Source organism: Notolepis coatsorum, assembly GCF_963971535.1.
Source record: "Notolepis coatsorum genome assembly, chromosome: 14".
Lineage (NCBI taxonomy): Eukaryota > Metazoa > Chordata > Actinopteri > Aulopiformes > Paralepididae > Notolepis > Notolepis coatsorum.
Window position 1 is genome coordinate 24,096,102 of NC_140178.1, and position 115,860 is coordinate 24,211,961.

A 115,860-nucleotide genomic window follows, 5' to 3' on the forward strand; every position below is an offset into this window, starting at 1 on the left:
ACAGGGGATATCAAACGATATACAAATACTATTTAAATATATATATATAAATAAATATATATATTCGGTTTAATCTGATCCTTCACAACAGTATTCACTGACCTTTGGGAAGTATGTTGACATGTACATGGGTACCTTGGTTGTGTATCCAACAGTCTCTATGGAAAACAACTAGATTTTTCTTTAGATGCGAACAGTGGATGTGGAGCACATCTATTATAATGACAGGCAAGCAATGTCACTCACTCATGTACATGTCAAACCACGACCACAACACCAGAGGAAGCTCAACAAATCATGTTAAACCCAGATTCGGCTCAAACAAGGGACTAAACAAGTTTCGCAATTATGCCACATCAATGTGGAACGCCCTACCCAAAGCTGTAAAGGAATGTGAATCCCTACCCACATTCAAAACCGCTCTTAAAGAGCACCTACGGGAGGCTGCAATTCGAAACTGGCCACCGTAAATGTCCAACCCCCCCACCCCCACCCCCTCCTAATAGACAGTCTCCTCCCCACCGCATGTATATATTCTCTCCCCGCCGTATATGTATATTTCTCTCCCACCCACCCACCCCCTCCTAATGTACAGTCCCCTCAAGTCAAGTCAAGAGTTTTAATTGTCACGGCATACAAGTATACAATGAAATGCGGGATCTATCTATCTTTGTCAGGATCTATGAGTATTTGAATACCGTATATGTCACAAATGTATCAGTACTAAATACCTATATGTCCCTATGCCATCTCTCTCTCTCTCTCTCTCTGAGACACGTGTTAGGCCCGATCACGGGTATTTTTGACACAGAGGTTTTATAATTATTAAAAAAAAAAACGATGTAATATACATGTAGTACAATGCCAAAGCAATAGGTGGCAATGTAGTTCAAACATGAAGGCCATTTCAACCAATCAGAAGGGTTGAACGCGTCACTACACATCCTGCTCAAAACAGAAACCCGCCATCTTTAAATTACCTCACGTAAACCATTAGCAACATAACATTTATTTGCAGCAAAAAACAAAGTGCAATAAACAAAAAAGGATACATTCACTGTGTATTCTGCCTCATTTGTTGATGAAACAAAACCAACATCAACACAATTTACCACCAAGAGCGGAGAGTTTAGTCTCACAAAAAGATTGCTGATGGGGGAGCTCCAGTAGCTCACCGCGTACCTCGGACGCTATTTCGGCGTCGGGGACAACCGTGCGCGTCACGGATCTGGGGTACACAAGTTCGACTCCCGGACTTGCCGTATTTTCTCAGAGTGTCTTTCCCCCGATCTATACCCCATTCAACCTGTTTCTGTCGGTCATGCTTGACCAGAAAAAGCGATAAACGCTAAAAAGAACCAGCTGAGGCGGTTAGGTGGCCGAGCGGAGATTGCGTTCGTCACCAACCCCGGAGCTGTGAGCTGGATTCGAACAGCACCAACCCCGGAGCTGTGAGCTGGATTCGCCTGTTCTAATCCAGCTCACAGCTCCGGGGTTGTCACCAGCTTGGCTGGCCGTCTGCACTAATACAATTGGCTGTATTAGAGGGTGGGAGAAGCTGGCGGGGTGGGTCCGGGTCGTTGTAAACAGCGACTCCTACAGTTCGGTCGGGGACTTGAGGGGGATAGTGTGGTCCTCCCACACGCTACGCCCCTCTCGATGAGAATCCGCGCTGCCAGGTGAAAAGAAGCGGTGATTGGCTGGACGTGTGTCGGAGGAAGCACGTGGTAGCCTCCACTCTCCCAGATGATCTGACTGTGGGGGGTAAGTGCGCAGCGACCAGGAAGGGACTGGGAATTGGCATACGACTAACATTGGGATGGGAGAAAATCGGAGGAAAATGGAGGGGGGAAAAGATAAAAAAAAAAAAAAAAAAAAGAACCAGCTGACTGGTCAAAGTTTAAAAAAAAAAATAAAAGATTGCTGATGTTGTTAGCTTACATGCTAATGTGATCGGGATTCCCATTATAATAGTTAGCATTGTGGCTAGCGTACATTAGCGTAGTAACGTTAACGCTAGTAGAATGAATGGATGAAAACGTTATTTAACAGATTGCAGAATGGGTACAATCAGGGGCGTAGCTGGGGGGGGGGGGGGGGGGGGGTAGTTTAGGATGATTCCAAGGGCCCAGCACTGGGGGGGCCCCCAAAATATATATATATATATATATATTTTTTTTTTTTTTTTTTTTTACTAGACATCACTCAGGTGTATTATTGATGCTCTCATTGATACTATGTTTGTTTCTGAAGTGTGTGTGTGTGTGTGTGTGTGAGATATATAGAGAGAGAGGGGGGGCTTTGGTAGACTATTGCATTGGTCCATTCATTGAAGATGAACGCAATGCGACATCCTTTACTAGGCTCACCCACCAACAGTGCAGGTGCTGAACTGCTGATCCGAATGTATAGGTAAAAACCATATTATGCGTTTTCATCAATAAAAAAATGCCCAAAAAATATTCCGCTAGCGCGCTTGCGCGCGCTCGCATTCACTGGGGGCCTACAAACACATTATTTCATGGGGCCCAGAATCTGGAGCTACACCCCTGGGTACAATACAATACGGCTCAATACAAACAATTGTTAAGGGGATGCAGACTGTTATAGTTGGGACTTGGTTCCTTATAACAATAACTTGACAACACACATGAGCTTAGTTGGTAGCCGCAGCTTCAGGTTTACTCTGAGCGTCAGGTCAGGAATGCGACAACAGACATCATCAGTCGATCACAACACTCTTCAACACAGACGATACGTTTCGAACAAAAGTTTGTTACAATCTGTCAGTTTATCGCGTTAATTAGATTAATTAATTACACAGCAAATTATTGCATTATGAAAATTAACTCAAAATTAATTACAAAAAAATATATATATATATATATATATATATTTTTTATGCTATTTCTTTTGTATCTCATTCATTCCATAAGAATGTAGAATACACATTTACAGATTTTTTTTTATATGGTCCATTTGCATGTCCTTGGTATCTGATTCTAGGGACATCTATGAATCTCAGGGAATGTATTCCCAGTGTCAGAAATACTGTGGGCTAGATCCACAAAGAATGGATTGCACAGTGCAAGTGGCACCCTTACTTACAATTCATTATGAATTGAAAATGGGGGACCCTGATGTAAACATGACGAAAGTCTTTCTCTGGTCTGCATCCCCTTAACAATTGTGTGTATTGAGCCGTACTGTATTGTACCCATTCTGCAATCTGTTAATAACATTTTCATTCAATCAATCAATCTGCGCGGTGAATAATGCCGGTGATTAATTTTATTTTGAGTAAATTGTAATGAACCAAATGAGAATATCAATAAAAAAAAATGTAATCTTTGACTGTGAATAAAACCATGCTCAAATTGACCAGAAAATTAATAGATGGAAGATGATTAAACAGAAGGTTTTGTAGATACAGTACTCAATATCAGGCATAAAATGGTTATGCGATTAAAATGCGATTAATTAGATTAATTAATTACAAATCCTGTAATTTATTAGATTAATTATTTTAATCACCTGACAGCACTAATTTTCATATAACGCTACTTGGGACAGCTCTGCCGTAAACACTGGAAATAATCTTGGTTACTATGTCCACATGCAACCATGAGCCCAAAACTCTACCCTGGACTCCGGTTTTGAAAGAGCACGGTTGCACTGTTCCAAAAACGTATTGCGCCATACAAACCGGAAATGGATCTAGTAGATCGACGTCAAATAAGTGGGATCTTTTTCCTCCAGTCTCATCGGCGAACGGTAAGAGGACAGTAACGTTACTTTCAGCTTGATTGTTTATTCTTTTCACTGCAAACCGATCTGATCAATATATCACCCATACTACATAAAGCATTTACTGACGATCACGGAATTATAAATGACCCCCCCCCCCCTTCCGTTCATCCGCGCATGATGAGGCATAACGTCTAGGATCATATACAGTTGAATTTTTTAATATAGCGTGTATCGTGAATAAACGGCAGTTGATAATCTATATATGCGTTTATGCCTATAACTCACGTTCTATGAATTACTGCAAAAAACGATAAAAACATACTTATATTCTAGAAGGTATTTTTGGAAGAATCAATGAATGAAAAAGTATAACGTTCCTACATCCTGAACGATAGATAATCGATGTTGAATGGGCCATAGTAATGTCAATTTAGCAATACAATTTAAAAAGTTATAGCCCTGCAAAGAAGGTGAACATCTCCATAGGCTTAGAGTGGTGGCAGTGAGCCTACATTGATGGATATAACCGTGGCAGGGAATGTGTTAAGGGGATGCAGACCAGAGAAAGACTTTCATCTTGTTTACATCAGGGTCCCCCATTTTCAATTCACCATAACATATATGACATACATGACATACACAGTAGATACAAGATACAAGATACAAGAGTTTTATTTGTCACGGCATACAGGTATACAGTGAAATGCGGGGGGTCTCGCCCGCAACAATGTGCATAATACAAGTAATAATAATAAGAGTCCAACCAATAGAGCGACATAGTGAAATAAACAAGTAAACAAAGTAGGCATATCGGTATCTGTACATGAGCTATTTACAGAGCATGGTAGGACATGCTAGGTCCTGTGGCAGTGCAGTACACTGTTAGCTACGGATGTACTGCTACGTCTATACATTTATGACATACCAGATTTACAAATACAGTACTGTTTGTGATACAAGAAGAGTCTAAAAAAGAGAGTATATACATTTGACGAAGAAACTGTACATTGGAGGAGGTTGCTAACGTTAGCTCACAACTAAAGCAAATTACAGACGTAAAATAGGCCCTAATGTCCAAAATAGCGAAGGTGCCCCGGCCTAAGGTACTTACATTTTCACTGAAAGACATATTTGGTTATTTTTCAACGAAGAAGAATGAATGTTAAACCAGAGCTAGAAGTAGAAACTCATATTTGCTCATATATGCTCCACACGCTAGCGCACTATGAAGCCCCGCCCAACATCGCCTGTGCAGTAGTGCACCGCACAGTACAGGCCCCCAACGCACAGTACAGGCCCCTCATATGTATGGGGCTGCGGCACTGCAGATTTATCCTACTCATTTGGTCGGCCATTCGAGTGCAACTTCCTGGTGGTTAACCTCGGAAATGTCCCACTTTACGCGTTGATGAGGACCGACCGAACGCACAAAATATTATAGCCCTAAACTACCGAGCATGCTCCAGCTTGATGCTTTACAAAGGACTACACTGAGGTGAAAGGGCCAGGGGGCAAGTGTCAGACAATGCCAGTCAAAGGTTCCTACTCCTACCAAACACACACCAGGAGGGCAGGGCTGAGCTCTTATCATGTGTTCAGTCAGTATATCAGTATATCCCTTACCTACTCTTACTAGTTATACCACTGGCCAGTATGGTAGTACCATAGTGTATTTATACCTGTATCACTGTACATAATAATACTGTAACACTGTACATACATCAGATTAGCATTATTACTCATTTATATATGTAACGGTTGTGACATTGTCACCTTGAACTTCGATGCCCCGAGGGAGTTTCGAACCCGGGTCTCCCACGCCACGGGCAACAGCACAGACCGCTATACCAAGAGGTGAATTCACTACTTTGCAATGTGTCTATCTGTCTTTTGAGGATGAGAGTGGGTTTAACCCATAGCACCGCTACTCAACCCAGCCCTTCGCGGTACCATCCGTAACACCGCAAACACACCAGTCGCGCACTCATTCACTCGCGGGTTCCGTGCGAGATCGCGCGCGTGGCCGGGCACACCGAGTCCGACTTCAGAGCGGGCGAAAGTGCACGGAGGAAGGCACATTTACATTGGAACTGCTGTAAATGCCTAGTCTATTGCGAAGTCAGTCCCCGTTTGAAGATTTTTTAAAGATTTCCAGTTCCAGTGTTCTATTGTCCATTTCGCATATATAACCAGTTATTATATAATTAATTAGAATGTTAGAATTCATTTTAGAATGATGATCAGTGTGACTGTACTCCTGAAAAAGTATAGTAATAATGTTTATTTGTATATTGGGAAAGATACAGACACATTAGCGGTTGAACAACATCTATATGTGTGGTAATAATGCAGATATTGAGTGTATTTCTGTGAAAATGCGCATGGCGCAGGCGCACGCCTCTGAATACAACCAAAGAAAAAACGATCGCTTCCACCCCGCTGGTCGCACGCCCGCGTGCGGCCGGTGGGCACAGCTACTGTACGTCCGTTAACATGGGAGCGAAAATGAAACGCTGGTCGCCCGCCAGCTGGTGTGTTTGCGCTGTTACACTCACCCTCCTAAAACTCACTCCACTCCACCCAAAGCATCCGGGTCACGGCACCAATGTAACGGTTGTGACATCGTCACCTTAAACTTTGATGCCCCGAGGGAGTTTCGAACCTGCGTCTCCCACGCCGCGGGCAACAGCACAGATCACTATACCAAGAGGTGAATTCACTACTTTGCAACGTGTATATCTGTCTTTTGAGGATGAGAGTGAGTTTAACCCATAGCACCGCTACTCACCCCAGCCCTTCGTGACTGCGCTTCACGGTACCATCCGTTACATTCCAGTTTAATCATTTGTACATTGTATATTGTTATTGCACTTGACTGTTACCTTTGTTTGCACTCTGGTTAAATGACAACTTCCGTTGTACTGTACTTGTGCTGTATGAAGACAATACATTTGAATCTAATCTAATCTAATCTAATAGACTGGCTAATAATAGCTCCATAGATGGCATATTTTAAAGTTATAGTCTGTTGAATATAAAGACTGATTAACAACACAAGCGCAGCGCAAAATATTGTATATAGATGACTGTAAACCAAGATTAACAATATACTAAGAAATATAATGACGTGGGCGGCTACGTGGTGTAGTGGGCAAGGCACTCGCCACGAAATGCTGGAGACTTGAACTGACGAGCCCAGCGCTCCACATTTGCTTTCAGTTTAGCTGGTCGTCCGTACTAATACACATTGGCCGTATTAGGGGGTGGGAAACTGATGGGTGGGGATTGGGCGTTGTGGACAGCGACTCCTACAGGTCGGTTGGTGCGCCTGTGCAGTAGAATCAGGAAGTGTCGGGGGCAGCGTGAGCCTCCCACGCGTTACTCCTCGCCACTGAGAGATCGAGCTGCGCAGGTGAAAAGATGCGACTGCTGTTACCTCAAGTACCGGAGGGGACTTGTGCTATGTATGACTTAGTCCACATTGCAGCCGGCTTGTGGGAGGCAAGAAACAGCGTCCGTGACAGGGGAGGGTTGAATTGGATGATACGAAATTGGGCTGGGAGAAAATATAGAAAATGGGAGAAAAAGTGGATAAAAAAAAATATATAATGACACGATAATCAATCAAAACAGACAAAACAAAACACAAAATCAAGTCACTTCAAACTAAAATGTTTTATGACCATCTAACGCGGAAGACTCAAGTTTTAAACTATGTGAGTCAATATTTATATTGCTATTCTCTGCATTGCTTTTATTCTGTCTAGTTTAGTAGACATTTTATGTATATTTGCTATGGTAATAGTATATTATAATATATACAGGTATGTATACAGGTATGTGAACAGGCCGGATATATGCAGATATATTCAGCAGTTGTAGATAAATATATATGGTATACAGTATAATATTATTGTACATCATACAGGTATGTAAACAGTAATAGTAGAGTAACTATATGATGAGATATGAGGACCAGACATGGATTGTGGGGAAATAACTGCAACTCCAATTCTAAGAATATATGTTCCTGATATGTTGCACATTGAATGTAATGTAATATATTCACCTTTATTTGTAGCTACAGAGAATGCACAGTGGATTTGACTTGGCCATTTGATGCTGGCACATCACATAACTCATTATTTTACTATTACAGACAGAATATATTTTCAGAAAGTATACTTTCAGTATATTCATAATTCGTTATATATTCAGAAAGTATACTAAAGTTGCATTCAGGAGTTGTATCAGACTAGAGAGAGCCAATATAGACTTAGGGGAACTTGTGTATTCAATATCGCAAAGGCAAGGACAAATATGAAAAGTCGATGTATATCTGTTAAAGGGGCAAAATTATGGAATAGCTTTGACAAAGAAGTAAAAATGTATAGTTTGCTACATACTTTTAAGAAATTACTCAAATATAAGGTGATACATAAATATAAAACAAAAACCTCATTATTATCCTAGTTATATTGTATCTATAACTAGCTGTGTTCAATAGTGACAAAGGGAAAAAGAAAAAGAAAAACATATATATAAAAAAGGAAAAAGTATTAAAAAATAAATAAAAACATAAATGTGTATACGTTTTGTACATAAAACTATGAAACGTTTGTAACTTTGCTAAATGATATACTGAATTATGTTTAATTTTTGTGTTTTTCTTTTTCTTTTTGTAAATAGTGTAATGTAAAAAGGGTAGGCAATTATAAGCCTCGGCTTCAGCCTACACCTTTTCGGTCATTTAATTTTTTTCGTTTTTTTGGAAGTTCTACTATTATGCTTTGAGAGAGAAAAAAATGACAGAAATAAAAATAAAAAATAAAATCAATCAATGTCAAAATACTTTCCAACTTTTTTTTTATCTTATTTACAAATACAATCAGTTATTAAATCATTGTTGTCTAAAGGCATAGTGTTGTGAAGGATCAGATTAAACCGAATATATATATGTATTTATATATATATATTTAAATAGTATTTGTATATCGTTTGATATCCCCTGTATATTCCTTGTACAATATGCACTGAATATCCCTTTAGTCTACTAAACAGCCCATAATAGTTTCATTCTACCATTGGACGAGAACCTGGCGCCAGCAGCCATACCCCTAGGTTCAAGTTCAATCGTGCCGCCCAACATGCCGAGGCAAGCCCGGTTCCGCGTAGGAATACGTCTGGCGAAATACGAATGGTACTATTTGTTCACAGCGCATATATATATGGCGCAAGTAAAGTAGAACTTTCTTTTAGTCCAGTTCTTTACCCTCCAACCGAGTAACAGACGCGAAGCCTCACCCACGACGCACGTGTGGTGCAGTAAGGCCTACTTGGCCTCAGAATAGGCATTGAGATATCGTGTGGATTAATAGTTGAATTGTCATAGTTTGGCACTATACCGTCGAGTTGGACGTATTCTATTAAGCTAATAATAGTCTATTTATGTATGGTGCATCGTCGGTTAGAGTTATAAAGTTATCAGTACCCCCATCGTTCCTGACGTTATCTGGAGTCTTAACCAGGCTGGGCAGACCACTAGTGGTGCTTGCATCCGAGGAGCTCCGGGCCAGGGCGACTGGACCTGTATATTGGATTACTCTACCCGGACGACGGCGAGCCTTCCACGGCTTGGATTATGCTTTGGGTGCTTTGATTATTCCATGGATAACGGCCAACACTGCGGAGTGTTGGAACTACCCCCCGGAGAGGACTCCAGGTGAGACGGCGCTCTACACCAGTGAGGTCGCCTCACGTCTCTCCGTTGTGGACCGGCAGCTACCGTCCACCAGAGGGTCCAGCTGTATTCGTCTGTGGACCGAGGTTCTGTGGGCACCGTGTTCAAGACTTTGAATTCTCCCAAGAAATCGTCGGCCAGATGGGATACCGCCAGCGGCTTCTCTAACCCCCCCCTCCTACTGTCTTACAACCAGCGGGACCCCCCCCCTCCCTTAGTGTATCCAGCTATAATCATTTAAGTACCATCGCTATAGTTTCCTAAAGAGCCGGGTTGTATACTTACTCCCTGCGTAACCAGAGATTGGACATTCAATGTTGATTTACCTACGAATACTCATTTGCCATACAAGTGCATTTCAAATCATAAGTGTAAACAAGTGAACGTTGTATATACCTTTTGCTATATTAAATATTCGATTTGTACATTTGTGTGGACTTCGTTTCATCAGGTGGGAAAGTGTTCATCATATTTATATCATGTACTGGAAGGCCAGAAGTTAAAGTACAAGAGGTAGTGGTTTAATAATACCATACTTAACAATACAGTCAGGGAATTGTACCCCTCAGTTACAATTGGTCCTTCGAGCCGGAGGGTAACTAGTGTAATATTAATATAGTGTTATTAATATTGAAATGGCCTATGATGAACACTCCACGAAACGGTCCTCCTAACCTAGAACGCCCGCGGCGCAGACGACAGACACCTCAGTACTTAGAGGATTACGCTGTCAGTCAACTACCTAGCCTTCGACAAACGGTAAACGCGGTAAAAGTAGAAAGTAAAATTATGTCTGACCTTAACGACCAGGTTTCCCCGACCACAGAGGCCCTAGTAGGTTCTAATGTAACTGACCAAGCTCACGGTGGGGACCAGGAGGGAGCTGACATGCCTTTACCCCCCGCCACTACCGAAGAAGTAGTCCCCGACCAGCCCCGGGAGGAAGACAACCCTACAGAGAGAGAACTCTGCACGGAAGAAGAGGAGGAGAGCGCCGAGGAAATAGAGCTCCAGGACTCCCCAACGAGTACACCCAGGAGCGGCTCACCCAGGAGCGGCTCACCTCCACAACCGCCTTCCCCCAGCGAAGCGGAGAGGATGCTACAACAGGCGTTCCTCGTCAGCCTGACAGCCTCTACCGAACGCGATCGACTCCAAGCACAGACGCTTAGCGAGCGCGAACATTTTACCATTGAAAGAGAACGCCTCCAAGCACAGCAACGGAGCGAAGAAGAGCGCACACGCCTGGAGATGAGACGCCTTCAGACGGAAGAGAATATGGCAAGAGACCGGGCCGACGCCCAGCGCGCCGCTGCCGGTGCCCAAAGAGAAGCAGATCTCACCAAGCGCGAAGTCGAGCGCGACAAGTTACAAGCGCAGCTAATGGAGCAGCTGATCCGCAAGGCAACACCCTCTCCCTCCGCCAGGGGTTCAAGGAACTCGTCGAGACAACAGTCAAGGGCAGCGTCTCCTAACCGAGCAAGCGACCCTGAACTTGACCAACAGACCAAGCCTATACCCCCCGCAGACCCCCTTCCCAGACCGGTCCAAGCGAGACCCAGCTACAAGGAAGGAGCGGCATACACTGCGGAGAAGCTAAATCAACGACTACAGGATCTGGAAGACCTGATAGAGGAAGAAGAGGGAGAGGAGGAGAACCAAGCCCGACGACAGCACAGTACTCCACCGGACCAGGAGGTCCAGTACAGCCCAGGCTATACCCCCGCGGCGCTGCGCTACAGACCCCCGACTCTATTCACGGGTGAGCACGACGCACGACCAGCCCCGAGGAATAGCACCTGGACCAGCGGGCCATGGTACCCCGTCGGTACCAGCCCACAGAGAGGCGCAAGAGGGGACTCGCCTAGGAGGTCTCTCCCCCAACGCTCGCCGATGTATCAGCCATCCACGGCGTCATACATTGCCACGCCGTCGTTTCCAGACTTCGCCTATGAGAGTCGAGCACAGTACACGGAGCTCCGGATGTGCTTAGAGACAATGATGGTGGATGTCGCTGATGAACGCCACAAGTATGCAATATTACTGAAGCACCTGAAAGTACCGCGAGCGCACAATATAGCGCTAGCCTATGCTACCTCTACGACCCCATACACAGCGGCCCTGGCGGCGCTGGACCAGAGATATGGACGTATATGGGATTACGTAATCCAAGAGATAAGGCATATTGATCGCCTACCCCCAGCAACAGACAATCGCTCATTAGACGACCTGTCAATCAAAGTGCAGTCCCTGGTAGGGATGCTGGGAGCGCAACGGGAAAAGGGCATGCATGAGCTATACGCCAACTCTAACGTCGAGAGGATTTTGGAGAAGCTGCCACCCGCAAGACAAGAGCGTTTTAGGCGGCAGAGAGACTACCGGGATCCTAACGGCCCCGAACCATCCCTCCTTGATCTAGCCGACTTCCTGGCGAGAGAAGTCAGCAGCTTACGACTGGATACGTTCGGGCGGAGCACGCCAAGCTCCAGAGAGGGACCCAGGAGAATAAATGATGGAAGAAGATCGGTGACTGTCATGCACCAATCAGAGTCAGTACCGAGCAGTAAGAGCCACAGTACCCCCTCGAGAAAAGAGAAGTGGAAGATAGTGTGTCCCTACTGTGAGAAAGAACACTGGCTGTCACAATGTGACCTATTCACAAAGATGAATGCAGAAGAAGTGAGTCAATGGATAAAGTCCAACAGGCGCTGTTACCGATGTGCGCGACCACACATGGCAACCGAATGCCGCCTAAAGAAAAGGTGCAGTCGGTGCGACGGAGCCCATCTAGATATACTACACCACAGTAACAGAAGACGGCCTCCACCTGCACCATCGAGCGGCACCAAGGCAAGTGTCATGTACATTGACCCCGCCAGCAGCAGCGGCGCCCAAGTGCTCTTAAAGGTAGTCCGTGTGACATTGAGCTACCAAGATAAAGTCATGGACACTTACGCCGTCCTTGATGACGGGTCAGAGAAGACCCTTCTGCTCGCGTCCGCTGCGGCCCAGCTGGGACTGCGGGGGAGCGAGAACGAAATGACGATTCGGACAATAAGAAGAGATTTAAAGACGATAAAGGGCGAGAATGTCTCCTTCACTATCGCAGCAAACGGGCAGCCAGAGCGACGGTATAGGATTACAAATGCTTTCACCAGCCAAGAAATAGGACTATCGCAGTACACCTACCCTATCGCCAAGTTGATGGATAAATATGTGCACCTGCGACAACTACCTATCCCGCTCATAGACGGCGCTACCCCGACCCTGCTGATAGGCTCCGACCATGCAGAACTCATAGTCCCGATTGACCGGGTCCATACAGGACCCCGAGGCTGTCCTGCAGCAGTCGAGACCCGCCTAGGGTGGACCCTACAAGGCCCCCTCGCTAAATCTCTCAACCGAACAGCAGCCACTAGCTGCCTCCACTCCAGAACGACAGAAGAAGACACCACTCTCCTGCAGCATGTCGAGAGGCTATGGACACTAGAAACAATGCCCTTTAAGAACGAAAAGAAAGATATTCGTTCTAAAGAAGACATTTACGCCATCAACCTACTCGAGCAGGGGACAAAGAGAGTCACAGTCGGCGGAGTGATGAGATACGCAACTCCACTCCTGAGGCGAGAGGGAATGCCCACCTTTCACGCAAAGAAAGACGCCACGGAGCGCTATCTATTGAACACGGAGCGGCGCCTAGCCAAAGACCCCGCTCAAGAGCGTGTGTACCGCGCTGAGATTGAGAAGCTAATCACAGCGGGACACGTAACAAAGATTGACATTAAAGAGGCCGATCAGACGACCGAATCATGGTACGTGCCGCATCACAAGGTCCATCACAACGGCAAGGATCGCATTGTGTTTAACTGCAGCTACCAGATCGGATCCCAAAATCTGAATAAAGAGCTCTTGCCCGGCCCCACACTCGGCCCCTCCCTACTAGGCGTGCTACTGCGCTTCCGCCAGGACAAGGTGGCTATCAGCGGGGATATCAAAGGGATGTTCCTGCAGGTGAGACTAGTGGAGGAGGACAAGCCCCTGCTGCGGTTCCTATGGAGAGAGAGGACCGGAGATGAGAACCCAGCCATCTACCAGTGGGAAGTACTCCCCTTCGGAACCACATGCAGCCCGTGCTGTGCTACATTTGCACTACAGAAACACGTCGCAGAGGACCCAACAGCAGATGAAGAGGTCCGACACAGTGTGAAGAACAGTTTCTACATGGACAACTGTTTACAAAGCGTTTCGACTCAAGAAGAAGCCGAGGCTCTCCTAATCAAGCTACGCGCCTCCCTGATCAAAGGCGGCTTTGATCTCAGGCAGTGGGCCAGCAGTGACCCGCACGTATTGCGCAGCCTCTCCCCCGCGGACAAGGCTGCCAGCAGCGAGACCTGGATGGCGACCATCCCAGGAGAAGCCCAAGAAATGACACTAGGACTAGTCTGGCGCTTCAAAACAGACTCGCTCCACTATAGACACAAACCCTTGACTCCAGAGCAGGGGAGGTTGACGGCGACACCGACCACCAGACGGAGTGTGTACAGAACACTCGCCAGACAATATGACCCGTTGGGATGTATTCTACCTTACACCACCAGGGCAAAGATGATTGTACGAGCACTATGGGACAAGGACCAGGGCTGGGACGACCCAATACCCGCACACCTTGCCTCAACATGGAGAGAGTGGGAGACGGAACTCCGCTCACTCCCAGGCGTCAATATACGCCGCAGCTACTTCCCATCCACAGTGAGGCCAGAGACATGCAAGATTGATCTACACGTCTTCAGCGACACCTCCGAAGTAGCCTATGGATCGGTGGCCTACTTGCGTGCCCAAGAGAAGGAAGGAAAGATACACACTGCTTTCATCCTGGCCCGCTCAAGAATAGCCCCACGAAAGCAACAATCTATCCCGCGTCTAGAGCTCTGCGCAGCCCTAGCAGGAGCGCATCTAGCCACGTTAATCCAACGTGAACTCACCATTCCGGTGCACAGAACAATCTTGTGGTCAGATTCCACGACAGTACTCACATGGATCAAGTCTGATTCATGCAGATACAAAGTCTTCGTGGGAGTCAGAGTCACCGAGATTCAAGAGTTAACAGAAGCAGCGAGCTGGCGGTATGTGGACACCAAACACAACCCAGCTGACGTCATCACCCGGGGAATGTCTCTGGATGACCTCACCCGTCGCAACATCTACAGTGACGGACCAGAATTCCTCAAGCTCCCGGAAGAAGAGTGGCCTACGCCCACCCCACGGGAAGCAAGTAACGAGGAGGCTGAGAACAAGAAACCTATGTTCTGTGGACTGAGCACAGTCGCCTCCACAGACCCCAACATAGATGACTGCATTACCCTAGAGAGTGCGCAGCAAAGAACATTCCTGTGGCACCACCCAGAGATTCAGTCCACCACTGACATGTCAGCAGCTGACTACGAAGAAGCAGAACTTCTTCTACTACAACGAGCCCAGAGAGACTCGTTCCCCGACGAGCTAGACTGTCTACAGGGAGGAAAGCCCGTCCCCTCAGACAGCAGACTGCTCCACCTGGCACCCGAGAGTGACGCCCATAATCTCATCAGAGTGGGTGGTCGCCTGCGGAGAGCCCCCGATCTACCGGATGACATTAAGTACCCGATAGTCTTGAACAGCCGACACAAGGTCACAGAGCTGATCATAAAGAAATACGACGAGGATGTACACCACGCAGGAGCAGAGAGAGTCTTCGCGGAGATCAGACGTCGCTATTGGATACTTCAAGGAAGAGAAGCGGTGCGACGCTTCCAGCGAACCTGTCTAGACTGCCCAAAGTGGCGCGCGCAGCCCAGCATACCACGGATGGCTGACATACCTCCCTGTCGCCTCCGACTCGGCGACAAGCCATTCCACTCCACAGGCATGGACTGCTTTGGCCCGTTGTATATAAAGAGAGGAAGAGGAACCGAGAAGCGGTGGGGTATTGTATTCAAATGCATGACCACCAGAGCGATACATATCGAGCTCCTTCCGACCATGAGCACAGACTCATTCCTTATGGCCTTCCGAAGATTCACATCACGGAAAGGAAAACCGTCTACATTGTTGTCTGATCACGGGACAAACTTCAAAGGCGGAGAAAGAGAGCTGAGAGAGAGCTTCCAAGCTATGGGCCCAGAACTTAAGACCCACCTAGCTCCATCCCAGATTGACTTCCAGTTTAATCCCCCGAACGCACCCCACTTCGGTGGAACCTGGGAACGAGAAGTACGTTCTATAAAGACAGCCCTGTACGCCGTGCTTGGGGCCCAGACCGTGGCGGAGGAAGTCCTAATGACAGTCCTCACGGAGATCGAGGGAGTATTGAACTCAAAGCCCCTCGGTTACGTCTCCAGTGATGTAGCAGATGTCGACCCAGTCACCCCCAACACACTCTTAATGGGGCGGCTGGACCCTGCGCTACCCCAGACAATGTACAGGCCTGAAGAAGCGAACGGCCGAAGAATGTGGAGGTACAGTCAAGTACTAGCTGACAAGTTTTGGAGCAGCTTCCTACTCCACTACCTACCGTCTCTACAGACCCGCCAGAAGTGGGAAAAGGAGAGAGACAATTTGACAGAAGGAACAGTCGTCATGATTATCGACCTGTCACTACCCAGAGCTATGTGGCCGGCTGGCCGCGTAAGCAAAGTGATCACCGGTGCCGATGGCAAGGTCCGAGCAGCTGAAGTACTCGTCCAAGGGCGCACTTACACACGACCCGTGGCGAGGCTAATAGAACTGCCCCGACTCCCAGATACTATCGATGATGACCATGGCCCCATGACTTTGTGAGTTGACTGACCCTTACAGCGGACCTTGAGTGGTAGACAGTGCGGTTAATCTGTCTCTGCTTAGCTAATTAGGTGGGACTAATTAGGGGGCGGCTGTTGTGAAGGATCAGATTAAACCGAATATATATATGTATTTATATATATATATTTAAATAGTATTTGTATATCGTTTGATATCCCCTGTATATTCCTTGTACAATATGCACTGAATATCCCTTTAGTCTACTAAACAGCCCATAATAGTTTCATTCTACCATTGGACGAGAACCTGGCGCCAGCAGCCATACCCCTAGGTTCAAGTTCAATCGTGCCGCCCAACATGCCGAGGCAAGCCCGGTTCCGCGTAGGAATACGTCTGGCGAAATACGAATGGTACTATTTGTTCACAGCGCATATATATATGGCGCAAGTAAAGTAGAACTTTCTTTTAGTCCAGTTCTTTACCCTCCAACCGAGTAACAGACGCGAAGCCTCACCCACGACGCACGTGTGGTGCAGTAAGGCCTACTTGGCCTCAGAATAGGCATTGAGATATCGTGTGGATTAATAGTTGAATTGTCATAGTTTGGCACTATACCGTCGAGTTGGACGTATTCTATTAAGCTAATAATAGTCTATTTATGTATGGTGCATCGTCGGTTAGAGTTATAAAGTTATCAGTACCCCCATCGTTCCTGACGTTATCTGGAGTCTTAACCAGGCTGGGCAGACCACTAGTGGTGCTTGCATCCGAGGAGCTCCGGGCCAGGGCGACTGGACCTGTATATTGGATTACTCTACCCGGACGACGGCGAGCCTTCCACGGCTTGGATTATGCTTTGGGTGCTTTGATTATTCCATGGATAACGGCCAACACTGCGGAGTGTTGGAACTACCCCCCGGAGAGGACTCCAGGTGAGACGGCGCTCTACACCAGTGAGGTCGCCTCACGTCTCTCCGTTGTGGACCGGCAGCTACCGTCCACCAGAGGGTCCAGCTGTATTCGTCTGTGGACCGAGGTTCTGTGGGCACCGTGTTCAAGACTTTGAATTCTCCCAAGAAATCGTCGGCCAGATGGGATACCGCCAGCGGCTTCTCTAACCCCCCCCCTCCTACTGTCTTACAACCAGCGGGACCCCCCCCCCCCCCCTTAGTGTATCCAGCTATAATCATTTAAGTACCATCGCTATAGTTTCCTAAAGAGCCGGGTTGTATACTTACTCCCTGCGTAACCAGAGATTGGACATTCAATGTTGATTTACCTACGAATACTCATTTGCCATACAAGTGCATTTCAAATCATAAGTGTAAACAAGTGAACGTTGTATATACCTTTTGCTATATTAAATATTCGATTTGTACATTTGTGTGGACTTCGTTTCATCAGGTGGGAAAGTGTTCATCATATTTATATCATGTACTGGATGGCCAGAAGTTAAAGTACAAGAGGTAGTGGTTTAATAATACCATACTTAACAATACAGTCAGGGAATTGTACCCCTCAGTTACACATAGCTATAGGAACAAACGGAGTCATGGAAAAGACATTAAGGGGAATTACAGGCAGGAAGGGCATTGTTTCTGCAATGTATAAACTATCATGTTCAACCACCCCTGATACCAATACCCAAACTAAAGTCCAATGGGAGCGAGACATGGGTATATCCATATCTGAAACACAATGGGAAGCAGCACTTAGGAATAGTACAAAAATATCAAAATGTGTTAGATATAAAATTATACAATTAAAGATACTACACAGGGCCTATATAACACCCTGTACATTGAATAAAATGAATCACACCCTACCCAAATTGTGCTGGCATGGGTGTGGAGTAGAGGGTACGCTCATGCACTTGCTGTGGCACTGCCCGCTTGTTAGGAAATTTTGGTTGGACATTGCTGAGGACCTGTCAGTTACTCTCCAAATTGACATTAATCCTTGCCCTATAATGTGTATATTGGGTGTAAAAATGGACACTGCTCAAGCAAAGATTGTAAATAATACTGTAGCACTGGCTTTTCTAGCATGCAAACGGATTATTTTAATGAACTGGAAAGAACGCAAACCGAACTGCTTCAGTATGGAGAACTGGCGCAAGGACTTCATGGACTTGCTATCGATGGAACAGGCTGCTCTGTCTCTTCAAGAGAGTGATAGGCCCGATGGCCTTCAAGGTCCCCTGAACTTTATTAGATCACTATCTGGAATAAGTTTGTCTACTGAACCTTTGTAACGCTCTGCAACCCCCCCCCCCCCCCCCCCCCCTCGCCCCTTGTTGTTATTGTTATTATTATCATTTCTTGTCTTGTTTTGTCGTGTATGTATTGTCTTGTTTGAGAAAAATAAAAAACTTTAAATATCAAAAAAAAAAATACTTTCCAAAGGTCAGTGAATTCCACGACCACAACACCAGAGCGAGTTCCACAAATTATGTTCAACCCAGATTCGGCACAAACAACAATTGCAACCCTTTAACACTTTCAGAGCCCAAGCTTAATCTTGATTTACCGGTTGAATGCCCACCATCCACTTCAATGTTAGCGTTAATAACGCCTAATCTATGTTTTAAATTATGGCTATGTGTCTAATCTGCCCGTCGCTTATCAATGACTCGTTTTCCAGTCAACATTGTCGAAGCGGATTGTTTTTTTATCGGTTCATTTTCGTTTTATAGCATTTTGAAAAGCCTTCGTTTTCAAGGAAAATATAAATATTCCATGATAATCGCCCTTTACTGGAATATTCTAGAATACACAAAAACATTGAAATTTTTCGGCCTATTTATGAATCGTTTTCAAATAAACGCTAGATTATCGATAGTATATGTGTACGTATGAACGCTATATAGGCGATCTGAAAAATCGATTATCTGATTTCCTCAAAGCGACCGCCCACACACACACACACACACACACACATAGGGCGAACGCTGAGATCTCAGCGAATACAACTCTGATCATCCCAAGACTTGTAAAATAGATTCCTTACCTCAGATCAGATGTTCTCCAAAAAGATCATTCCAATTCCTGATCGCCATTCCAAAAATCGATCGCTTTTAGTTTTATTGATCCAACGCTACATACTGTACATATGTATTCCACGCTGTTCTGAGGGTCCACAATTAATCCGATCGGCTCGGATTACATGCCTGAGAAGTAAAATGTGGATTCCGGATTTTTCTTTTCTCATCTATTTCTCATCCACAGGACAAACAGGTCCACTGACGACGCGGTCTCCCAGGTACTGCACAGCACCCTCTCTCACCTTGACCGCCAGAAGGGGGGCTATGTGAGACTGTTGTTCATTGACTACAGCTCAGCGTTCAACACCATAGTCCCCACCAGACTGGTGGACAAGCTGATCGAGCTGGGTCTGAGCTCCGCCCTGAGCGCCTGGGTACTGGACTTTCTGAGTGAAAGACCCCAGGCGGTCAGGGTGGGGGGTCAGACCTCCAACACCATCACCCTAAGCATCGGGTCCCCCCAGGGCTGTGTTCTGAGCCCCCTGCTGTACTCACTGATTGTGTGGCCAAGTTCAGCTCCAACTCCATAGTGAAGTTTGCAGACAACACGTGGTGGTGGGGCTGATCTCGGACAACGACGAGAAGGCCTACCGGGAGGAGGTTGAGGTACTGGAACGCTGGTGCCAGGACAACAGCCTGCTCCTGAACATTGGTAAAACCAAGGAGCTGATCGTGGATTATAGGAGAGGACATCAGGAGACACACACACCACTGAGGATAAACGGGGCTACCGTGGACAGGGTGAGCAGCTTTAAGTACCTGGGGGTCCACATCTTAGAGGATCTGACATGGACAACACACATAGACTCAGTCGTAAAAAAGGCGAAGCAGCGCCTCTACCACCTGAGACAGTTAAGGAAGTTCAGAGTATCTGGGAAGATACTCCAGTCCTTCTACTCCGGAGCTGTAGAGAGCATCTTGACTGGAAACATCACTGCCTGGTATGGAAACAGCACGGCACAGGACAAGAAGGCCCTACAGAGAGTGGTGCGCTCAGCCGAGCATACCACGGATATTGCACTACCTCCCCTGCAGGTTCTATACAACAAGAGGTGCAAATCCAGAGCCTGCAGAATAATGAAAGACCCTCACCACCCCAACAACAGCCTGTTCCAGCTGCTGAGGTCAGGCAGACGCCTGCGAACCCCAGCTACTAGGACAGAGAGACTTTGGCTCAGCTTCTTCCCCCAGGCCATCAGAGCCTTGAACACTGAACTCTCTACACACAAACACACATGAGCACACACACGACACGCACGCTGTACACGCTCGCACACTAGCAGCCACTTTAACATGAGCAAGCACACACTTATGCTGCACACGCCCACACTTATGGCCACTAAGGAAAGGTCACTTTAAAAATAGTATAGTAACAGTAACAGTGTATATGCACTACCAAAGGACCTAGCATGTCCTCCATGCTCTGTAAATAACTTATGTACAAATACCGATATGCCCTACTATGTTACCTGTTTACTGCACAATGTTGTTTTATTGGATTCTATTATATGTTTATTGCACAATGTTGTTTTATTGGATTCTATTATATGTTGTTACTACTGTATTGCACATCGTTGCGGGCAAGACCACCCGCATTTCATTGTATACTTGTATGCCGTGACAAATAAAACTCTTGACTTGACTTGACTTGACTTGACATTTTCATTGAGTCCATTCCAAAAGGGTGCATTACCATCTGGGAGACGATAGGGGGCGGTTCTTTCACATCTGAGCTCCTACAGGGGCTGCATACCAACGGGAGACTCGGTTGATGAAATATGAATTCAGATCGCTAATAAAAAAATAAAACGCTAATAAATGTCGTGGGCATTCAGGCATTGGGCTGATTAAACGTGATATGATGTTTTGGGCATTGAAAGTATAAGGCCCACTTGCAGGTTAAACCCTACTCTTCAATTATGGGTAGTTTACATAATTGGTATCTAATTTCATTATTTATTTTTTCCCATTTGACGCCGGAAATTCCACCCAGAAAGGGTTAAAAATGTCCATGCACGAATAACATGTATGGAGCCAATCAAAAAGCTTATCAGACGCTATCAGGGCTGTGACGTCACTGCAGGTAACTCCCCTACCTCTCATCCACTACAATGGCGTTTGACGAGTGCAGAAAGCTATTTCCTTGATCCAAATGGACGCCTTACAAGATGCAAATGGGTTTAATCGTCGGAGAGACTTTGATGGACCAGGTACTACTGCATTTTTGGTTATAAGGTTTTTAATGTCGTAAAAAAAAGAACTACATGTACCACTAGGCAGCCTGTTGTTCAGTACGCGGCGCTATTGGCTATCGCCTTATCCCCGGGTCATAGTACCTGTTATGGTTTGAAACCGACCCCAATAGCACAACACAAGACAGGTATTAGAGTAAGCCAAAACAGGGCAATATTTATTATATAACAAAAAGCGGCACAGTCCCTTTAAGGGAGAACACAAAAAACACTAGAGTCCATGAAATATGAAAACTGCGGCACTGTGCCTTTAACAGGCGAACAGGCTAAGGGACTAGGGGCAATGGAAAGGGGGACAGGGACAGAGGCCCGGAGAGGCGGGCTAGAGACAGGGACAGAGGCCCGGAGAGAGGGGCTGGGGACGGGGACAGGAATCCAACGGCGGAGGCCTGGCACAGGGGCCCGACGGTGGAGGCCGGGCACGGGGATCCTCTTCCGTCCCTACACAGAGTAGGGCTCTGCTGCTCAGAAAGGAATCCTCCTCCTCCTCCTCGGATGCTGCAGACGGCCAGCGCAGAACAAAGGGGGTCCCAGAAGACCGGGGCGAGAACACGCCATCCCCCCGTGGAATAGGGAGCGATGGCGAGCCGGGGTCCGAGGGAGAACACGCCATCCCCCCGTGGAATAGGGAGCGATGGCGAGCCGGGGTCCGAGGGAGAACACGCCATCCCCCCGTGGAATAGGGAGCGATGGCGAGCCGGGGTCCGAGGGAGAACACGCCATCCCCCTGTGGAATAGGGAGCGATGGCGAGCCGGGTTGACGTCTGGAGTGGGAACACTGGAGTCCTCCCGTAGAGAATTAGAGAGCGAAGGCGGTGTCCCACTCCAGGCACACGGCGACAGGTGGTGATGGCTGGCACGTCGTCTCACGCCGGAGACGCGGCAGGTGATGGTAGCAACAAGATGGCACGACGTCTGGAGTGAGAACAAAGGGATCCTCCCGTGGAAGTATAGAGAGCGAAGACGATGTCCCACTCCAGGAAACGGCAGTAGATGGTAACGTACAGAACCAGCGTACAGAACACAGAACGACCCGCCAAGGACTGGAGGTGAGTCTGCAAGCTAAGTACTCTCCCGAGCTGATCGCAAACTCCCAACAGGTGCGTGAAGGTAGGGGAACAAGAATGTCCAAAGGTGGGGGCTGGTGAAGAGTAGGAGACAGGGAAAAGTCCTCGCAAGGGTGGGGGCTGGTGAAGAGTAGGAGACAGGGAAAAGTCCTCGCAAGGGTGGGGGCTGTTGAGGAGAGTAGACAGGGAAAAAGGTCCAGGGACAGGCGAATCCTCACAGTACCAAGCTGGCTATATGGCTCTGGCTAACGTTAACGTTACCCCGCTAACGTTAGCATTATGTCTACTGTCGTGAACCATTTTAAATCGGGGCATGTAGAAGAGTTTCGGAAACGAGTAAAATGTGCAGGTCCTCTTCTCAGACCTGTGGGGCAAAGCACTGCACGCATCATGTCGGCTAGCAAGCTAGCTAGCTACACGTCACGGCATGTTGATAGCACGATAGTAGCCCCTTTCATGACTGATGCACTCGGTCACGAAACGGGCTACCACGATAGCTAAGTTCGATAGCATAAGTTCCCTGGCAGAATACTTTGTTTGTGAGGACAAAGGTATACAAAGAGGAGAGAACCATTTTAAATCGGGGCATGTTAGGAGTTTCGAGAATGCTGGCTAGCAAGCTAGCTAACTTAGCTACTAACGTTATATACACAATATGTACAACGACACAATGATTTACATTAGTATTTACAAATATGGTAACGTGGTTGTGGCTTTTACAAATAGTGGTTGAATGAATGAATGAATGAAAACTTTATTTAACAGATTGCAGAATGGGTACAATACAGTACGGCTCAATACATACAATTGTTAAGGGGATGCAGACCTGAGAAAGACGTTTGTCTTGTTTCCATCAGGGTCCCCCATTTTCAATTCATATAGACATATATGACATACATGACATACAGATAGTCAGTACTGCTACATCTATACATTTATGACATACCAGATTTGCAAATACAGTACTGTTTGTGATACAGAAGGAGTCAAGAAAAGGGAGTATATACATTTGACGTAGAAACTGTACATTGGAGGTTGGGTGGGGGGGGTCGGGTACATTGGGATATTGACAACCATACTGGGTAATTTACATTGGAGGTGGTTGGGGGGGGGGGGGGGCGGGGGGCACACTGTATAAACAAGTAACACTGTACATTGAGGGGGGGGGGGGAGGAGACACTGTACAAACAAACACAATTGTACATTGAACTATTGACAAAACCATACTAGGTAAATGACTGTACATTGGAGGGGGTTGGAATGATTGGGTTAGGATATTTACAGGGGCCAGTGTTGAATTGCAGTCTCCCGTAGGTGTCCCTTGAGAGAGGTTTTGAAAGTGGGTAGTGATCCACATTCCTTTACAGCTTTGGGTAGGGCGTTCCACATTGATGTGGCATAATTGCGAAACGTGTTTAGTCCCTTATTTGAGCCGAATCTGGGTTTGACATGATTTGTGGAGCTCCCTCTGGTGTTGTGATCGTGGTATTCACTGACCTTTGGGAAGTATTTTGACATGTACATGGGTACCTTGGTCGTGTAGTGTATCTTGTAGACCAGGCCCATTGCAAGTTGTTGTACTCTGTCGTCTACTCTAAGCCATCCTAGGTTGTCGAAGTGGGCAGGGGTGAGGTGGGTTCTAGGAGTAAGGTCAAGCAGTAGTCTGACCAGTTTGTTTTGAGATGTTTGTAATTTTGTTTTTAGCGCCTTTGAGGTGCTTTGGTACCATGAGGTGCAAGCATAGTCGTAGTACCCCTGAATGAGTGCTCCTGCCAGAGTCTTCAGGGTGTTCTTGTTTACCAGAGAGGAGATCCGGTACAAGAATCGAGTTCGTTGGTTGACTTTTTTTATTACATTGGATGCCATTTTGTCACAGGAGAGATTAGCCTCTAGGATGGACCCCAGGTAGGTAATTTCATCTTTCCTTGTGACAATATTGTCACCCACTGTAACTGAGAAGCCGTCGGTCTTGCTGAGTTTGTTATTTGAACCGAAGAGAATGGACTCTGTTTTGCCCATGTGTAATGATAGTTTGTTATCAGCGAGCCATATGCAGATTCTGCCTAGTTCCGAGCTGAGGGTTTTTTCAACCTGTAACTTGTTCTTGTCAGAGACCAGCAGGGCTGAGTCGTCCGCAAACAGGAACAAGTTGCAGTCACAAGCTGACGACATGTCATTTGCATAAATTAGGAACAGTAGCGGTCCTAGTATGCTTCCTTGTGGAACACCACAGCTCACTGTGAGGGGGGGGGATAGGGTACCGTTTACCTCCACCATCTGTTCCCTCCCCTCAAGGTAGGATTGCATCCAGCTCACTGATAGACTATCAAAACCAATTGCTTTTAGCTTGTCAATCAGAATGGAGTGATTGACCGTGTCAAAGGCCTTTTGTAGGTCCAGCATGACCATGCCGCAGTATTTGCCTGCGTCCACCTCTTGTTTGATGTGGTCATTCAAATAGAGAAGGCATGTGTCAGTGGAGTGGGATGTTCTGAAGCCAGATTGGGTTAGCTTTAGAGATAATCTTGCTACAAGATGCGCTTCATCCCAGCACTACCGGCGCACTGCCAGCGTTTTTCAGCTTTCAACCATGGATTAAAATATGAACGTGCGTGGTGATTGTGGTTGGGCGGACAAAATGTTTGATAAAAAACGCTAAAACTGGGTCAATTTCAAAAAAAATATTCCCCCTCTTCATGAAAGTCACAGTTGGCCTAGTCACATTGTTTATTGAACAAAAATACAACATGCAAGTGGGCCTTTAACAATTGTGTGTATTGAGTCGTACTGTATTGTACCCATTCTGCAATCTGTTAAATAAAATGTTCAATCAATCAATGAATGCCATGTTTCTCTCACTGCAAGATACAAGTGCGGGACAAAGCGGACGCTCTTGACGCTCTTGAACGCGCCTCGTCACGGGTCCTCATCTCCCGTTGCATGCCGGAGAGTGTAGTTTGTTATCATTATATAGAAGATGGTAGACGTACAGCCGCCACCCCTTCGATCCTTGGACGATTTTGTTCTGGGTTCGGCCCGGTTCGCCCCACCCGATGTTCGTAACTTAGAAAGATGGAACAACAGAATAATCAACAACCTGTTGTACTATCAGACCAATTATTTCGTATCCGCCGTAGGATTGTTTGTCATCGTCGGGTAAGTTCCATCATTCTGACGTGGTCATATCTGCTAGAAATAGGTCGTCTCCCCCCCCCCCCCCCTCTCTCTCTCTCTCTCTCTCAGAACATGCTGGAAATACATATTTAAAGGCGGTGTTCAGATCCGTTTCATTTGTGTTCTAGCTGTTGTGGCTGTTATTTGAACGCTGTGAAACGTTTGGGTTTGACTCAAACCGTTTGATCATGTAGCTTTGACTAACATGAATGAATGAATGAATGAATGATGAATGAATGAATGATAACTTTATTTAACAGATTGCAGAATGGGTACAATACAGTACGGCTCAATATAATTGTTAAGGGGATGCAGACCAGAGAAAGACGTTTGTCTTGTTTACATCAGGGTCCCCCATTTTCAATTCATAGTGACATTTATGACATACACAACATACATGACATCTATGACATAGGGTGTTACTTATTTTGTTCCCTGCATAGGGATACAAACATGACAAACAGGTATATTGTGACATGCAAATATGCATGTATATGCAAATATACAGTACTGTTACCCAGAGATCCTAACAGAAACTATCACACAGACAGACTGTCATGCACACACACACACAAACACACACACGCAAACTCACCACCAAACAACAATCTATCTTGCTCGTATAGCCTACTCAGTACCTACTGCCTACTCTGTCCTGTGTCAATTCATTCATCCATCTATCCCTCCATCCATCCCTCTCCAACCCCTCCCAGAGTATGGAGTATCTCCACCCTGCCTGCTTGACATTATGATCAGGGTAAATTACAGGTCAGCCGTCTCCACCTTTGTTCTGGTGCAGAATAAGAATCTACTAGGGCTGCTCGATTTATGGCAAAAATCATAACCATGATGATTATTCCGATTGATATTGAAATCACGATTAGCAGCCACGACTGTAACAAATCTTGCACAGTAGCCTAGCTTAGCACAAATGAATGGAAGCGGATACGGACCAGTTAGCCTATAGCTTAAAACTCCAGGAGAGGTGTTTTTGGCCAACAGCCAAGCTAGTAGGGATGGGCATTAAAAATCCAGATCGATTGATCGCATGCTATACTCGAGTGATCGTGTATTACTCGAAAAGGGGAAAAAAATATTTTAGAATAATCTTTTATTAAAAATTTTTTTTTACTTAATTTGGTTCATTCACGTATATGTTTAAGGAAACCTACAAACAGTTATAATCTTACACATGTGAAACAAATATGTAAACAAAAAATTGAATATTCATTTTTTTTCATAAAAAATATTAATAATTTAAGATCGATTTTTCTCATACCTCCGAGTAATTGATTACTCACGCCCATCCCTACAAGCTAGCTGGTCCGTGTCCATATCCGCTTCTAAAAGTGCTTGTTTTTGCCACTGAAACAGAATCTCGCTCTCGAGTTGTTGCAGGAAGACAACACTGGAAGCTGTGGAGTATGAGAGCATAGGGTGGTACAGCCCTAGACTTAGTGATGACAACCAGGCTGAACATTGATAAAGTAGAAGTAATCGAATGACCTATATCTGACCATCACTGTGTATTCTTCAATGCTAACCTAAACCTAAACCTAGACAAAAATGGTAACGTTGTAAAGCGAAGAGTACTAGATGACATTTCAGAAGAGAAGTTCTCAAACATCATGAGACAAACTGAACCATCCAGCCTGGACTGTTCTTTAAACTGCATGGTTGAAAATCTCAACAACACCCACTGGATGCTGTTGCTCCATTAAAGGTAAAAAGAAAAGTCAAGTGACAAAATCTCCCCATGGTTAAATAATAGCAGTGTTGGTCAGACAAAGAGAATCTGTAGAGCTGCTGAACGAAAATGGAGGAAAACCAAGCTCACGGTCCACTGCGATGTATATAACGAAGCCATGACTGCCTATAACAAAGAAATATGAGTGGCAAGAAAGGACTATTTTTCTAAGATTATCACAGAGAATGTTGGAAACTCTAGAATATTATTCTCAGCCATCGACCAGCTACTCAACACTGCCCCCACCCCTCCACAGTCATCTGCATCAAAATGTGAAGAACTAGCATTATTTAAGCGAATATTCGAGTATTGCAAGCCTAAATATTATAAATACATCGCTTCTGACTATACCAACTATAGGCCGATATCCAACCTCTCATTCATCAGCAAGATACATGAACAAATTTTCTCAATACAAATAAACTCCTTTCTCAAAGAAAACAACATCATGGAGGAATTTCAATCAGGCTTCAGAATGCACCATAGCACTGAAACTGCTCTTACAAAAATAATTAGTGACCTCAGAATAAACTCTGATGCAAACAAAGTCTCAATTCCCGCCCTATTAGATCTAAGCGCAGCGTTTGACACCAACTGGTTCAGAACATATATCAAAGGGAGAAAATATTACGTCAGGCTTGGAGATCATTCTTCTGAGAAACATGACACCTACTTCGGAGTTCCACAGGGGAGCTGCCTTGGTCCATTATTATTCTCACTATTCTGCAGCCCGACTGCTAACTAGAACCAAAAGGAGAGAGCACATTAGTCCAGTCTTAGCTGCTTTACACTGGCTTCCTGTAACATTTAGAATTGACTTTAAGGTCCTTCTCCTTACATACAAAGCTCTAAATGGACAGGAACCTAGCTACATCGCCAACACTCTAATAAATTACACACCAGCAAGAACACTGCGATCATCAGCTGCTGGACTACTAGAGGCTCCCAGAAACAGTCAAAAGAGGATCGGTAATGCAGCCTTTATCAACTATGCCCCAAAACTGTGGAACAAACTACCCCAAAACATCAGAGAAGCCAACTCGCTAGACATCTTTAAAAGACAGCTTAAAACATATCTCTTTGCTCAGGCATTTCACTGTGGGGTAATGCAGGCAAATATTTGATGCTCTGTTGTGAGGAGAAGATGACTTTTGACCTAAATCTTATCAAAGTTGTTTAACATTCCAGTTACGTACATCGTGAACATCACCGCCTAACCAAGGTTGATTCTCCTAACTGGGCCATTTTCATCTGATTGAACAATCTTATCACACTTTTTACTGTAACCTTGCTATTTACATTTTTAATTTTTATGCTCGCTTATGCCTGTATTTTTTACTGTTGTTGTATGTCCGTTCTATTTTATAATTTTTAGAAACTTAAATATTTTAAACTATTTTATTATTTGTATTACTGAATGAAACTGTAAACAGCCTATTGGGATGCTAGATCCTAATGTGAAACACTGATTTACCACACCTTGCTATGCTCGCTCATGCCTGTATTTTTTACTGTTGTGAAGCACTTTGAACTGCAACCTCTGTATGAAAAGTGCTATACAAATAAAGTTATTATTATTATTATTATTATACATGCTGCCACTCGGAGACATCATTAGAAAACACAATGTATGTTTCCATAGTTACGCAGATGACACACAATTGTACATCTCCGCTGAACCAAATGATCACACAGATATTAACTCCATTTCTGCCTGTCTCTTAGCAATAAACAAATGGATGACGAACAACTTCCTCAAATTAAATGAGGGCAAAACTGAAATCCTACTAGTTGGTCGTATAACAAAAAGAGAAATGTTACAGAGCAATATGGGGCAACTTACTCCTTGGATCAAACCCGAAGTTACAAGTATTGGTGTTATAATAGACTCAGACCTAAGCTTTAAATCACACATCAACAAGGTGACAAAAACATAATTTTTCCACCTTAGAAACATAGCTAAGGTACGGCCATTTATAAATAAAAAAGACGCTGAAAAACGGATCCATGCCTTTATCTCAAGCCGACTTGACTACTGTAATGCACTCCTCACTGGCCTCCCAAAAAAAACAGAACAACTCCAACTCATTCAAAACTCGGCAGCTAGGCTACTAACTAGAACCAAGGGGAGAGACCACATCAGTCCAGTATCAGCTAACCTACACTGGCTTCCAGTAACATTTAGAATTGATTTCAAGGTCCTCCTCCTTATATACAAAGCACTAAATGGAACAGGACCAAGCTACATTGCAAATTCTCTCGTCAACTATGTGCCTCCTAGAACATTGCGATCATCTACTACTGGTCTATTGAAGGTTCCAAGCCACAGTCTAAGGAAAATCGGGGATGCAGCCTTTGCAAACTATGCACCAAAGTTATGGAACACACTACCTATGGGCTATGGACATTAGGCAAGCTAGATCTCTTAATTAGTTAATATTTTCAAAAATAAGCTAAAAACTTACCTCTTCACCATAGCCTTCTAATACACTCCGCTGTTGATTGTACTGTAGCACAATTTTACTCTGTCCATTCTATTGTCCATTCTATTGTATTGCACTGCACTGTTGCATAATTTTACTATCTATTCTATTCTACTATTTTATTGCACTGTATTATTTTACTCTGTCTATTGCTTTTTATTACAGGTTCAAAACTGTCAGGTATTAAACTGTGTGGGTATCAAACAAGAGACTGTCAGGCTTTAAAACTGTGTAGGACCCAGGCCTAGAACTGCACCCTGAGAGGGAGGTTTGCCCTGGGTGGGAGGTTCGAAGGGTCAAAGTGGGTATCAAACAGGAGGGGAAACTGTCGAGTTTTAAAATGTGAATACCAAACAGAGAAGGTAAAAAGACGACTTTGAACTGTTGAACAGTAATCTTTTTTTGCTCTGTCTATTTTATCTTACTCTTTTGTCTATTTTATCTTACTCTTTTTATTATTGTCTATTTAAAACTGAATCAAACCATAAACAATGTGGCCTGTTGGGATGTTAGATCCTAATGTGAAAAACTGTGATTTTATATGTCTGCACTTTATGTGCTAATTTTATGCCTGTCTTTTTTCTGTTGTGAAGCACTTTGAGCTGCAGTTTCTGTATGAAAGGTGCTATACAAATAAAGTTGATTATTATTATTATAAGGAGGGTTCTATGGATAGTACGCTTAGCGTTACCGTGAAAAGTTTGTTAAGGTTAGCATTATCTAAAATCTAAAATGGATTGCTGCTGCCATGCTCTTTAATATGTAGTGTATACATCATAATAGTTTCCCTAAATAAGTACTTGAGCACTACTTGAGTAATTCATGAGAGTACTCGATCTGGGAAAACATTACTCGTGCCCATGAGTCAGGACAAAAGACTTCGTCAACTTTACCCACCTTCCCCCAATCTGACCCACCCGTCTGGGGTCGCGTTCGGACCGGACGCTCCTTGGCTACACCGGTGATCAATCATTTTTGCCATCAGCAGTGATTGGTCAGTTCAGGACCGTTCAGAGCCGGAGGTGGTCATTTGATGGAGGGGCCTGTCAAATGACACTCGCCGGATATATTGTCTTGTAACTCGAGAACCAAAGCACGCAATTTTGGTTGAGTGTGGTGGCGATCGAAAGGCGGCAAATTCAACTTTCAAACAGTGTATTGGATGATTGGCGAAATATGCAGCCCGAGCCGACAGACGAGAGCAAAGTGCCGCCACGCACGGGCATGACGGCCCGTATGAGGGCCGTTGGACATTAGTATTAGTTGAATTCATGACGTTGTGTTTGGTTTCTCTCAGGTATTTCCAGTAGGATTCATGACGTTGTTTGGTTTCTCTCAGGTATTTCCAGTAGGATTCATGACGTTGTGTTTGGTTTCTCTCAGGTATTTCCAGTAGGATTCATGACGTTGTGTTTGGTTTCTCTCAGGTATTTCCAGTAGGATTCATGACGTTGCGTTTGGTTTCTCTCAGGTATTTCCAGTAGGATTCATGACGTTCTGTTTGGTTTCTCTCCGGTATTTCCAGTAGGATTCATGACGTTGTGTTTGGTTTCTCTCAGGTATTTCCAGCCCTTCCAGCTGCTTCTGGGGGCCACGGTCGTCACCTTGCTCTTCCTGGGGTTTGTCTGGGCTGCCGAGAACCAGGCTCCCATTCGCCGTTTCCGTAGAAACCACCCGTCAGTCTGCCTGCTGGCTATCCTATTGGCCAGTTACCTTCTCCTGTCAGTGCTGGGTGGCGTGGCCGTGTTCCTGTTTGGAATCGCTTTCCCTATTCTGGGTAAGACGTACACACACACGCACACAAACATTTAGAATCTTTATTTATGTCCACATAAAGACAATGCAATCGGTTGTGTGATAGTAAAGGGTTAACCTTCTGTCGCGTGGCAGTGAAAGGGTTAACCGGCTGTTGTGTGGCAGTGAAAGGGTTAACCTTCAGTTCTGTGTATTGTCGCAGTGAAAGGGTTAACCGTTTTGTTAGCGCGGCAGTGAAAGGGTTAAAGGACACATATCATCAGTGCAATTGGACATTGTGGGTTATCCTGTTACATTCGTGCCCAAATTGGCAATGGCAACCAAAGTTACACACACACACACACACATAGGATGATGAACCTGACAATCAACACACAGCTCATGGGTACAGATAGCAGCGTCTTCTCCAAATTGCGTGGTGTTACGGTTCAGGTAGGTGTGCTGGACCCAAATGCAGAATAGAAGATGCGGAAACGATGGTTGCTCTTTCTCAACAAAAATACTGTTTCTTTATTTTGAAACGTTTAGAGCAAATATGAGGATGTTTTGAGACGCACAGTCTCCACAATAATGAGAACGGCTGAGACGCACAGTCTCCACAACTCGATATAATAATAAACAAAACAAAACAAAACAAGATTAAACATAATCGAATAAGGGCAGACGCAGCATCCTCCAGGCCGGGAGCGATGCGAGACTCCATAGTAGACAGCGTACTCACGGTAACGTTAGGTGAAGAACTGACAAAGAGCGAACACAACAACAGGTGAGAATTATGAAGGAGAGTCAACTACACACAGCAGGTGTTAATTAGCAATCAGGACAAATTAGGAGAGAGGAAAAGGGTGAAATACTCCAGGGTGGCGCTAGGGCTTTTACTCCTAAGTGAGAGCAAACGGCCCAAACGTTACAGCGCGGCTGCCAATAATAGCTGACATTGAGCAATATCTTGCTAACTGTTTGGCTCTTCCCTTCGGAAGACCGGCCATCTGAAGGCCTCTAACAACACCCAACTTATGAACATGACCCAGGCTTCCAAATATGAAGACTAAAAGTTTACAGTTGTAGCCCAGTTGTGATATGGTATGCTCTAACAGTTGATACTTCAACATTTTGGTTGTAAAGGCTTCTTCTAGACTGTAGTCAAACGTACAGCCAACTTCTAGAATGAGAACCTGTCTGTTATTCTCATTAACAATAACAACATCGGGGGTGTTTGCTGAAATATCAGAGAACAGTGAATTGTCACTACACAGATTGAACATACATGGCTTCACACTGGTGTGCTTATACAGCTTATATGTTGCAGGTGACCCGAGTGTGGAACTGACACTGTCTGCAATCAGATCCACGATCCTATCATGCTTACAAATGTAGAGCCCTTTGTATGCCTGACAACCATTGAGGATGTGAGACATGGTTTCTGGTGTATGCAGTGTGGGCTATGACTGCCAGGGAGCCAGATGGAAAGGTTGAGCTTCGATGGTAAAACCTGTAGCCTAGCTTTTAAAGTGAAGAAGATGATGATGCTCTCATCAATAGCAAAACAAATTTTAAACTGCGTGCGAGACAGAGTGGTCAGCGGCAGGGAGACAAGCAAGCTTCCAGTTTAAGCTCAGTCCAGTGTTGACGTTGTTGTTGTGCCGACATGAGATAGCCACAGGCATTGGTAACACACACACACATACACACACACACACATGCACACACACACACAGACAGCAGATGATGAATACTGTTAAGCTATATGCTGCTTAAGTCTAATATCTCTCTCCCTGTCTCTCTCTCTGTCTATCTCTCTCTCTTTCTGTGTCTCTCTCTGTTTTATGTCTCCCCTCCCCCTCTCTCTCTGCCCACCCCTTCCTCTCTTTTCCCCTCTCTCTGACTCCATCTCTCTCTCTGCTGTATGTCTCTGTCTCTCTACCCCCTCTCTATCTTTTCCTTGCTCTCTGATTCTATCTCTCTCTTTCCTCTCTCTCTCTCTCTCTGACTCCATCACTCTGCGCCCTCTCTCTCTGTCTATTCTCCTCTATCTTTCTGTCTCTCTTTCTCTCTTTGTGTGTGTTTGTGTACGTGTGTGTCTCTCTCTGTCTCCCGTTCTCTCTTTCTCTCTGTGTGTCTCTGTCTCTCTCTCTCTCTCTCTCTGTCTCTCTGTCTCTAGTGGTTCTGGTCCATGCATCGGTGAGGCTGAGGAGTCTGAAGAACAAGCTGGAGAATAAGTTGGAGAGCATCGGTCTGAAGAGGACACCCATGGGACTCCTCCTGGAGGCGCTGGGCCAGGAGCAGGAGGCCGGCTCATAGGAGAGGAGAGGAGGAGGAGGAGAGGAGGGAGAATCTTTACAGAGAGGTTGAGACAGGAATGAACGGTGACAAAATAGAGGTAAAAGAAGAAAGCTTAAGTTGAAGGAGAGAGAGAACAGAACCGAATGTATATCGGACAACTGAAGGAGAATTAAGAGAGGATTAAGAGATGGAATAACAAATAGAATGCATCATACCAGAAGGTTTCAGGGTTTCCAGGTGATGGTTGGATGCTCTCTGGGTATTTCTCCAGCATGACCGCATTGTTATTTTGCACATATTGATCATCCTATGGATATTGGAGCCAAAAGAACATAAGTGCAGGAGGTTTTGACTAATTTAAACATTTCACTAACTTCACAGTCAAAGACATCTCTTTGGCAAGTTAGTCTCTTACTTAATACGTATGTTCTTTGACAGAGTTACACGCCGCAGAAGTACAGATAACTGTACCTGCTGGAAAGTGAATGAGAACGCAAACTAAATATGTTTCGACTTTAGTTATGTATCAAGAACAGGTTTTTCTTGTTTTTCTTTTTCATCAGTACGTCATTTACAATGCCACTATCCACGTCTTAAGATAAGTCTGCCATTTTTATTCTCCATACTGTAAACATGGGTGGACGACCCGGGTCTCATGGGTGTAGAGCATTCCCCCTGGAAATAAAAGCCGGCTACTTGAAGGCTCGCCAAACAGGATGATGGAAATTAGCAGAGATATTGATGTAGCTTTTTAATTCCAGCATAAATGCAGTGTGTAACTTAAATACAGATGTAAACACTTAAGCTGTGCTGTGTTGCTGTAAAGAAATGCAAACCTTCTCCTCTCTCTGCAGCTTCCTCAGGTTTTTAAGTTGAGAAGGACTGACAAAAGAAACAACATATTATATGAAGATAAACCTAAAAAAAAAACACTGAGTCAGAATGAGGATGTTTGGTGTTCAGAACAAGTTAACACTGAAGTCGTAGAAGACTAGAAGCCGTCTCTTACAGCGAGGCCTAGAAAGCAGCCATCCCTTACAGCGAGGCCTAGAAAGCAGCCATCCCTTACAGCGAGGCCTAGAAAGCAGCCATCCCTTACAGCGAGGCCTAGAAAGCAGCCATCCCTTACTGCGAGGCCTAGAAAGCAGCCATCCCTTACAGCGAGGCTTAGAAAGCAGCCATCCCTTACAGCAAGACCTAGAAAGCAGCCATCCCTTACTGCGAGGCCTAGAAAGCAGCCATCCCTTACTGCGAGGCCTAGAAAGCAGCCATCCCTTACAGCGAGGCTTAGAAAGCAGCCATCCCTTACAGCAAGACCTAGAAAGCAGCCATCCCTTACAGCGAGGCCTAGAAAGCAGCCATCCCTTACTGCGAGGCCTAGAAAGCAGCCATCCCTTACAGCGAGGCCTAGAAAGCATCCATACCTTACAGCAGTGTTTCTCAAAGTGGGGGGCGCGCCTTGAGATTTAGAAAAAAAAAAAATTGGATTACAGAAAATTATCACTAAAGTGCTATCTGTTGCAGCTGCAATGTTCTCCATGAAAATACCATTTCTCAAAATCTGAAAATCATTATTTAATAAAACAGAAAAGGATCACCAAGTTACTCTGGATAAAAAAAAAACTTTACAGACAACATTGAGACAAAGCTTCCTGACACATCTCCATCCAAACTCTTGGAAGAACTCTTTGAAATCTCATCTGATACCACCTAGAGAGCTAGTTTCAGAGTGTGGTGCTGAGTACCAAGTATCTCATCTCATGGCCCACCAAGTATCTCATGATGCAGCAGTTAAGGTGTTGATACCATTTAGCACCACATACAGTATCTGTGTGAAGCTGGCTTTTCATCCATGACAGCTCTGAAAACAAAATATAGGGCCAATTTGAAAGGTCACGATATTGGTGTTTACATTTACATTTAGTCATTTAGCTGACGCTTTTATCCAAAGCTTGTTCTGTACGACAAGCCATCAGGAAGGGCACAACTCTATCAGCTGAGCAACAATGTTCATCAAAGTGTTGAGTGCTACAGTGTAGGTTAGTTTATTAGGACAAGTGCATGACAGTACGGTTAGTTAGGGTTAGATTTTAATATTTTTTTTTATTCAGATAATGGTTGAAGAAGTGCGTCTTTAGTCGACGGCGAAAGATTGGACGTGTTTCGGCTGTCCTAACTGGGGTGGGTAGTTCATTCCACCATTGTGGGGCAAGGACTGAGAATAGGCGACTTCTCTTTGATGACCCTCCCGGAGCTTGGATAGGAGTAGGTCTGAGGCGGCCAGAAGATGCAGAGCGTAGGGGTCTTGAGGGTGTGTAGTTAGAGACCATTGACCTGAGGTAGGCGGGAGTGTTATTTCAATAAATTTAAACATGGCCCATTTCATGACTATTTTGTTGGGGCGAGGGGGGGGGGGGGGGGGGCAAAATATTTTGGTCCGCCAAAGGGGGGCCTGACAGAAAAAGTTTGAGAAGCACTGCCTTACAGCGAGGCCTAGAAAGCAGCCATACCTTACAGCGAGACCTAGAAAGCAGCCATCCCTTACAGCGAGACCTAGAAAGCAGCCATCCCTTACAGCGAGACCTAGAAAGCAGCCATCCCTTACAATGAGGCCTAGCAAGATGGGTTTGGATTTATTACTTAACTTATACGTCAGTATTACGTCAGTTGGTTCAGGATCAATGCTGTGACTTAACAAGTTGGTAAATAATTTAAATGCAAAACGACAGTTGGATGTCCAGTCCCCTGAGAGTGAGTGACATATCTGAAAGGATTAATCAATATGATTACTTCATTACAGTAGACTAGGGGCTGTTCAAACTGACCGTTTACAAAATGTCCACAAGTCCGTCCATTAGCTGCTGTGTGGCTACAGTATATATGACAAACGTTCAAACTGCTAATATCCAATTCCGCTAATTACTACAAAAACCTTTTATGAAGCTCAGGATACTGTGTCAGCATTACAAGTACCCCAATGACACCTGTAGAGGACCAGACCAGTATGGTGATAAACTGTCCTTGAAAGAATATATATATATAATACATCCACAGATATTTTAGAATGGTGTGGAATAAAAGTATTGCTTTTCCCCCAAAAAAGGTTATTGATTCATTAATTTATAATAATAATAATAAAACGAATATGTGTGCTGATTAATAAAGGGGCTAAAACTCATATTACACCAATATGATCCTTCAACTGATCCTCTTCCAGTAGGTAGGTAGATGTATTTCTGTCTGATGGGAGATGTCTTTCTGTCTGGTAGGAGATGTCTTTCTGTCTGGTAGGAGATATATTTCTGTCTGGTAGGAGATTCTGTCTGGTAGATATATTTCTGTCTGGTAGGAGATTCTGTCTGGTAGATATATTTCTGTCTGGTAGGAGATATATTTCTGTCTGGTAGGAGATATAGTTCTGTGTGGTAGGAGATATATTTATGTCTGGTAGGAGATATATTTCTGTGTGGTAGGAGATATATTTATGTCTGGTAGGAGATGTATATCTGTCTGGTAGAAGATGTAGCATCTTTCTGCTCCAAAGCATGTGATCGACTTCTTTAATAAGAGGCTACCTCTTTGTTTTGTGTGACTGTGAAATACTGTAGATTGAAGGGCAGTTTATCATCATAATGGTCTGGTCCTCTACAGGTATTTTTCTGTCTGGCAGGAGATCTTTTTCTGTCTGGAATTAAATATTGTTTGGTGGAAGATGTCTGGTGGAAGGTGTTTTTCTGTCTGGTGGTAGATGTTCTTTCTATCTGGTAAAAGATGTGTTGGACCGATGTGTCATTACTTTCTAAACGGTCCATCAGAAAAGGACCAATTACGTTCCTCATCAGAGACCCTGAGCCTTTAGCTTTCCAGACTCAAAAACCCTCTGGTTAGGACGAAGCTATGCATCTACTACCACAAACGAATGAAGGCTTTTTCAGTTCACATTGTCAGTGTTAAGATTCCGAAGGATTTCTTGAATAAAAAAAAAACGGAATGTCTTTGTTGGTAAACAACTGAATATCATTGATAAATTCCAAGATATTTTATGTATAAACTATAAAACCCTTGTATTGTTGTTTGGGGAACTTGCTTTTGTCTGTTTTCATTATCACTTTCACTATAGGTCATTCTGTCGGCCCACAAAAATGTTGCCCCCCTCTAGCAGCTACATGTTTCTACCTAGGAGACTGAAATTGGGCATGGAGGTCAAGTGTGTGTGTGTGTGTCCATGCCAATTAGCAAAAAAGGGGGCGTGGCAATGGGAGTGCCCTATCACAAATAGGTTGCAGCTATTTGCAAATTTGCGCTTGTTATTATTAAAGCCTAATATCATTCCAAAGTCCTACTTTATGTTGGACATATTTCGGTACACAAACTACAGGGTAATTACGGTTACTTAATTAAATAAGTTAATTATTACCGTGTAATAACATATAAATTACTTAATTACTTGGTAATGACAAGTAATTATTTTTGGGTTTTCTCGTGAGTGTTTTCTCAGGAAGATTTACAAACAATTGAAATTACCATTTTATTTATATGTTATTACTCAGTAATTACCCTGTAATTTTTGTACCGTAATATGAGATACTACTGATATGTTTAAGTCTCCTCGACCAGGGTTTCATAAAGATTCAGTTCAATGAAAACCGTGTTTTTCAATCTCATTGCATTTTTTTTTACTGAGGAACTGTTGTTGTGAAAATAATGACTAAAAGCCTGTTGATCACTATCCCCCTTGAAGATATTGCATAATGCACTTGGATTACTTGGATTTCGATGCACTTGGATTACTGGGGGAGACAGTGGCTCAGGAGGTAGAGCAGTCGTCTGGTCATCCGATTCCCACTCCACTCGGGCAGCATGTCGAAGTGTCCTTGAGCAAGACACTTAACCCCTAACTGCTCCCGATGAGCAGGTTGGCATGGTTGCCTCTGTCGTCGGTGTGTGAATGTGAGGAACAAATGGTCAAATGCTTTGGATAAAAGTGCTATATAAATGCAAATATATATATATATATATATATATATATATATATATATATATTCTGATTGACCCATCAGTCACGTGAGTAGTGTAAGGACAGAACTGTGTGTGTGTGTTTAGTGGGGTAGGAAAAGAGCATGCATGGTTGACAATTTCAGTAGTTAAAGCGATAATGTGTAATTGTGGCACCTGCTGGCACTGCACTGTCTCTGTGTTTTTAAATACACTCACCTAGAGAGTCTTTGTCGCATCTGTGTGCGTTCTTTTTTCACATGCAGACTTTCTGCAGAGCGAATTCTTGGTTTCTTGGTGGTTGAGGTGCGGCTGTGTATTTGTTTTTCATTGTAAAACATTTGTTTAAAGGGGTTATGCACTGCTATTCCTAGCACTATTTGGGCAACTTTACACACTTCCTGTGAGTCTATGTAACACATCTGTAATTTTTATTCCAAAAATAATCATTGTTTTATATTTCTAATCTTGTACTCAAAACCAGCATTTTTCAGCCTCATGAAAGCAGGCTATTATTGGCTTGGCTCCACCCATACTAGCAGAATGCTTTGAGTGACAGCCACCCACCAAATAGCTCCGCCCATCTCCCCGTCAGAGATTAGGTTTCAGGTTACATACAAATATGGTATGTCATAAATATAGAGATGTAGCAGTACTGTCTATCTATATATATATAATATGTTACCATGAATTGAAATTGGGGGACCCTGATGTAAACAAGACGAAAGTCTTTCTCTGGTCTCCATCATAGCAGTACTGAGCAGTACTGTAGCAATACAAATATGGTATGTCATAAATATAGAGATGTAGCAGTACTGTCTATCTATATATATGTTACCACTATTTGTAAAAGCCACAACCACGTTACCATATTTGTAATAATGTAAATCATTGTGTCGTTGTACATACTGTGTATACACCGTTAGAAGCTAACATAGCTTAGCTTGGTAGCTATTGTGCTAACAACATATCCCGACGTCCGGCTCGCTGGCCGGCATGCACGCCCGACACAAAATGGTTCTCTCCTCTCTGTACACCCCCGTCCCCACGGGTACCCTGCCGGGGAGCCCATGGACGCGACAACGGCGGCAGCCGTAGGGTGCTCGAGCCCGCCGTAACGCTAGTGGTACACAATAGCTATGAGCTAACTAACGCTACGGCCGCCGCTGTTGTCGCGTCCACAAGCTCCCCGGCAGGACACCCGCGAGAACGGGGGCACACAAGGAGGAGAGAACCACCCCAAATCGAGCACTCATGCCGGCCGACAAGCCGGACACCGCGGTTGTTGTTAGCACAATAGTAGCCCACTGTGATGCACCGAGTGGGCCACCATTGATCAACATGCAGCGATGTGTAGCTTGCATGATGCGTGTGCAGTGCTTTGCCACACAGGTCTGAGAAGAGGACCTGCACATGATAGCAACCGGGAGCGTCGCGGAGCATTCAGCCTGCTGGCTACCTAGATCCACTTCAACCAGCCGAGCGTCGGGAGCTCCAGCAGCTTGTCGATGTGCTAATAGCCTGGAGCCAGCTACCGTTAGCTTGCAGAGGCTCCAGCACACCGACAAGCTGTGTAGCCAGCTACCGTTAGCTTGCCGAGGCTCCAGCACACCGACAAGCTGTGTAGCCAGCTAACGTTAGCTTGCAGAGGCTCCAGCACACCGACAAGCTGTGTAGCCAGCTACCGTTAGCTTGCAAAGGCTCCAGCACACGACAAGCTGTTTAGCCAGCTACCGTTAGCTTGCAGAGGCTATTAGCACACCGACAAGCTGTGTAGCCAGCAGGCTGAATGCTCCGCGACGCTGGTTGAAGTGGATCTAGGTAGCCAGCAGGCTGAATGCTCAACGACGCTCCCGGTTGCTAACGCCGGCCCCGGCTGGTGCTAAGTAGCTAGCGATCGCTCCCGAGTCCCGAGAGCTAACGCCGGTCTGTCTGTCGAAGACCGAGGGAACCGCATCAGGCTTCAGCTGATTAGTGATCTTCTGGACAAACCTTCCACCCTGCAGGTAGCAAGAATGGAGGCGGGCATTACTAAAACCACAGAGCCAATCACATCACCGTGCGCTATAAACAGCGCCCTGTGACGTGCACCAGGTCGTCAAATCAACATGACCTGATTTACTAGAGGCAAAGAGGGGATGGGCTGTAGCTGAGGAATTCGCCAATATAGTATTTAGGCCCAAAAACACATTGATACGAACTCCTATTACTATAATACAATGCTAGAGACTGAAAAATGACATTTATAATGCATAGCACCTTTAAATAATAATAAAACAAAATACCCTGTGTTCTTTGGGTGAAGAAATGATCACTTCTCCTTCGTTCTAGGCATACGTAAGGTACCGCGAGAAGGCTGACCAAGCTGGTCACACTAGACCATTGAGGTTAGAGCAGCTAAAGTGAGTGGTGTGTTGTAGCGCAGGTGGTCAATTTGTTCTGTACACACTCCAGAACTTAATTAATTACTAGAAGAATTACACATTGTCGCTTTAAATTAAGCAAAAACGAGTAAATAATGTAAAATCTTAAGGTTTCTGCACAACACCAATGTTGGGATCGTTGAGTGATTATGGATCATTGAGTCACTGTCCTCAACGTTTCCTTTCTATTAATGGTGTTTGAAGTTCTGTTTTTGCCTTTACGTACTTATTTGAATTCATTGCCATTGTGTCTTTGATTGGTGTTTGTAAAATATGCTGCCAGTAAAATGTTCTAAAACATCTTTTTAATAATAAAAGAAAATATGAATTCCATATTGCCCTGTCATCTTCATTCCATGTCAATATTGAGGAGGTGTTAAAGGGGAATGCCACCCATTTTAAAGGAACACGGCAACTTTATGGCAAATTCGCTTATTTGCCGTCTTCCCCGGAGTCAGACAAGAAGATGGATGCGTGCAGTACAGAGAGAGAAAGAGAGACCTGCAGCGTGCTAGCTAGCTTAAACAATGACTGGAAGTGGATACGTACCATTAGCCTACCGTCAAAAGTAACGAAATACACTTTCCAACAACTCCAAAACTGTATTTACCATGTGTAGAAATAACCGCCTCAGCCCCCTCCCTCAATAGCTATCACTGAGGTGCCTTTGAGCAAGGCACTGACTGCACATCCAACCCCTCCGGTGGAGCTGGTCCCGCTTTGACTCCCCCTGGTGCTTGCTGCAAGTAAAAACAGGTCCCTTGTCAAATTGCCAGAGTATATAACCATCAAATGTCTACAATGTATATTGTCATTGTAAATGTACATGCCTAATCTATTCTCTAGGGGTGGAACGGTCTCATTTGTGGCTAAAAGGTAGGCCTGCATTAGGTCATAGAGCATAGCCTACAGAGGGTGGTAGGCAGCCTATAGTTCATAGTTTGGAATCCATCCTAGCCATGATGCTCTGATTGATTGATTGATTGATTTATTGATTGATTTATTGATTGATTGATTGAAAACTGCATTAACAGATTGCAGAATGGGTACAATACAGTACGGCTCAATACACACAATTGTTAAGGGGATGCACACCCCTACTAATGCTTTCAGTCTCCAATGTGATCTCTCCACCTATAGATATATACAGTATGTGAGAGACTTTGATATAGTACGCAGTTATGGAATTCTCATCTAACAACATATCTTCTCAGACTGAGGTCCCTGAGACTAAATCGAATCAACTGGGGGTCTGTGGCCTAATGTGCATCAATGTGGGGGTCCTTGACATGAGAGGCTGAGAACCACTGCCCTACAAAGGCAAAAAGCCTTTCTGCAACCTCAGCATCATCACTGGATGCCTTCATACTTTATTTAAATATTTTCTCCATTTTCTGGTCTATATCCAAAAAAAATTAAATGCAACATTATGAATGGGAACATTGAGACATACGGATTGATGAACTAGGCTCTATACAACACCAGTTAACACCTTCTCTGCCAAGGATGCCTAAACTCGTCATTCCCCGCCATGCTCATTCTGCCAATGACGCCGTAACACGTCATTGAGATCAATATTTCAAAAATCTGTGATCGCAATCATATTTCTCCCCCGGAGACTTGAGATCTACTGTTGATCCCCTCTCAACTCTCCAACGGTTCAAGAGCGCCATCTGGTGGCCGATCGGCGGATCGCCCAAACCGGAAACGGAAGCTGGTGCTCATTCCAATTCAGTCCGATCACTCGCTAATAGTCCCGGGACTCGAGCTAGACACAATGGATAGCAATCCGTTACCAATAACTCGATAAACAACATGATTTGGACGTATATACTATTATACAACCTGGAGATGGATCGCATATTTCAACATCCCATAATAGGAATATTTTTGCTCCACGCTCATCGCCCAACGCTACGAGGAAGCTACGGTGAGTTTCAGCGTTTTAATTTAACGTGTTCGATACAAACTGCTCTAATGATCATATCACCCACACTAGATGAATCATCTAACGTTGGCCACGGAATTATAAACGACCCCCCCCCATCCGGTCAACATCAGATGATAAGTAGTAACTTCTAGAAGCACGTCCATTTGAAATTTTTTATCTCGCGCCGATCGCTATCAAACTGTATACAATCATCAATATAATGCATTTAGGGCTATAAATTACGTTCTGGAGAAAGCTGCAGAAAACGATAAAAACATACTTATACTTTAGTTTAGACCGTATTTTAGTATGAATATGTGAATGAAAAAGTATAACGTTGCTACACCCTGAACAATAGATACTTGATGTTGAATGGGCCATAGTAATGTCAATTTAGCAATACAATTTAAAAAGTTATAGCCCTGCAAAGAAGGGGAACTTCTCCATAGACAAATAGAGCTGGCAGAGGATGGTATAATGATGTACATAAGCCTGGCGAAGAAAGTGTTAAGCTGAGTAATGGCCCAGTGAGCGTTCTGGGAATACAAATTCCAGAAAATATGAAAGACCTGGTTAAGATAAATTATGAGTGAACAATTTATGAACTTGATACATTTGTACAGCCTTGGAAAGAAAACTATCATTGCAAGGAAAAGTTACACTGGTAGGTAAATACACTCGTAATTCCACAATTTATCTTCCCGTGGCACTCTCCTCTCCAGAGATAATTCTTTAAAAGAAAAGTACAAGTACAAATTTTCAATGGCTTTTTAGGAGAGATACTATGTCACTTTTTTCCATTTTTCAAATATGCATTGAAGGCATGGTTGAATTTCCAGTACTATCCCGCTGAGATGATATAAAGACATTCAAACTCAAGCACAATCGATGAACTCAAATGTGCTAATAAATGGAAAACATTTCTATAGAAAACGTTGCAAAATTGTATTATTTTTATAAATAAAAATAAATGCTAGACAGCACTAACTTGTTATCTTACACACATTTTTGTCAACCATTCCAACAAAGTGGAAAGACGAATTCAACGTTTTAGGATGTAAATAACAGGTCTGTATAAAATCTCTATAGGTTCAATATTGAACAATCGCCTCTATGCAGATTTTGTAGTGAGGAAGAGGAAGATCAGATGCATTTGTTTTATTTTTGCCCTCATGTAAATCTGTGGACAAACATTCAAAAGTGGTTAACTTCAGGATCTGTTAAGTTAAAGTTAACACTTCAAAATAATATAATGGGTGATTTGAGTGATCGATGCCCTCTGATAATAAATACAATTATTATTTTAGGCAAGATATTTATATTTAAAGTTCAATCCAGAATCAATCTGAGCCTAAGTTATATAAGAACACATTGAAGAGACTATTTCTTTTGGAACAAATAATTGCCATAATCCATAACAGTTTTCAATATTATAGCAAATGGGAGATTATTAGCTCTAGTGAAGGGTGGAATAGTCTAACATTGTAAATGTGTAATATTGGTGATACAAGTCGGTGCTGCCCTTTAGGTGTTGGGCATGTGTTTGGGGTTGATGCTTTCGCCCTGTAGGGCAGTGTGTGGGTGTGAGTGTGTGTAGGTTGGTGGAGGTTGGTTGTGTGTGTGGGAGGGGGGGGGGGGTGTATACGTGTGTATATTTGTATGAATATATGCATAGGGTCTGTTCGTTGATATATACCTAGTTACTAAACTAAGGGGAGAGATGTATGAATATACTGTATTTATGGGTATGTATATTAATTTATGTATGGGTGGTCTGTTGGATATATACCCAGTTACTTGTGGAGAGATGTATGAGTGTGTGTGGTATCTATATATATACAGTATATATTATATAGTACTCATACACAGAGGCATACAGATATGGTGGTACACGGGGTACTCTGCTGTACATGTTTGCCCAATCGCGTGACGAGCTGTGTCTTTGCCCATTTCCACGTCGAACAGCCTGCAAACTACATGGCGTTCTATCGCCATGCTCTAAGACAAACTCTAACCTTAACCAACTTCGCAAGAGTGCCTAAGCTTAACCGTCGAAAGAACTTGCCGTCACGCTCTAAGACAAACTCTAACCTTAACCAACTTCGAAAGAGTGCCTAAGCTTAACCAGTGTAGAAACAGGCGTCGGCCAATCAGAGAGCGTCTTGCCAGAAATACGGCTACGGAAAAAAATAACGCCCGCGGGAGTCTTATAAATACCAAGTCGCGTGTATTGTGACGATCTTCCTGGAGTTGGTGCCATCTGTTGTTACCTCTCCCCGACATGAGAGCTAAGGTATGTGTTATTTGCCTATATCTTTACGCATCAGCGGTGTTTGTTTGGGAGTTAGACGTGCGGTCACGGTGTACTATTCTTACTAGCTAACATATGCTAGCGTTAGTACAAATGTCTATAACGTACATTATTTCTTGTTTCTCTACGTTTGCGTCTGTGAAATGCTGACGCTACCATCAGTGTAGACTTTTTAGCTAACGCTGGCTAACGTTGTCTTCTCTTCAATTACAGTGGAAAAAGAAGCGCATGCGCAGGTAAGATCACACCCCTATCGACAGTTTTATGTATAATGAACTAAGGCAATTAAACAAATTGTATATTATTCAGTACATCACAACACATTCAGTTTTTAACAGATTGCAGAATGGGTACAATACAGTACGGCTCAATACACACAATTGTTAGGGGGATGCAGACCAGAGGGACTTCGTCTTGTTTACATCAGGGTCCCCCATTTGGGGTGGCAGGGGGAAACTGTACATTGGAGTGGGTTGGGTTTGGACATTTACAGTGGCCAGTTTCGAATTGCAGCCTCCCGTAGGTGCTCTTTTAAGAGCTTTTTTGAAGGTGGGTAGTGAGTGATTCACATTCCTTTACAGCTGTGGGTAGGGTGTTCCACATTGATGGCATAACAGAGTCTGCAAAACGTGTTTAGTCCCTTGTTTGAGCCGAATCTGGGTTTAACATGATTTGTGTAGTGTCGTGCTTCACTGACCTTTGGGAAGTATTTTGACATGTACATGGCTGGGTACCTTAGTGGTGTAGTGTATCTTGTAGACTAGTAGTACTTGTCCATGGTATTTTGTTTGAACAGAGCCTTGTGTTTCTTATTTGCAGGCTGAAGCGCAAAAGGAGAAAGATGAGGCAGAGGTCAAAGTAAACTGCCCCTCTACCTCCACCATGGCTGACTACACGTTCTGACCACAGTTAAGAGTCTTGAGGAGTTCCTGGTACCAAGTCTAGAGTCCAGTGCTGCCTGTACGATCGAGAGGCAATAAAGTGGAAGCAGAGTCGTGAATGGCGGCAGAGAGCTGATTATACCACCTGGATGAAAGACTTTGTTCTGGGACTTTTTGGACTCTGTTCTTAACTCTCACTTATTCATTTCTTATTGTTTATACTTTGATTAAAGTTTTTGGATTAAGAAAATATATTTGTCTTCAATTTTGGTCTTAATACTAAACCTGGCTGCTTCATTGTTGACCGGATGTGTTATTATTTAATGACTATCATAACAGTGATGGGATACCTGCATTAAATGATAAAAGATTTTAAGGCCCTTTTAGTATTTAATTCATTGCTGCTAAAAAAAAGGAGCTATTTGGTGTACTGAACCTGCAGGATTATGTCCTCTGTAGCAAAATGACAACTCTTCTTCAGATTAATGCCTACTGGGCCCCGTTCCAACTAAGCCGATCAAATGTCCTATTAGCCAGCTTAAATTAACCCGATGATTGATATCGGGCTATCTCTGTTTCTCGAAGCCTGTTCGGTCTCAAACAATCTCGTTAATTCGAACCAGACTTGAGTACTCAGGATAATTGCGTGTGCCAGTCTTATCTGAAAAGGGGGAGGTGTCGATCCCCGAAAACCATGATGACTGGAAGATATCGCAGACAAGTTAAATGCATAGGCTAAAGTCTCATTACCCATCGGATTATATTTCTTTAAATGTGCCTGCTGGCATTGGGCTTAATGGAATGAATGAAATCTTGCTAGTGAAAATAATTACTTTAAACTCTTCAGACCCCCCCCCCCCCCCCCCGAAATAACTCAAGAGACCCGCGACCCCCCCCACTATTATAGGAGGTGGTCGAAACATCCACACGCACACATATGCATTGGAGGCTTTTAACACTCAATAACTACACAAAATAACACAATCAAACAACCATAAAATGAATACATATAGCGTGTTTCATTTAGAAGGCTAATGTTCAACTCGCCTAATGAGATGGATGGGCACTATGCTTGAAGCACAAGTCCAGTCTGGGTTTAATTTTGGAGACAGCGACTCGGAGATCATCCTCGTGCTCTGCCCTCACAAAATGCGTGGCTTCTATAGATTCCTAGGGTTAAAAAGAAATCCGCCGGCCACAGAGCCTGTCTACCGCGCTCCCTGTGGAACAAATTACCTGCCGTCGTCAGGGGCGCTTGCTCTGTCGAAGCTTTTAAAGACTCATCTTTTCTCTCTCTCTCTCTCCAACTATAGGGCTGGGCGATATGGCCTAAAAATTTTATCTCTTTTTAAAAAGAAATCCGATTTTAATCGATTTTTTTCTCTCTTGAAAACTAGAAACGCCAAGGAAATCATTCAAATAACCTTTGTTTTTATTTGACACAAAAAAATGATCAAACCAAGATGAATTTCCCTATTGGGATTGAAGTGCAAACCTAACTTTCACCAATCTTCACTTAAAACTAATAAAAGGTGCCTCTTGATCATCAAACAAGAATGAATTTCCCTATTGGGATTAATAAAGTGCAAATCACTTTCACAAAACATCACTTTTTGTAAAATAAAAGGTGACATACATTTTTTTAATCGAATTAAATTTTTCAAAATCGTCATAAATCATTTATTCGATTAAATCGATTAATAGCCCAGCCCTACCTTCAACCTACCCTGATCTCACCTGGTCGGGGACTGACCCTTAGATTAATCTGTCTAGTTTAGTTAGGGTGTCTATTTGCTCCCATGTCTGCTTTTTTGCAGACATGGGAGAACCTTTTTAACCTCAACCGGTCCCATGGAACAGCTTCATAACGCCTTCTGTCTGGCCTGCAGTGCTGGACCTTCTGAGTGGCTTCTCCTACCCCCCGGGGCATACTTTATGGTATTTTTGTTTTGTTCTTGACTTATTGTGATGTTTCTTCTTGACTTGTTTAACACATTGAGGACCGGCCGGCGCTGTCTAATAGGCTGGAGGACAAAGCTTTGTAAACAAACCGATGTGACTTTGTACAGCTATATCTATACTTTATAGTATTGCGATCTGTCCATTCTGATTGTCACTTGAGTGCATAAACCGTGCCTTCATAATGGCTTAAAGAAAAAAAATCCATCGGTTGGTCATTTTATAGCGTCGTGAATATAAGGTTTATCGCACTTTTCGTCTCATATATTTTCTGGGAAGCTAGATATGAGGCTAAAGGCTACTCACGTTATATCGAACGGCATTTCTGTTGTATATATTCGAATGAAATAAAACAAAATGCTTATCATCCGGACTATTCCAGAGCATCTATGGATGAAATGGGGGCGGCGGGGGACGCCGATTAGTATTATTGATTAGCAATAGAGTGTCCGTGCAAGTAGCCACATTCACTGATCTATTGCTTGCGTTTTACAACAAGCTCCAATCCGGCTATAATTTAGGTCAATAATGTCTTACCGTCAGCCCATGTGATAGCCGGCAGCATTTCGCCCTTATCGATCTGCATCTGGTAGATCGATATGTCCATTGGCCGATCATAAATCCCATTATTCCAGGCTGAAATCTGCTAATCGAAACGTGAACAACGGTGCGGGCCCTTCGTTTGGGATCAGGCTCATATGAAACGCCCATAGACAGTAAAAGAAATCTTTTTCCCATTCGCCCTCAATGATACTGCAGTGGAGCATTGGCGCCCCTAAGAGGTATTGCATGTTGCCGAAATCACAGATGCTGGTAGATCTGCAGAGTCGATGGGGGACGTTGATACAGTGATTAATATGGAATAAAACAATAACAACTTGCTACGAGTTAACTCGTGGCTCTGGTCCTCAACGCATGGCACCGAAACCCGAGTTAACTCGTGCTTGGGCGGCAAAGTGTTAAAGAAGACGTGTCCGGCCCATGGGGACATTAACGTGTGTTGTCTGGCCTTACAAATAAATTTGATTTGATTTGATCCTCCACATTCAGACGTGATCTGTACTTATTTTTTATTATTATTATTATCTTTTTCCCCCCCTCCTTTTTCCGATTTTTCTCCCATCCCACTGTTAGTCGTTATGCCAATTCCCAACCCCCTTCCTGGTTGTTGCGCACTCCCCCCTACTGTTGGTCCGGGAGGCCGGAGACTGTCACATGCTTTCCTCCGACGCATGTGCAGCCAGCCGGCAGCCAGCCTGGCAGCGCAGATTCTCACCGGGAGAGTGTAATGTGTGGAAGGTCACACTACCTCCCTCCAGATCCTACCCTCGCTGTGCAGGCGCCCCGACCGAACTGTAGGGGTCACTGTCCACAACGCCCAGGACCATCAGCTTTCCCACCCCTACCAGAGAAAGACTTTCGTCTTATTTACATCAGGGTCCCCCATTTTCAAGTCATAATTAATGAGCCATGATGATTACCACCTCAAAACAGGTGGCAGCAATGCACACAGGCTAATACAGCACACGGGCTACAGTACAGAGTAGACACACCGTTCCTGTTTGGAATGTCCTCTGAGTAATAGACATACACACTCTCTCCTCGCTCTCTCTCTCTTTCTCTTTTCCGTTCTCTCTCTCTCTCTCTCGCTCTCTCTTGGACGGCTCAGTTGGGAGTTTTTTTTCTTCCAAGAAGGCGTTTCCTCTGGACGAGTGCAGACAACACGCGTCGTCACCACGCGGCAGCGCGCACCCGAAGAAATGGATATCGGGTTTAAAAGTCCCCACCCTCCACTGCGCTGTCTGTCAGAACAGTCGAGAAGCTGAAAGTCTACTACAGGTTTGTCGAGAGGAGAGGAGGACTCATCATAAATGTACATTGAGACGTCGCCTGTGTAAGGTAAGATATATTTCAAGCGGTCTATATATCTGCTGTCTATCAAAGCATGAACTTAACTCGTTATGCTTAATTTAAAGCAGTGAGTTTTTTTTAGACAATATAGTTATGATCACTGCAGCTACTTAAAATATAGTTTGTAGCAATGCATATAAATGAGATTCTAATTTCGTCCCCGAAACTAAACTGGATAGTTCCACATTATTAGTGGTGACGGTCTGTGAGCGTCCTGTTCGGTTTCCTAGCACTAACACTTGTCTATTGCCCCTAGAAAGTGACACCATATGAAGACAATAGACCGGGACGATAATAAACCAATATAATTTTAAAGGTTACTGGCTAGCTATAGATCAGGGATCTGGACCCACGTGGCAAATGAAACATGTTTTAATGAGCCTGTCGTCTTACTTCTAACTCGTACACAACAACAACACCAACCTGTCATACCTCTTATACAACAACAACAACAACAACAACAACAACAACAACAACTGTAGTCAAAAATCATATCCTACAATGTAACCTATAGCCTACATGCTCATAACGCATTGTTGTAAACAAAAACCAAAGAACAGCCCAGATTTTGTTGACTGTAACCATAGCCTATAATAGGCTACAATATAAACATAGACGGAGACCCAGACTGGATTTATAGCCTACAATGTGCGGAAGAGGAACTATATTTCCAGGGAGCGGTGGTTATTACATCATGTAGTAGCAGGAGGCAGTGACTGTTGGTGATGACCAAACAAGTAATCCAATTTTTCGGAAAGTGGTGTTGTTATGTCCAGCTGCAGGGACAACATCTCTGGATTTGGCAGTAAGTAGTAACAATGCGCCCCGCGGCGATGAATGATAGGTGTTATTACGCTGATATAGATAGGGACGTCTCGTCCTCCCGACTATATATTCGGCGTGACGTCTATGGCCAAATTCCAAAATCCTCCCTCCCCGTTAATTGGCTGACTTGGCAGTAACAAACAATGCCCCTGCAGTGATAGGTGTTACGCTGCATCGCTGATATAGATAGGGACGTCTAGTCCCGACAATAATTGAAAATGGGGGTCCCTGATGTAAACAAAACGAAAGTATTTCTCTGGTCTGCATCCCCTTAACCCTTAATAACAATTGTGTGCATTGAGCCGTGTATTGTACCCATTCTGCAATCTGTTAATAAAGTTTTCAATCAATCAATCAAACGTCTATGGCCAAATTACAAATCATCCCTCCCCGTTAATTGGCTGATATCAACCACTGTGTCTCCTGAGCCATTGTGTAGTGTGTGATGTGTGCGTGGTGTCAGACTGTCAGTGTATGGCAGGCAGCCATTGAGCCTGCCTAGTGGTGGTGGTGGTGGGGTTGAAGGGGTCTATTTCCACCCTACATTGTAAAGCTGTCTAGAAAAGCGCTATATAAATGCAACGCTCATTCATTCACTCAGGAGGTGAAACACATACAGTAGCCAAACTATTGTTATTACTAGGCTATTGCTACATACATCCAGGGGAATGTTCTTAGTATGGGTACATTTTCTGGTTCAGAATTGAGACCACTACTTGAATGAAGCTCATGGGCTCATTCATTGTCATTGTAGCACCCACCTCCAGCCTTGTATACCTGTCACTAGTTTGAGTGTTACTTCTATGTTTTCTGGCTTTGGGAGAGAGTAGCTCATCCACAAATATTGATTGCAATTTCCAAGGACATAGAAGTGACATTGTAATTCCTAATTTGACTCATTTGAGGATATCTTCACCTTATTTGATCTGCACTGAAATTCCTGCTTGCTTATTTTACCTCCAGTAATGGTCTGGTGTTCTGGTCTGTGTTCATTCACAGGACGACTGATATTTTTTGGACGGACCTGCAAAGACAGAGGAATGTTTTGTATTAATCATCAGTCCAACAATCAATAGATTGTTCCCGGAAAAAGACTTGCATATAGACCCATTATCTTACCAGCAACAGTTTGTAATCACCTTTTAAAAGTAGGGGCTGTTGAAAGACACAGTGACGGGAAAACACCATCTTGTCTCCTGTCGTTTCTTCCTCCCCTGCATCCGTCAGTCATTTTCACTTCCTCCTTCATTTGGAAATGAGAAGAAAACACAACATGTATCTACACTCATGTTAATGACACTGTTATAGTAAAATAAAAATAAAAAGGGCCCTTTTTCATAGAGTTAATTTCACACCTGGGAGCTGCCCAGTCCAACCACAGTCTCCCGCTGTTGGTCTCTGAGCAGCTCCATCCGAGCAGGTGGGGAGGGGGGGGGGGGTTAGTGCCTTGCTCAAAGGCATCTCCATAACCCACATAGCAATTGATTGTCCAGTGCCTTGCTCAAGAGCACCCCGTCAGCCCGTTAGGAGAGAGTATCACCCGTCCACTCCCCCTTGCCAAGATTTCTCCCATTCGGTCCGGGAGAATCGAACCAGCAACCTCGAAGGCCATGCTCTACCTCAAGAAGTACCTGACGGAGGGTCTGATCCAGGTGGCTCTCCTGCTGAGTCTGTGTGGGCTGAAGGTGGATGTGGGGCTGGAACCCTACCTGCTGCCCTCATGGCAGGATACGATCCTGGGTCCCACCTCTACGCTGAGCCCCACCCAGTTCCACAACCTGAGGAACCTGCACCCCAAGGACCCGGACCTGGACCACTTCTTTACGTCTCGCAGACTGCTGGGCTGGGTCCGATCGCTGGACAGGTTGCAGGTATAGTCACTTGGTTTTCATCTTCTTCTTCTTCTTTGAGTGTTTTGAATTAGAACTGAGCAATTCATTAATCTCAACTTTATCTCATCGTATCGGATGAGCTGAACATAGTAAAGGCCCATGCACAGTTTCAGTGTCTCCCAGAGAAGAGAAAAGAACTCCCGCACACTGTCCTTGTACTTGCTTACTTGCGTCGCGCATAATGAGAGTCTCTCTCCCGCTCTCGCACTAACTGGATATTTGGATAGAGTGTGTGTGTGTGTGTGTGTGTGTGTGTGTGTGTGTGTGTGTGTGTGTGTGTGTGTGTGTGTGTGTGTGTGTGTGTGTGTGTGTGTGTGTGTGTGTGTGTGTGTGTGTGTGTGTGTGTGTGTGTGTGTGTGTGTGTGTGTGTGTGTGTGTGTGTGTGTGTGTGTGTGTGTGTGTGTGTGTGTGTGTGTGTGTGTGTGTGTGTGTGTGTGTGTGTGTGTGTGTGTGTGTGTGTGTGTGTGTGTGATTTTTGGCTGGTGAAAATGCTGAGTGGCTACTAGTGACTTTGGAAAACCACTAGCCACAGTGGCTGGTGAACCAAAAACTTAATGTCAAGCCCTGCTTGCAATAGACTTTATTTAAAGTACAACATTTCATTCCTTAGACATTCATCGGGTAAAAGAAGAAAGAACAGAGACAATTTCCTAGGCACTCAGGTGAGGCCAATTATGGAACAGGAGCTGTCAGTCAGTCCCACAGTCTGTGCATTTAGCAGATTTTAAATTTTTCCCCCTCTAATTCCTTTCCTCAAAAATGGAATATGACCTAATGTGATATTCAAACCGTAGGAGCCACAATATTTGTTAAAGGTGAACATGTGTGTCAAAATACCATTCTAAATGTTTGTTATGGCCACCAGTGATGTCATCGGGGAGATTGAATCCTTGTGTTGACTGCTACATTATGATTTCATTGAGCTGTAATTAACACAACACAAGGATTCAATCTCCCCGATGACCTCACTGGTGGCCATATTCAAACTCATTAACTCTCAATAACTGTCAAACTAAATGCATGTGTGCAAAACTGTTAAGAGTTTTTGGATGTGCAAAATAAACCAGCATTGACTTTTGGTGAAGTGCCCCTTTAATGCCTATATAAACACCACTTCTTGTCTTTTCTCCCTCCTCCCAGGTCCCCAGTGCAGAGCTGGAGACTTGGCTGGTCCAGAGAGAAAGAGACACCCTCCCAGGGGGGACTCCAGACCAGCCCTCCCTGCTGGAGAGAGCCTCTGCTGGGCAGGACAGAGAGAGAGAAAGGCCTACCCCGGAGACTGGAGATAGCCTCGGTACCCTGGAGCAAACAGAGGAAGATAGTGATGATGTCATCAAAGAGGTATGGGTGTGGCTTAGAGAGAGGGCGTGGCTACATGGAAACTAATAATATCACTGTACTCAGAGGGACAGTAGTCTACATATCACAATAACTGCTCAGTTATTGAAAAATAATACATTCGGCAATCAAATCATTGTTCATCATATTGGATTGCATTGGATAAGACATAGTAGTGATTTAGGCAACAACACTGTGCATCACGATTCACAATATAAAAAAAGATGGTTTGAACAACAGCGTTGCCATGTTTAGGGTCTTAGAAACACATCAATGCTTTAAACTCAGAATGTCATTCAGCAGATTTTAAAAGGGATTTTTGTTATATCTTGTGTGCATAATGATGACGTACTTTACCTACCGATGCTGTACAATCAAAGAGGGTAAGCTAGACTTAGACTTTGTTTTTGGCCAATAGCTAGGCTAGCTGGTCCGTATCCGCTTCCATTCATTTGTGCTAAGTTAGGCTAGCATGCAGACAGATAGCTTTCTGCTGAATGCACAGAGAGGAAATCTGTATTTATCGTCTGGATAAAGATGGTAAGCACATTTCCCATAATATTGGTGTGTTCCTTTAACTCTCTTTGTATAGTGAAAGGGATTATTGTCACACCGACCTCAGGTGTGACATCACAACAGGCAGGTCGAGGCTGTTCTAGAAAGATGACATCACTAGGCTATGGAACTGTGGTTAACCTAGTAGCAACACCCTTTAAACACACACCCACACACACACACACACACACACACACACACACACACACATACACACACACTGGGGATTCCCAGCCTTAGCAATGTGTGTGTGTTACAAGGTTAATTTTAAACCAGTATTACTCAGAGATTTCAACACATACATACACACACCCACACACACACACACACACACACACACACACACACACACACAAACACTCCAGTATCAGGGTGGGGAGCATGTCTATGTTCCCCGGGTCCTATGTTCCCCGGGTCCTATGTTCCCCGGGTCCTATGTTCCCCGGGTCCTATGTTCCCCGGGTCCTATGTTCCCCGGTAGCGATAGATAGTCAGACCACCAGCTCTGATTCCAAACTCTAACCTTAACCAACTTCGAAAGAGGGCCTAAGCTTAACCAGTTCGAAACAAGGCGGACATTAATAATTAATAAAATAATAAAAATGTATAAAATGTTCAATCAATCAATCGGGGAACATAGGACCCGGGGAACATAGAACCCGGGGAACATAGGGATGACCCCTCAGGGTGAAGCAGAGACAGGGGTCAACTAACTTCATCAGCTATGTTGAATAGCTAACTTCATCAGCTATGTTGACTAGCTAGCTTCATCAGCTATGTTGACTAGCTAGCTTCATCAGCTATGTTGACTAGCTAGCTTCATCAGCTATGTTGACTAGCTAGCTTCATCAGCTATGTTGACTAGCTAGCTTCATCAGCTATGTTGACTAGCTAGCTTCATCAGCTATGTTGACTAGCTAGCTTCATCAGCTATGTTGAATAGCTAACTTCATCAGCTATGTTGACTAGCTAGCTTCATCAGCTATGTTGACTAGCTAGCTTCATCAGCTATGTTGAATAGCTAACTTCATCAGCTATGTTGACTAGCTAGCTTCATCAGCTATGTAGAATAGCTAGCTTCATCAGTTATGTTGACATAGGGATAGGGACAGACAATCATTGTAATTTCAGATGCAAAGCAACATCTCTATGACCGGTGTAGGTACAGGATACAGGATACACTTCCTTATGTGATTTGAATGCACATGCATGCCTAATGGATGCGGAACATAAACATAAACTGTGTGTGAATTCAAGGGTTGTAGCATTTGAAGACTGCATGTGTTGAATTGCATCACAGTGGCGTGACGAAGGCTGTCCCATTTTGGGGTCAGCCCTATGTTCCCACAGCCCTATGGTCCCACATTTCTAAGATTTTTCTGAATTATGTAATTGGTCATGTAATTATGTAATTGGCTACCAAATTAAGAGAAAGGGGGATAAAATCAGATACAAATTTATGAAAAAGGGAAATGTGGGAACATAGGGCTGTGGGACCATTGGGCTGTGGGAACATAGGGCCTAATTTTCAGAAAAATCTTAGAAATGTGGGAACATAGGGCTGTGGGACCATTGGGCTATGGGAAGATAGGGCCTAATTTTGAGTGAAAAAAAAGTCTTAGAAAAGTGGGAACATAGGGCTGTGGGACCATTGGGCTGTGGGAACATATGCATGCTCCCGACCCATTTTGAAGGCTCCTTCAAGTGCAGTTGAGAAATGCAGCCTTCTTTTCCTGAATTTGGAGAATCCCTCCAGGACAGCCAAGTAACCCAGAATGCATTTCAAGTCAAGTCAAGTCAAGTCAAGAGTTTTATTTGTCACGGCATACAAGTATACAATGAAATGCGGGTGGTCTTGCCCGCAACGATGTGCAATACAGTGGTACAACATATAATAGAATCCAATAAAAACAACATTGTGCAATAACAGGTAACAGGTAACATGGTGTGACATCTCGGTATCACACCAACGGGCAGATGCAGACTATTTACCAAGGCCGAACACTGTTTTAACGTACGACCAAGGGTCATTATTATACAGTTTTAATATTTTTTCAGGCAAGAATGTAACCATTTACATTCCCAATATTATGTGGTCAGTTTGTCCAAATAACGCCTGTTTGGAAATGTGCTGGTTTTAGAGATTGAACAGCTGCCCAGTTTAACTGGGAATCCCCATCCCCCCCAATAAATATGTTTCTTATACAACTTTCTTAATGTAGAAACTATATGTTTCTTATAAAGCTTTTTGAAGGCAGAACTATATGTTTCTTATACAACTTACTGAAGGCAGAAACGACATGTCTTTCTGATGGTTGAAATATAGGTTTCTTATCAAATCTTCTGAAGGCAGAGATTCTCTGTGTCCTACACACAGTCCTTTATAAACACAACCTGTCCTACACACAGTCCTTTATAAACACAACCTGTCCTACACACAGTCCTTTATAAACACAAGCTGTCCTACACACAGTCCTTTATAAACACAAGCTGTCCTACACACAGCCCTTTATAAACACAACCTGTCCTACACACAGTCCTTTATAAACACAAGCTGTCCTACACACAGCCCTTTATAAACACAAGCTGTCCTACACACAGCCCTTTATAAACACAACCTGTCCTACACACAGCCCTTTATAAACACAGGCTGTCCTACACACAGCCCTTTATAAACACAAGTTGTCCTACACACAGCCCTTTATAAACACAACCTGTCCTACACACAGCCCTTTAAACACAAGCTGTCCTACACACAGCCCTTTATAAACACAAGTTGTCCTACACACAGCCCTTTATAAACACAACCTGTCCTACACACAGCCCTTTAAACACAAGCTGTCCTACACACAGCCCTTTATAAACACAAGCTGTCCTACACACAGCCCTTTATAAACACAGGCTGTCCTACACACAGTCCTTTATAAACACAGGCTGTCCTACACACAGTCCTTTATAAACACAAGCTGTCCTACACACAGCCCTTTATAAACACAACCTGTCCTACACACAGCCCTTTATAAACACAAGCTGTCCTACACACAGCCCTTTATAAACACAAGCTGTCCTACACACAGCCCTTTATAAACACAGGCTGTCCTACATGTAACCGGTGTGATCTCGCTCTGCGTTTTGTGTAGATTCGACCCCTGTTAAGGGATCGCCCTGAGTGGGGGTTGAACCCCGGTCTCCCGCGCCGCGGGCGACATCGCAGACCACTATACCAAGAGGTGAATTCACCTCTTGGTAATGTGTCTGGATGCCTCTGGGGAGTGAGTTTACTTGCAGTACCGCTAACGTCCACAGTCACTTCACAACACTTTGAAGTGATTGATTGAATTGAAAACTGATTGATTGAAAACTTTATTTAACAGATTGCAGAATGGGTACAATACAGTACGGCTCAATACACACAATTGTTAAGGGGATGCAGACCAGAGAAAGACTTTCGTCTTGTTTACATCAGGGTCCCCCATTTTCAATTCATCATAACATATAATGACATACAGATAGACAGTATTCAGTATACCTTCACATTCTATTATCTTATGCAACTCATATTCACTCCACAAACTGAAATATACATACATTGTTGAATGAACAGCCTGTTTCTTGAAGTTAGACTCTCCTCTAAATTTAACCGTTTGTCGTAGAGACTTGCGGGTTGTACCATTGTACTCAGTAGGGATATCCTCTTTCATTGGATATATAGACATATTGACCACGTCCTTAGGCCGTGCCCCCTATTTGTATATTTTGAACAGTTTGTCATAGAGACAATACAGACCCTCTCCCGTTGGCCGGCGGTGCACAGGCATCACCCACACTTTCACAATTTCCCCGTGCGGAATTGTCTATTTTTTGTCTATTTGTCTAATTGTCTATTTTTTTTATTTACATTTTTTTATTAACACTTTGAGTGCCACGCCGGGTTTTCCTTTTTACCCCCTTGATGCCACGGTCCACTTCAATGTTAACGTTAATATCGCCTAATCTATGTTTTAAATTATCGCTATGTGTCTAATCTGCCCGTCGCTTATCAAAGAATACTTTTCCAGTCTGTGCTGTCAAGGCAGATTGGTTTTTTATCACTTCATTTCCGTTTCAGAGCATTTTGAAAAGCACCCGTTTTGAGGTAAAAAACCTTCCATTCTGGGGCATTCTATGATAATCGTCTTTTACTGGAATATTCCAGAACGTTGATATTTGTCGGCCTATTTATGAATCGTTTTCAAATAAACGCTAGATGATCAATATTATACATACACGCATGCCCATTCGAGGCGCGCACGGATAATCTGCGTGTTCATTTCCTCATGGATTTTTTCAGTAAAACCGAAAGAGCCCATTTCACAAAACAGCCTTTATCTTCATCAAAATTAGTCTGATTATCCTAACACTGATAACATAGATTCCTTACCTGACATCAGATGGTATCCAACTGGTATATTCCAATTCCTGATCACCATTCTAAAAAATCGATAAGTGTATGGATCCAACGTGATACAGTAGTACACATGATTCCGCAGGGCTGAGAGACTCCAGAATGAACTGTGGTAACCCCGGCTGGATCAGTGGACTGGAAAATGTGGAGTACCGGATTTTTTTCCCCATCCATTTTCATTGAGTCCATTCCAAAATCCCTTATGTCATCTGGGAGACGATAGGGGGCGCTTTTTTCCACATATACTCGGGTAGGCTCGCGTGATGCAATATGATTTCAGATCGCTAAAAAAAATAAAAATAAAAAAATCAGAGAAATCTCGTGAGTGGCTTTCAACATAACTATCGGAAACCCGAGATATCTCGTGTGTGGCAGTGAAAGTGTTAAAAACGAAGGTTCGAACATCCGTTCGAAGAACCCTGACGAAGTTTGAATCCCAAAAACAGGCTTCGGGACAGCCTTACCAAACATAGTATTTATATTATTCAAATGTAACTCAAACATGTTCCGTTGTGATGTATGATGTCATAATCAAACATTCTAGAACATTTGTGATGTCACAATATGATGTCATAATAGAACATTCTAGAACATTTGTGATGTCACACTATGATGTCTAGAACATTTGTGATGTCACAGTATGATGTCAAGCAAACATTGTAGAACATTTGTGATGTCACAGTATGATGTCATAATAGAACATTCTAGCACATTTGTGATGTCACAGTATGATGTCATAATCAAACATTCTAGAACATTTGTGTTCTATATATTATTCAACAATGTTCTCATAAGATCTCATTGTCCATAAGGCAGCACAGGACACAAGTCCTATGAAGAAGGATCCCAGAGCTAGGATGTTGGTTCCCTGGTGCAGTAAAGAGTGTGTAGCTGTAAGGAATAGGAAGAACGCGTATAGGAAGGTGAGACATTATTCAGGGGTGTGTCATGCAGTAGAATATAAGAGGTTATGGGCAATAGCAAGAAGAGTTATTAAAGATGCTAAAAAGAGTAGTTGGAGGAAGGTCTGTGAAACACTAGGCCCTGAGACTTCTGTGAGGCAATTGTGGGCAGTTGTACACAGAATGTCAGGAATATATAAGAAAAGCTCGATTCCAGTGATTCAGAAGGGTGAGGTAGAAGCAGTTACCAATAAAGAGAAGGCAGACTTGCTGGTGGAGGCCTTTCAAGCAGTGCATAGTTCTGGGAGTTTGGGGGAAGAGAGAGGGAGAAAGAGGATTGAACTGTTGTCGAAAAATTAGTGGAAGTTGAGTTGGAGCTCAGAAAATGAAAATCCGATTAATTTGTACTTTACAATGAAAGAGTTAGGGGATGCTATCCAAGCTGGTGCAAACACGACGCCTGGAAGAGATGGATTATCTTATGAATTATTTAAGAATTTGGATGATTTTGTAAAGGTAGAAATACTGTGTCTGTTTAATAAAGTGTGGTTAGAAGGCTGCTTGCCAGAGGAGTGGAAGCATTCGTTCTAGTCCATTCCGAGATCTGATGCGAACTCCCCCCCCCCTCTCCCCCCTCTAGTTTGTGTACACACTGCAGTCTTGGTTCGCTCCGGGTTCTGTTTACGGTTTGCCTTTTGATCGTTTACGCTTGCCGTAGGCGATGATGTCACGTTCGAAAATGTAAACAGGAAGTGTCTTAACACGACGGCGGAGACTGGATGCTGATATAAAATGAACAAATAACCAATAAATATGAAGTTATATTTGAACCTCTGTTGTCAAGCCTTGTCAATATAACCCACCCCATTTTATCACAAATGGATGGTGTTGTAGAGTCCGCTTTTGAGCGTTTTGCAGGGTTAACGATAACGCTAAACTAACGGCTAACGCTAGTTAGCTTAGCCTTTTACTAGTAACATTGCTGCATCGATTATATTGAATGTCATTGATCTACTGGTCGACCACGGCCGACTGGTTGGGCACCACTGGTATAATAGAAATAAATGCATTCGAACAAGAAAGTATAGTATACAGCAATCGCTAACGCTAAGATAACGGCTAACGCTAGTTAGCTTAGCCTGTCCAGCAGCTAACATTATCCCATCGCTCATGGCAATTATATTACATGTCATTGATCTACTGGTCGACCACAGCCGACTGGTTGGGCACCACTGGTCTAATAGAAATAAATGCATTCAAACAAGAAACCAATGTATAGAAATAGCATGGCAAACAAAAATTGCCAGGCCTAATACGAGCCAGAAGTGCTGTGCTTTGTAACGTGGCTTCATGTTTTCATCCACTGAGCTGTGAGGTTCCACATGCTTGTTTTTGGTTGAGGTCTGAACTCTCAAATTGCCCATAAATATAGTTTTTGTGGGTATTCTCCAGTTGTTGCTGTGTGGTTTTATCTGCCCAAAATTCAAGCAAGCATGACAGTAACGACCAGTGTTGTGCTAGTTACTGAAAAATAGTAACTCAGTTACTTTACTAGTTACTTCATTTCAAAGTAACTTCGTTACTGTACTAGTTACTTACACCCAAAAGTAATGAGTTACTGTGAAAAGTAACTATTTAGTTATTTAAAAAAAAATAAAAATTGCTCAAGTCCCATGCCCCATATACTCAAAATCGGTTGATCAACTTGACAGTTTCCATTCACATCACCGAACTCTGCTAAGCAATGTGGTCTAGAGCGTTTCATTATATATTCCCTCCCCGCTGTATGTATATTTCTCTCCCACCCACCCACCCCCTCCTAATGTACAGTCCCCTCCCCATCATATGTATATACTCTGTCAGGATCTAGGGGTAACAGTACTGTATATTTGAATACCGCTTATGTCACAAATGTATCAGTACTAAATACCTATATGTCCCTATGCCATAAATGTCATGTATGTTGTGTATGTCATAAATGTCTATATGAATTGAAAATGGGGGACCCTGATGGAAACAAGACAAACGTCTTTCTCAGGTCTGCATCCCCTTAACAATTGTATGTATTGAGCCGTACTGTATTGTACCCATTCTGCAATCTGTTAAATAAAGTTTTCATTCATTCATTCATTCATTCATCCATTCATTAATTCATTCATAACCATCTTGCAGCGTTGTTTAAGATATCAATCAAAGCATTGCAACGTTAGAATAGTTAGGATATCAATTGTGCATGAAAGGACTATATTTATATTGTTTGATTAGTATTATGAGATTCCCTGGCAGATTTCGTACAGTCAAAATCCGTTGATCTTGAGTTTCAGTGAACACATTGCACTCACCGTCACCAGTCTGCGGTGGTCGAGATGTAACGTTAGTCCAGTTGACTCCAGCAGCCCTTCAAACATGTTCTTTATCTCGTTTCCATGTTGTATATTAATTATCTCTCCAAGTAGTTGCTAAATGGTTTGTTAGTTCGTTATTATTACTGCGTTCTTATTATGTAGATTCATAGCGAGCGTCCTCTTGTTGTTTACTGTAGAGAGCGTCTATTTCTTTCAGAACGTCAGTGGCCAATCAGAAGTGCGAAAACCAGAATGAGGCTACGGAAAGAAATAATAATAATAATAATACTTCGTTTTATATAGCGCCTTTCAGTCTACAGTAAACAAAACAAACGCAGGCGAAATAAGGACGCTCGCTATGAATCTACATAAAAAGAACGCAGTAACGAACTAACAAACCATTCAGTAACGTAAGTAGCGTTACTGAATTTCAAAAGTAATGCGTTAGAGTACTAGTTGCGGCAAAAAGTAACTTCGTTTCTGTAACGCGTTACTTTGTAACGCGTTAGTCCCAACACTGGTAACGACGTTGTGTGTGTCACGCCCCCCGCTCCCACTGGCCCGCATCTGAAACCACCTAATCCAACTGGCCCAGGTTCAGCGGGGGGGTAAAACGAATCAGCGCCGGTTCGATCCCAAAAGGGGCGTGCCCGTCTGAGTGAGAACACTCCCCCCTGTGCCCCGGGGCGGTGATTCGATCCCAATAGCTGAGTGAGAAAGGCCCCTAAGTCTAATTATAAGTCCATCGTGACTGTGGATAGACTCGCGGTACCTCCGTTACATACACACAGATCTTTATAAACACAAGATATCCTACAAACATTTACATTTACATTTAGTCATTTGGCTGACGCTTTTATCCAAAGTTCTGTACAACAAGTCAGCAGGAAGGGTACAACTCTGGGTAAGTAACATTGTTCGTCAAACAGTGTCGAACTTGTGTACTGCAGACTTGAGTGTATATTAGCATAATAATATAGGTAAAAAGGTAATGATATAGGCATGGTAGATTCCCTAGTAGCAGAGTGCATACTAGTAAAATACAGTACACATGAAATATGTGTACTTATAAACACGAGAGAATGTCGGGGCGGCTAGGTGGTGTAGTGGGCAAGGCACTCGCCACCAATGTGGAGACGCTAGGGTTCGCATGTTCGAATCCAGCGCTCCACATTGTTTTCAGTTTGGCTGGTCGTCCGTACTAATACACATTGGCCGTATTAGAGGGTGGGAAACTGATGGGTGGGGATCGGGCGTTGTGGACAGCGACTCCTACAGGTCGGTTGGTGCGCCTGCGCAGTAGAATCAGGAAGTGTCGAGGGCAGCGTGAGCCTCCCACGGCGCGTTACTCCTCGCCACTGAGAGATCGAGCTGCGCAGGTGAAAAGATGCGACTGCTGTTACCTCAAGTACCGGAGGGGACTTCTTGTGCTATGTATGACTTAGTCCACATTGCAGCCGGCTTGTGGGAGGCAAGAAACAGCGTTCGTGACAGGGGAGGGTTGAATTGGATGATACGAAATTTGGGATGGGAGAAAATATAGAAAATGGAAGAAAAAGTGGATAAAAAAAAAAAAAACACAAGAGAATGTCTGGGTATGAAAACAAGCTAACACTCTCACAGGCCTTCGCATCACAAGAGTAGTCTAGATGGGGATCTGAGTGCACTTTCCTTTCCTTCGATAACTGAAAGTGAATCTGTTGTGAATCCCCCTCGCAGATCAAATAGCACGTGCATACTATCTCTATAGCTCTAAATACATAATATGCCCGGCACACACCTGCACCGAATACACATGCTCCTAGAGAACCAGAGCTGACTTGTTTTATAGCTTTACCACTGGCCTTGTGACCGAGTGTGTTTGGTTGTTTTGAAACCTGAGACCCAGCGATCAACACTGGCCCATGTAAATGCCTTACGCAACCTGCTGTTTACTGGACTGCTTCCTACAAGTTGTGTATCTCACGCGCACACGCACGTGCACACGCACAAATAAATTACATATATATGTCCACATATATATACAAGGACATAAACACTAATAATCCAATCAGATATTGAAAGACACAATCACACACTATGAATTGAAAATGGGGGACCCTGATGTAAACAAGACAAACGTCTCTCTCTGGTCTGCATCCCCTTAACAATTGTGTGTATTGAGCCGTACTGTATTGTACCCATTCTGCAATCTGTTAAATAAAGTTTTCATTCATTCATTCATTCATTCACAGACAGACAGAAACATGCACATTATGAACATAAACATGCCACACACACACACACACACACACACACACACACACACAGAAACATGCATGTGACAACATTATGCACATAAACACACACACACACACACACACACACACACACACACATGCACACATTACACTCAGTTTCCACGCTGAGATTAAGTGATATATTGGATTTATTCATGTTTTGCTAACTCTAGCATTGAGAGAGTTACTCAATATAAATATCTTGGTATCTAGCTTTATGACTGCTGAAACCTCTGACAAGTTCTACTAAAGTGAAATATCCCCTTAAAATGCGGTAGAAAACAATACAATTAACCTGTGTGTTAAACAGTAACGGCCTAAAGCCATCATTTATTTTTTGCATTATGACTTATTTACCTTGTTATTATTATTACCTCTGCGGCCACCTCTGTGTGTGTGTGTGTGTGTGTGTGTGTGTGTGTGTGTGTGTGTGTGTGTGTCTGTTGTGTTGTGTGTGTGTGTGTGTGTGTGTGTGTGTGTGTGTGTGTGTGTGTGTGTGTGTGTGTCTGTATGTCTGTGTGTGTCTGTCTGGCTGTCTGGCTGTCTGGCTGGCTGTCTGGCTGTCTGGCTGTCTGTCTGTCTGTCTGTTCATATATCCTATCTGGATAAGTAAATGGCTGGATTGACATAACATTTGCTGTGCACATGCATGACCCCAAGAGGAAGAAATCTACTTTGGCTGGATTCCATGACCTCTCCTGTAGCGCCACCATTAGGCCAATCTTTCCATCTTCAAACGAGCATATCTCCTGACCTGTTAATTGTACGTTCACAAAACGTGCTGTGAATACTCACTACACCTGGGGGGAGAAAACCGTTGATTTTGGTGACCCTGTGACCTCTCTGCCTGGGTCTGTTGAGACGGGCAATATCAGCAACGTTTGTCTCTGTCACCTACCGGGTAAAATGTTGCATGTGAAAGTAGTGGCAAAGTGAGAGATTGTTAGGCCTTGGCAAAGGTCTGCATTCTTCTAGTTGTTACTTTGTGACTTTGACCTATTGGTCAGTGACTTGGACATTGAGTGTTAGCAGAGTGGAGAAAGACGGTCACAAAATCCACTAAGTCAGAAATTCCAAGTTCCATATGAATGGGCCGGCCGGGGCAGTTGCTCCCTCTTCCAAGAGATCAGAGTTCAACAGTCTGGGGGGTTCAGTGCCTTGCTCAAGGGCTCTTTGGCAGACGTAGTGGTAGATATAATATGGGTCACCAGCTCACAGCTGGATTTCACCCTGCTGTCGGTGCAGGGGATTGAACCAGCGACTTTTAGGTTACCAGGTTAACTACATCTATACATGTCCACGAAGGCTAGCCAGTTTGCTGCCAGGGGGGTGTTGGGTTTCTCTGAAAGCCCCCAGCCAGGCCATAGGAAGGTGACAGCTATTCCTAGCCTCCCTGTTGGTCTCTAGGGTGCATATAGAACCTCTGATGTATATAGGTCAGTAGGAGGGAATGTCTGACAATAGCAGATGAACAGTACGTCTGCGTTTTACTTGCCAGACTGTCAGGGACAGGATTTTCTTGTCTAGACGAGCTGCCCGCCACGCCTCGAAAGATTTCACAAGTTTTAGCTTCGCCGTAGTTTCGACGACACATGATTTCTAAAGTAAACGCAGTTTCAGAGAATTCCATTAGTATTGACTCAATTAGTATTGGTTTCATTAGCATTCAGATTTCAGTTGCCTCCTGCTACTGTAGCAGGATTGTGTTCTGTGAGCGCAAAGGTGGAGAGGCGGGAATTTGAGTCATATGTTATACTATGGTAACATCAGTTATTGCATACGTTACTATGGTAACGTAAGCAGTAAAATGCGATTACTGGCTGGAAGCACGTTTATTTGTGAGACAAGTAGGGTGGCGCCTTTCACGTCATTGTAATAAGAATAAAGAACATAATAGGCTTGAATTTATTATCATTTATAGTAAGAACATGGCCACGTGTCATAGATGTAAACTGCTCTTACACAAAGTGCCTTTGAGCCGCTACTAGGAGCAGGGTGGCTAACTGTGAGTGAATGACTGAGTGAGTTAGTGACATCGCTGGAGGTGCTTTGCATCTAAAAAAAATAAAACATAGAAAACAAATAGCAGGGGGCGATCTGAGGCCAGTGGCAAGTCAACAGCAGGCGATGCCCCAACATGTAGGTAGACTGTCTGCGTGTTCACACAGCCTAAAAATACAGAGGGAATAACAAACCTGTCCTGTTAATAGAGAGGAATGACATGGAAACATGCCAGAGTATCCCTGGGAGCAGAGTGCCAGGGCATCTCAGTGCTACAGAACTGGGTCATCCCTATGTTCCCCGGGTCCTATTAATTATAATATTATTATTATTATTATTATTATTATTATTATTATTATTATTATTATTATTATTATTATTATTATTATTATTATTATTATTATTATATATAGCCTATATATAGCTTATATACAGTATATGTCTCATTGAAGAAATAGGTGTTGCATGTTTTCTGTATAAATGATAGATTTACTATATACAGTATTAGGGCTGACCTTCGAATTTTTTTGGCATTCGAAGCTTCGGGGCCGAGATTCGATTTTAATTCAAAGCTTCGAGATAAAAAAAAAAGTATATATTTTTTTAATTATTATTATTATTTTTTTGAAAAAAATTATGTTGTGGGACTTTTACACCACTTTGTTCAACTTTGTCAGTGCTGTAAAGTTTAAACCTTTTTAAATTTTAGACAAACGAAACACTTTGCTTTCATGAAATATTGTAAACCGTCATTTGAGGCTTTATAAAAGCAGCATAATGAACACAAATCTGTCAGTGCCGAGTTTGACCTCATCTTAAATAACAAACAGCATTGCTTGTTGTAGTTAACAAAGAGAGGCAGAGTTGATTTTGCAAAAAATTAATAGAATTAAAAAATATATATATATTTTTTAAATATATTACAATTTTATTTTCCCATTCGAATCCCATGCCCATCGAACGAAGCTTCGAAGTATTTAAGACAGCCCTATACATATAGTCTATATTTTGCCTATAGCCTATATTGCGGCCACACTCTCATACAACTCTGTCACTGCTGTTCTTTTAGGAATAGAAGTTTAACCTTTGGATGCTTATAATATTGCTCAAATCAATTTCAATTTAGTAGTTAATTCGCTTGAAAATCTTATCTAAAAAGGGATCTAGAAGCCTTTTCCGGGAGCGGAACACACCGGACACAGTGAAGCTCATGAGCTATTCTGGTCGGGTACCACCAGCGTCATGGGATCAGTAAACGGCTACGGTATCATTTCTAGAGCATAAAATGTGAATGACACAAATGTAAAACAATGTCCATAAACCTTTTGGTGTTTGTTTGTTTGTTTGTCTTCCCCAGGACGATGAATCAACAGAGAGCCTGTGGTCTATTGGTCACTACAACCAGAGCATGCTTCCTATTGGTCCCTCCAACCAATTCCTCGCCAGCGAGCCCCATCATCAGAATTCACAGAATACAGCACTGGGAGAGGAAGAGGAGGAGGAGCTGGCGAGGATCCAGTGGGGAGGAAGACAAGAGGAGCAGAGGAGAGATGGAAGGAGAAGGTTTTACAGCGACGTGGACAACAGAGAGGTGCCTCAGGATGAAGCAGAGCGGGTAAGAATAAGAATAATTTGATAAACGTGATTTAAAACGTGCTAAAATACAATAACGTGTCAAAGTAACAAAGTCGTGGATGATGTTACGCCCGCTCCGCATGCAGCGCTTCAGGTAGATGTCCTTCATAGTAGGTACTAGTTGGGTGCCGATGGTGAACTCTGCAGATTTAACTACCCGCTGCAGGGCCTTCTGGTCAGCAGCAGTGCAGTTGCCATACTGTACCACGCCGTTATACAGGATGTTAAGATGCTTTCTGTAGTCGCAGCGGTAGAAGTTGGTGAGGTGTTTTTGTGACAGGTTGGCTCTTTTTAGCCTCCTCAGAAAGTAGAGGTGCTGTTGGGCCTTTTTTATCAGGGAGGAGGTGTTCGGGGGCCATGTCAGGTCCTCAGTGACGTGGACACCCAGAAACCTGAAACTTGACACACATACAGTTGTTAAACTGAGTTTAGGTGGGTTTATCCTCCACTACATCCCTGAATGGTAATAAAAGGGTGTTAAACTGGGTTTAGGGTGGTTTACCAGAGCTTATCCAGGCATGTAAAATATGCCGTTAGCCTCTTTCATGGCTGGAAGTGAGTGACAGACAGCTTGGAATTGGAGCCCAGCGCTTCAGCAAACATTGGAGAACTGCCAGCCATGCAGAACGTAACGTGACAAACTTTGTACAGGTGCACCTAAATTCAATTAAATTGTCCATTGAAACCAATACTAATGGAACTCTCCATTGAAACCAATACTAATGAAACTCTCTATTTTAAAACCAATACCAGTGAAATTCCCCATTGAAACCAATACCAGTGAAATTCCCCATTGAAACCAATACAGTGAAATTCTCCATTGAAACTGGTACTACTGAAATTTCCATTGAAACCAGTACCAATGAAACACTCCATTGAAACCAATACGAATGAAACTCTCCACTAAAACCAATACTAATTAAATTCTCCATTAAAACCAATACCAATAAACAATCAATTGAAACCAGTACTAATGACATTCTCCATGTTCACTGTCTCTGTCTCTCTCTCTCCCTCCAGACTTCTCCCTCTCTTCAGGAGTGTTTAAGGCTGCTGGGTGAGACCTTTCCTCTCCGACAAGAGACACAGGTACTGGTGCCCTACACCTTCTATTCTATCTGTTCTACCTGTTCTACTATGTTCTGTCTATTCTATCTGTTCTACCTGTTCTACTATGTTCTGTCTATTCTATCTGTTCTACCTGTTCTACTATGTTCTGTCTATTCTATCTGTTCTACCTGTTCTACTATGTTCTGTCTATTCTATCTGTTCTACCTGTTCTACTATGTTCTGTCTATTCTATCTGTTCTATCTGTTCTACTATGTTCTGTCTATTCTATCTGCTCTATCTACTCTACCTTGTTCTACTCTATTCTATCTGTTCTACTCTATTCTATCTACTCTACCTTGTGCTACAAATTGTTTTCTTGTATTCTGTTCTCTGCTCTTGTATTCTGTTCTCTGCTGTTGTATTCTGTTCTCTGCTCTTGTATTCTGTTCTCTGCTCTTGTATTCTGTTCTCTGCTCTTGTATTCTGTTCTCTGCTCTTGTATTCTGTTATCTGCTCTTGTATTCTGTTCTCTGCTCTTGTATTCTGTTCTCTGCTCCTGTATTCTGTTCTCTGCTGTTGTATTCTGTTCTCTGCTCTTGTATTCTGTTCTCTGCTCTTGTATTCTGTTCTCTGCTCTTGTATTCTGTTCTCTGCTCTTGTATTCTGTTCTCTGCTCTTGTATTCTGCTCTCTGCTCTCTTGTATTCTGTTCTCTGCTCTTGTATTCTGCTCTCTGCTCTCTTGTATTCTGTTCTCTGCTCTTGTATTCTGTTCTCTGCTCTTGTATTCTGTTCTCTGCTCTTGTATTCTGTTCTCTGCTCTTGTATTCTGTTCTCTGCTCTTGTATTCTGCTCTCTGCTCTCTTGTATTCTGTTCTCTGCTCTTGTATTCTGCTCTCTGCTCTCTTGTATTCTGTTCTCTGCTCTCTTGTATTCTGTTCTCTGCTCTTGTATTCTGCTCTCTGCTCTCTTGTATTCTGTTCTCTGCTCTCTTGTATTCTGTTCTCTGCTCTTGTATTATGTTCTCTGCTGTTGTATTCTGTTCTCTGCTCTTGTATTCTGTTCTCTGCTCTCTTGTATTCTGTTCTCTGCTCTTGTATTCTGTTCTCTGCTGTTGTATTCTGTTCTCTGCTCTTGTATTCTGTTCTCTGCTCTCTTGTATTCTGTTCTCTGCTCTCTTGTATTCTGTTCTCTGCTCTTGTATTCTGCTCTCTGCTCTCTTGTATTCTGCTCTCTGCTCTCTTGTATTCTGTTCTCTGCTCTCTTGTATTCTGTTCTCTGCTCTTGTATTCTGTTCTCTGCTGTTGTATTCTGTTCTCTGCTCTTGTATTCTGTTCTCTGCTCTCTTGTATTCTGTTCTCTGCTCTCTTGTATTCTGTTCTCTGCTGTTGTATTCTGTTCTCTGCTCTTGTATTCTGTTCTCTGCTCTCTTGTATTCTGTTCTCTGCTCTTGTATTCTGTTCTCTGCTGTTGTATTCTGTTCTCTGCTCTTGTATTCTGTTCTCTGCTCTTGTATTCTGTTCTCTGCTCTTGTATTATGTTCTCTGCTGTTGTATTCTGTTCTCTGCTGTTGTTTCTTCATTCTATCGTGCTGTTTTCTTTCAGTCGTCTGATGATGTGGGGGTGAACCACAGGGAGGTTGTGAAGGAGCATCTCTCCCCAGCCAGAGGGCCTCTCCTGCCCCATCTTGACCCCAGCCTGGACCTGGAGCAGCAATGGGAGGATCTACTGGCCTGCATGGAGGTAGTAACACAACCATGAGAAAAGATACATTAGAATAATATTATATATAATGAATATATTAACCATAGTATAATAATAATAATATATATATATATATATATATATATAATGAATATATTAACTATATTATATGATATACATTATAATAAATATATTAACTATAGTATATTATATATAATTAATACATTAACTATATTATTATGTAATGTAATTAATATGTTAACTATAGTATAATAATATTGTATATAATTAATATGTTAATTAAATGGCAATTCTTAAACCAATCAAGTGATTAAATTGACACGTTGGGTTTATAGGACATGGACTCCCCGGCGCCGACTGCCTTGTCAGACCACACAGTCCCTGAGGTCACCCAGCACTCTAGAACCATCCAGGATTCTGGTTCCACAGTTCTGCATCATTGCCATAGCAACAGTGGTCCAGTGGTGCATCACGATGTCAGCCACCAGGAGGCTGTCCTGCCACAAGGTACAGTAAATCACTGAAAAGTAACTGAATGTAATCAGATTATACTACTTTGAGTTTGAGCATTCAAATTATTATTATTATTATTATTATTATTATTATTATTATTATTATTATTATTATTATTATTATTATTATTATTATTATTATTATAATCTTGTTTTCTGCTCCTAGGTCTACTGCTGCCCCAAGCCCACAGACCCTTCAGCCCTGGGGTGGGGGTTAGAGGTCATCCTCTGGAGCTCAACCCAGCCCTGGCCCCCCTGATGCCCAGCGCACAGTTAGAGGACTTCAGCTTGAGTTCACACAGATCTGTGGACAATTACAGCATGAACCCCACACAGAATCCCTCTTATAGCATGGATCTGACCGCCATGCAACGTCACAGGGATGACATCACTATGGATCTGGCCACACGTCGCACGGATGACATCACTATGGACCTACATACACAAGATGATTCAGATCATTTCAATATGAACTTTCTTACAGAGGATCTCTCCTTTGACTCTGGCACATATTCGACAGAAGACACTCCAGGTAACGTCGATGTGGGTCCATATTCACAATCCCCAGCTACTGAAACATTTGACACCTTGGACATGAACTTATATCCAAGTGACCCGGTATCCCCCAGCTCCTCCTCCTCCTCTCTGCAGCCGAATGGTAGGTCCCCTGACTTTTCAATGACCCCCTCCAATCACTTCCTGGTTAGTGAGGAAGAGGAGGAGTGGGGTGATGAAGGTGTGCCCAGCCTGCTAGGCGAGCTTTTGGAGGATGCAGTCATCTTGGATGAGACCAGTTTGTTGGATCTGGCTCTAGAGGAGGGTTTCAGCTCCGAAATGGTTGCCATGCTGGAAGAGGAGGGATACTTTGGACCTGAAGTGGCTGAAATGGAAACTGGCAACTTTGGCACCAAAATGTCAGATGTGGAGGAGGAAGATGAGGGCCATCCAGGCACTGAAACAGCAGAGAGAAAGCAGAGGTACCTCGGGACCCCTGAGCAAGGTAATTATATACATTTTATGAATGAATGGTATTGTAAGGGTATTGTTAGCTCAAATAATTCAAACCTTTATTTATTCTTGAAAGAGACATTGAGGTTTTACCCTCATTTCCAAAACGGTCAAGATTACAGGCATATCAAAACAGGTAAAAAACACAAATAAAGAAAATAAAGGAGAAGAAAATCTATTGTAATTAGACATTGAATAAATAGTCTAAAAAAACTGGTGAAAAAAGAAAGAAAGAATTAAAAACAGTTACATACTGAAGCGGGAAGATAATCAATTGTTTTTTTAAATTGTCCATAGGATAATGGAGTATTTTTAGCATGAGTTGAATTTCATTCCTTTAATGCCAGGGCATTAAAACAAAAGGCTGACCTATATCGCTTGCTTTATTTGCTTTAAGTACAATCGCAAGGCCAATAAGCACATTTGCAGAGCATTAAATGAGAGTTGTTGTTTGTGTTAAATAACGAGACAGGAGACTAGAGCGTATCCACTGTGCATCTGTATTGAATCCCAACCCATAACACAACAGCGTACCTTACATCCTGGTCCCTGCTGGACCGTACCAACACACACCATTGTGGGGGGGTTTATATAACAATCCCATTCTCTTGTAACAGTTGTAGGTTCTCAATGGCTTGTTGTACAGAGTCAGCAATACAATAGACAATAGTGTCATCCACATAAAGATGAACTTGACAGCCACTCAAAGATGAGACAATATTATCAATATATATGGTAAATGAGACAAGACCCAGGATTGATCCCTGCAGGACGCCTTTTGTAATGTTAAGAACTCTGGGCATTCCAAGTTTTCACACACTGAGGTCTCTGTCTCTCTTTTTTATAATAATAATAAAGAAGAAATGCCTCCCTTCCCTCCTTGTCTTTGTCTGCAGGTCAGGAGGACCGGGTAGACACAGACTCAGGGCTCTCCTTAGACTTCAGCCACAGTCCTGCGTCTCCCTGTGCCTCTGAGGCCTCCTCCTACTCCTCCACATCCTCTTCTTCTGCCTCCTCCTCCTCATCCTCCTCTGCCTCAATGGTGGGGAGTCCATTCACTGAAGAGGAGGAAGAGGTGGTGGTGGTGGACTTTGATATGGAAGTGCAGGTGAAGATAGAGGAGGAGGAGGAGGAAGAAGGGGCAGTAGGTGGAAGCTACTCCACAGACATGAGGAAGATGAGTTACCAGGAGTCTCAACAGTTCACGCCCTGGCACATCAGACACGACCACACCTATAACCAGCCTTGGTCCTCCTCTCCTGCACCAGGCAAAACCTCCAGCAGCTACATCAAATCCTCCCCGCAGCACGGCCACAGCGCCCCCTATCAGCCCATGTCCTCCCTGCGACGTGGCCGCAGCAGCCGCTACCACCTCTCCTCTGGGGAGGATATTTCCGAAGCTGAAATGAGGAGCCGTGACGAGCGCCGGGCACGCTCTTTGAAGATTCCCTTCAACAACGACCTCATCGTTAACCTCCCCGTGGAGGAATTTAACGAGCTCCTGACCGATCACCGCCTTAACGAGGAGCAGCTCACCCTCATCCGGGACATCCGTCGACGTGGGAAAAACAAGATGGCTGCCCAGAACTGCCGGAGGAGGAAACTGGACATTCTGCTTGAGTTGGAGGATGACTCGTCAGGGCTGAGGCGTCGGCGCACACAGCTGCTCCGGGAGAAACAGGAAATGATCAGATCTCTAAAGGAAATGACGCGCAGCCTGAGCGTGTTGTATCAGGAAGTGTTTTCCAGCTTGAGGGATGAGGAGGGGAGGCCGCTGAGCCCGACAGATTACATGCTTCAGGTTGGGCCAGACGGGACTGTAGCGGTGTCTTCACGCCAGCAGGGGGCAGCACTGACAAAGCCTGGTGGCAAAGCAGCCAGCAAGAAACGGAGACACATGAAGAAGTGAAGAGGATTGAGAGACTGATTGGACAGGTTGTAATTATCGATGGAGGGATGGAGGTTAAATAAAGTTATCTCAGGCGGAAGCAGAGGAACAGAGACGGTGAGAGATTGAAAACCGTCCTTCATCAAGCTGAAGCATTTCTACTCGAGAAAAGGACTCGAACTTGAACGTGACACAAACCGGCCTTGAACGAACGAGACACAGGTCTGTGTGTGGCGTCTGTAGAAAGAGAACGCCGGGAAAAGTGAGAAGAATTCTGGACCTGAACCTCGGTTAACAGGACTTCCAACACTGAACTGCGAATGTGAACACTGTAATGTTTTAAGTCTTGTAACGTACAAGCCTTGAACAAAATAAGCGGTGGGTCCCCTTCTGTCGGCCAGCCGACCAAATAGCCAAGAGAGGTTGGTTTGGCGATGAGGAGGAAGAGGGGTGACCGGGGTCTTTCCGGCCCGCTATAGGCAAGCTTTTGGTGTATGCTGTTGTCTTGGACGAGATCGTTTTGTTGGGTCTGTTGGGCTAAATGATAAATAATGTCGAATTATCTGGGCTTCACATTAGCCTCTGACATCGTTGGGAACCACTGCTTTAGTCCAACATATTCCTATATTCTCAGGGAGTCGTATGTCCGTGACAACACTGCACAGTCTGACACGACTGCCATTTGTGACTGCAACCAAAAAGCAACAGCTTATAGAAATTAAGTGGTGCAGTGGGCAAAGCGCTCACCACGAATACTGAAGGCGCTGGGTTTCCCTGTTCGAGCCCAGCGCTCCACATTGCTTTCAGTTTAGCTGGTCGTCCGCACTAATACACATTGGCAGTATTAGGGGGAGGGAAACTGATGGGTGGGGATCGGTCGTTGTGGACAGCGACTCCTACAGGTCGGTTGGTGCGCCTGCTCAGTAGAATCAGGAAGCGATGGGGGCGGTGCCCCTCCAAAGCGCAGACCCCTGACGCTGAAAGATTGCGCCGCACAGGTGGAAAGATGCGACGGCTGCTACCTCGAGTATCGGAGAGGACTCGTGCTATGTATGACTTAGTCCACATTGCAGCCGGCTTGTGGGAGGCAAGAAACAGCGTTCGAGACAGGGGAGGGTTGAATTGGACGATACGAAATTGGGATGGGAGAAAAAAGTGGATAAAAAAAATTATTAAATGCTTACTGACACCAGAGAGGGATTTTGAAAGACGGCAGCTGCTGTCCAAGGGGCAAAATGTTTGAACTATTATTCCAAACTAATTTCATTACATTTTAATGAACAAAATGGATATTTGTTTGACGTTGGTTGTTCATATTTGTTGATAAGAGTCCGCCAACCAGGGCGGCTACGTGGTGTAGTGGGCAAGGCACTCGCCACGAAATGCTGGAGACGCTGGGCTCGTCAGTTCGAGCCCAGCGCTCCACATTTGCTTTCAGTTTAGCTGGTCGTTCATACTAATACACATTGGCCGTATTAGGGGGTGGGAAACTGATGGGTGGGGATCGGGCGTTGTGGACAGCGACTCCTACAGGTCGGTTGGTGCGCCTGCGCAGTAGAATCAGGAAGTGTCAGGGGCAGCGTGAGCCTCCCACGCGTTACTCCTCGCCACTGAGAGATCGAGCTGCGCAAGTGAAAAGATGCAACTGCTGTTACCTCAAGTACCGGAGGGGACTTGTGCTATGTATGACTTAGTCCACATTGCAGCCGGCTTGTGGGAGGCAAGAAACAGCGTCCGTGACAGGGGAGGGTTGAATTGGATGATACGAAATTGGGATGGGAGAAAATCTAGAAATGGGAGAAAAAGTGGATCAAAAAAAAAAGAGTCCGCCAACCAGACCATGTGACACAGGAAGATATCATTTGCCTGCAGGAACCACACATCTCAGGGATGTTCTGCAGAAACCACACATCTCAGGGATGTTCTGCAGAAACCACACATCTCAGGGATGTTCTGCAGAAACCACACATCTCAGGGATGTTCTGCAGAAACCACACATCTCAGGGATGTTCTGCAGGAACCACACATCTCAGGGATGTTCTGCAGAAACCACACATCTCAGAGATGTTCTGCAGAAACCACACATCTCAGGGATGTTCTGCAGAAACCACACATCTCGGGGATGTTCTGCAGGAACCACACATCTCGGGGATGTTCTGCAGAAACCACACATCTCAGGGATGTTCTGCAGAAACCACACATCTCAGGGATGTTCTGCAGAAACCACACATCTCAGGGATGTTCTGCAGGAACCACACATCTCTGGGATGTTCTGCAGGAACCACACATCTCAGGGATGTTCTGCAGGAACCACACATCTCGGGGATGTTCTGCAGAAACCAGAAACCACACATCTCGGGGATGTTCTGCAGGAACCACACATCTCAGGGATGTTCTGCAGAAACCACACATCTCAGGGATGTTCTGCAGAAACCACACATCTCAGGGATGTTCTGCAGAAACCACACATCTCAGGGATGTTCTGCAGAAACCACACATATCGGGGATGTTCTGCAGGAACCACACATCTCGGGATGTTCTCAGGGATTTAGGGGGAAGATATGTTGGCTTTTTACCACCAACATGCATTCTAACATTTTACAATGTGTTTTCAATGGTTTGGTCCAAAGATCATGGAACATTTTCTACGTGTGGGGGATGATGTTCGGTGTCGGTTAAAATAGATCTAACTCTGAGAAAAGTCACTGCAGGCCAATAACATTAAGTGCAGTAATTTGTTGAATGACGGACTTAGTTGTCAATTCAAAATAAACAAACGTAGATCTTTGGGGATGTAGCCTCTTCCTTGGAGTTATTAAAAGATCACAGCATTTTGGTATTTTCTGTAAGCAAAGAGAGGTTTAACAACTAATAGTTATTCTCTATTAGAGATGACTGGACATAGATGACGATCAGGGTGACTCCAGGGTAAAACTAGAATTTCCCCCCAAAATCATCTTCTCTTATGAGTCCTTCTCAAGTTATCTGGTAAAAACCTGAGGAAGGTTTCTGTACAGCAACACAGCTTGGCTCAAGTGTTTACATATTGGTCCCACTGAACCAAGCAAGCTCAAATAAGGTGTAAGAATCTGTATACAAGGTCGTTTAAATCACCTTAGTGGGCTGATCAAACAAAATATCAAAGGTTTGAAGCCAGATGGGCATAAGGGGCACTTTACAAAAAAAAGAAAAAACAATGCTGATTTATTTTGCACATAGTCTGATAATGGCTGATTTATCTTAAGGCATACTTGTCCATATATAGTGGCATTGGAAATGACATACTGACTAAACAAATATGATACACTAGATATACAACAGTAAAGATATCCTGTGTATGATACACTTGAGATATACAACAGTAAATATATCTTGTGTATGATACACTAGAGCAGTGGTTCCCAAACTGTGGTGCGCGCACCCCTTGTGGTGCGCGAGCGCCCTCTAGGTGGTGCGTGACATGAAAAGGCTAATGGTGGTAAGAATTATTTTATTTTTATTTTTTTTTACAGAAACCCATTTACAGAAACCCATTGGGGGGTGCGCGAGCTAGGTCGGGAGGTGACAGGGGGTGCACGGCCAAAAAAGTTTTGGAACCGCTGCACTAGAGATATATAACAGTAAAGATATCCTGTGTATGATACACTAGATATACAACAGTAAAGATATCTTGTGTATGATACACTAGAGATATATAACAGTAAAGATATCTTGTGTATGATACACTAGAGATATACAACAGTAAATATATCCTGTGTATGATACACTAGATATATATAACAGTAAAGATATCCTGTGTATGATACACTAGATATACAACAGTAAAGATATCTTGTGTATGATACACTAGAGATATACAACAGTAAAGATATCTCTTGAAACAGGTCTCTGATGAAGACCAGAGAAGGCCGGCATTTTCACGAAGCAGGATAACTCAAAGTCAGCGTGATAGAAAATATAATTTTAGTAACTTCTGATTGGACTTCTGATATAACCACATGTTCATAATTATATTTATGACTGAATCACATTCCTTAGCTTTGATATTCAAGTGTAGTTCAGTACAGATTCAAATAGAAAGCATCAAGATAATAGCTGACCAGTTTTCAAAGTCATCCGGCTGACTCGTCAGTCCTGCTTGGTGAAATGCTTGGTATATACACACACACACAGATGTACTCTGTATATATATATACTGTATATATTTAGTCACATATACTGTGTGTATGTATATATTTTTATTTGATCTGGTATGTGTTGTACTGCCAGCCCTCCAACTGGTGCAGTGGATTCAGATCCCAGCAGACTGTGTGCATTGCATCTGTACAAAGCCTTGCCGCTACCTTTCGGATGCAGTCACTTTTAATATTAAGAGTTGTGTTATTTACGTTGTGTAAATATGTTGTTTTATATTAAGCGTTTCTTTTTTCTTTGAAGTTTGTTTATTTGGATCCCTCAAAGTGCTTGCTGGTAATCAAGGACTTATTTTTTTGACAAATAAAATAATATATAAAAAACTATAATTATTTTACCTGTGTTTATAAGCGAGTTAATTCTTGTTTTTTTGTTCAGTTTTAAGTGGGAGATGGTTAACAGGTCAATTGTCTTTAAAGTCTGCATTTAGTAAAATAAATTGTTTACTTTACCTGATTGGGCAGTAAAAATCGTTCTAACCCACAGGTTAACATGCCATTTTCATTATGTGAGTTTTGAGCGTCTACAACGTGTTTTAAGGTAGATTCCCATCAGATGTGAGTTTTGAGCTTCTACAACGTGTTTTAAGGTAGATTCCCATCAGATGTGAGTTTTGAGCTTCTACAACGTGTTTTAAGGTAGATTCCCATCAGATGTGAGTTTTGAGCTTCTACAAAGTGTTTTAGATTCCCATCAGATGTGAGTTTTGAGCTACAAAGTGTTTTAAGGTAGATTTCCATCAGATGTGAGTTTTGAGCTTCTACAAGGTACTTAAAGGGGAACTATCTTATAAATGGCCTTTTTCAGTGTTTAGCATTGTTTCCTAGCTATGTGGACTTATATTAATAGGATCTATGTCTCTAATTCTCATATTGGCACATTCTTCCAATTCTCCTCACAATATTCACCCTCACTGAACTGAGTCATCTGAAAATGTGCATATCTGTGATGTCAGAGGTTTCTCAGCTGCATAATAATGTGGCAGTTGCCACCAGGCCACAGTGGTTGGAGCCCAGCCTCAAAACGGCTTAAGATCTTGAGGTAGAAAAATGCTGTTTTTGAGTACTTGATTAGAAATACAAAACAAGGGGGCGGTCAGGTGGCGTAGCGGAGATTGCGCTCGTCACCAATGCAAGAGGCTGCGGTCTCGACTCCCGGAGTCAGCATTGCCTTGGCTTGGGCTGATCCCTATACTAACTCGTTTGGCTGGGTTAGGGGGAGGGAAGCCATGGGTGGGAAACTGGCGTTGTGGACAGCGACGCCTACAGGTCAGGTCTGGGCGCTTGCTCAGCAGAGGCAGGACTTGAGGAAGGCAGCGTGACCTCCCACACGTTACACTTCACCAATGAGAGCCCTCGCTGCCAGGTGAGAAGAGAGCCACTGGCTTTCGCCGCACGTGTCGGAGGAAGTGTGCGGATACTTCAGGGTTCCCTTGTACCGACCAGTAGAACATTAAAAAAAAAACGTACAGAGGTGTTCCATAGACTCACAGGAATTGTGTAAAAGTGCCCAAATAGTGAAAGAAATAGTAAAATAGTTCCCCTTTAATTAAGGTAAGTCCTGTGTAGCCATACCTCTCTCCACACTAAAAACACTCCGGCTTGTTGGTTTTTTAAACCAATCACAAGCATCCTGGGCGGGGCCAACAGTGACGGTGCCCTTGCAAAATTGTGTCGCAGATAGCATAAGGGGAGAATTAAGACTGAAATAGATATCTTTTATACAACGGCATGCAAATTTCTCGATTCTGATTGGCTGAAACAGTCCATTTACACGTATGTATTGCGATCAGTCCACGCTTGCTGGCCCAGGACCCGCCCACAACCGAATCACATCACATCAATCCGCCGGATCACAAGAAGGTGGACAATAATCTTTACAAATGGATATGTTGATAGCGACTAAACGACTAAATATCAAGCGATTCTGTCACAGCGAATGTCTTAGTCGTTTAAACAATGTTGGATGATGTAATTGATGGGTCTTGAATCATTCTGTAACAAAAGAAAAATCGCGGATTGATTGATTTTTTCAATTTCTTTTTCCTTTCGACTGTCAGCGCTCGCTCTAGTCTCCACCCACCGCCACACCCCCCCCCCCCCCACACACACGCACACACACTCTGCCTGCAACGCGGGGGATAGTCAGACTGAGACCATGGTTAGACTAGTGTATTCCTGGCGTTTTTTTATACGTTTTTGAATACGTTTCATGTCCCTATTACACAGAAATGCGTTTTTTGGCGTTTTTTTGTGGATACGGCTGAAACGCAAAATTGTGTTTGCGTTTTGGAGAAACGCCAAAAAACGCATCGACAACAGCGTGTAGTCTGCACGGAGCCGTTGTTACGAAAACGCCCATGCGCAGTAGATACCATCTGCGTGCCCTTCCGGTGACAACAGTGTGTGTGTGTGTGTGTTTGTGTTTGGGACATAGCTCCGTGTCCCAAATAGCTTCAGCTACCATGTGTTGTCAAGTTATTGTTATAATTGATTGATTGATTGATTGAAAAGTTTATTAACAGATTGCAGAATGGGTACAGTACAGTACAGCTCAATACATACAATTGTTAAGAGGATGCAGACCTGAGAAAGACTTTCGTCTTGTTTCCATCAGGGTCCCCCATTTTCAATTCATCATATGAAGCTACAACATATGCATATAACATATGCATCATATGAAGCTACAACAGTCTGCATTCCCTTAACAATTGTTTGTATTGAGCCGTATTGTATTGTACCCATATGCAATATGTTAAATAAAGTTTACATCCATTCATTCTGCTAGCATTACCGATTGCATGAGCAGCTGGCTAACGTGAGCTATCAGGATTCAGACCTGTTAGCTCAGAGCTCCTCTTTCAACTTAACAAGCATTAAACAAAATGGCCCAGTCATCTATTCACCTTTGTTTAATACACACAGCGTTGTCTCTAATGTTATCTAACTACTGATAGCTCGCGATATCATCAGTTTGGTGCTGGCTAAGTAGCGTGAGCTAACGTTAGCTTCTAGCCACAATGCTATATTGTTATAATGGCATACTCCATTGACGTTAGCATGCAGCTAACAATGCTACCGATCTTTTTTTAGACTAAACTATCCGCTCTTGGTGGTCACTTGTGTTGATGTTAGTTTTGTTTCATCAACAAATGACAGGCAGAACACAGTGAATGTATCCGTTTTGTTTATTGCACTTTTATTAGGCTTTGCTGAAAAAGAATTGCTGCATTGGGTAACTAGGCAAAAGATGGTGGCCGCCTTGTTGACATTTGCTTTGCAGGCACATTCAAGTTCTGATTGGTTGAAATTGCCTTCATGTTTGCCACCTACTGCCACCTACTGCTTTGGCAGTGTACTACATCAGTGTGCTCGGGTGACAAAAACGAAGAAAAAAAACGAAAGTGTGACTCGAGGCGCACGTCGCGGCGAAACGCATATGACAACAATACGAAGATGATACGAAAGGTGTAACCGCCGCCTGAGAGAGCTGGGTGCTGCGCTGTTCTAAGTGAGCATGGCCTATTGAGTTGATTGATTGCTAATTTTATTACTGTACGCTTGGTTTCCAACTGGTTAAGTTTAGGCCCTCTACAGTAGGTTTAAAAAAATAAATAAAAGAATAGGGCGAAGAAATTTTTTTTTTCCTATAGGGCAAAGAAAACGTTTTAATTTGTTTTACCTACTTTCTATAGAAGCATCTAAGAATGAAGTTCTATGGAAAGTAGGTCTGCATTCCCTTAACAATTGTGTGTATTGAGCCGTACTGTATTGTACCCATTCTGCATCTGGTAATAAAATGTTCAATCAATCATTCCAATAATACACAGTTGGATGTGTTAGTTGGTTGGATGCACTTCAAGCTGCTTCCACATGAGGCAACTTCTCTCAATCATTCCAATAATACACAGTTGGATGTGTTAGTTGGTTGGATGCACTTCCGATCTGCTTCCACATGGAGGCAAATTGTCTTTTTTGTAGTTGTGGGAACTACTTTTTCTGGCGGATGGTTTTTTCAATAAATCTTCGATTAATGTGTTTATTGTATAGAAATAAGGTTGGATGAATGTGGCAGTTGTATAAAAGCTTTACACCACTTGCAGTCGTGATTTGTGAACAATAAACCATGCCTAGGGGGGTCTAACGACCACCCCTAGGCATGGTTTATTGGTCACAAAACACTCCTGCGCGTGATGTAATGCTTAAATATCCTATGAGTCAGACTATACTTGAGTAACATTTTCATCAGTTTAGTTTTGAGCTTCTACAGAATGTTTTAAGGTCATTTCCATCTGATGGGAGTTTTGAGCTTCTACAGGGTGTTTTAAGGTAGATTTCCATCTGATGGGAGTTTTGAGCTTCTACAGGGTGTTTTAAGGTAGATTTTCAGATACACTGGAAGCCTATGGGAGGTGTTGAATCAGCTAATGGCTAGTAGGAAAGAATATTCAACCAATTTGAGTTTCAGTCTCAGTGACATCACAATGGCGTACCCCGACTCGAAACTATGCCTAGTCGAGGAAAACCACTCTTATTTTTGATGAATGTTTGATACCACACGCTGCTGTTTAAGTGGTTATATGTACCGCAACCACACTAAATGATTAAGGGCTGCAAGTTGGATTAATTAGATTGCAATGTAACTTTATTTTACTGCATAGATATCCCTTAGTTTTACTGCATATGTAGAGCCTATTCACTCTGTAGTCTGTACCAATATAAATGTATTCACTCATTTATCAAGAGAAAAACACAAAATACCCCATATTGAAGACTGATTAGCTACTGTTTTACAAAGAATACTCATACTGAGGGCTGACTGGCTACTGTTTTACAAAGAACACTCATCCGGAGGGCTGACTGGCTACTGCTTTACAAAGAACACTCATCCTGAGGGCTGACTGGCTACTGCTTTACAAAGAACACTCATCCTGAGGGCTGACTGGCTACTGCTTTACAAAGAACACTCATCCTGAGGGCTGACTGGCTACTGCTTTACAAAGAACACTCATCCTGAGGACTGACTGGCTACTGTCCCCATCTCTACAACACCATTGGGATCATGTCAAGATACTTTCCAAAGTGACATCACCTTGAATCGACTCGTGCCCATCATATTAGCAACCAGTGTGATGCAGCCATATAAACACCATACAACCTTTTACCAAAACAAAGTCTTTATTGTCCAAAATACATCAAACGATTAAAAGTATGCCATGAAAACGATTAAGACATGCAACAATACAACACAGGCTAATCTGCTAAATACAGAGAGGGAGCGAGACGGACAGAAAGAGACAAGAAGTTCAGAAACAGATAGAAAAGCTAACAAGCGGACCCAGGTACAACTACTACTAAAAGAAAATCAACTAGCAACTGACCCAGACCTGATTACAAATTAAGCTACTAAGTAATATATAATACAGAATACGCAGCAGTATGCATGCGCAGGCTACGTTCCAACTCCTGAAACATAGCAAAATGTGTAATACAGAAATAGAGAGCTTGATGCAACAAACTACTATTCCACTGATTTCAGAAATTCAAGCTTAACGGTATGAAACGAAACAAATACAAAAAAAAAAAATGCCTTTTTAAACATTGTAATCTTGTGAAGGTTGCCTGAGTCTGTAAGAAAAACTGAAAATCAACACTTGGAACCTCACAGGTGGATGATGTTCTGTGTAAAAGGTCACGTTAAAATAAGGAGAGGAAATGACTATTTGCAAAATAATTTCAATCTCCACATCCAACAACAGTAAATTCGAGACTATGGTACTTACTTCTGTGGGGCAATACTGTGTAATAATTGAGGGTAGTAGTGTAGCTGAGGTACCAAGTACTACACCGTACTCCAGTATACAAACTTATCAGCCTTTGATTCATGTTGACATTGAGGGGTCAGAGTATTACAGGATAAGGACCTGACCAGTTAGGACATTAGCCACATCACACCGGATGTCGATGTCACGCTCTCGTCAAACTGTTGCTTAGCTACAAGAATGATGCGTTGCACCTTGCGCTCTCGTCAGCCATGTTTCTAGCGTTTGATTATGAAAAAGCAGCAACTATTTGATCAAGGCCTACCTGGGTATATCCTCCTATCAGCCTACAGACTCAGTGTGGTGCCAATCTCCGTTCAGACCCTTGAAACTAACATGATAAACGATATATAAATGTCATAATTTGCATGTCGACACGGTATCGTCAATCTGTTGTCGTATGTACAATTAGTTTCCACTGTATTTAGGAATAAAAATTAAAAACCGACTTTCCTAGAGTACTATGGTACTACTTTGGTAGCCTAGAATGGCTGCCATAGAATTTTGAATGAATTTTCATGTGTGGACCATGTATGAGATTCAGAACGTTGGAACACAATCAAATTATGCCTTTGCCATGGAAACATCAACTTAAAGAGTCCCGTGCATAAAACCGGCATCAATTTCCATGACGAATATATCAAACATTCTATGACCAGACGGGCAGCCATGTGACCATTAATGAATGTTGATTTGAGGGGGGACAGCCGTTTCAATTCACCATCTCCCCAACTACCAGTAAATCACGACCATGGTATTGTACCTTTAGACAAAACGCTTCAGATGCACAATGCGGTTTCACTACCATGTCGATATAACCGTGAACAGTGAGTCAGTTTGTACGTTTGTCCAGAATGCACACATATGGTTTCTGTGTCAGAGTGTTGGGGGGGGGGGGGGGGGTCATTACCAGGCCTAGAAACATTATTTTCTACATTCACATTTGATGCGAGAAACAGCTGCTAGTTAAGCCTGTTTGCCCTCACACTCTGAGGAGCACGAAAACTGTTTGTGTTTGTATACCGTTTCATATCCAGACTTTTAACAAATATTAAAAAGAAAATAAACTGTCTGGCCTGTAGTAGCCCCTCCCGCCCCCAGGAGTTGTGAAACACAGGAAGACAGATTCCAACTTAAAAACCTCATGACGAGGTCTGAAGGTTTCTCCGTGTTTAAACCAACAAGCATAAAAAGATATAACCGACGGCCAAATCAGATTCCATCAACCGACTCCTCCTTCGTCTCGCCCCGCCCGTGTCACCGTCTCCTCCTTTTCTCTCCTCTCTCGACTCAAACCAAGGAAACGTGGAAGGAAAGCAGCTTTCTGGAACCGGCCACCCAGCCCCCCCACCCCCCCCCATCCCCATCTCCTCATCCACCCTCTAGTCTTTTTTCTCCTCATCCTTCTTCTCCTCCTCCTCGGTGGGGTAGGAGTGCCAGGTGAGGCGTTCCTCATAGAAGGAGATGACGACCTGGGGACATTTGCCGTTGGCCTCCTTGGCCGGGACCAGGTCTGCCTCATCGGAGTTCTTCCTGGAAGGGAGGAGAAGAGATGAGGGGAGGAGGAGGGTGAGATGAGAGGGGGGGAGGAGAGGAGGTGAGAGGTGGGGAGGAGAGGCAGGAGGAGAGGAGGGTGAGATGAGAGGGAGGGAGGGGAGGAGATGAGGGTGAGATGATAGGAGGGTGAGATGAGAGGGGAGGAGAGGAGGGTGAGATAAGAGGGGAGAGGAGGGTGAGACGAGAGGGGGGAGGGGAGGAGAGGATGAGAGGGGAGGAGAGGAGGGTAAGTTGAGAGGAGGGTGAGATGAGTCAGGAGGAGAGAGATGAGGCAGGGGGAGAGATGAGAGGCAGGGGGAGAGATGAGAGGCAGGGGGAGAGATGAGAGGCAGGATGAGAGATGAGGCAGGAGGAGAGATGAGGCAGGGGGAGAGATGAGAGGCAGGGGGAGAGATGAGAGGCAGGATGAGAGATGAGGCAGGAGGAGAGATGAGAGATGAGGCAGGGGGAGAGATGAGACAGGAGGAGAGAGATGAGAGGCAGGATGAGAGATGAGGCAGGAGGAGAGATGAGAGATGAGGCAGGAGGAGAGATGAGAGGCAGGATGAGAGATGAGGCAAGAGGAGAGAGATGAGAGGCAGGATGAGATGAGAGGCAGGAGGAGAGATATGAGGCAGGATGAGAGGCAGGATGAGAGATGAGGCAGGATGAGAGATATGAGGCAGGATGAGAGATGAGGCAGAAGGAGAGAGATGTGGCAGGATGAGAGATGAGGCAGAAGGAGAGAGACGAGGCAGGATGAGAGAGATGAGAGGCAGGGGGAGAGATGAGAGGCAGGATGAGATGAGGCAGGAGAGAGATGAGGCAAGAGGAGATGAGCGGCAGGATGAGAGAGATAAGAGGCAGGATGAGAGAGATGAGGCAGGATGAGAGATGAGAAAGGAGGAGAGATGAGAAAGGAGGAGAGATGAGACAGAGGAGATGAGACAGGAGAGATGATAGATGAGAGGCAGGAGAAGAAAGACGAGACAGGAGGAGAGATGAGGCAGGATGAGAGAGATGAGAGATTAGACAGAGGAGAGATGAGTTGAGAGGCAGGAGGAGAAAGACGAGAAATGAGCAGAGATGAGAGGCAGGATTGACTTGATTGCCCTCTTCCTTTACTAAACCCGATTTGGCACCGTAGTAAAACCAAACAGTGTTTTTTTTATCCACTTTTTCTATTTTTCTCCCATCGCAATTTTCATATCGTCCAATTCAACCCTCCCCTGTCTTCGAACGTTGTTTCTTGCCTCCCACAAGCCGGCTGCAATGTGGACTAAGTCATACATAGCACAAGTCCCCTCCGATACTCGAGGTAACAGCCGTCGCATCTTTTCACCTGCGCGGCTCGATCTTTCAGCGTCGGCGGTCTGGGCTTTGGAGGGGCCCCGCCCCTGTCACTTCTTGATTCTACTGCGCAGGCGCACCAACCAACCTGTAGGAGTCGCTGTCCACAACGCCCGATCCCCACCCTTCAGTTTCCCTCCCCGTAATACGGCCAATGTGTATTACTGTGGACGACCAGCTAAACTGAAAGCAATGTGGAGAGCGGGGCTCGAACAGGAGGCATCCTGTTCGAGCCCAGTCTCCAGCATTCGTTGCGAGCGCCTTGCCCACTGCGCCACGTAGCCGCCCCCGTAAAACCAAACAGTGTTGTTGTTTGCGGTTTAGCTGCCAAATACGTGTTTTATTTAATAAGATAAGGTTTTCAGTCTGTACACCTCACTCCAATCATTTTTATTGCCGTAAAATGAGATTGTGAAACAATAATAAAAGAAAATACTTTAAATATAGATACTTCAGTGAACTGATCGGCACACAAAATACCCCCCACTACACCTGTAATGTTGTAGTTGTGTGTGTGTGTGTTATGCGTGTGCATGTAACACTCTTTACCATTTCATGAGGAACATTAGCTCTCCACTGGAGTCTGTGGCTCCAATGATCCTCTCTGGCGCCAGACCTCGACCAAAACCTCTCGCCTTCTCAGCCTGAGAGAGTGAGAGACAGAGAGAGGAGTTTACCTATTTTCTTTATCTAATCCCTCCATCCATCCATCTCCAGGATGTTTTATTTATTATTTATTTTCACTTTATTTATTTAAACTCAAAAGGCAACTGAGGTTTACCTCATTTAGTCATGTTGAGTAAAAAATAATAAAAAATAAGCATATAAAATCACATTTAATATCATAACAGTAAGACAACAAGGCGGGGCAAAAGTAAGGACAACAAATCAATTAAAACACGTCCAACTTGACTGACAAAGGTTGGAGATCAAGGTTTTAAACAGAGGGGAGAATCTCAAGCGTTAAGGATTGTTGGCGTTCATTCCATGAGCTAGGGGCATCATAGCAAAATGCTGATGTACCCTGTTCCGAGCAAACTCTGGGGACCTTAACACATTGACCACCAGCAGCAGGGGGCGCTGATCCCCCTTCAGCGCCAGGTCTTTATTCAATGGATATAGTTTTAGACTGCAACATTTGCGAGTGCTTAAAATATATCTTATATTATAGCTATACACCCGTCGATTGTCAGTGAGTTGCTTCCAGTCAACATGCACAAAATAGATCGTTTTTTCATCCGTACATTTCCGTTTTATATATGAGTATGGTTTGGGTGATTCTGAGTAATTCCAGGAAAAGACGAGAAAAGGACATTTTAGTGTAATCCCACCACCACCACCGCACTGATCGCCATTCCAGTTATCCACAGCGATAGTGTCCCCGACATTACCGAGCGTTACACATGAACGGGCGGGCGGGGTTAGTGTTCCATGCCATCCTTGAGTATTTAAACCCCGCCCCCACGGCTTAGATCGGCTCAGAAAACACACCAGCCCATTTCCAATGGAGTGCAATAGCTCCGCAAGGCAGTAGAGGGCGGTGTTGACCGTCTGCCAGCTCAGACAGGGTCTGAAAGGTCTGCAGAGGCTGCAGCCATGAATTATGAATAGATATAGCGAATAAACGAAATAACGATCCCAAAAACGAGTTAACACGTTCTTGGCGCAGATTGTGTTAAGGACCAGCCGGTCACTAGAACAGGTTCGAAAATACTGATAAGGAGGTAGCTTACCAAAATGCAATTATTGAAATGGCAGGTAAGATAAATGTATCTTGGATAAAATCAAGAATTTAACTGACACTGTGTTCAGCATCTGTGCTAGTTTTTTTTGTCCAGATTCAAATAATGTTGACTGGGGTTTTTCCCATCGAAGTGTTTAGCAGAGATCAGCTTAATAATACATTTACACCCTCAACCTCATTTACACTCACCCTCATTTACCCTCAACCTCATTTTGGCTGCATTTGTGAATTAATAGTGAAGGTAAGTAAGTAAGTACATTTTATATATATAGCACCTTTCTAGATACAGGATCATAAAGTGCTTTCCAATCAAAAGAAATTAAGAGCATCAAACAACATCATTATCCATTTGGTTCCCGAAAACGTAGAACTACGTTTCTGTAGGGAGCTCCAGTAGCTCACCGCATATCTCGGCGCTATTTCTGCATCGGGGAAAACCGTGCTGTGTCACGGATCTGGTGGACTCAGAGTTCGATTCCCGGACCCGCCGTCATTTGCCAGAATGTCTTCCCCTGCTCTATATCCCGCTTCACCCTGTATCTGTCGGTCATGCTTGACCAGAAAAGCGATAAACGCTAAAAAATAAAGTAAAAAAAAAAAAAAAAAAAAACGTTTCTGTCGCCCGATCGTTGAGTGCCGGAAACGTAGATCTAAGTTTTTCTCGCGGTATCTTTTATTCACTATTGCCATTCATAATTCAGCAGGGCACCTTGTGCATTCTGTACTGAATGTGTCTGAGCTGGCAGAGGGTCTTATACCGCCCTCTGCCATTATTGCACCACGTTAGAAACGGGTTAGTTTCTTTTCTCTACTGAGCTGTGGCGGGTCCTAAACACTCCGGCAAAACACACGCTTGTAGGGATGGTTTGGACTACTGACCCCGCCCGCCCGTTGAAGTGCAATGCCCAACAACGTCGGAGACAGGATTGCTGTGGATAACTGGAATGGCGATGAGATAATTGGATTCTTTTTTTTGCATTACATCAGAGAACAGGTAAGGACACTATATATGAAAGCTTGCGTTGATCTGATATTTATTTCTACCGCGATTGATGCTATCTGTGTTCTATGTGTATGGCTGTTTGCCGTTGGGTTGCAGGAGGGGGGGTAGGGGTAGGATAATAATGATGGTCTAGCGTTGATTTCAGGAAGATCCGATAATCAGGCGAAAAATTACGTTTATTGAATTACACAAAAACGCTGTTTTAGCGTATTTTCCCTGGAATTACTCAGAAGCAACCAAACTATATTCATATTCAAAACGGTATAAATCGGAAATGTACGGATGAAAAAATAATCTGTTTTTTGCACGTTGACCAGAAGCAACTCACTGAGACTCGACTGTGTTATTAGACCCATAGCTATACTATAAAATATAGGTTTAGCTCTACAAACTACAACTACATGGGGTTAATGGACGGCAAGGAAGGGGTCACTTCCCGGAAGGGGCGTGGCACTCAATGTGTTAATACATAGAACCAATTAGGTAGAAGGCATTGTGGTTTGAAGGGTGAATTACCTATGCCTGGCAACCTTCACGTTTTGTGGAGAATATTTCCTACCCCTTTCAACATGTGTGAAAGGTAGAGATCACTCAGCCACTCAAGACACTTTATACACATAATACGCTGAAGGATATGGCTGGCTTTCGTTGTGATTATAAACAGGATAATTAAGTATGTAAACACCTTTAATTATGGTCTTAAACAGGGGTGTTTGGTTTTGAAGTTCTGCTGGGGCCTATTTGGTGAGACAGATAAGGCTGTAGGCTTTGTCCTAGACAGAGGTTGAAATCGCCAAGCAACCAGGGGTGACGTATCAATAGACATGGTTAGAGCCCTGTCAGGGTTCCCACGCTTGCCTTGAATTTTTTTTCCATATCACCTCCTGATTTTCCAGGTACCATATTAAGTGATGATCTATAGCAGCGGTTCCCAAACTTTTTTGGCCGTGCACCCCCTGTAACCTCCCCCACCTAGCTGACGCACCCCCCAATGGGTTTCCGATGCACCGAAGGGAAATTCTTGGCCGAAACTGATACCGAAAATAGAAACAGTTGGCCGAAAACCGAATGCCGAAAGGCCGAAAATGATTAATATAAATTTATAAATAGGGCGGCTACGTGGCGTAGTGGGCAAGGCGCTCGCCACGAATGCGGAGACGCTGGGATCGCCTGTTCGATCCCAGCGCTCCACATTGCTTTCAGTTTAGCTGGTCGTCCGTACTAATACACATTGGCCGTATTAGGGGGTGGGAAACTGATGGGTGGGGATCGGGCGTTGTGGACAGCGACTCCTACAGGTCGGTTGGTGCGCCTGCGCAGTAGAATCAGGAAGTGTTGGGGGCAGCGTGAGCCTCCCACGCGTTACTCCTCGCCACTGAGAGATCGAGCTGCGCAGGTGAAAAGATGCGACTGCTGTTACCTCAAGTACCGGAGGGGACTTGTGCTATGTATGACTTAGTCCACATTGCAGCCGGCTTGTGGGAGGCAAGAAACAGCGTTCGTGACAGGGGATGGTTGAATTGGATGATACGAAAATTGGGATGGGAGAAAATATAGAAAATGGGAAAAAAAGTGGACCAAAAAAATATATATAAATTTATAAATATATATATAATGTATTTTTTTTTTAGCTACCTTATTATGGCAAAATACATGATTATGGCAAAACTTAACTTAAATAATATTAATAATCACTATTATGGGCCCATAAAACATTTATTCAGCACTTTTGAATGCATACATTAATTCCAGACTGACTGCTGAAAGATTGCACTGCTTACTAACTAACGTTGATAAACCCAGGTTTACCACACAGTTAAAACACAGCTACTTACATTTGAGGATAAACTTGCATAAGAAGTTTCACTCAAGTTTCACTGTAGATGCCAAGGCTCCCTTGGCTCACCAAGTTGCCTGCATCAAATTCCAACATCCAATATACCATAATAGCAGGGGTTCTCAACCTTTCTGCTGCCAAGGCACCCCTGTGTCCAATAAAATATTCCAGGGCACCCCTATATACGATAAAGACTTTTCCGGTCCTGTCTTTTTTGCTACAATGATGACAAAAGTGCTTGCTTTCAAAATAAGGTCTAAACGGCGTTTCAGGTCTAAATGGCTTAGTACGGTTGACATTACACTGCTTTTAGTAGTAAATCAAATAACATATTTTTAAATAAAATTTCAGAAAATTATCACTAAAGTGCTATCTGTTACAGCTGCACTGTTTTCCATAAAAATTGCATATTTGGATAAGTGTGACCATTTCTCAAAAACAGAAAATCACGTATTTCTTTTAAATACAGAAAAGGATCACCAAGTTACCATTTCTCAAAAAATATAAATACATAAGACTAGACAATTCCGCGCGGGGAAATTGTGGGTGATGCCTGTGCACCGCCGGCCAACGGGAGAGGGTCTATATTCCTCCGGAGGACAGCTAGCTAGCCGTTGTGGACACTCACCTTTCTAGACAGTCGGCCAAGCATCTTGTATAAGAAATGGACCAAAATTTCACGTTTAAAGTCGCTTTGTAGCCAAGCGGTCCTGTTCCAAGATGCACAATGAGAAAGATCTGTTAAAGATCTTCTTCTTCTTCTTCTTCTTATTTGAATTTCCGGCAGAGTAGACGCATCGAGGCGTATTACTGCCCTCCGCAATTCTTTTTATGGGCTCTTCTTCTTCTCCTTCTTCTCCTTCTTTTTCTTCTTCTACTGGACCCCGTCATCACCTACATTGTCCATTGGAGTGCAGCTACTGCTGCTACTTCCTGTCTGAGCCCCCCTCCGCGGGATTTCTTATACTACACTAGTGGTGCTCCATCTTTAGACCTCTTCAACTCACACTTTCTCCTTCTTCTCTGCTCCTCTTGCCTGTCCAATACTAATACATACACTAACGCTATATCCTCTGGTACAACTCTGAAGCATGCAGAAATGTCAGCACTGCCTCTGTGATCAACTGGTGGTTCTCATTATCCATGCCAAAGAATGATTTAAGAGAGAAGGAAGATACTCCCAGCTCTACCAGACTTTTATAAAAGATTTCCCTCTCTTTCCTATACCTTTCACATTCTAGGAAGACATGCCCGACAGTTTCAGTCTCTCCACATTCACACACCCCATCTGGATGTTTGCCCACAATGAACAAGCTACTGTTCAACCCACAGTGCCCCAGCCTCAGTCTACACATCTTCACCCTATCACTCCTTGACCCATATCCCTCCACCTTGATCTTGACCCGAGGCTGCAGAGAGAAATAGTGCCTTCCCTTGGTCCCCCTTTCCCACTCATCCTGCCACTCAGCCTCAACTCCTTTCTTTATCTTATCTCTGAGTTCTACTCTTCCCATTGAAATACCTATCTCTTCCTCCCTTCCCAGGCTCTGTTTGGCAAGGGAGTCAGCCATCTCATTCCCCGCAATCCCAGCGTGTCCCGGGACCCAACAAAACTCCACTGACCAGCCTGCCTTCGCAATCCTATATAAAACCAACATTATTTCCTGAATGAGATCAGGGCGAGCTTTAGACCCACCTGCACTCAGAGCCATCAGTGCAGCAGCCGAGTCAGAGCATATAATCACCTGGCTTGGTCCCACTTCCTCCACCCACCACAATGCCCAGAGGATGGCAAGAATTGTTGAATATATATAGAACACAAATGTTCTAGAATGTTCTATTATGACATCATACTGTGACATCACAAATGTTCTAGAATGTTCTGCCATTCATTCCTTATGGACCAAAATGTCCCGCTTTTAAAGTCGATTTGTAGCCAAACGGTGCGGTGAAACCTTCCAAAAACTAATAGCAACTCAAGTTGGACCAAGCCGGTTGTTATACCTTACACGTGTATGTGGTGCGAAAGCTCTGGGAGGAGTTAGCGGACAAAAATCGGCAGAATAAATAATAAATAAATAGTATAGATTACAATAGTGTGGTTCACCCACACTAATAAGCACTCGTTCACTCAGTGGACATTTCTAGCTCAATGCGAGGTCTGCTGCTGCTGCTGGCTAATAATACTGTCAATACGTGGGGAGATCTTTGACAAGGCAACACGCATGTCATCCTCAAGGCTCAACTTGGCCCTATATTTTGTTTTCAGAGCTGTCATGGATGAAAAGCCAGCTTCACACAGATATGTGGTGCTGAATGGTATCATGAGATACTTGGTACTCAGCACCACACTCAGACCAACATGTTTCCAGGGGCACTTCACTGAAACGAGCTTTTTAGGTGGTATCAGATGAGATTTCAATGAGTTCTTCCAAGAGTTTGGATGGAGATGTGTCAGGAAGCTTTGTCTCAATGTTGTCTGTAAAGGGGTTCTTTATCCAGAGTAACTTGGTGATCCTTTTCTGTGTTTTATTAAATAATGATTTTCAGGGTGCCAGGGTGGTGCACGGCCGTCCCGGGTTCGACTCCCGGACCCGGCGACCTTTGCCGAATGTCTTCCCCCATATCTCTCTCCCATCCTTCCTCTCTGCCGGACTTGTCCAATAAACAAATGAAAACGCTACCAAAACATATTAAAAAGAATTATGATTTTCAGTTTTTGAGAAATGGTCAAACTTATCAAAATGTGGTATTTTCATGGAAAACAGTGCAGCTGCAACAGATAGCACTTTAGTGACAATTTTCTTTAATCATATTAATTTTTTTTTGAGAAATCTCAAGGCACCCCTGGCAGCTCTCTGAGGCACCCTAGTGTGCCTAGGCACCCCTGTTGAGAACCGCTGCCATATAGGATGCCAAGAGCATGCTCTACAACATGGGATCATCCATTTCTATCTACAGTAAAAGCTGTTCACATGTAAAGGGTTTTTATAAACTCATGTTAATTCTGTGCTCAATAGTTACATTTTATTACACATCATCCAATAAAATTTTCCAGGACAACTGTTTCTATTTCCATGTAATTGGTCACTTTTGCTCAGTTTCCATGCCTTTCCATACCTGGAAAATGAAAAAATGAATCCCATGTTTTCCAGGTACCGTGGGAACCCTGCCTGTTATTTAGGCCAGGGGTGAGGTCGCTAAGCGGTGATAGACGGGGGGCTTCAAGGCTACATTCCTTAAGATAACAGAAACGCTGTGAGCAGGGAGAGAGAATGCAGTTGTTTCTTGATACAGAACCAGACACAGAGAGAGAGAGAGAGAGAGAGAGAGAAAGAGAGAGAGAGAGAGAGAGAGAGAGAGAGACAAGTCCCCCCCCCCCCCCCAGTACGGTGCTTTAACATTTCCAAAGGTATTTTCTAATTTGTGGGAACCCCATCAGAATCTAAAGCTCTCACCTCCTCCTTCTTCTTCTTGCTCGCCCTCTCCTCTCCTGCGTCTCCGGCGCCCTCAGTGGAAGCTTTCCTCTTTCCCTCCTTCTTCTTCTTCTCCTTCTCATTGTGTTTCACCATGTACTCAGCTATGAGGTCGGGACAGTCCAGGTTGTCTTGAGGCTCCCACGTGTTGTCGTCGCTGGGGAGAGACAGGGAATAGAGATGGAAATAAAATAGAGTTGACAATAAAATAGAGATGGAAATAGAATACAGAAGACAATAAAATAAGAGATGGAAACTAAGAAATCTGTGATAATCTTTTTTCAAATGTTTCCCTAATTAGGACACGAGGGGAACATTTATTCAAGAACGCTGTTATACGCACTCCGAGAACCCTTTCTAATAAGAACCCTACAAACCCTTTCTAATAAGAACCCTGCCATACTCACTGAGAACCCTTTCTAATAAGAACCCTGCCATACTCACTGAGAACCCTTTCTAATAAGAACCCTGCCATACTCACTGAGAACCCTTTCTAATAAGAACCCTGCCATACGCACTGAGAACCCTTTCTAATAATAAACCTGCCATACGCACTGAGAACCCTTTCTAATAAGAACCCTGCCATACTCACTGAGAACCCTTTCTAATAAGAACCCTGCCATACTCACTGAGAACCCTTTCTAATAAGAACCCTGCCATACTCACTGAGAACCCTTTCTAATAAGAACCCTGCCATACGCACACTGAGAACACTTTCTAATAAGAACCCTGCCATACGCACACTGAGAACCCTTTCTAATAAGAACCCTGCCATACGCACACTGAGAACACTTTCTAATAAGAACCCTGCCATACGCACACTGAGAACCCTTTCTAATAAGAACCCTGCCATACGCACACTGAGAACACTTTCTAATAAGAACCCTGCCATACGCACACTGAGAACACTTTCTAATAAGAACCCTGCAATACACACTACAAACCCTTTCTAATAAGAACCCTGCAATACGCACACTGAGAACACTTTCTAATAAGAACCCTGCCATACGCACACTGAGAACCCTTTCTAATAAGAACTCTGCCATACTCTCCGAGAACCCTTTCTAATAAGAACCCTGCCATACGCACACTGAGAACACTTTCTAATAAGAACCCTGCCATACGCACACTGAGAACCCTTTCTAATAAGAACCCTGCCATACGCACACTGAGAACCCTTTCTAATAAGAACCCTGCCATACGCACACTGAGAACCCTTTCTAATAAGAACCCTGTCATACTCACTGTGAGAAGCCTTTCCATTTGAGAAGGAACTGCACCTTGCTCTTCACCACGCGTCGGTCCATGACCTTCTCCACTACATACTCTTCCTCCTCCTCTTCCTCATCGCCTCCAGCCCCGGCGGCGGCGGCACTAGCAGGACCAGGAGCAGCAGCAGCTGGCTGCTCATCATCCTCGGGCTTAGTCCCCTTCTTTGGCGGAGTGGTCGCCTTGACCTCAGATTCGGGCTCCTCTGGTGGTGGGAGAGAGAAAGACAGAGAGAAACAGGTTGTGATTAATCATGAGAAATGTATTCCATCAATCAAGAATGCATTGAAGAAGAAACTCTTGTCTGCTGCCTCTAGTGGCGAGGAGGGGAACTAAAGTGATAAACAAAAATAAATTGTTACCTTTATCTATACTGATCTCTGTGGGGGATGTCTCTAGTGGTGGGGAAAAGAAAGACACATGATCAACAAATGATAAACGTGAATTTGCTTTATAAAGTGATTTCAAACAGTAAGACGGTAATGTTTCTGAATTGTAAATGTGTTGCTTGGGTGCCCAGAGTGGCGGGGAGAGTGAAGACGAAGGAAGAGAGAGGTCCTTAGCTGAAGTCAAACAATAAGTCCAGTTTTAAAGGTTTTGCAGGGTTCTCCCTCTCCAGATATTTGAACTGCAGATAATTTAACTGCAGGGTTCTCCCTCTCCAGAGAACTAAACTGCAGGGTTCTCCCTCTCCAGATATTTGAACTGCAGGGTTCTCCCTCTCCAGATATTTGAACCGCAGGGTTCTCCCTCTCCAGAGAACTAAACCGCAGGGTTCTCCCTCTCCAGAGAACGAAACCGCAGAGTTCTCCCTCTCCAGAGAACTAAACCGCAGAGTTCTCCCTCTCCAGAGAACTAAACCGCACAGTTCTCCCTCTCCAGAGAACTAAACCGCAGGGTTCTCACTTCTCCTGAGCTTTGCATTGTTTTTACTAAATGTTTAATATGTGAATTTTTTCTACCTAAAGTTGAACCTAAAATATGTTTCCGACAACATTGCTATGCTATTGCTGGTCACATTTTATCAGTAATGTCTAGTATGACAGTAGTTGGATCGGAATTTTGTTCAATGGTACAGGCTCACACACCACTGGTAGATGTACGACCACTGTTTTTAATCTTTTAGATACATACACTCTCATGTCCCCCAACCGACCTGTAGGAGTCGCTGTCCACAACGTCCAGATTACCACCCATCGACTTCCACCCGCTAATTCTGCCAATTGAATTAGTATGACGACTGGCCCAAGCCGGAGGCAATGCCGACAGCCGGAGTCGAACCGGGTGTCTCTTGCGTTGGTGACGAGCGCAATGTCCACTGCGCCACCCGGCCGCACTCGTCGTTGACAGATTTGAAAAAAAATTGGGAATTCATATCCATCCAAATTGTTTCGTTTTCGTAAACGTTTCATCCAAATCAACCCTGTAGTTAGCGAGAATTGCACCTTGCAACCGTTTTGAAACTAATTTCAAATCTAATTGTTGCTGCATGCTAAACATAGGGAAGAGAAACTAACTGTGCTTCAATATTTGTCAATAACGTTACGTTTTGTGGTTTATTATCCCGAATAATAATAGTTAAGAAAATGCATTCAGAATTATGAAGCTTGAAACCCCATAAGAGGCTTTCAGGAAGTGTAGTCCTGAAAAATTCCAGCGCTGATCCAAAGCTAGCGCTGGCCTCTACAAAATGGCAGCAAAAAAACAACAATTCCCATGGTTCAAAATATCCAAAATGGTCGCCTCTCGTGAAATAGACTTGACCAAATCGAAAAGTAAAATCTATCTAATAACACTTTAACCTATTGCTAAACTAACGTATTGATGATAATATACATTATAAATTCTGTTGTGACATGGTTATGATGTTTATACTTGAAAACGTTTGAAAATAAAAACTATACTTTTGTTAAACATTCTGGAGATTGATGGACTGGTACCGGTCCTGTCGGGCTTAAGAGGTTAACTCATTCCCCGCCAACAGCTTGAATGCCAACAACGAGTATACTCGTTATGTGATCGTTTTTCCTTTGCGCATGATGAAGCATAATGTATACCGATCATATACATTTGAATTTTTTAATATAGCGTGTATAGGAAAGAAACGCCAATCGATAATCTATCATATCGTTAGCCTCATAGCATAATTGCCTAAGTCATTTTTCAAGACTTTCGGAAAAGAAGAAAAATTATTTTCGCACAAGTCACACGAGTGAGTTAGGCAGAAAGGGATTCTTAAAATAACAAGGTTCTGATTGGCTGAGGACACAGCCACTAAACCAGGGTGGTGCAGCAGTGTGAGGAGAGTAGAGTTAGGCAGAAATATCAATTTGGCCAAAAAATGTCTTAGGCAATTATGCTATGAGGCTAACGATATGCGTCAGGGCCTATAACTCGCGTTTTAGGAATTACTGCAGAAAACCTTAAAAACATACTTATATTCTCGACGGTATTAACACAACAATGTATGAATGAAAAAATATAACGTTCCCACATCCGGAACAATAGATACCCGATGTTGAATGGGCCATAGTAATGTCGATATAGCTATAATATTTAAAAAGTTATAGCCCTGCAAAGAAGGTAAACATCTCCATAGGGTTACAGCACTGGCAGACTGGGCATAAGGATGGGCATACTGCGTGGCAGACAGTGTTAATAAGTCCTAGCCTTATTTTCTGAAAATTCGCCTAAAAATACATACCTAAGTAAATGGAAGATTGCTCCACTTCTACAAAGTCCATTTGCATGTTCTTGGTATCTAGAGACATCTATGGATCTCGGGGAATGTATTATTCCCAGTGTCAGAAATATTGTGTCCGTTACTAGGCTTGAGTCAATTGTAATGAACCAAAGGAGAATATCATTCGGCACCTTGAGATCACGTGTACAAAAAATCTAAGCAAATGAATAAAGGGCTGATGATTTACAGGGGGTTTTGTAGATAGTACTGAATTTTGCCATCCGGACACATGCCATTTTAAATATGAATATAAGGCATGTAAATGACCTTATTATGGCCAAGTCACCTATGGATCGGGCCAAATCTTCTTTCCATGGTAGAGTTTAATGAAATCTACTGTAAGTACAGTTACTTTTTTATAATGTAAATTGCTCCACCATTTTTCATCAGATTGCAACCTGTTTTCTTGCTAAATAAAAAAATTTAGGAGCACAAAGAAATTTAGGAGCACAGTGAAAACTATTTATTACATGCATATTATGCCTCTTTTCCACTGCATGGTACCTACTCGACTCTACTCGCTTTTGGTACCTGGCTGGTACTTCGTTAGTTTTCCACTGCAGATAGTACTAATACTAAGGGACAAACATCTGTGCATATAGCACATACCACCAAAATCACATATTGGCCCATGCCTACTAGACGCAAAGGATATCGGTTGTCAATCTGCTTTTGTATGTTGTAGTGTTGCCACGATACCAACATTTTGACTTTGATACAGATAGGAAAGGTAATGGAATATATTATTAGATGACAGAACATGGAAAATTCTTTATACAATTATTTAATTCATTATAATTTAAACGCTATTGAATCATATTATTGAATAATAGTTAATTAATAGTAATTAATACAATTATTCTGTTACAGCTACTGAGCTATATACTATAGCTACTGTCCATCAATATCTTCCTTTTGAATTAAATAGGTTCAGGAGATATGTAGAGAGAGCAAGACACACACACAGAGATACAGAGAGATTCTCAGCCCCCCCTTCCCTCACTATGCCTCCGAGCGTTCCCAGTGATAAATGATTTTTCCGGTTCGCACAAATCTATTTTTAGGGGCAAATGAGAGTGAAATGCTCACACTGTAGAGCCCTGACAGGGTTAAGTCGGGGTTAAGAGGTTAACCTCCTGTAACTAAGGCGACAACTGTTGCCAAGGAATGTTCACTTTAAATCACTGTTCAGTGACATTCATCCACTCTCCCTGTGCTCATCTTCCCCTTCATAGCTTAAGTGAGTTCTCTTTAATAGGGGATGTCTGGGAATTAACTGTGGTAGGGTGCTTTGCGAACTTGCATCGTTTGTTTGAGTACCACCAATATAAAAGATGAATATGAGCAGTCAGCATATTGTTACACTGGTGTGTCTCACATAGCCAGAGCTCTCTCCTCCATGTCCACGCTAGTGAGATATTATAACCCGAGTGTAACATTAAAGTTGTAACGCCAACGTTGCTACAGCCGGACACCGCAGCATGTCGAAAACGCTGCATGGAGGGTTGAAACAAATGCTTGGAGGTGCTTCCTTGCGGCACAAAATCATTTTCTACGTTTTGCTGTATTCCATCTTTTTTGTGAAGCTCAACCAAATGTTCAAGCTTTTGCTGCCGTCAGCCATGTTCCAGGAAAAGTAAACAAGAGTCTTAGTTTTACCTTTCTTCTCAACCAAAGGCTTCCTTTCAGGGGAGGAAATTAGGCCACTTTACTGGCCAAATGCTGGTATTTTTTACGTTTGGCTGGTAAAAAAAATCAGATACCCGCCAGTTGGCTGGTAAGCCAAAAAGTTAGTTTCCTCCCCTGCTGGCGAGTATACAAAAAAATAAAACATTCTGCAATCACTGCACTGGCAAACAGTGCGCGTCTTCTGAGTGCTCGCTTTAGTTGACAGTGCCACGAGAGCACTGCACAAGACCACCCGCGGACATATAATGTTTAATAAACGTTTGCGCAGTACTGGCCAACCCGCGGACATATAATAATAAAAGTCCCGCGGTACTAGGCTAGCCATCAGGAGCACTCGCAAACAGATAACGTTAAACACAGCAGAAGATGGAAAACAGACAGACTGACCAACGGGGAACTGCATCCAACCCTAGTACAACCCTCGAGTATAAGTTACTAAGGACACATTTAAATCACAGAGGTGTAATGTTAGTCTACTGGAACTGTATACAGTGGTTAGCTTCTAGTTAGCGTTTTAGCTATAGCTGCTTGCTAGCTAACGTTAACCCCGTGTGCTCAAAGCAGCCAGCTAGGTGTATCTGTTATGACTATAATGTTTCCAAAAAAGCACCGGACTACGACGTAAGGTTAGACATTTTATTTCATGCTCAAAAGCCCCTGGCTTGCACATCGCAGTCACGAAAGGGGCTAGCTCAACCAGTGCACTGTGCACAACAGCACACCAACCCAACTGACGTTACCACAACACTTGACGGTACTTCACAGCACTGTCGTAAGACCACCGTGCTGTCTTAAAGGCACAGTGTGCCTACCCAGATGCATACACAACATTGACACGGCTTGACATACAAAGAAGTAATTATCACAATTAGCGATTTTTTTTGTCTGGTAAAAAATCTGTTTGGCTGGTAAAAAAAATCAGATACTCGCCAGTTGGCTGGTAAGCCAAAAAGTTAGTTTCCTCCCCTGCTTCCTTTGTCATATTCTACACGTTACCAAAGATGTTTTCAAAATAAATGGAGAAACGCGCCATAGCTCCCCCCTCCCTCTCAACACGAGCTGAAACTACAATTTGGGCTTGAGAGGAGAGGCGGAGCGCACTGCTGTGAAGGGAGGGTCGGTGCGTTACATTTACAACACAAGACAAAATGAGAGCAACATGACATGTGGTACAATAACCATTTTTGACGATTATCTTGTTTTCATGATCGTGGGAAGACGATCGTAATTGAAATTAGATTGATCGAGCAGCCCTAATGTAATATAGTAGTAATATGTAATAAAGTAGTAGTGATATGTAAAACAGTAGCAATATGTAATATAGCAGTAATATGTAATATAGTAGTAATATGTAAAACAGTAGCAATATGTAATATAGCAGTAATATGTAAAACAGTAGCAATATGTAATATAGCAGTAATATGTAATATAGTAGAAATATGTAATATAGCAGTAATATGTAAAACAGTAGTAATATGTAATATAGTAGTAACATGTAGGAGCTCCACCTGTGACGGGGGGTTCTACAGCCGTGCTCATGCTGCTCTGTGATTGGTGGAACCCTCCTGTGCCCCTGGTAACGTCAGTGGAAACTAAATTAAAAACAAAGCAGGAGTTAGGTGAGGCAGAGGATTACAAGGAGAGGTCAACTCACATGGATCAGTATTCTAACAGCAGTAAGATCATGTTTTAAGGAGCACACATGCTCCCAACTATGTAAATATTACAAAATACTAGGGATGTCCGATATTATCGGCCTACCGATATTGGGGGGGGAAGTGCCTCATTTGCATATATAAACATACAATTCAGAAAACTTGCAATATATTTTTTCTTAGTGTATATGCATCACTGATACCAGTTTATATGTACATAACAAACTGGGAAAGTTTCATAGTGATATCTATTCAAGTATTTATTAGGGGGTGCTGTCTCACCTTAAACCAAATAAATAATATACATAATATGAACAGAATGTTTTAGCCAACGTATATCATCCTTGTAACAAAAACAACCGTGTAAAGACAGAAAACACCAGGCGGCTTGGTATTTATCATTAATAAAAATGTAGACCACGAAGGTTCATAGAGACACTGGGTCACGTGGTGCACATGGAAACTGTTATTACAAAGGCGGCAAAGTGGCAGCGTCCTTGTTGCTTAGCGAGAAACACTGTTCCATTCTCGGCCGGCCGAAAACTAGCAAACTGTATCTTTTTTGCTTATTTTCTAAGGTGAGATGGATATTTATTTAGCGTATTGCGTTTCCCAGCTTCGTCGGTTCATCAGCGTAGTTTAATAACGTTATTAAATCAGAGAGAGAACGCCCCCCCCCCCACTGGCCTGCTCACAAAGGAGCTGCAGCCTCCAGGCAACAATAAGCGCGCTTTATTAAAACATGCTATAACGGGGCACAGCTCTTAGCACTGGGAATATATAAGTGTTAATGTTTGTTTATTGTATTGGCCCTGCTGTAGCTGAAGTACCATTCAAAGAATCTCCCTGCAGGCTGATGATTGGAATGTGTTCCAAAATGAACCGCTGCAACATTTTGTCCACATCCGACATGAAAAGAAAAATCCTATCGATACTAAACGGGTTGCCGACCGTGCTACAGGTATTGTTTCCATTAGACAATAGAAGCGAGTCGTTTAGACTGATCTATTGTCGACGCATGCCTTCTTCACGCTGTACCGACGTTAGCCGAGCAGCCCCCCATCAACTACAGGCGGGTTCAGAACAACATGGCTGGCGTGTGTTAGCCCAGCGAGCTAACAGGAGCCTTACCTTTTACACAAAGTGGGCTTCGGTGCGATGGCAGGGGCTCCCGTCAGGCCCGCTTAAAACGATGCAGACCGAGTGCCTGTTGTCTCCGAGTGAAGGAGCGAAGCTCTTGGTGATTTTCTATGGTAACGTTGGCGTTACTTTGTCCGTTAACTCGTGCACTATGCCTGCAGGATCACACAAAACCTTTCAGCGTCGCTAACAAACCAAAGAACAACAGCGCTCACTGCTGCCACTGTGCCCGCCAACTCGACACCGCCGGACGTGACGTCGTCTTCTTCTTCTTCCAATAGATTTCCGGCAGACTAGACGCAAATGGCATCTAACCAGAGTGCAAATGTAACAGTAAAGTGCATTAAGTTAACAATATATACACTGTACAAGTAACCAGCTGAGCTAAAGGGTCTATACAGTATAATAGTAGTATTGTACATGGTTATCTTACAGATATGTAAACAGTAATATAAGGGTAGACTATAGAAAAACCACTCTCAAAGAGCACAGCGGGAGACTGCAATTCGAAATGGCCCCTGTAAATGTCCTAACCCAACCCCCTCCAATGTACAGTAAATGTCCTCCTAACCCAATAATACACGAGACCCTCTTCTTGGGACCAAGTAAGGTTTCGTAAATAATCCAATGTACAGCTACCCACCCCGCCTACCCAACCAACCACCTCCAATGTAGTTTCCCCACCCCACCTACCCAACCTCCTCCAATGTACAGTTTATTCGTCAAATGTATATACTCTCTTTTTTAGACTATTTTTTTATCACAAACAGTACTGTATTTGTAAATCTGGTATGTCATAAATGTATAGATGTATAGCACTAGCAGTACTGTCTATCTGTATGTCATATATGTTATGATGAATTGAAAATGGGGGACCCTGATGTAAACAAGACGAAAGTCTTTCTCTGGTCTGCATCCCCTTAACAATTGTGTTTATTGAGCCAATATTGCTGTATTGTACCCATTCTGCAATCTGTTAATACAATTTTCAATTAATCACTCAATCATGATGTAGGTAGTTGTGATTAGAGTGCAAGGCAGTTGTAGACAGTGAAGACTAGCTAGGTATAAATAGAGTATAGTGAATAGTTCACAGGCAGTGGGGTGGGGATCAGAGTTTATACAGTGGTGGTGAGTATGAGGGGGGGGGGGGGGCTGTCACTGTGGTACAGAGTTCAGTGAGATGACAGCTGAGAGGGGAAGAAACTGTTCCTAAACCTGCTTGACTTGGAATGGAGATTCATATAGCGCCTCCCAGAGGGAGGGAGGCCGAACAATACCTAAAAATCTTTGTGCTGCTTCAATCACAATTTCTATTCTCTCTGATTTATTCTAAGTCTCCATAGCAGCACAGTTGACAACCGTTATGAAAGCAAGAAATCTATCTCTTTCCAAGTAACCAAACCAATCTCCTCTGTCCCTGACACGTGTGTTTTGTTCTTTGACTGGTGTCACATCAGATTCTCCTTTTTCACTGCTTCTGCACAGGACACATTCCTTTGTGCATAGGACATGTTCCTTTCTACATAGGAAACCATTCCTTTCTGCATAGGACATGTTCCTTTCTACATAGGAAACCATTCCTTTCTGCATAGGACATGTTCCTTTCTCCACAGGACACGTTTTCCTTTCTGCAGAGGGCACTTTCCTTTCTGCACAGGGCACTTTCCTTTCTGCACAGGACACTTTCCTTTCTGCACAGGGCACTTTCCTTTCTGCACAGGACACTTTCCGTTCTGCAGAGGACACTTTCCGTTCTGCAGAGGACACTTTCCTTTCTGCACAGGACACATTCATTTATGCACAGGACACTTTCCTTTCTGCACAGGGCACTTTCCTTTCTGCACAGGACACTTTCCTTTCTGCACAGGACACATTAATTTCTGCACATGACACATCCGTTTCTGCACAGGACACTTTCCTTTATGCACAGGACACATTCATTTCTGCACAGGACACTTTCACGAGTATACTCGTTATTAGATCATTTGATATTTTTCCTTTGATCCCCGCTCTACAGACTCGGCCGGAGCTCTCTGAATCACTGTGGCACAGCTACATACGTTGGAATTGCAATGCCGATCGAATCTCACCAGATGGCAGTATAGTCTACCTTTTGAACTCGGATAGAAAGGCAACATGATTGTCAATGAATGCACCGAGGCACCGAGGCCAATAGGGTATATCTGCAGAGCCGCAAGCCCAACGCCTGGGCGGGGCTTCGGGGCTTGTACTCTGTTTGGGGCGGGACTTCGGGGCTTGTACTCTGTTTGTACTCTGTTTGAAAAGAAGAAGTACTCTGCAAAGAAAAAATATCAGACTGAAGAGAGGGACTCAAAAAGTCCTTGGTTTACATGCTACTTATGTACAACTCTGTAAGCTAACAATAGCATACCAGTTGCGGACTCAAATGCTACATTTTATCCTAAAACGTATTTTCATGAAACACACAACCCTCATCGTACAACGAAGCCGTCAAGTTCACTTTTACCATGTAAGAAAGAACACTGGCTTAGGTAGAGAGAAAGGACATAAGCCATTGGCTAAGTGCTAGAAATACAGGCCTGGCAAGTTATACAAAACAGCAACCAAAGCAAATTTCTGAGAAATTTGCACAAACTCCCAAGCAAGAACGCGACCCTAGCATTTTTAGCTGTGGGATTGCACATGCCGTATCCCCCAAAATACAGTGAATTAAACACACGTTTTGTTAAACAAAAACAGTCTCCCTTTAGGAGGGACCCTTTATTTTATTAATCAAAATCATTTGGGGGGGGGGGGGGGGGGAGTGGAGGCAGAAGGGGTAATGTTACGTGTGTCGCCCGCCGCACACGGGGTGTCGTTTGCCCCCACGGGCAGCTGGCCCGAAGGGACGGTACTGGGGAGCCGTCTGGCCACGTCGTTCCCTACCGTTCCCCCCGGGCGCAGGATGACTGGCGGCCGCGGTGGCGCCGTCCCCTCCCTGTCTACGAGGCTTCTTGCTGGGAGGGCCAGCAGTGGCGGTGGCGACGGCTGAAGTCCTGCTCCGGCGTCGTCTCCACGTCTCGCCTCCGGTCGCGGTGGTGTCGGGCCGGGGGAAGTGGGGTTGTAGGACGGACCGCTGCTCCTCCATCTCCCTGCAGGCTGACGCCATCTCCTGCATCGCCGAGCCGAAGAGCCCAGCGTCGGAGAGGGGGACCATGAGGAGGGGGATCCTCCGGTGGTCCTTCAGCGCCGCCTGCTCGAGCCAGAGGTGGCGCTGGATGAGAGTGGCCAGGGCGCGTTGCTTCCACGCAGCTATTGCCTGTAGCTGCGAGATGCAGGATGGCTCCTGTCGCCTGGGCATGGAGGTACTTCCGATGGTCATCCAGTACCTCTCCGCCCGCCATCAGCCCCGACATGAAGCGCACTAGCTGCGCGATGTTGGACGTCGCAGCTAGGCTCTGAGTCAAGGCGATGTAGACCTGGTCACTTCAGACAGCCAACTGCTTAGCCGACTTCCCCTTGGCTCCCACACCATCTCGGGGAAAAGGATAGATGCCATCAAGGACTATCAAGCCGTGGCACCCCCTCCTTTAACCGCTGGACCAAGCCCACCACCCGCATGAAAGGCACGTAGGTGGGGGTGAGGCCGATGATGCAGGGGATTACCTGTCCCCGGGACACGTAGGCCTCCATTGAAGGGAAGAACGGGCAGACAACGCTCGCCTCCCTCACAGGACGGCGTTGCCAGAGATGACCTATCATGTCATCGGGAACAAGTGCCGGCAGTGGCGTCGGCAGCGGTACCCCGTTAGCACGGGCCGCTGCCGTCATGAGCTCAGGGAACAAAGTGATAGGTATTTTCAGTTCATTTAATGTCTAATATTTTACATCCAGCTCCTCTGGTCACCATGAGTGCATAGATTTCTGGAATGTGCCAGGGCCCTCATTTATCAACAATTCTTAGAAAGTGTTCTATTTTCGTACTTAAGCACAGAATTTAGAATGTGTGTACGCACAGAAATATTGGGATTTATCAACCGTGCGTACACAGGTCCTACGCTCCTCTGTGTTGATAAATACCATTAAGTTCTACGCTCCACGCTCGTGCACGATTTTAAGTATTTGCATATAGCACCGCCCGTAATTAACCATATACGATAATGGAACACCCCCATGAAATGTGGAAAAATGGACTAAGCCGAGCGAAGCGTGTTATGGAGAAATACGTGACAGGCTGACAGACATGTACACGTACGGTGATGTCGGATATGATATCTATTTTTTTTATCTACTTTTTCTCCCATTTTCTATTTTTCTCCCATCCCAATTTCGTATCGTCCAATTCTACCCTCCCCCGTCTCAAACGCTGTTTGGCCATGCCTCCCACAAGCCGGCTGTAATGTGGACGAAGCCATACATTGCACGAGTCCCCTCCGGTACTCGAGGTAGCAGCCGTCACATCTTTTCACCTGCACAGCGCAATCTATCAACGTCGGGGGTCTGCGCTTTGGGATTAAAGTTCTCCTCAATTTTATTCCAAATCGCGACAGATTTTCGGTCAATTTTCTACCTGCTGCATATGATTTGTAGAGGCATACAATCTATTTTGATGTCGGTATTGGGTAGCCTATATAAACAATAATACGAGAGCATATACAAGAACAATGAATCTCACTGCCATGTATGATGTAGCCTATACGCCATGTGTAGCCTGCCTATATGTGATCAATACAAACTTGAACTTGAATTCCATCATGTCTGTGTGCGGGTCTGCAGGAGCAATATAAATAAGAACGTGCACTGAAAAGTTACAGTATGTAGTTGTAGGGCTGGGCGATATGATGATATTATATAAATATCGGGTACAGTTCATTAACGATACACTTTTTAAACGTATCGTGGATATCGTGATGTTTTGACCAAGAGGCTTGTGTCGCGTCAATCTGGTCCACACGTTGACACTTTTGAACAGCGCCGCCCCACACACACTACTGCATCAAAAGTTACTACTTATGATAACAAAGGCATTAGTTTTGTGGCATTAACGTTATATAGTTACACTTTCAATAACATCAGCGTATTTACATAGCAATGACCGAGGTCGACCTAGATATAGCAAGCGTTAGTCGTTCATATCTCAGCCCGTGCTGACTCAGTTGTGCCCATTCTGCGGTCTGTTAATAAAGTTTTCAATCAGACAGATGTATGGAAAGGCTTTTATTATAACATCCGTTGCAGTAAAATCATTATGCCTCCAGTCGTTTAGTCCTTCTGCGGAGCTAAAAGCTAAACGTCGGCCGCGGCGAGCTGCCATTGTTATTGTCATTGAGCTCTCCAATGGCGGAAGTAAAAAATGAATACGCGCTTGCCGATTGGTGCTAAGAACAGCAGGGCGGGTGCAAGCGATGTGACGTAATTGGCAGACGCGACTGTCAATCAAAATGATTCTGTTTGCCGACTGAATGAATGAGAACATTATTAACAGATTGCAGCATGGTACAATACAGTACAGCTCAATACAACAACAGTCAACAGTGGACTGGAGGATGCAGACCAGAGAAAGACTTTCGTTTTGTTTACATCAGGGTCCCCCATTTTCAATTCATCATATTTCATATCTAAATCATATAATATCTCATTGCTAAATATATGCAATATATAATCTAATAATCCAATAATCTAAATCTAATATATAATATAAAAATGCTAAATGCATGGGTATTTTATTTAGTCTTTAATGTTAGCTTGCAAACTCAAATACTGTCTTGGTAAGCCTCATAATGAATTGTTTGGGGAAAAAAAGAAAAACATCGTGATGCGTATCGTGTATCGCCGAAAGGTCAGAAAATATCGTGATATCATATTTAGGCCATATCGCCCAGCCCTATGTAGTTGGTTGATTATTTGTATGACAGTCAGTAAACCCTTGCAAAAAGTATCGGTTTTATTTAATGAATTGAAAACATGCAGCATGCCTTTCCTCCCGGCATGCAGCAACGACATGAATCAGGCAAATGCGCATCACTGAGTGGAATCCCTTTCTATTCACATAACTGCATTTGTGATGGAGCTTTGACAGCTACATGGGTGGTACAGTAACAGTCTATTGCTCGATCCATCTACAATATCACGATGGACCGTGCCATGCAGCCTATGTATAGCCTGCCTATGTGATCAATAAAAACGCGAACTTGAATCCCATCATCATATTTATATGTTGCGTCTGTCCACTATGTTTGTTACTTTGTTATTTCCCACCCCTATCTATGTAAAGCGACCTTGGGTCTCTTGAAAGGCGCTATATAAAATGAAGCTATTATTATTATTGTTATTATTATTATTATCACGTCTGTGCGCGGAGCTCACAAAAAAAATAAAAATACTGTCTTTTAGTCTCAGTGAAGTTTCAACGGAGGTAATCTATTCTAACCAACAAATTGAAGTAGAAAGCATTTAGTTGTGGCCAATCTTATTTGGAAACATGACACAAAATAATAGTATTTCGCTTTTTATTTGAAACAATATTTAATCGCGTTTGGAGGTGGGTATTCTGCGTCTGCCCCCCCCCCCCCCGTGCCAAACAAGCAGGCCAACCTCTTGTTCGCCCGTGAGCCCGTTATAATTACACTACTGTCACTATTTTACAATGAACTATAATGAATTACGGGTCATACAGAAGTTGAACACGCCAGTGTTGAAACTAATGCACGGAAGCTTATTTCCGCGTTGCAGGCTGCAATAATAATATTCTACCACCGGGCGCCAGGTACGCACGGTCGGAGCTGTGCGTAGATATACGCACAAAGTCAAGCACTCGTTCAAATTGATAAGTCCCACACTTTGCTTAGAAACGATCGTACGCACAGGTTACGCACATATCTGTGCGTACGCAACGTTGATAAATGAAGGCCCAGGAGGCCAAGCCAGGCAGGCACTTAGGAATAGAAATACTTTGACCTGTGTGACCTAATGCATGGCTGTATCCAGGCACAGGCCAGGTTTATACTATGAGGAGCAAACCAGATTCATCCTTAGACTACTACCATATACGACCAAGCCTAAATTTGGAACCCACATAGTATTTAAGCCATGATTGTGTCATCATTCTAGAGCCTTGCAGCCCCCATGGAGGGCTGTGGTCTCCAGGACTGTTCCTCGTTCTCTGTGTTCCTGTCAATAAATACCATCGATTGACTTCACCTTCGTCTCCTGAATATCTGTCCAGCTAGCTCATCATATCAATCCAAAGAACTCAGTTTTATACTATCAAAAGCATGCAACTCCCTTTGCATACTTTCTTGCGCTTCGCTCGCATCCCTCGCGTTTGGGAGGCTACACTCACTGTCTCTGTAAGATAAGTGGGAGCCAACGTCCAGTGTGGATGATAGCAGGGCATCTCATCTCGGAGGTGGTGACTCGAACCCAGTCTCGGAGTATGAGGCTCGCCAGGGAAACACAGCATCCTCTGCCACTCCCCGAGGGGGAGAATGCTCTGTCTCTGCTGGGTCGTCGAACAAGAATTCCCCCGCCCCCTCCATGTAATCCTCTGTTTCCATTGGACGCGATGGAGAGGTGACGAAGGAATCCTCGCTCGGAGCCGGCCCGACACAGCCGCTAAACTGTCCGCCCCCGCCGCTCATCGCCATATGACGAGAACGAGCTGAGGCGAAGAGCTTGAGTCGCAAATCACCGCCCACCAGAGGGACCGTCAGACCAGCTGACTTCCCTCTGGCGGGGGGACCAGAGCCGGAACTCGACCATCTCACAGGAGATGGGAGCTCGATGGCCCCTCGGTGACGCGCACTCTCCTCCGGGCGCCGCTGAGGCGCACCTGCCTGCCACAACCGTGGAGCCAGGAACGCCCCACGACGCACGGAGGAAGCCGCGACTGTGAAGGTGGAGGTCAGAACGAGTCGTCTAAACCCTCCGGTGGTGAAGACATTATATCTTTCTTTTCTCGAAAATTAGCGAGAGAAAATAAAAAACACAATGTCAGCACAGCTCCTTAACACTTCTGCCAACGACAAGATTTCTCGTCCTAACTCGCCATGCGTTGAGTGCCAATGACGAGATTTCTCGTTATTTAATCGTTATTTCTTTTATTAGCGATATCCATTCATTTTTCATCCATCCAGCCTGACGTTATCATTGGGAATGGCTCCGAGCTCGAAAAGGGCAAATACCGCCGCCTATCGTCTCCCGGATGGTAATGCACATCATTGGATTGGATTGAGTGGCCATGTGCATCAGGAAAAAACTCCGGTCCAGGGTTTCCCCATCTCTGGCAAGCAGTGTCTGTTACCACATTCACTGGGGAGGCTCGGAGCAGCTTTCGATTATGTGTTTCAGACTATAACGTTGGATCAATAAACGCGATCAATATTTGGAATGGCGATCAGGAATTGGATTAATCTTTTTGCAGAACATCTGATGGAGGTAAGGACTCTATTTTACCAGTATTGGGTTAATCAGATGTTTTTTTCATAGCGATCACAAACGTATCCGTGTGTGCGTGTATGATGTTAGCGCTGACCAGGTCATGGATAATCATTTTTTCAACCGCTTCTCTAGCGAGCATAAGTACACATATACCATCGATAATCTAGCGTTTATTTGAAAACGATTAATAAATCAGCCGGTATAAAACGGAAATGTACCAATGAAAAAACAATCCGTTTCGTACATGTTGACTGCAAGCAAGTCATTGATAAGCGAGGGGTGTTTTAGACGCATAGCCATAATTTAAGATATAGTTTAAGCGTTCGCAAATATCCCGACCTCCCATTGACTAAAGCGCTGGCACTCAAGGGGTTATCTGGGCAAAGGGGCGTGGCACCCAATGTGTTAACTAACACTAACTACTACAGCACTGATCTGAAGAGGTGCACTGCAGCACGTACTTCCAGGTGGTGAAAGTAGGGAAGGAGCTAGTAGTATGGCCATGACCCCGCTTATATGTGAGCGGATGTGGGCGTGGTCAGGCAGGTGTAGGTGCGTGCATGTGGTTGAACGTTTTCAGGGTAGCATATGATTAAAGGGACAGTTCCAATAGAGCAGAGCGTAAAGCCATATGAAATATAACTGCTCTAGTCCATTGAAGGTTTCATGGTAGAAAGTATCCTTCTTCACCATCTTCAGGGCATTCAGCTTCCCCCGGCCAGTGTCACAGACAGTGAAGGCTTGTAAGCCAATTAGGCCATCACATAGGGTACCCAGGGGCGGTTCTAGCATCAGACCTTTAGGGGGGTCAGCCCCTTGAGCAGTAGCATCATTTCACTAAATGCCAAGGTATGGCAATGTTGGATTTTTTTTGTCAAATCAGTTGTGCAATAGTACATTTTGGTGAGTTGTTTCTATACAATTCACTTATGACATTTAGGTAACATTAATGAACAAAGGAGACAACTACAGTATGCAAGTTTATATTTATTTATTACAGTCAATCATAATGATCATGATCATTACGGAGTGTTCACTGCGTTCGAGAGAGAGAGGGGGAGAGAAAGACTCACATTTTCGTATATCCATCTATGGGAAAAATACATTTCCAGTGAGTGAAGGTTTGTTCAAATCATGAGGGAACAAAATACTATTGAGGCCTCAAATAGATTAATTTGAGGAAACTAAATACATTTTGCGGTAAAAATACTATTTTGAGGCCACAACATTTTTTTCATTTTGCATGGCAGCAATAAGCCTTTGTAGCAAGCAGATTAGCTGGGCTAGCTAGCTAACATTAGCTGAACTGACATTAGCTTGATAGCCAACTAGGGAATAGCATCAGCTAGCTAACATTAGCTAATGTTCTTTGATACTTATTACACCAATACCATGGAACTAATGACCAATTTGACAATGTTCTTTGTCAGAATAGTCAGTAATTTTATATAGTGCCATCTAACGTTTCAACATACTTGTCTTGTTGCCCATTAGCACTGGCAAATTCACTATTACTAAACTAGTTACAGTAGGTAGCTAGCTACATCTGCTTCCATGTCTTGTGTTGAATGTCGACTGGGACTTGACATTGGTTAACTATAAAAAGAAAAAGAAAAAAATGCCAATGAGGTCAACAGGCTACTACCGGCAATCCATGTCTGTAATAATAATAAAAAAGGAATAAAAACAATACAAATTTAATTACAAAAAATAAAAGAAATTGAAAATATATATTTTTTCAATGTTAGGGGGGCTAAGATTACATTTAGGGGCTTCAGCCCCCCTAAAAAGCATCTAGAACCGCCACTGGGCTGTCCCCAAATGAGCTTGCCAGTTTGCTGATGTTCACATATCGTGTGTGGTTCTGTGTCCCACACTTAACTCGGATCAGCGCCAGAGGGCGCTGTGTAATGTGTGGTTAAAAGGCCAGCATAGGAATACGTGGCGGTGTTTGCAGGGCTATAACTATATTATATATTATAGCTATGGATACAATACAATAACAATATAATCGACGCACAGCCCGAGACAGAGTTTCAAAGGATGTGCAATACCGGCTGCAACCTACCAGGCGGCGGTATTGGACTTTTGCGATCTCAGATTAATTCCCTATGATAACACCAGGCTCCCTGGATGGATAATGAATGGAAATATCGAATAAAAAAAATAACGATGAAAACCCGACTTTTCTCGGGTTTGGCGCTCAAGCATCGGCGAGTTAACCCGACTTTATTCGGGTATGGCGTCCATTGAGTTAATGAAGATGGGACAGGTGAGGTCCTTCTGGAAGGCAAGACAAAGCATTATGACATCAGCGGTGAGGATGACTGCGTTTGAGCCCAGGTTTCTAGCATCTGAAGCATGCAGGAGTAGGTTCTGCTACTTCTTCACACCCACTATCTGTCATCCTGTAGCAAGTTTCCTCACCGGTTTGCAATGCAGCCTCTCCGTATCGTGGGATGTTCCACTCTTCCACCAGAAACTTGATGAGACTGGTCTTGTTGAAAGGACTGCACAGGAAAGTTCTCCACTGCTGTACGTGGTGTCCTCCTGCCAGGTTCTTGTATTAGACAGTATTATTGAAGTCTGGCGGTAAACATCAAACACAACATCAACTTGCTCAGTTTATTGCTACAGAAATCACCATGATACAAAACCTGAAGTAATCAAATGTAGATAATGACCAGTTTGTGACCTTATCTGACCCAGTTAATAATGCCCATCTAATCTAAGGCTCACAATGACCTGTAACAATGATATAGTATGAGTATATTATACATTATCTGAATCCTTGTTGTGGTCCTGTGAGTATCCCAGTTTTTGTATCCGTTGCTCCTAGATGACACAAGGCTAAAAAAAAAAATAGTATGTCGTTTAGGCAAAAATTGTGTAAGAACATGTCTAAAGAGCTCCAGTGACATCTATATTGGTCAGAAAGATTCACATCTTAGCTTGAATGAAAGATGACATAGTCGCCGTTAAGATTATACCAAAGACAATATTGTGAAACATTGACAGATGTCCTGTACATGAGTCTAAAGCAGGTTATGCACCAGCATCTGTAATGCAATTTAACTGAGGGGGTTGGTATACTTAATTAGCCAACTATGATACAGCTACC

General features: G+C 43.7%; 3 protein-coding genes and 1 long non-coding RNA gene across 4 annotated transcripts; 3 read left to right on the plus strand and 1 right to left on the minus strand.

Annotated features, from left to right (window-relative positions):
* Positions 1–25,606: 25,606 nt before the first annotated feature.
* praf2 (PRA1 domain family, member 2) lies at positions 25,607–36,444 on the plus strand (the record flags this gene model as incomplete). The annotated part of the gene is made up of 3 exons (XM_084328833.1): positions 25,607–25,785; positions 31,593–31,810; positions 33,950–36,444. The coding sequence occupies 3 exons, from the start codon at positions 25,607–25,609 to the stop codon at positions 34,087–34,089; spliced, it is 537 nt and encodes a 178-aa protein (XP_084184959.1). The 3' UTR covers positions 34,090–36,444.
* A 9,137-nt stretch (positions 36,445–45,581) lies between these two features.
* LOC311240838 lies at positions 45,582–46,863 on the plus strand. Its single transcript, XR_014620501.1, has 3 exons — positions 45,582–45,712; positions 45,944–45,966; positions 46,550–46,863. It is a non-coding gene; the product is annotated as an uncharacterized lncRNA (long non-coding RNA).
* Positions 46,864–52,787: 5,924 nt separating this feature from the next.
* nfe2l1a (nfe2 like bZIP transcription factor 1a) lies at positions 52,788–75,714 on the plus strand. The gene is made up of 8 exons (XM_084328911.1): positions 52,788–53,177; positions 54,339–54,539; positions 68,420–68,677; positions 69,718–69,786; positions 71,352–71,489; positions 71,807–71,978; positions 72,150–72,983; positions 73,888–75,714. Exons 1-8 carry the CDS (start codon positions 52,917–52,919, stop codon positions 74,898–74,900), a joined length of 2,946 nt encoding a protein of 981 aa, XP_084185037.1. The 5' UTR covers positions 52,788–52,916; the 3' UTR covers positions 74,901–75,714.
* An 8,523-nt stretch (positions 75,715–84,237) lies between these two features.
* On the minus strand, positions 84,238–104,568 carry LOC311240865 (chromobox protein homolog 1-like). Its single transcript, XM_084329464.1, has 7 exons — positions 104,328–104,568; positions 103,050–103,133; positions 97,472–97,504; positions 97,086–97,314; positions 95,823–95,997; positions 88,330–88,424; positions 84,238–86,427 (listed from the first exon to the last, which is right to left on the minus strand). Exons 2-7 carry the CDS (start codon positions 103,078–103,080, stop codon positions 86,277–86,279), a joined length of 714 nt encoding a protein of 237 aa, XP_084185590.1. The 5' UTR covers positions 103,081–103,133; positions 104,328–104,568; the 3' UTR covers positions 84,238–86,276.
* Positions 104,569–115,860: the final 11,292 nt, after the last annotated feature.

Excerpts from the sequence above, each read along its gene's own strand:
- nfe2l1a (XM_084328911.1), top strand. The coding sequence starts at position 52,917 with ATGCTCTACCTCAAGAAGTACCTGACGGAGGGTCTGATCCAGGTGGCT. Across the intron at positions 54,540-68,419 it reads GTGATGATGTCATCAAAGAG|GACGATGAATCAACAGAGAG; the intron begins GTATGGGTGTGG and ends TGTCTTCCCCAG. Across the intron at positions 69,787-71,351 it reads CTCTCCGACAAGAGACACAG|TCGTCTGATGATGTGGGGGT; the intron begins GTACTGGTGCCC and ends GTTTTCTTTCAG.
- LOC311240865 (XM_084329464.1), bottom strand. The coding sequence starts at position 103,080 with ATGAGCACGGCTGTAGAACCCCCCGTCACAG. Across the intron at positions 97,505-103,049 it reads TGTAGAACCCCCCGTCACAG|AGACATCCCCCACAGAGATC; the intron begins GTGGAGCTCCTA and ends CCCCACCACTAG. Across the intron at positions 95,998-97,085 it reads AAATGGAAAGGCTTCTCACA|CGACGACAACACGTGGGAGC; the intron begins GTGAGTATGACA and ends GTCTCTCCCCAG.